Source organism: Pyrgilauda ruficollis, unplaced genomic scaffold (genome assembly GCF_017590135.1).
Source record: "Pyrgilauda ruficollis isolate IOZ18807 unplaced genomic scaffold, ASM1759013v1 scaffold9, whole genome shotgun sequence".
Classification (NCBI taxonomy): Eukaryota; Metazoa; Chordata; class Aves; order Passeriformes; family Passeridae; genus Pyrgilauda; species Pyrgilauda ruficollis.
The window spans coordinates 1,027,328-1,153,672 of NW_024531043.1; the positions used below are offsets into that span (position 1 = coordinate 1,027,328).

At 54.1% G+C, this 126,345-nt stretch overlaps 2 protein-coding genes across 5 annotated transcripts; both read right to left on the bottom strand.

Moving 5' to 3' along the window:
- Positions 1–24,267: 24,267 nt before the first annotated feature.
- OSBP2 (oxysterol binding protein 2) lies at positions 24,268–116,135 on the bottom strand. 4 transcript variants are annotated; one of them, XM_041489127.1, is made up of 15 exons: positions 115,798–116,135; positions 108,278–108,355; positions 91,024–91,232; positions 53,616–53,866; positions 39,552–39,750; positions 37,822–37,939; positions 36,862–36,928; positions 36,366–36,533; positions 33,462–33,707; positions 30,875–30,995; positions 29,818–29,921; positions 29,453–29,548; positions 28,935–29,119; positions 27,614–27,834; positions 24,268–27,204 (listed from the first exon to the last, which is right to left on the bottom strand). In XM_041489127.1, the coding sequence occupies exons 1-15, from the start codon at positions 116,061–116,063 to the stop codon at positions 27,062–27,064; spliced, it is 2,472 nt and encodes an 823-aa protein (XP_041345061.1). In that variant the 5' UTR covers positions 116,064–116,135; the 3' UTR covers positions 24,268–27,061. The 4 variants fall into 4 exon arrangements, with proteins under 4 accessions (XP_041345061.1, XP_041345060.1, XP_041345064.1 ...); XM_041489126.1 differs by having other exon boundaries at positions 37,822–37,942; XM_041489130.1 differs by lacking the exon at positions 108,278–108,355.
- A 1,707-nt stretch (positions 116,136–117,842) lies between these two features.
- On the bottom strand, positions 117,843–121,568 carry IQCD (IQ motif containing D). Its single transcript, XM_041489090.1, is given in 5 exon segments — positions 117,843–118,157; positions 119,420–119,434; positions 119,472–119,705; positions 120,916–121,527; positions 121,530–121,568. Coding segments are annotated over 5 exon segments (1,215 nt in total).
- Between the last annotated feature and the right edge of the window lie 4,777 nt (positions 121,569–126,345).

The following is a 126,345-nucleotide window of genomic DNA, read 5'->3' on the forward strand; positions in this document are numbered from 1 at the left end:
TTTGTGTCACCTGCCAAATCCATGGGATGATTTAAGGCACAGCTGGCTCGGGATCATTCAGGAGGATTTGGAATTTCCCAGCAGCCTTCCAGGAACTTGTGGCAGCTTGGCACAACTTGATGACCTTTGGGGGATATTCCATGCCCAGCAAACTGATCCAGGGAGGGGAATCAGAGATGTCCAAGGGCTGTAGATCAAATCAAGCAGAAAAGAGAGAGAGGTTCAATTTGGGAAAGGTTTTCCCAGCCTCATAAAAGGTACCTTTCCATATTAAAAATAATATGGAAATTGTTCCTGTCACTTCTGCCCAGTGAGAATGAGGGACCCAAAAATGGGAGAGAAGCCACCCCCAGTGAAACTCCCAGGAATATTTTGGAGGAATGCCACTTAAAATCTATTCTGTACAGCCAGGTGATAAATGGAGAGCGAGGCAATGCAGCCAGTGTGGAGAATCCAAGCTTGACCATAATATGGAATTTATGCAAAAATAAAGGAGGGGATAATAAATGTGATATGGAAATAATTAATTTTTTGGTTCAGGAGTTTTGCTTTAGAACAAAGCACAGACACCCAGCCTGTGTCCAAACAAACTTTACTGAATACCACTCTGGAATCAGCCTCCTTCAGTGTGGGCACTCTGGGATTTGGGTGGGAAGGAAGGAGATCCTGCAATTTCAGGCAGCTGGAGGTGCTTCCCAAGCATTTTTCCCATACCAGGATCCTTTGTTTGCACCTTGGCATCTCCCAGCTACCACTGGGACTGTAGCAGGGAAGAGCATGGACAGGGATGGGACTGCAGGAACAGTTCCACAGTGGATGTTTTCACCCCAAACTCATGGACTCCCCTCAAGCAAAGCTCCACTGCCTTCCCAAGGTGGAGAAACAGGATGATGGAGTGGAAAACTTGGCCCAGGGGGGAAAACACAGCTGGGGGGATCCACGGGAAAAGATTGATCCATTGAAATATAAAAGATAGGAAATCTCTAACTCCAAGCCCATGACTTTGTTGAGGACAGTGGGAAGGAAGGAAGCTACAATTAATAAACATTTTAAACTTTCATGTATCTTAACTGAAGGGAGAAGGTTGAAAAATGTAACAGGAAGATCCTGTTCCCAAATTTATTTGGATATTGGCATAGAATATGCATTAAAGGTTTATTTTAACTCAATATTCCTGAAAGATAACCAGCACATCCAGGGCCTGTCTCCATCAGCTCCCTGCCCCATTCCCAGAGTGACCCCCTCAGTGCTGGGGCTGCTGAGGGAACACCTGGCACAGGTGACCAAAGGCTTGGGTGGCTCCAGGGACCTCTGGCACAGCCAGGTCCTCTTGGAAACCACTGGGAAAGTGTTCCAGAGGGGTTTCCAAAGGATAAATGTGTGACTTTCATATAAACATTGTCTGATGGCTCTAAGTGCTTACTGATAGTTTTAAGAAAGGCTACAATTTATGACATCACCTCATCACCTGGAAAAATAATTCCCACCTTTCTAGTGCTCTCACCACCCATGGTCCATGTCTGAGAGCATGGTGACAGTGACAGGACAGCAAAAACTGGGAGGAACTGGCCTCAAATAATCCCATGTGTGTATGGGAGCTTTGGAACTGTGAAACCCTGAAGGGAAAGGACATGGGGGCTAAAGAGCCCTTTCCACCCCTTGGTTTCTCCTTCCCCACAACCCAGAGAAGCATCCCAAAGCTTTGGTTAAATCTGTTTAATTCCACACATTCCTGATGTGGGGGTGGCCAGTTCCCGAGGGAGCACTGAGCCCTCACCCTTGAACTTCAGCCCAGTTTGATTTATTGAAGCAGCCAGAACACCTAAAACTTGCACCAGCCTTGGCCTGAGGCCACATCTGAGCCTGAATGAACCTTTAAAAGACAAATCTTCTGGCAGAGGAGCAGAGGAGAGAAGGTGGAAAAGAAAAATGAGGCCATTGCTGGAGCCAGGTCACATTAGAAGACTTTTACAAAGCCAGCAATGGAGTATGGGGGGGTTTTCCAATTTTTTTTCTGGATATTTGCTTGCAGAAACTGCCGGGTCCCCCTGTGCCAGCACCCAGGGATGTGCTGAGGCAAGCAGGAGCATTCTGTGGACAAGAGGGAAAATTCCTCAAGCACAGCCATGAAAATGCCATCAGTGTTTGATGAGTTTATTCTCATTTGTAGCCCTTTTGTTTCCATGATACTCACTGGAATAAAAACACTCTGGGATCCCTGGATTCTCCAGCAGTGGGAGACAGCAAAGAGCACTTCAGGCTGCTGGAGCAGGGACATCCCTGGGGGTCCCAGAGCAGCTGTGGCTGCCCCTGGATCCTTGCAAGTGTCCAAGGCCAGGCTGGAGCAGCCTGGGATGGTGGGAGGCCAGGGGGTGGGACTGGAAGGGTTTTAAGATCCCTTCCAACCCAAACCATTCCAAAATTCTCTGGTTCCTGTTTTGAGGTGGGATGGGGAAGGGGACACCCACTCTGTGCTGTTTCCTATGGACATGTGGGTTTGGGAATAATAAAACTCCACCACAAAACTAATTTCCTCAAATGGAGGAGGAAGAGATTCCTGCATGCTCTTAACACCTGCTGGGGATTCTCCCTGAGGAAAATCAGGATTCATTTAGGGGAGAAAACAATGAGTGAAAACAAACATCCTGGGCTTAGATTCCACTTGAAAGTGATCCTGGCAGGATGAAGGGATTGCTGCTCCTGGGTGGGAGCAGCAGGGTGGCACAACTCACACGGCTCCCCCCATCCCAGCAGCTTTATCCAAGATATTTTGGGCAACACAGATGCAGATTCCAGTTCTTAAATCTTTCAGGCTTATCAAAGAGTTTGTTGCTTTTTTATTTTTTCCTTCTTTTCCCATTTTCAGCCCTGTGGATTCTGAACCACCGAGATCTTCTTATGTCTAATAAACACAAAAATGCTTCTCTTTCCAGCTTTGCTGCTAAAGCCAGGATGATTATAAAGCTAAATCCTGGGCATATGGCGTGGGTGCTGCTCCTGGAAACTTCTCCTGGGTCTGGCACTGAAAGGGGAATTAACCCTTGGAGGAAAACAGGGAAAACAGGGCTGTCCCCCCCAGCTCCCTGTGCCAGGGAGGGAGAAACAGCTGCCCACAGAGTCACAGAGTGGTGACACACTCAGGACTGGTGACATTCCTCCTGCATGAAGGAATTGCCTCTGGAAGCACATCTGCAGCACTGGATGTGCAGTGGGAGGGAGGGGGCAGAGGGACAGAGGCAGGGAAAGGTTTAGGTAACCTGAGCACCTGAATCATTCCCAAATTCTGGCCCTGACTTGCTGGAAGCTGCTGCATCCCAAAGCCAGTGTGGGATGCTGCAGCTCGGGATGCTGCTGGGATTCCATAAACCTGGGAAGAGAGGAGGAAGCAGGATCTTGCAGGGAAGCCCAGAGGTGGCCAGGGCACAGCTGCCATCCCAATGAACACCCAGAGCTGGCATCACCCAAGCCCCAGTCAGTGCCAGGGAGCATCCCAAGGCACTGGGGAGATGCTCCTTATTGAGGCCACCTTCCAAAATCAGACCCCAAAAAAGGCCCAGCTGCCTCCTCCACAGATGGGACAGAGCAGCAGGAAAACCTCAGCTCCTGGTGATGCCTCAGGTTTGAGCTTTTGTGTTTTTCACATTCTGTGCTGCTTTAGTGTGTGGGTCTGGACTTCATATCAGGGGATGGTGAGCTCTCTGCACAGAGCAGGGAGACAAAACAATTCCTGCTCCAGCTGGGGACCAAGGACAAATGATCCAAATCTCAGGCCCAAGAGCACAAACCCCGTGGGCTGAAGAGAGAAAAACAAGCAGGATGGGACTTGATGGGCTGGAGCTGTAATTGGGCAATTAACTCCAATATGCAAATGGACCAAAACTTGTAAAAGTGAGAGACCCCGTGAGCGCTCGTGCATTTTGGGGCCATTTTGGTTCATCTTGGGTGCAGCCCTGGCTGGGCTCTTGTGCTGCCCAAGGTGGATCCATGGAGGTCTCTTAATAAATCCCTGCTTTATCCTTTAGCTCTGTCCAGCCTCTGTTCTAGGGCAGCCTTCACAAGGCATCGCTGGCTCCAGGAAGTGGCAGCCAGGGCTGGAATTCAGTGGGACAACCAGCCAGAGCCACTGGGAGACAACCAGCACACTCCAGGGAGTCAGAAAGAGCTGCAGACCAGGAGGTGTTCACCACAAAATGCAGCTGCAGGAGGGGCCCAGCCAGGCTCAGCTCTGGCTCCTGGAGAATCCTTCCAGGAGGTGGGATAAGAGCCCCAGGGTGTGGATCCACGGGATCCAGTGCATCTCCCTGCCAGGAGCACTGGCAGGGCACTGCAAGCCTTGGCAGGGCAGGGAACGCTCTCGGAGCATCCTCCAAAGCTAAGCCTCACGGGGCAGCTACAGAGGAAACCCTGAGATGTTCCTGGCTGTGTTTTGTGTGTTTGTGTTTGAATACAAATTTTTTTCCCATATTATTTCCAAGTTTTGCACTTCTCAAAATTATCAATTTTTTCCAAAAAATGGCAAATTCCATATGTTTTGACACCATCTCTCCCCCATTAGCTGTAATTAAACTTCAGTACAAGGATTTACATTGTTAAAAAGAGAAGGGGCTCTACAGACCCTTCAAAAACACTGGAAGCATCTCCCTAATTTAACTTGCAAAGTGATGCTGGTCCCTAATGTCTCCTCTGGTGGCCCTGTGCCCTGCAGAGGGACAGCTCCAGCCCTGGGGTGGCAGCAGGAGCAGGGCAGTGCCCGTCCCCTGAGCTGGCACTGCTGGGGCACCTCCAGTGCTGGGGCAGCTCTGGGACCCTCCTGACAGGAGAGACCTGGAGGGGCTGGAGCGTGTCCAGGGCAGGGAACAGAGCTGGGAAGGGGCTGGAGCCCAGGAGAGGCTGAGGGAGCTGGAAAGGGGCTCAGCCTGGAGAAAAGGAGCCTCAGGGGGGACCTTGTGGCTCTGCACAGCTCCTGACAGGAGGGGACAGCCGGGGGGCTCGGGCTGTGCTCCAGGGAACAGGGACAGGAGGAGAGGGAACGGCCTCAGGCTGGTCCAGGGGAGGCTCAGGGTGGAGTTTGGGAAAATTTCTTCACTGGAAGTGGTCAGGCACTGGCACAGCTGCCCAGGGCAGTGGTGGATCCCCGTCCCTGGAGGGATTTAACAGCCATGTGGATGTGGCACTTGGGGACAGGGGTCAGTGGGGAACATCGTGGTGCTCGTGTGCCTAATCCAGTTGTGGTTGGATTGATGATCTCAGAGGGCTTTTCCCCACCCAGCTCTGTCATTCCATGACTCCATGAGGAGCAGCACCTGCCCTGGTGGGTGAAGGGCCTTCAGCACCCCAGGCACTGAGGCAGAGCAGTCCCATTAAGAGTTCAGCAAGAGCTCCAAGAGAAGCTTTTCCATAATTCTGTGGCTCTCACACAGGACTTTGCCCAAGGAAAAGGCCCAGGGGAGCCACAGACAAAGGAGTTTCCTCTGAGTATTCCCATGAAATACCAACCCTGAGTGGGGGGGATGAGCTTGGACACAAACTGCTGCAGATGTGCTGTGGTCCAAGCCCAGCCTCTCCTTGTGGGAGACCTTGTGAGGCGCAAGGACAAGAACAAAGTGCAGCTCTGAGCAGCTCAGAGCCATCGTGAGCTGGGGTTGCAGGTAGAAAATCCTCAGCCCAAAGTCAGCATCAAGGCTCTGCCTGCTGCAGTCATTAATGAGGGGATGGGTGAGTGCACAGGTTCAAACATGAATTTTTGATCATATCTCAGGAAAGGCCCATGTGGTCAGCTAAAGGGGTTCCCTGTCAGCATTTCACATGTGCCTCCATAAATCAAATGCTCCTGCAGGCAGCTCAGAGCCACAGGGCTTGATTTGGGAGCATCCTTGACTTTGAAAAGCAGGAGGCTGCATCCATAGGAAAAATAATTTCAGTAAATGCAAGCCCTGGGTTCTGGCCCTTCAGGATCCTTTGGGTCTCTGTTCCCCACATGGATTTTGTGCCTGTCAACAAATTGTCTCCTACAGGAGTGCTTTGAACAGTGGCCACATTCTGTTCCGTGAGTTTTTTGACATATTCCTTCATGATGAACAAGGGGTTTGATACAGAAATGGTCTGAAAGGTCCCCTCCCTTCCTGAGGGGTGACACAAAGGGGGTCAGCAGGGAGCAGGACTGGTCCTGAGGGAACAAGGTTATTGGGATATTGGCAGCCAAACTCCATCTCCATGGGCAAGGTGCCTTCCCCTTACTATCTCTGTGTTGGAATATCTCAAAAACAAGGAGCCCTGGAGAGCTGCTCTCTCTCTCACAGGAATTGCTGAGATATTTGAAAATCAATTCTGTGGCTCTGGGAGGAGCTTTCAGTGAAATATTTCACAGGTCACTTGGTAAGGAAACCTCCATTCCAAAGGTTCCAAAGGAGCCATTACCAGCTCAACAGGGGAAAAAACCCACCTTGAGTATGGAAACAGAGGTTGCATTCACTTTATAAAGGGTGGCAGCTCAGCCCAAACAGCCCAGATATTCTTTTTATCTCTTGCAATATCAGAGCTTTATCCCTGATTGCATCTCCTTGCTTCTCCTCGGAGCCAAGTGCCCGGCACAAATCTCCTCCAGCCTCCTGTGAGGGACCATTTTCTGCAGCAAATGACCACTGAAATGTTATAAAGAGGCTATGGAACCCCATCAGGCACCAAATAATGCAGCATTTGAGTGTCCCCTGAAAGATGACCTGAGCCAGAACACAGTTCATGGGCATCACTCTGCTCTTGTGTCATTTAGGCCTTTAAATCCTTCTTTAAAAAGTGCCAAAATTAATAATGAAATTGATGCCTTTCCCCAGCAGGGAGCAAAGCAACCCAGTGGGCAAGGCTGCAGATTGGTTTGGGAAGAGAAATGGGGGCCCAAGAGCTGTAGAATGATGAGGGAAGGAGAGGGAGCTGGAGCACAGCTGTGGGCAGGGAGAGGAGCCCTGTAAACCACAGGATGCAATCAGGGAGCAGATCCCAGAGCCCCCCGGGGGTGGAGGGGGATCCTTTGTCAGGGAGATCTCCAGAGGCAAATCAGCCAGCAGGGATGGCAGCACAACCAGTGGTGGCTCCTGGAAAACCTTGGAGGGAATGGTGGTAATCTGTGGGAAGTGATCTGATCCAGGGGCAATTGTCTGATCCATGGAAATTATCCATGGAAGGGATCTGATCCATGGCAGTGATCTGATCCATGGAAATGCACTTCCAGTGCCATGTAAATCCTCAGCTGGGCTGTGTCCGTGGCCCCTGGTGCTGTTGTCACCTCCTCACCTCAGACACATGGACCAAGATGGTTTTTAGGATCCCTTCTATCCCATTCCATGACACAGCAGAGCCAGGAAAACAGGGGCACAAGGTCAGTGGTCTGGAATGGTGAGGAAAACTGGAGGATGAGGTTCTCCAGCAGAGAAAAGGGATTTGCTGTAACAAAGCTATGGGAGAAGTCAACAAAATCATGAGAGGACATCAGGGACTCAGCTTTTGGTTCTCTTCCTGAAGAAGGAAAAGAGGAAACAAACAGGAATCAAGGTCAAAACAAACAAAAACCCTCTTTCTTCATGCAGCAGGGATTGGATTTGATGAGCTCCTTGGCAAGGAAAACTGCAAGTGTTGAAATTGAAGTGTATGGGCCTGCAGGAAAAGTGGGAAAGGGTTTGGGGAAAGATGCACCAAAGGGTGCTGAACACATCTTCAGGCTCAGGAATCTGCTGCTGGAGCAGGAACATGGTCTCTCCAAAGCCTTGGAGGTGATCTGAGATGATAAGAGAAGGTTCTCACAGATAAATGTCTAATATGGCTTAAAAATATCTTTTAAAAGTCTAAAAACTCTTTTAAAATATCTTTAAAAGCAGGAAGCAAAGGAGAGGAATAAGCTCTTGGTTCCTGGAGTGCAAGGAGGTGGATTGTGAAGGGATCTCTGCTGAAGGCAGGACACTTCTGCACGGGCTGTGAAGGAAAGGGTGGAATCATGACCAGATTTGCAGGGCTGAGTTACTGAAGGTGGAAAGGCAGGGGCTGCCTGCAGAGAATTCCAAGAGGAGCTCATAATGGTGAGTGAGAGGGTGACAGAACAGCAGCTGGAATTCAGTGGAGACAAATGGAAATGGATGCACACAGGGAAAACAAACCCTGACACCAAATGGACCATAATGGGCTCTGAAAATCCCCACTCAGGCAGGAGGGCTGGAGTGATGAGGGACATTTCTGAGGAAATGTCAGCACAGCTCTTTGTAGGGTAGAAAAATTGGAAAACTGAGTGGTGGGGACAGGCAGGGAATGAAAAGGAACTGTCCTGGTAAAACACAGAGGTTCAGCTGCAAGGAGGCAATTTGAATCTTCCCTATCCTCATCCCAACTTCCAGAGGCACAGGGCAGAGGATTTACTGAGAGGAGCAAGAAGGAATGAAAACCAGACATTGTTGTATGCAGAGCTATTAAAGAGAGGCCAAAGGGAATCCCCAAGGCACAGGCAGCTGGAGCCAAGGAATTCTCATCTCTCCAGGCTGGTGCTGCTCTCCAAGGCTTCCCTGAGCACTGACCACTGTGGTTATTGCTGCTCCAGGGAAAGAGATCCAGGGCAGGAATGTTTGGGGTAATCCAGGAGCCAGAGGAGTGCAGAGATCATGGAAGAACCAGCACATGGAACCAGCTCCATTCCAGGCCTGGCCCTGGTGCCTCATCTTCATTGTTGGCCGAGGCTGTCCCAGCTCTGCTTCTCACAGGCACCCACTCAGAATTCGTTGTGTCTTCTGTCCAAACGTGGGACAGCTGGGCTCTGGTTTCACCTTTGCTCATGTCTCAGCTGTGGGCTCAGTCTGGAGCTTAGACTTTCAAACATTATGAAGGTCAAGTCTTGTGGAGCTCATCCCTGTGGGGCCTGAACTCTTTCTCCTCTCCTCTGCTTTCCATCTTTATCCTGATCACCACTGGCAGAACTTTCCTTCTCATTTCATAGGGACTTCAGGATTCTTCAAGATTTCACAGAATCCCAGAATGGTTTGGGTGGGAAGATCTTAAATCCCATCCAGTGCCACCCCTGCCATGGGCAGGGACACCTTCCACTGTCCCAGGCTGCTCCAAGCCCCAGTGTCCAGCCTGGCCTTGGGCACTGCCAGGGATCCAGGGGCAGCCACAGCTGCTCTGAGCACCCTGTGCCAGGGCCTCATGCCCTCACAGAGAGGAGTTTATTCCCAATATTCAATCTAAACCTTCCTTCCTTCACCTTTAATCCATCCCCTCGTCCTGGGCACTCCATGCCCCTGTGTCTTTGAAGTTATGACAGGTCCTTTTATTAGAGAGCTTGGTAAAAATCTTTAGGAAAGTCAAGTAGATTTGTGCCATTGGATCTCTGGGCCACTTGATCTCCTCCCTTGCTGCCTCCCTCAGAAACTCCAGGACAAAATCCTGGTTGAATTTCCCAGGAGCTGCTCTCCCATACTCCCCAGTCCCCCTCCTTAGTGCAGTTCTACCTCATTTGCACATCACTTTTAATAATCTGCTGTTCCTGGAGCTGCTCAGGAACATTTTTTCCAATCAAGGTCTTGCTGCTTCCTTTCTCTCTGATAGTGAGGAAATGTTAAGTGAGAGCTCTCAGAGCAGAGTTAATGCTGTTAATAGCTCAGCTATTTCATCCTTGGATTCCTTTGGAGCTCTGCAGTGAGCACTGCCCGAGTGTTGCCGTTTATTGTGTCAGGGTGTTTTAGAACTTCTTCCACCCAGACGTGGAGCCACATTTCCTGACTCGGCCCCCATCAAGGTTTGCACATTGAGGATTCCTGGAAGCTCCTTTTTCCTGGAAACCTGCAGTTGCTTCTCTGCTGCAGTTTGATCCTCTTCATTCTGTCTTTTGGATTATTCCAGCTTCCTGCTCAGGTATGTTTGGGAAAGAAAATTCCCCTGGAAGGCAATGCCTGAACTTCCAGTGGGCACTGGAGGGATGCATGGTCCTATGGATGGTGTGAGGGATGATCCTCATGAAGGATCCAGGACTTTAAATCCTGTTGATCCAGTCCTCCTTCCTCTGCTGCCTCTTTTCCCGGGATAACCACCAGGCAACCCAGATCCTGCAGGAGCAGAAGCCAAGTCTTCATGAAGGAGGTCGGCAGAGAGTGATGGATGAAGTTTTAAACTAAAAGAGGAGAGATTTAGATGGGATATTGGGCAGGAATTGTTCCCTGGGAGGGTGGGCAGGCCCTGGCACAGGGTGCCCAGAGCAGCTGTGGCTGCCCCTGGATCCCTGGCAGTGCCCAAGGCCAGGCTGGACAGGGCTTGGAGCAGCCTGGGACAGTGGGAGGTGTCCCTGCCATGGCAGGGGTGGCATTGGCTGAGTTTTAGTGTCCCTTCCCACCCAGGCCATTCCATGTTTTAAAGATTCCATGTGCTGCTCACCAGGCAAGGCAGGAGGCAGCAGTGGCCAAATGACCCCTGGCCTTGGCCACTTCCAGGGATCCAGGGGCAGACCCAGCTTCATCTTCCCCCACATCCCCTTGCTCTCCCCCAGGCAGATCCATATTCTCCTCCATCCTCTTCTCCGCCTTCAAAAGCCTCAGTTGTTCTCCCAAAATCTCCCTGTCCCTGTCCCAAGCTCCCATTTCTCCCAGCCCCTCTCAGCTCAGAGCTGCTGCCTTTCTCCCACAGCTGGAATTCAATTCCAGACTCGTTGAGCATTTCATTGAGGCTTTGGCTGTTTGGTGGAATTTGTATCCAGCAGAAATTGGATTTGCCGTGCTGCTGGAAGCACTTCCTACCTGGGAGAGGGAGCTGTGCCAGCATTAACATTCCTGTCACCGTGTCACCTCACTGAAGGTGCCACTGCTCCTTTGGTGCCTCCCTCCCCCTGCTCTGGAGGTCAGAGCAGCCTCAGGTTTCTCCTTGGGCTCTGTGTGAGCAATCCCTGAGTGCCAGTGAGGATCAGGATTCATTCCTGCAGTGTTTCACACTTTACCAGCCCCATTTTTCCCTTTTTCCAGGTGCACAGGAGCCAGCAATGCCCTGTGCCTCTGGAAGAGGAAACACCTCAGGGAAACACCTGCCATGGGTTGTAGGAATGGGAATCATGGAGGGTGAGTTACAATTCCCTCCTCCTGCTGCTGCCTTTGTCCCCAAGCAGGATTGAGCTGGGTTAAAGCAGCCTCTGTCCAGCAGGAGTGGCCCAAGAGGTGCCAGCAAGGATGAACACAAAGGACAGGAGTGTGTTCTGCTTTAAAACTCCCATTGAGGCTGGATGTGGAAATCTCCTGGTTAATGGAGGAGATTTTTCCTCACATTGCTTTGGCTGTGTGGGGAAGATCCATGTGGAGTTCCCTTGGGATGGAGGATGTGCTCTGGGGTAGATCTGCTCTGCTCAAACCCATCTGAGAGCAGGGCAAAGCTGCTCTGTTGGAAGTGGTGAATGGGGAGAGACCTGGAAACATGGAAATGCCAGAGAAAAGGGAAAACTGTTACTTATCCCTCCTTTGGGGGTCACAGATGTGCAGTGCTGGGCACTGCCCAGGCTCCCCAGGGAGTGGGCACGGCCCAGAGGCTGCCAGAGCTCCAGGAGCCTTTGGACAGCGCTGCCAGGGATGGACAGGGTGGGGTTGTTGGGGGGTCTGGGCAGGGCCAGGGGCTGGGCTGGATGATCCCTGGGAGTCCTTTCCAACTCAGGATATTCCATGACAAGCCCAGGCCTAGGCTTTGGCTTTAGGTGTTTCACCCAAGGCGTGGATCTCAGACACGGAGTGTGGGAAGGATCCTGTGGATCTGAGCCCCAGGAGGAGCCGTTTCTCCACTCCATACTCTTGCAGAGATCCTCCGGCTCAGGCTGACAGAAATCCCAAAGGCAGCGTTTGGGAAGAGCAGCATTCCCAAGGAAAGGGAGACTGGCACCTTTGGGATGTGCTCCAGCCAGGAACGCTCCATCAGACCCAGCGGTGCCCACCCAAAGCCATCCCGCTGCAGCCAGAGGTGTCACTGTGCCTGCACATCTGGATCCCGCTGCTTTGGGAGGAGGAAACGCCCCAGGTCTCCAGGGAAGCGGGAGCTGCTGGATTTTTTATCCCACCGCAGTTTCCCGAGCGCTCTGAGCGCAGCCCGCGTTGTGCGGAGCGCAGTTGCCATCTAGTGGGACAGAGCATCCCTGCAGAGCTGCTCCCTGCTCCCCAGCGGGAGGTACCCGAGAGGAAAAGCTTCCACGGAACCCTTGGGATGAGCCCAGAGCCTCCCACAAGGTGCCACCGCTCTCCAGCTGCAAATTGTGGAGAGATTCAATGCCCAGCTTTAACCCCGCCCTTGCTTTTAGCCCCAAACTTGCTTCTATCCCACTAATTTTAGGCAGGATGGATCCTGTGGCCATGGGAAGAAAAAAACCACAGGATGCTGTTCTGGGAATTTTCTGCCTGTCTGGGACTTGCTTTGGGCTCTGAGCTGCAGCTGCAGCTCCAGTGCAGCGTGCAGTGACTGCAGAGCTGTTCTGACTCCTTCCCTAATTGCCAGATTTTCCAGGGTTCTAATTAAAACAGGAGCTCTGCATGATTCCACCACCCATTGGATGCAGCTCCTGCAGGGAATTGGATTTAAAAAAGAAAAATTAAAAAAGGTAATAAGCAATTTTTTTTCTACAAATGGCAGCTCCTACAAATCACAAAGGGTGCTCCCCTGAGCCTTAGGGTGGGACCCTCCCTAAACACCCCAAAATTCCCCCAAACACCCCCAAAGGTGCTCAGGCTGCAATTCCTGATGGGAACTCCACAGCTCTGCCTTCTATGAGTATCCCACATTTTGAAAAGATTCGACAGATGTTACAGTTTGCTGACCTTTGTCCAGTCAGCACCAGGAATTCTCCAGGGTTTCACAGAACCATGGAATGGTTTGGGTGGGAAGAGACCTTAAATCCCACCCAGTCCCACCCCTGTCAAGGGCAGGGACATCTTTCAATTTCATGTAGTGGTTTTGGTTTGCCAATTTGAGATGTCACCAATTTTGAGATTTCCCAGCCAAAGCACCAAAGAGTGAGGTGGGTTCAGTGCTGGCCAATCCCCAGTGCACTCACTTCCTGCTTGGGGACAGGATTAGGAGAAAGACAAAGCAGGCTCAAAACTTTAAAAGGGTAGAAAGAATTTTTTTTAACAATAACTAAAATAAAGAGTAGTAAGCATTAGAATAAAACCTTCAGAACACTTCTCCTCCCCCCACAACCTCTGCTTTCCCACTGACAATGTAAAGAAACAAAACCTAAAATTTCCAGTCAGTTTACCACCTCTAGAACAGCCTTTCTTCAGTTCACTGAGGGACAGAAGTCCCTCTTGTAAGTGTTATGGAGACTTCTTCATAAGAGGAAAAACTATTTCTCTCGTGGCTCTCAACTTCCTCACAAACAGCAGCTGCCCAGGGAAATCTGCAATCGTGGAGTCCCTCCCATTTTCCACCATCATTTCCCACAGCTGTGTCAATGGCCATGTGGACTGATGGGGTACCAATTTAAGGATGAGCTGTTCAAAGGCAAAGGTTCTCATTATCTATCTCTAAAACCATCTTCATCTCTGGGAACAGAGGTCTTCTCATCCTGGGGGCACAGGGTCTCATCAACCTTCTCTCTTTCTCTGTTCAAACTTCTCATGGGATCACAGCTACTTCAACATCTGCTTGTCTCAGCACAGAGGCCTTTGCTCATATCTACAGTTTGAACACTTCATCTCCCCATGCATTCATGCATTATAGGGAAAAACAGTCCTTTCTCCATAGCTTATAAGACTTCAGCCCCAAGATCAAGGCATCTCCTCATCCCTCCCATCTGGGACCTGACTTCTCCCTCACTGACCTCAGTGTCTCCATGCTGCTCCTTCACATGCTTGCATCCTGTTCCTTTCTCTCACTCGAGGGAGGGTGGAAGCACTGAAAGTGCCCATTAAAAACCGTGTGTGAGGCCCTGCTTTGGGAAGGGAAGGGCACCAGGATCTCCCAAACTGCTCCATTTGTTGGCTCCAAGCCCCTTCCACTCTCCCAGCCCCTCCCTGCTTGGCTTTTCCATGACTAATTCCCAGATTTCTCCCAGTCCTGCTCAAACCCAGCCATGTGTCCTGGTTTGGTCCAATGTTGCTATAAAAGAGATCTTGCTCTCCAAGTTCCATGAAATTAATTTTTTCTTATTTCTGCAGTTTTTCTAATTTATTCTCCCACTTTTTTCTTCATCTTCGTCATCTTTCTCCCTTTTTTTCAGTAAAGTGTAGAAAAGTTTTTTTCCAGATTTTACCTTTTTTTGCTTTACTTTTTCCTGGGGGGAAAGTGAAGGGATTTTTCCCCTATTTCTTCCCTTGGGATTGGGAAGTGGGGTGATTTCCCTGCTCTGCTGCTCCCTGGCTGTCAAAATCCTTAATCCCGTCAGGGCAGCAAAACTTTCATCTCCTTTCTCATCATTTATCCCCAGACACAATGGTGGCAGATATTGCTTTTCATTTTTCTTATTTCTTTCCCATTGTTTTCCATCTTTTCCGTGTGACTTCAGTGGTTTCCTTTTGGTTTTATTTCCTTTTTCCATTCAATTTTCCATCCAGTTTCTCACATCACCCAAGTGGAAAAAGAGTTTCTTTGCTCCTGCTTGGGTGGGTGGCTTTGCTTTGGGTTTTTTTCCCTCTTACTCTCTTTCCACAAGGGATGAAAGAACATTCCTGAGGGGAAGACCTAAATCCCATCCCATTCCACCCCCTGCCATGGGCAGGGACACCTTCCACCATCCCAGGGTGCTCCAAGCCAAATCCAGCCTGGTCTGGGGCACTTCCAGGGATGGGCAGCACTTCCAGGATTGGCCAGTGGTGAATTTCCCCCTTTTCCCCCCTCATTGCCCCAGTTTTCCCAGGAAAAGTGGGAATTTCTCACCATGGGCACAATTAGCTGGGAGCATCCACAGAGAATGGGAATGAGAAGAAAACCCCAATAATTGGCTGCCAGAGCCATAAATGATGACAGGGGTTGTTCAGTGTGAGTACAAAATGCATCTAATAAATTTAATTATGCTGAAATTAAGGGAATTAATTGGCCCTGCTTAATGGGCAATGATGGTCGAGGACTGAACAGCAATCCCTGCCATTCCATGGAAATGATGGGATTTCAACAAAACACACACCTTATGAAGCAGGGCTCCTTGGGGATGGGCAACCTGAGGAGTGGAAGGACTGGAATTCTCTAGGCTGGGTGGGAATTTTTGCTGTGGGACCAACAAAATTCCCTTCCAAGCAGAGTTCCCCTCTGGAGTAAAATACTCATTACAAAATGTCTTAAAATGGGAATAAACACTCGGCTGGAGCAGCATCCTACAGGAATTCCTGGAATTAGGAAATGACAGCAAATGCACCTTTAGTTCAGCACTGCTGCACCCTCATTACTGTGGGTAATAATTAACCAGGAAAATAAAAAGGTCTTTTCCAGGCTGATATTGCCTTGGAATAGCAGGAATTAATGAGCAGTTGGTCAATATCCCACCCCGTTCCCTGTGACATAGCTGGAGTTCATCATCACCCTCAAGGAATCGAGGTGATGAACCAGGATTGCCCAGGAAAAGTGGGAATTAGGGAGGTTTGTTTTCATATGGGGCTGATGAGGCTGCTCCAAGCCCCAGTGTCCAGCCTGGCCTTGGGCACTGCCAGGGATCCAGGGGCAGCCTCAGCTGCTCTGGGCACCCTGTGCCAGGGCCTGCCCACCCTGCCAGGGAGCAATCCCTTCCCAATATCCCATCCATCCCTGCCCTCTGGCAGGGGGATGCCATTCCCTGTGTCCTGTCCCTCCATCCCTTGTCCCCAGTCCCTCTCCAGCTCTCCTGGAGCCCCTTCAGGCCCTGCAAGGGGCTCTGAGCTCTCCCTGGAGCCTTCTCCTCTCCAGGTGAGCACCCCCAGCTCTCCCAGCCTGGCCCCAGAGCAGAGGATGAGGAATTCCCTGCTGTTTTGCTGCACCTCAGAGCCTTTAACAGCATCAGCAGCTCCTCCCCTGGCCAGGAAGGAAAGCAATCCCTGAGATCCTCTGGATGGCTCCAGAGCAAAGCAGAGGCTGAGACATTCCAGCTGCATCCCAGGGTCCAAAACAGGGCTGGGGAAAGGTGAATTCATGGATATTTTTAAAAGTCTGACTCCATCTGCTGCCTCGTGCTTCCTTCAAAGTCTCCTCTCAGGAAAGTGTTCATTTGATTCCAAAATCCCAATGGCACCACAGGGCTGTAAAACTCCATCCCAAGAGCATTCCCAGCTCACTTCCCATTGGAAGGAAAACATCCCACCCCAGAATCAAACCAAACAAAATACCTCCATTAAATCACATCCTTTTTATCCTTTTTTTGTCCCTGGGGAATAATTTCAGGTTCTTGTGGCAGTGGAAAGACTCCAGATGATCCAGGACCCTGCACATGGACCTGGACCCAGGCACCAGCACCAGGACCCTGCACCCTAAATTTGGGCACTCAACCCTATCTGGGACCCTGCACCCCAAAGCTGGGACCCTGCACCCCAAAGCTGGGTCCCTACAGGCCAAAACTGGGTCTCTGCATTCTCTGCATCCCAAAACTGGATCCCTGCTCTGTCTGGGACCCTGCAGCCCAGCCCTGGGTCCCTGCCCCAACACCCCAGAGGTGCCCCCAGCATTCCTTGGTTCTGTGGCATCCTGAGGGAACACCTGGGACTTGGACAAGGCAGAAAATCCCCCAGGATGAGGTCCTGGCTGTGGCCATTCAGGGATTTGGGAACCCTTTCTCCAGCAATCTCCTGCTGAAGGATCAGGTTTGTGTCCCTCGGTGTCACCCACACGTCCAGGAGTCCTGAGGTTGGCAGAGACATTCCTGGAGCCTTGCAAACATTTGGGGTTTCATTAAAAGCTCTGTATAAAAATGTGTTTGTGGCACTGCTCTGGCTGTGAAACTTCAAAGGAAAATAATAAATCCTGAACTTCAGCCAGGGACCTGCTGAGCATCCAGGGGGATTCCAGATTTTCCCTGATCCCTCATTGCAGAGAAACATAATAAAACTCACTTTTATTTTCATTGGAAAGAAAGCACACAGATACTTCAATCCTCATCCCCCCTCCCCCTGGAACAAGGCACAGCAATAAAATCCTGCAAGAAACTCCCATTTCCCCCTTTTCACGTGGAGAAACTTTCTTTGGATGTTCTCCTGCAAATTAAAACCAGCATTTCCCAAGGAGATCTCCCAGAGTGAGGAATGGGTTTCTCCTTTTCCAAATTAAATTAAAGCATGCAAACACAGCAATTCCCTTGGGTTTTTTTTCATTAAACCTCTCTGTCCCAGGGTCAGCCATCCCAGCCTGGCTCCCTGGGCAGATCCCACTGGTCCAAGGCCACTTGGCAGCTCCCTCACAACCTCGTGGCACTTCTCAAGGAATTTGCAGGAGCTTGGTTCTGCCTGTTGGAATTCCATAACTGGAACCTCAGTGTTCAGGTAGGAAACTCAGAATCATGGAATCATTCAGGTTGGAAAAGACTTCCAAGATCATCTAGTCCAACCTTTGACAAAATCCCACTAAACCCCCTCCCAAAGTGCCACATGGACCCATTTTTTGGCCACTTCCACGATGGTGATTCCACCACTGCCCTGGCAGCCTGGGCCAGTGTTTCACCTCCTTTTCAGCTTGGAGTTTTTCCCAAATACCCAGCTGGTGTCCTCGTGGTGGAGGAGAAAAGGAAATGTCACCTCCAGCCTGTCCCTGCTCTATCCCAGAGTGGGAGATGGGAGCAGAGGAGGAGTTGCAGAGCGGGAAGAGGATGTGGGAGCCCCGAGCCTGATCCAGGCAGGCTTTGCAGAGGCTTCCCGGGATTCCATGGCCATCCCTCCTGATTCCCCCAGGATCAACAAACGGCCCTGAGGTCACCTGGAGGCACGGATAGATGGTGGTGGGACCTGCCTGAGGACATAGCCCCTCTGCAGGGCTGTTCCCAGCAGGAACTGTGCTCCACACTGGAGCTCTGCCCCTCTTGCTGCCCTCGGATCAGCAGCGGGGCTGGGGCACAGGGGGAGTCCCCACCCCGGGCTGTCCCTCCCTGACCCTGGTGCCCAGCTGTCCCCCCAGGGCAGGGGGGCTCCCCGTGCTCTGTGTCTTCTCCAGCTGCAGCTCCTGGAAGTGGTGCTGGAGGTGCTGCAGGAGCCCCGGGGAGCCCCGGTCAGGCTTGGGGGGCCCAGGGATGGAGCTCAGGGACACGGAGGAGGTGGGATGGGGATGTTCTCTCTGTCTCTGCACAAGAGAGGGAAAGGTCAGGTCAGCTCAGAGCTGGAAGCTCCAAGAGGATCCTGCCCACACATTCCTGGCTCCTCGTGGCTTGGAGCCCAGCCATGGACACGAGGGGCAGCTCCAGGTGGCAGGACACACACCGTGTCACCTGATGGACATTTCACCAAACTGAGCTGGACACGGAGCCTCTGGAGGTGATCTGGGGGTCCCCACGGCTCTCTGAGACCCCAACCCCCTGAGACCTGGCCCCCTGAACCTCAGCCCAGCCTCGGAGCAGGACCCGGGGCCTGATTCACCTGGACCAGGGGCTCCCTCGGGGCTCCTGGAGCTGGGGCCTTGTCCAGCTGCTGCCTCTGCTCGCCCTCCTGCAGGGGACAGGAACACGGCTGGCCCCGCTCCCTGCCACCCGCGCAGGGGCTGCAGAGGGGCTGGCATTGCCCCGAGGATGACAATGGGGGCTTCCCCAGGGGCTGAGGCTGTCATGGACCCCATGTCCTTCCTCCCAGTCCCAGATCACCTCCTTCCTGTGCCCAGCGGCTCCCAGGGCTCCCTCCAGCCTCTGCCACTGCCCGAGGCGCCGCTGGATTTGCTGCCGGAGCTCCCTCAGGACGCGGAGAGCGCGGCTGGGGGAGGGCGGGGATGAGCTGCGGGGGAACGGAGGGAGCAGGGGTCGCACGAGTGGGACCCCCCGTCCCCCTGGGCAGCTCCCGGGACTCACCCGAAGGCTGCCGGCGAGGGGCCCGGTCCCACGGCACTGCCGGGGCGGGGGCCGTGTCCCCGCGGGGCCAGCGGGGGGTTCCCCAAGCCCGGGGAGCCCCCGGCCCGCCCGGGCACCGCCGGGTCCCGCGGGCGGCTCCGCAGATGCTCCCGCCGGACGCCGCTGCCGGCCCGGTCCTGGAGGGGCAGGGAGAGAGGGGTCAGGGCAGCTCTGCCCCCCGGCCAGCTCAGCCGCTCCTGGGAGAGCTTTGGAACCAGGTCAGAGCTTCCAGGGAATATCCGAAGCCCCCCGCGCTGAGCAGAGGTTTGGAAGGAGCAGAACAAGCGCAGAAACACCCGAGGGTCTCTCCTGAGCCACCCCCGGCGCAGTCCGTGCCCCCGACACCACTGTCCCCACCAGCCCCGCTCCTGAGGGGGAAAAATCCCCTGGGTGGCCTCAGAGGAGCAGCACCCCTGGCTGCTGTGCCCCCCTGGCCGATCCCCGGCTGCGGGGCTGGCTGTGTCCCGGCAGCTGCCTCACCTCCCCAGCGCTCCCTGCTCCCGTCCCTGACCTGCTCCAGCGCCCCCCGGAGCTGCCGCAGGGTCTCGGCCTGGTCCCTCCGGAGCAGCCCGTGCAGCCGCTGCAGCACCCGCAGCCGCTGCCGCAGCAGGGAGCGGCTGCCCCGCTCCAGCTCCCGCAGCCTCTGCAGGACAACCGGAGTCACCCTTTGGCTGCCCAGGGCCACCCCGCAGCCCCTGCCCGGCTCTTCCCAAGGGCAGTGTCCGGGCAGGAGCCCAGCCTTGCTGCCCGTTGGAAAAGGGCTGAGCTTTGCTGGGTCGGTGCCCAGGAATTCTCACCCCGGCCTCCAGCCCTGCCTGTTTCTCTGCCCTTCCCAACATTCCAGCTCCCCCTGCCTCTGCCGGGTCTCTCCAGGGACCCTCAGAGCTGCAGACAGTGCCCCCAGGCTGCCTACAGCCACAAGGTTGGTTTTCCCAACAAATTCTTCTCCTAAAGGCCTCAGTTCCTCAATAAACCCTCCCTGTGGATAAATCCAGCTTGGCTCTTTAGGAATTTGGGCGGCAGGAATGTTTCCCGTGGGATTCTGGAAAAGGCACTGAGCTGTGGCAGGGTGTGATGTGTGTGCTCCTTCCCACAGCCCCTCCTGTGTGATCCTGGCCCCTCCGGAAAACCGGGAGTGCACTGACCTCCAGCAGCTCCAGTTTCTCTTCTTGTGCAGTTGCTGTTTTCCTTCTCTCCTTGTCCAGCCGCTCCTGGCCCACACAGGCTCCCTGCCCCTGCCAAGACTGCAAAAACCTCTTTTCCCATTCCCACATCTTGGCCTCCTCCAGGAGCCAGCTCTGTCCCTCCCATCACACCCAGAGCAGTAAAACAGAGCCACCCCAGCCTGTCCCTGCCACCTGCAGCAGTGCCAGCCCAGCCCCTGCTTGGGCCATCCCGAGGTCACCTCACCATCCTCTGCAGGTCCGCATGGCACCGGTGATGGGTGTCCCAGGTGTGTCCCAGCAGTGCCAGGCCAGTCCTGTGCCAGGAACACCGTCACCCACATCCCCAGTCACGCCACAGCCCAGCTCCACCCTCAGGGTGCCCATCCCCTCCTGGGCTTCCAGGGCCACCTTCTGCTCCAGCCTAGGTGCAGGAGCCATCCCTGGAGCCCCATACCTGGCTCTGTCCCCTTGGCTCCAGGGCTTGGCACCAGATCCCAGCTCTCGAGTTCCCTCCTGGCTCCTCCACAGGGACCAGCGCAGTGGCTGCCCCGCCACGCCCTGGCATCCAGCATTGGGGTTACAATCCCATTTGCCCCCTTTCCATTGCATTTCCTCATGCATTTCTGTGGCCACCACGTGGGACACAAGGGCCAGGGCCAAGCTTGGTGTCCTGCTGCTCTCCAGATCCCAGCTGGAAGCGGAGCCAGGAGCATCCCTGCATCCATCCCTGCCCCCACCATCCTGTCCCAGGCAGGGCTGTGCCCACGGCAGACCCCAAACCCCAGACCCCAGGGCTGTACCTTGCAAGGCAGTTCCCCTTTCTGGTCCCCACGCAGCCCTGGGGACACAGGTGACCCCCATCGCCCTGGGGCTCCCACGGCTGTGCCAGCACCTGTGGGGAAAATGGCATTTGGGGAGAGAGGAGACCACTAACACACAGAAACCCACAGGCAACAGGGGCTAGTCCCTGCCACCGTGTCCCTGGCCCTGCCATGTCCCTTCCCTGCGTGTCTCAGCCCTGCACGCTCCCGCAGCCCTTCCCAGTGCCCCAGGGCCAGCCCGCACTCACTCCTGCTGCTGGTGGCTCCTTCCCTGTCCGTGGCAGCCACAGTGAAGGTGACATTCCCTCCACGTCCCCAGAGAGCTGGTGGCCCCAGGGCAGGATGTGCCCTGGTTCTGGCACTGCTGGCCCTGGGAACACTGCTGCCAGGAGAGCTTGTCCTTGCCCCAGCCCTGCTCCTGCCAGCAGCGATCCCTGCAGCTCTCCAGGAGTGCCCAGGCAGGGCTGTGGCCAGCAGCTCCCCACGGGCAGAGTCCCTGTGGCCCAGGGCTGGCTGGGCAGGGGGGCCCGGCCAGGGGACCCCCCAGGCCACCCCCCCATGGCTCTGGCTCAAGTGGGAGATCCTCGCTCCCAGGGACTCCAGGCTGCTCCGGGATGGAGACCTGTCCTGCCGGGGGGCTCTGCCCGGCTCCATGGCCGTGTCCAGGCTTCTCCCTGTGGGGAACAAGGGCTCATCCTGCCCAGGATGACCTCCTGCCGTGGAGACATCCCCAGCAGGCTCCTGCTGGCACAGCAGCGGCTCCACCATTCCCTCCCAAAAGCTGACAGCGAAGTCCTCGGTGCAGACGGAGCTGGAGCTGCTCCAGTGGCCCAGGCGGGCCCGGGAGCCTGGGAGCTGAACCCAGGAGTGCTCCTCTTCCCGTGGGACAGGGCTGCCACCCCGGGCACAGCCGGCACGATGTCCTGCCAGCTCTGTGGGGGACAGCAGAGCCATGAGCCCACCCCAGTGGGAAGGAACCTGGGAGGGATTGGCCTGTTCTTAGCAGGGAGCACTCAGGGTACACCAAAGCACTGACATTGAACACATCCCACCCTCTCCCGCAAGATCCTCAACGGCCTCCAGTAGGAAAAGCCACAATATCATCCTTATTTTCGTTCTAAACTAGGGTCATTTTTGACCCCCAGGGTTGGCACAGCCTGGCGGGGGGGCAGTGCCAACAGGCAGTATCCAGGATGGGGCAGGGATGCTGTCAGCTCTTCCCAGGGAGGAATTTTCCCTAATATCCAATCTAAACCTCCCCTGGCTTAAGCTGAGGTCATTCCCTCTCTGTTCCCTGGAGCAGAGCCCGACCCCCCCCGGCTGTCCCCTCCTGTCAGGAGCTGTGCAGAGCCACAAGGTCCCCCCTGAGGCTCCTTTTCTCCAGGCTGAGCCCCTTTCCAGCTCCCTCAGCCTCTCCTGGGGCTCCAGCCCCTTCCCAACTCCTTGAACTTCTGCTCCATCACCATTCCCAGCCAAGCATTGTTCTCCAGAAGAACTGGCACAGGGAGCTGGGGGGCCAAGCAGAGCTGAGAAAGCCCCGGGGTGCCCTGTGCCCACTCACCGGCCATGGCAGGACACTGCTGGGAGGGATGGCACCGCCCCGCTGCCACCAGCGCTCAGCACAGCCACAGCCGCGTGCTGCAGGGAGTGGGACAGGGAACGGGACAGGGAATGGGACACTGCCAGATGTGTTCACCAGGGGGGACAAGGCAGGAGCACCCCAGGGCTGGTGCTGCAGCTGCACCCCCACATCTGAGCCCTGCAAAGGAACCCCCCCTTCCCGCACCCCACACCTGGATTTCAGGTTTCCTCAGCGGCGTCCAGATCCAGGATCCTGAAAGCCCTGGGCTCCAGGGCTGCAGAGAGGAGGAAAGAAGCTCTGAGGGTCTCAAAGCCCTCGGGGGTGGGCCAGAAATCCCCAGGGGGGTTCTCCAGCGGGGCCAAGCAGGGCAGGAACCACCCTGGGCTCCCAAACCGCTGCACACTGGAGAGGATGGGGCAAAGCCGTGCCAGAGCAAAGGTGTGCCGGGCCGGGTGTGCCGGGCCGGGTGTGCTGGGCAAGGTGTGCTGGGCAAGGTGTGCTGGGCAAGGTGTGCCGGGCCGGGTGTGCCGGGCCGGGTGTGCTGGGCAAGGTGTGCCGGGCCGGGTGTGCTGGGCAAGGTGTGCTGGGCCGGGTGTGCTGGGCCGGGTGTGCCGGGCGGGGTGTGCTGGGCAAGGTGTGCTGGGCTGTGTGTGCTGGGCCGGGTGTGCTGGGCAAGGTGTGCTGGGCTGTGTGTGCTGGGCAGGGTGTGCCGGGCCGGGTGTGCTGGTCCGGGTGTGCTGGGCCGGGTGTGCTGGGCAAGGTGTGCTGGGCCGGGTGTGCTGGGCCAGGGCTCAGTGCAGGTGCTGAGACCGACAGGGCCCAGCCCGGCCCAGCCGCCCCCGGAGCTGCGGTGCCAGCGGGTGATGGGGCCGGGGGCTGGTTTTCCTTAAGCCCGGGACATCGGCACTGGAGCTGCACTCGGGAGCCGCACGTGCCCAGGGCCACGGCCTGCCCAGCGCCCCGGGGAGCACAGGGAGGGTCAAGGGCCCGGGTCCCCCCACCGCAGCCCCGACTCACCTGGGGCCGGCAGAGAGGAGGCAGGAGCGGGACGGGCAGGGCTGTGTGTCTCTGTCTCCTGGCAACATCCCTCAGGGACCGGTCTGAGCCTGCCCGGATTCCCCACCCGCCTCCGCAGCCCCTGCCCGGACCCTCCTCCAGCTCCCCCGGGCCAGCTCCTCCCCACCATCCCCAGGGAATCTCCGTGTCTGGGTAGCTTCCCCCGACCCCGTTTGTTGCTCCTCCTCCTCTGGGCCACCACCACCTTTCCCCCTGGCCAGGCTCCCCTGGGACATCTCCACCCCGATGATGTCTCCTGGCCCATCTCCCTCCGGGGGCAAACCCTGCCCTGCTTCTCCTTCTCCTCCAAGTTGTTGCTCCCAGATAATCTCCTTCCATGTTCCTGCTTCCCTGGACCTCCTGCCTTGGACAACTTCCCCTGAATCACATCCCCTCCTGCCCCTCAAACCACCCTCCCTGCACCATCTCCCCCCCTTGGCAGATCCTCCCCAGATCCTCCTCCTTCCCTGAACCACCACTTCCCTGGACTTCCCTGTCCTATGAGCAACCTCCTCCTTCGAGCAACATTCCCTGATCTTCTCCTTCCTGTGCCACCTTCCAGGATGCCTCCCTCTCCCCCACCCCGCGTCCATGTCCCCTCTCACACCCAGAGCTCCTCCAGGACCTGCAGCCCTGGGGAGCCAGTGACCATCTCAGCACCACAGCCTGTAAAACTCCCGAATCCAAGTTTTATTTCTGTGTAGGAGAAGAGGGATCACTCACAATATATTGTTGTTCGAAAAGAAAATACATTCAACAGCATTTACAGTGGAATGACATTAAAATCCTCGAGGAGGAACAGGACCAGGAGATGGTGCTCTGGTTAAGTGCTGCTGAGAAGATGATCTCTGGAAGATGGAGCAATTTTTACCATTAGCCTAAAATCCGGGGGATTTCTGCGTTGGGGTGCTCCTCATGCTCCCCCAGGCTCCGTGGAGCTGTGCAGGGTCTGTGATGGGGGTTCCCAGACGGAGGAGGCGATGGGGGCACAGCAGAGGAGACCCCTCGGGGCCCCAGAGCCCAGCAGGACCCTCGGTGCCAGCACGTAGGGAGCACATCCCACTCCTTCTGCTCCACTCAGGAACCCCAATCCAGCCTGGGAACAGCCTGTGCTGGAGCTCCTCCCTGCTCCAAGCTCCCGGATGACGCTTGCATTGACACAGCAAAAAGGCAAATAAGGCATTCTGAAGAGCTCCATTTCAGCCCCTTCTACAGACCTGACTCGGGGACAAATCCCCTGGGACACTTCGGTGCTGCCACAAGCCAGGGCAGCAGCACCAGGGATCAGTGGGGAGCAGCCTCCCTCTCCCAGGCAGGACACCTGGGGCCAGGACACAGGCAGCTCTCACAGGCCAAATCCCAGGCTGGAGCATTTTAAGATCAGCTTTCCTGAGCCAGGGTAAAGCTCCAGGAAGGAGTGAACATTCTGGAGCAGCTGCTGCAACTCTTGGGACACTGGGAAGCAGCTTGGAGCATCCCACTCCCAGGAATCCCTAGTGCCACAAACCCCAGACAAATCATTTCCAGATGGGAATGTCTCTGGAACACCTTTTCCATGCTACAGGATCCAGCTTTGGAGCAAACCATTGCTTCCCTGCTATGGGAATCGTTCCATCGCCACCACCCGAGCTCGGGGACGAGCCGAGGGGAATCGTACTCGTGCTGTAAAAACTCAGACAGACACTTCTGTCTTCATCATTTTTCATCTTTTGTGTACCATAGAAATTTAAGCAAAATAATTTTATATATATTTATATATATATATATATATGTATAAATTAGAAGCAAATAAATAAGATTAAAGGGTGTACTGAGAGCAGTGGGGGCTGCCCTGCAGCACGGTGACGCCGTGAGGGCCGTGGGGACTGTACACTGTGGGGATCACAGGGATGGAAGTGCTGGAAGCTGATCAGGAGGAGACTGATGGATGAGGAACCTGATTGCATAAGTGTCCCGTGTGCAAGCCTGGATATTCCAGTTACCATTGCCTCAAGGTTCATTATTGCTAATTAACTTCACATGGGTGTGACGGGCTGGCTTGGGGTGGCCCCGGAGGCAGGGTCAGTGTGATATGATGGAGAGCCAGAGAAGAAGACAGCAAAAGTGGGATCCAGCAGTGGGGGGCCAGTGCAGGTCTCCAGGTGTTCCTGCTACTCCCTGGCCTAGCAAATCCCATCTTTGGGATGCCACCACCTCCTGCTTCCCCTCGGGGCTCCCAGTCCTCACCTGTCACCAGCAGTGCTCATCCCGCTCCTCCCGGTGCACCCAGGGCCAGGGAGGGTAATGGCACCCAGGAGGGGTGAGGGGATTGAGGGGTCCCTGCCCTGACAAATTAGAGCTGTTGCAGGGAGAGCCCAGGATGAGGGAGGGGAGGAACAGGACTTGGGAGTGGGCGCTGGGATGCAGGGACCCTCCAGCCTCAGCCTGTAGCCAGGCCTGGCTGGCTGAGCAGGTTGAGAGATGCAGGACCAAGGCTCCATCCCAGCAGCACCACGACATCTCTCCCCTCCTCTCCCCTGGCACCTCTTCCCTCCTCTCCCACCCAGCCTCAGGCACAGCTCAGCAGGGAGACACCAATGGAAAAGCTGGAATTGAGATCCAGCCCCCATGTGCAGGGACACAGAGCAGGGATACGGAGCCAGGAGCATCACTGGGACAAAAACTCTGCATCAGCCTGGCGTTCCCAGCCTGCAGGGGCCGTTTCCCCCTTTGGATGTGGTTGCAGGAAAACCAAAGCAAACCTCACTCAAACCACTCCCACACGGTAAAGACAGGCCCAAGCTTTGCCTGAACACATCAGACTGTGGGGAAGCACCTCCGACACTCTTGGAAAAAAATAAAAACCAGGTCAAAAACCTCAAAGTCACCAGCTGAAATATCCTACTTGGTGTTACTGGGATGACTGGACAGTGTGGAACCACCAAGAGCCTCTGGGATCAAGTGCCACAGCTCCTGGGGACAGTTTTCTAAGCAGAGTTGTTCATGTCCGTCTTTGAAGGAAACCTGAACCAGGAGCAAGATTCATTTTTTTAAAAAAATAATTCCATAAAGTCCACACAGAAATGGGGTCCCAAAAAAAGAAAAAAAATGGCAAAGAGAAGAGCTCACACAAGCACAGCATTCCCACACCCTGGGCATCTTTGGAAGTCGACGTCTCAGCCATCGGAGCCAAGGCGCTGGAGGATATAGGCAGCAACTCCTGACAGCAACGAACATCCTAAACCCAACCCAGCTCCACGTGTCCTCACTCCTAAGCAGTCACTGGAAAAGCCACCATTAAAAAAAAAAAAAAAAAAAAAAAAAAGGATGCTATTTATTAGTGCATAAAAAAATAGGTTTGGAATCCCTGTTTGGATCTCTGCATGTGTTGACTCCGTTGGCCCGGCGGGATGCTGCTGGCGTGTCCTCGCTGTCCCTCGGGCTGTGCCGCTGTCCCAGGGGTGGCCCCCGAGCTCTGGGGGGCTCAGAAGATGTCGGGGCACACGCTCCAGTCCTGCTTGTCCTTGGCCTCCCAGTAGCCGCCCTTGTAGACACAGATCAGCTCCCCGGTGACGGCGTCCACCTTGCGCTCGAACCACAGCGGGATGTACCCCTCGTAGTCCTTCCCTGGGCGGGCAGAACGGGGGTCAGGGCAGCTTCTGCACCTGCAACCCCACAATCCCACAGCTCCCAGAAGAGCAGGGACTGTCTGCTGGTGCTCCCAGAGCTCAGGGACTGATTGGAGCCCAGCCCTGCCATGGTCACGAGGGCCAAGGGAGGACTGGTCTCCAGGGGGACAAAGTGACTGGTGTGACAGGATGGCCAGGGACATGATGGCCAGCAAGGCAAAGCAGCCAACAGCCCACCTTGCCAGAGCCCACTGCCCCAAAAACCCAACCAGCCCCACAAGTGCCCCAAACCCTCCCATAAGGATTCCCCAGAGCTGCCCTCCCCTCGCAGGGTGTGTCCCCCACAACCCTCAGCAGCATGGCCAGCGCAGGCCCTGCATCCTGAGCCATCCCCAAGCGCTCCTCACCTTCCTCCAGGGCCTCCACGGCCTCGGCCTCCCTGCGCCGGCGCACGGCTCTCTGCTTCTCCTCCAGCCTCTGCTTCTCCACGTTGGCCTCGTCCCAGCGGCCGCTCTCCATCAGCCGCTGGTCAGGGCGCAGTCGGCTGTCCGTGGGCGCCACGCGCTCCTCGGGCTCGTTCAGCGTCAGCGCCAGCTCCGAGAAGAAATACATGTTCTCGGCGTTTTCCCTGAGTGCACACAGCCTGGTCAGGATGGGGGCTGGGGAATGCCTCAGGCACAGCCCCCCAGCCCCACTGATCCTCTCCTGCTGAGCTGGCACTGCTGGGGCACCTCCAGTGCTGGGGCAGCTCTGGGACCCTCCTGACAGGAGAGACCTGGAGGGGCTGGAGCGTGTCCAGGGCAGGGAACGGAGCTGGGAAGGGGCTGGAGCCCCAGGAGAGGCTGAGGGAGCTGGAAAGGGGCTGAGCCTGGAGAAAAGGAGCCTCAGGGGGGACCTACTGAGCTGCAGACAGTCACTCCAGCCTGCCTACAACCACAAGGGTGGTTTTCCCCACAATTTCTTCTCCAAAAAGTCTGTCCCCCAATAAAACCTCCCTGTGGATAAATCTAGCTTGGCTCTTTAGGAATTTGGGTGGCATGGAATGTTTCCCATGGGATGCGTGTGGCTGGAAAAGGGACTGAGCTGCTGACAGGTGTGTGATGGCTCTGGCTCTGCACAACTCCCTGACAGGAGGGGACAGCCAGGGCAGTCAGGCTCTGCTCCCAGGGAACAAGGGATGGGATGAGAGGAAATGGCCTCATGTTGCACCACAGCAGTTTTAGATTGGATATTAGGGAAAATTCCTTCCTGGAAAGGGTGGTCAGGCATTGGAACAGGCTGCCCAAGGCAGCAGTGGAGTCCCCATCCCAAGAGAAAATCCCCAAAGCAGGGACTGTTGATGCTTGCAGGGCTCAGAGACTGATTGGAGCCCAGCCCTGCCACGGTCACAAGGGCCAAGGGAGGACTGGTCTCCAGGGGAGCAAAGTGACTGGTGGGACACAATGGCCAAGGACACAATGACCAGCAAGGCAAAGCAGCCAACAGCCCTCCCTTCCAGAGCCCACTGCCCCAAAAACCCAACCAGCCCCCACAAGTGCCCCAAACCCTCCCACAAGAGCCCTCAAGGAAACCCTCCCCTTCCAGGCACCCACCTCAGAAAAAGCCACTCAGCCCCAAAAGTCCCTCATGTCCTCAGGCCTGGGCACGTGAGCCTCCCATTTCACAAAGCCCTGGGAAATCCCATCCCCACCCCAGTCCTGCTGTGCCATCCCACCCCCAGGGACTCACGGGAGCGGGTACTTCCTCCACAGGACCTTTGGGGACAGTGTCTGGTAGACAGTTTTCTGCTTGCCCTCGGTGCTGGTGCTGCCGTGGCTGCTGTGGAGGATCTTGGAACACTCCATCTTCTCATCCCACGTGCCAGACATGACGTAGTGGGCTTTGCCGTCGGCGTCGCTCACCACCCCTGTCACCTGGCAGGGGGACACGGTTCTGGTGGTGTGTGGGAATGCCCAGAGGGACACCACAGCCTCCAGGTGCCCAGCTGGATGTGGTGCTGTGTCTCCTGGGACATCCCTGACCTTGCAGGTGGGTGCCCAACCCACCAAACCCCTCCCAGTGCAGCTCCGGCACATCAGAGCCAAACCACGGGACACAGAGGTGCCACCCAGCCCTCCCTGGTGACCCACGTTAGAGGTGCCTGGCCAGCCCCTCAGCCCCATGCTGGGGCTCATCCCAGTGGTACTGGGAGCCTGGAAGAGCCAGGTGTGACCCCTGAAGGAGCAGAGTCCCTGCTGGATACTCACCTTGCGGGGCACATCCCTGGAGAAGTAGCTGTAGGGGGTAAATTTCAGCTGGCATTTATCTTTGGACTTATGGTTAACAATCTCTATTTCACCAGACTGGATAAAAGACACAGAACCACAGCAGGGAGAGACAGAGGAGGTGTTAGATGTAGTGCAGCTACCAATCCCCACTGGGCACAGCAGCACCAGTGGCTGCCCCCCACTCCAGCCACCCCCAGCACCTGCTGGCCGCGGGAAGAGCCAGGAAAGGCTCCAGGAAGCCCTTCCCATCCCAGCAGGGAAGCACAGCTTCCCATCGTGGCAGGAGCACGTGCCCAATGCTCCTCCAGCCCCCCAGAGCCAGGCAGAAGCGTGCCCTCACCCACCTGGTCGATCCAGAGCTTGCCCACGATGATGTTGTGCACCGTGGAGGTGACTTTCCTCCACACGTAGTGATTCCCACTGGAGTGGAATTCCAGGTGGATGGCGCCTGTGGAGACAGGAATGATCTGAGCTCAGCAGGGGCAGATGTTCCCCAGAGCCCACCACCACCCTAGAACTGTGCTCATCCTCAGGGCCATCCCTCTCCCTGCAACCCCCAAACAGCTCTGGCTCTGGATTCATCCCTCCCTTCGTCTTCTCCACGAAGGGAGGGACAACTCCTGCCAGGCCCTCTGCCAAAGTACTCACTCTAAAAGCAGGTCAGAAATGTGCTGCCTGGTTGATTCAGGCACTGGCACCATTCTGGGAATGCTGCCCAGCCCAGGGAGAGGCAAAAGGAAAATAAAATGCTGGAAGGAGGCAGCTTATTGCACTTGACTGGCAGGGAGAGGGTTAAAACAGGCAGCAAGTTAACTTTAAACTTAAAGGAATATCATGGAAGGAGAAATCAATTCCAGGGCAAGCAGGGTACTTCCAAAGCAAAGGAGCCTTTGCAGCTGGCATCACTTCCACTTCCAGGGCAGATCTGGAAGAGACCCTGATCAGGAGCACAAACCTGGGCTCCTTAACTGCCTGGGGTAGAACTCACTGAGCCCCAGGTGAGCCCAGGGGATTCCCAGAGTCCCAGGTGAGCCCAGGGGATTCTCAGAGCCCCAGGTGAACCCAAGGAATTGCCAAAGGCTAAGGAAGCAGTTTCTTTAACTGCTGGGTTTTACATGAGCAGTGCAAGGCCAGTCATCCTGATCAGGAGCACAAACCTGGAAGTGATCATTGGATCAGGAGCACAAACCTGGGCTCCTTAACTGCCTGGGGTAGAACTCACTGAGCCCCAGGTGAGCCCAGGGGATTCCCAGAGTCCCAGGTGAGCCCAGGGGATTCTCAGAGCCCCAGGTGAACCCAAGGAATTGCCAAAGGCTAAGGAAGCAGTTTCTTTAACTGCTGGGTTTTACATGAGCAGTGCAAGGCCAGTCAATCCCAGGGAATTCCAGAATCATCACCTACCCAGTGGCATGATGGAGAGGTATTTGCCCCTGAACTTGCTGGCGATGGTGATCTCCTGCCACAGCGTCCACCCTCGCCTGGAGTACACGTGGTGGGCAGCTGCCGGGGGGTGGTGGCTCACCTGGGGACAGGACACACAGCCCGTGAGGACACGGCCACCGCAGAGCATGGCTGAGTGCTCGGAGGAGACAGCCCCACGCCAGATCAGCACTGAGGAAGCTCCAGGCCCTGGGCACCACATCAGCTTTGGCACTAAGAGTGCTCCTGGACACCACAATCCCCTCCTGGGCAGCGGGGGCACCCCCACGCAGTGCCCTGGCAGCAAAGGGAGACACACCAGGATCCAGCCAGGATCTGCTCAGGCTCATTTCGAAGCATGATCCATGAGATCTTCACTTGAGCAACCATCGCAGTGAGATGCTGCTGTTCCCTGACCCCAGGACATGGCTCTGGGATCCTGGCTGAGAAACATGGATGTGCTGACACCCCAGTAATCCGACTGGAACAGCACCTGGGAAATCCCAGAGGACACAGGCCCACAACTGGTCCAGAACTCACAACAAGACTTTGGTTTTTCCCTCACACACACACCAGGCTGAAAAAGTGGACACAGCACCCCAAATCCTGAGAGTGACTTGTTAGAGGTGGTGCTCACATCACCCTGCCCTGGAAAACAAGCTGCCCAAAACCGAGGCAGGAGCAGGAATATCCCAGGCAGAGGGACCTGCCCTCAGCAGGCTCTCAGCTGGTGGCACAGCCTGGCACAGGCACCCAGGGATCCCCGGGATGATTTCCCTGCTGTAATTACAGGCTGAGCGCCCCGAGCTCGGGATTACACACACGGGCAGGGCCAAGGCCTTGCCATTAAATCCCAGGCACCAGCAGCAGGAAATCCTATTTGGATAACTGGATTTCAGGCACTGGATTATCACTGCTTGGCTGGGTGTGTTGGCAGGCTGAGCAGCAAAGGCAGCACCAAGGAAAATTCAGAGCAGCGGGAAAGGAGGCTGGAAGTGGTCAGGAATATCAAATCTGGGTACAAACAGAGGAAAACTGGGACCAACCAGAGAAATTACTTCCAGGCAGGTTATTTATTTGTGAGGGAACAAGGATGGAGGAAGGAGTGTGGCGAAAAGGGGGGCGAAAGAATGAGAACAGGGGTGATGAAAGTTTGGGAATGATGCAATCAGGGGTGTCCAGCAGTACTGGACAGGCAGGACTGGGAGAGATGTGGTCAGAGGTACCCAGGGAAGACAGGGAGCCCTGGGCATGGCACCACAGCTGGGATGAGGCTGAGAAATCTACCCAGGAAGGTGAGGATGGTTTCATCCCTTCCAGGTTAAACCAGATGACAGGCTAGGAACTGCTGCCAGGCAAGGGGAGAAGAAGATGTGACACTGCTGAGGTGGGAGAACCTGAGCTCTGTGACAGCTCTGCGACACAGTGCTGGGGTGGCTGAGGCATGAGGCAACCTCTGACCCTGGCAGGAAGGGCAGGCATGAGAGCTGCACCAGGGCTCAGGCTGTGGCTGGCAGTGTCCCACCTCACTGCAGCCACGGGCACTGGGATGGCTCCCAGGCTGGGATGGACCATCTGGGGACATGCAGAGCTGGGTCACACTGGGCCACAGCACTGGGGGTGTGGAGGGACAGCAGAGCCAGGAATTCTGGGGATTATCTACTGCAGGACCTTCCTTGGGTCACACTTCCAGGAGACCCCCACAGAACCTGTTCAGCACAGCCGGGATGGGATGGGATGGGATGGGATGGGATGGGATGGGATGGGATTTGACAGGAGGTGCCATCCTGCCTCAAGCCAGAGCTCCACAGGTGTCTGACAAGTTTGATGTGGTATTGACATGCCCTCTGAACAGAGAGACGTAATTCTCTCTCTCAAGTCTTTTCTTGGAGAAGCACAGAGGGAAAACAATTTTTATCTCTGCTTGCTGCTCTTGGTGTTTTGCACATGTGGAATGTGTTGGGAAAGTTGTTTAATTGAAGGACTTTAGATTCTGCTGAAGATTGTTTTGTTTCTTTAGCCAATCACTGAAAGCTGTGTCCTGACTGCCAGGAGACAGTCATGAGTTTTCTTTAGTATTCTTGAGTATTCTTTGTTGTATAGTTATAATATAGTATAATGTAATATAATATAGTTTTACTAAAGCGAATGTTCAGCATTCTGAAACCTTAGAGTAAGATGCCAATCATTTCCCAGACGTCAGGGGGCCCTGATAATACTATAGTTTGGGTACCCACAGCCAGGGAGAGCTTTGTCCACCCCTGGGTGTCCTACAAGGAGCTGGTGGCAGAGCCTGGCACCACTGCTGCAACTGCTCCAAACCTGGGGACAAAGGGCCAAGCCAATCCAGTCAAACCTGTGACCCATCCCTACCGTGTCACCCAGCCCAGAGCACCCAGTGCCACATCCAGTCCTTCCCTGGACACCCCCAGGGGTGGGGACTCCATCAACCACCTTGTCCCCGTCCCACTTCTGGGAGAAGAGCCCACGGAAGGCTCGGGAGGTGCTGCTGGCTGCCCCCCAGCGGGATGGCAGCAGCAGGATGACCGCAGGGAGCCCCAGCCCTCACCTGCTCGCAGAGCGATCGGAAGCCCAGCTCCTCCAGGCGGTCCAGCTCGAAGGTCTCCCCCAGCAGGGGGTTGAATGGCTTTGCAGTGCGGTGCACAGTGGTGGAGTAGGAGGACACGGAGAAGGCGGCCACAAAGCACATCTGCTCCGTGGAGCTCTCACACTTCACTGCCTTGTCCAGCAGCTCGTGGTACTCCAGGTCCTCCGTGAGCCGCTGCAGCATGGACAGGGGCTCGTTGAAGTTCACCTGTAGGGGAACAAGGCGGGGTTAAGAACGCAGGAGAAATCCCCAAAAGGCACCACCAAGCCCAAAGGAAAGGGAATATGTGCTCTGCTCCCTGATCTGTGCCAGGCAGCACCAAGGTTTGGGGTGTGGGGGAGCCAACAGCCCTGTGGGATGATCAGGGATCAGCCCAGGTTATCACCCTGACCCCAAAATGAGCCTCAACAATGAGATCAGCCCCCTCCCAGCCAGCATCCCACTGGCCACAGGACAGGGATGTGCTGCTCCCCAGCCTGCCCTCATCACCTCCATCCCTGTGTGCCAGGTGACCCAGCTGCCCAGAAAACCTGGAAAAGCCCCATTTTGGGGTCTCCATGCTCCTGGGACTCCAGCCCCATGACAACACCCCTATTTTTCACTCTGAAAATATTGAAATTAAAAAATAATTGAAAGCAAGACAGAGCCACGAAAGGTCTTCTGCCTTCTTAGCTTCAGTTCAAAACAAAGAAATATATTTTAAGAGGAGCAGATGGCTGAAGAACCACTTTTCTAAGCCAAGTTAAATATTTCATAGTAGAAAAAACAAACTCCAGATTCCAGGATTTAGCTTTTTTTAGATTTTCCACTCAGGGATTTAGCCTGCAAGTGGCAGGGATCTTACAGCATCAGAGAAAGAGGGAGCTGAGGAGAAAGAGCAGCATCAAATCCACATAAAGAGCAAATCACTTGGGATAATTCTCGGGGGAGATGCAGAGAACAAAGCCAGCAGCTGCATCCTCAGCACTGCTCAGGCAACAGGGGGGAGCAAAAGCCTTTTATGGGGGAAGAAGATGAATCCACCCAAATTCCAAATTCCTACAACTGTTTTTCTCCCTTTCAGTGCTGCAGGTTTGTTCATTCAGAGGGAAAACCAAGGAGCTGTTTGCAGAAGACGTTTGTCAGTCCATCACATCCCCAGGAAGGGGATGGGTCTCAGAAGACCTCAGAGAACCTCAGAAATGCTCTTAATTCATCAGGAATCTCCCCAGAGAATGTCCACATGCAGCTGAGCTTGTGGTGTGGGTCCTGGTGCATCTCTGGCAGGATCTTCCTTCTCACTTCACAGGGACTGTGGGATCCTTCAGGATTTCACAGAATCCCAGAATGGTTTGGGCTGGAAGGGAACTTAAAGCCCATCCAGTGCCACCCCTGCCATGGGCAGGGACACCTTCCACTGTCCCAGGCTGCATCCTAGCCCCAGTGTCCAGCCTGGCCTTGGGCACTGCCAGGGATCCAGGGGCAGCCACAGCTGCTCTGGGCACCCTGTGCCAGGGCCTCAGACCCTCATGGGCAACAATTTTTTCTTAAACCTCCTCTCTTCCACACTGCCCCCAGGTTTGGACTCGAGCAGCTCCCAGGATGATTTGATTGATAGGAGAAGTATAAATTTCTCTCTCCAGGAACCAGCAGCTGCTGGGATTTCACATTCTGAGCTTATTCCTCTGCCCATCACACCCTGATCTGCTGCTGCTGCAGAACTGGATGGTGCTGGGCTGTCCATCCAAGCTGGAAATAGCACAAGGAAGTGACAGTTCATCACTCTCAGCAGAGCTCTGAACTCTCACTCAGACTTGTTTGAAGAGACAGGGCACAACCAATCCAGCATCCCAGCCCTTGGAATGTGCTCTTTACCCAACCGAGGATGGACCACGAATATGGCTCTGTGCAGCCCACGTGGGGGCTGTTCCACACAGAACCCCCAGCAAACCCTTTCTGGCCATCACAGGCAGCCTTTGCCCCTAGGGCTGAACCAGCAGCACCCAAAACCTGCCCTCAGCACCTCCTTCACCAAAAAGCTGCTCTCTGTAAGGAAGAGGAGGCTCTCTAAGCCCCTGGGGTGGAACCCAGCCCTGCCATGGTTGGTGCAGGTGGGGCTGAGCCCTGAGTGTCCTGTCCTGGATCACAGTGGGAAAAACATCACCAGCAGCAGGGTCCCTTCTTCATGAATCCTCAGGGACTCACAGTGTCCTGCTCCCCTCCACCCCTCTGCAGCAGCTGGATATGCAGAGGACACTCAGGCAATGTTCCCTCTGCTCCAGCTTGCCCAGGAGCAAGGATGTGCTGGAGCAAGTCCAGAGGAGGTCACAAAGATGATCTGAGGTCTTGAGTCCCTCTGCTCTGGGGCCAGGCTGGAGAGCTGGGGGTGCTCACCTGGAGAGGAGAAGGCTCCAGGGAGAGCTCAGAGCCCCTTGCAGGGCCTGAAGGGGCTCCAGGAGAGCTGGAGAGGGACTGGGGACAAGGGATGGAGGGACAGGACACAGGGAATGGCTTCCCACTGCCAGAGAGCAGGGATGGATGGGATATTGGGAAGGAATTGTTCCCTGGGAGGGTGGGCAGGCCCTGGCACAGGGTGCCCAGAGCAGCCTGGGACAGTGGAAGGTGTCCCTGCCCGTAGGGGTGGACTGGATGAGCTTTAAGGTCCTGTCCTACCCAAATCATTCCACAATTCCGTGATAAGCATGCAGCAGTTGCCAGCACAAAATCCAGTCCCTGGTGACAATCTCCTGTCCCTGCCTGGGGCTGCTGTGCCACCACAGCACCAGCAGAACCATCCAGGGCTGTAATCCAAACACTCTGCACAGCCAAGAGCTGCCCAAATCAACCCCCTGTGCCAGCCCTGGTGCCAGGGACACTCAGACTCACAGGCATGGGGATCTTGGAGAGCTCCTTGCCAATGCAGTTCTTCATGATACTCCAGAGGTTAAGGCTGTAGTTGGGTTTGTCAGGAATTCGAGTCCTTCTCCTCTTCCTCGGCAGGAGATCTTTGCCTGTGGACTCATTGTAGCTGCTTTGATTTGAGCTCTCAAACACCTGTGGAAGCAACAAAAGGAACTCAGGTTTAAGCTGGACCCAACCAGACCCAGCAGCTCCCAGGAACAGCAACCACAGCCCAGGACACACCTGAGGAGCATTGCTGGAAGCCTGTTCTCCAGGGAAATATGGGTACAATTGTTCCCCAACACCTTTCTGCTTCCCTCAGGAGAGTGTTTAGGTTGCTGATGCCTGCTGACATCTGTGACTCACAGAGGAACCCCTACAGAGCATCTGGACCCAGATGAAGGGTCCCTTCACAACCATCCCCTCTCCCCTGGTTCCACTCCACCAAGACCACCCTTCCCACCCTGCCCAGCCAACTCACACTGTCCTCCAGGTTCCAGTCCTCGGGGTGGCCCTCGCTGGCCCCGCTCAGGTTGCTGCCCGAACGCCTGCAGGGGGAACAGCAGCTGCTGAGCACAGGGAAGGGCAGAGCAGGACAGGAACTCCCAGGGCTGGTGCAGATCACCCAGAGCATCTCCCTGCACGCCCCCAGGGCACTGCCAGGAAGGAACTGGAGTGACAGAGGCTGTGCATAGGTGTTAGGAGGGGATTCTAAGGACAGGATGCTCAGGAAGGGATTCTCAACTGCAGCCCTGGGGGCACAGAGATTCTGCTTTTGTCACCAAGCCCAGTGATGTGACCATCAGTCAGACCACAGGTTCCTCCAGCCCAGGTGTCCCTGGAGGAGTAAGAGCAGGTGACAGCAGAGAGAGGTCAGGGTTATATAGGATATTGGGAACAAATTCTTCCCTGTGAGGGTGGGGCAGGCCCTGGCACAGAGTGCCCACAGAAGCTGCGATTGCCCCTGGATCCCTGGCAGTGCCCAAGGCCAGGCTGGACAGGGCTGGGAGCAACCTGGAATAGTGGAAGGTGCCCATGCCCATGGCAGGGGGGGGAATGAGAGGAACTTTAAGGCTCCTTCCAGCCCTACCCATCCTATGATTCCATGATTCTGTCAAGGCAAGGTGCTCCCTGCCTCTGCCCAACACTCTGAGGGATTTCCCTCCAAGTCCCTGCTCCCATCAGCTGAGAGGCAGAGGACTCAGCTCTCCCACAGCACCAGGTGACACCTGCCCTTCCTCACCTGCTCCACTACAACTGGGGGCCATCCTCAGCCTTGCTCCAGGAATGCAGGAGCAGCCGGACACAGGATGGACCTCTGGACAGAGGCTGGGGAAGTTCTGGAGGACATGCCCACAGAGAGCCCCCGTGGGAGGGGCTGCTGCGGGAAAAGCGGCTCTTCCCAGCCCTTCCCGCATTCCCAGGCAGGCCGGGGCGGTACCTGTGGTGCTTGGGGTCTGCAGTTACAGTGATAAAAGCTGGTGCGTCCTCCATGGCATCGAAGTACTCCGTCTCTTCATCTTCATCACTGGCCTCTCCTTTGGCAGACTGCACACTCCCTGCTGGCACAGAGGCTTTGAGACATCCCGTGCTGCTGCTCCCCTCCCGAGCCCGCCGCAGGATCTGTCCCCAGAGCCCCCACTGTGTCCCCTCTCGCCGGCTCCCTTCACAGCCTGGTCCCCCCTGCATCCGGCTCCACACCCCGAGGATGCTGTACCGATTTCCAGCTCCTAGAAGCAAGGATGTGCCCTGCTCCCCAGCCCAGGCTCACAAGGCGACCCTGCCGTGCTCGGGAGCACCCCCGAAAATGTCCCCAGGCCGCCTGAGGGTGACACGGGCGTGCCCAGCCCCCGTCTGATGTGGCTCCGCTCCAGCACCGCCCCGTCCGCCGGGAAATCCGGTTTGGATTAAAGCAGGAAAAAAAATGTCACGTGTTTCAGGTGATGCTGGAGAGGTTTCCCAGCCCCGCATTTCCAAACATCGCTCCGGATGTTTCCAAACATGGGACGGATCCATGGCGGCGGCGCCCGGAGCCGGCGGAGTCCCGGTGCAGCTGCCCTGCTCCCGCCCAGCCCGGACAATCCCATTCCCTGCCTCACTCCCACTCTCCAGAGGAGCAGGGTCACCACCGCAGGCGGATCTGTGCCTGTCCCTGCAGCGATGTCCCCCTGCCCTCCCCAGCTGTCCCTCAGCATTGTTTCGGCTGCTCCGGCCCTCTGAGAACATCAAGCCCCGCCATTCCCGAGCACTGCCCTGGCCACACCAACCCGTGTCCCCAGGTGTCACATCCACACCGCTGTTAAATCCCTCCAGGGATGGGGACACGGCTGAACAACCCTTTCCATGAAGAAATATTGCCCAATATCCAGACTCAACCTCCCTTGAGGCCATAAGGGAACGAGGGCAGTGCCTGGCACCAACACCACCCCCCACCTCCAGCAGCCACTGCTCTGTCCCTCGGGTCTGTATTTCCTTTAAAAGTAAGACCCGGCATTATTAGCAGTTTTTGTGGCTCTAACTAGCGCTGCCCTGGGGGAAGGACATTTGGCAGGAATCTGCAAAGCTGTTGGATCTTATTGCAAATGAGCCCTGGCTGCTCCACTGCCACCCCACGCAGCCAACTCAGCAGTGCCAGGGCACCCTGAGCCTTTTCCCAGTGCCATGGCTGCCCTCCAGCACGCGGAGATGTGCCCACCAGTAAGGGTTAAAGCTCCCAAAACAGCCTGGAATAGCATGAGTGAGCCGGGGGCACAGCCCTCTCTGCATCTGAATCTTGGGGACATCCAAGTCCCTGAGCAAGGACAATTAGGAATAATTATGGCGTAATGGGAACCATTTAGAAAAATACCTTGGGGATACAGGGAATTGCCTTGGGCACCCTTCCCATTGCTGGCAGCTGGCTGGGAGCAGCCAGGCAGAATGCCCTGATCCATCCCAGGGGTCCCCGAGCAGCCCTGTGCCATCCCAGGATCCCCTAACAGCCCTGTCCCATCCCAGGATCCCCGAGCAGCCCTGTCCCATCCCAGGGGTCCCTGAACAGCCCTGTCCCATCCCAGGATCCCCGAGCAGCCCTGTCCCATCCTGGGATCCCCTAACAGCCCTGTCCCATCCTGGGATCCCCGCGCAGCCCTGTCCCCCCAGGAGCCCGAGCAGCCCCGGGCCGGCGCTCACCCTTGGCGGTGCTGGAGCTGCTGGCGGTGCCGGCGGCCAGGCCGGGCGCCCCGCGGCAGGCGCGCTCCAAGCTGTTGTGCTGCTTGGCTAGCTGCTCGATGGTCTCCTCCAGCCGGATCCGCTGCTCCCGCTCATGCTGCAGCAGCCGCTGCCATTTCCGGCTGTGGCTCTCGGCTAAGTCCAGGAAATCGCGGCAGGCCTGCGGCAGGAAGGGACAGCTCAGCCGGGGGTGTCACGGCACACGGGGACCCCGGGCCGGCTCCCCGACACCCCCTCCTGCTCCTCTCCGAGAGCACGGTTTTACCAACTGCCAGAGCTGTGCTCAATCCACAGCCACAGCTCAGCTCCCACCACCCCCAAGGAGGTGGCTGCAACACGGGCAGCTGGCCACCAAGCCTGCCCACAGCCTGTCCTTGTCCCCATCCCTGAGCCCACCGTGGTCCTCAGCAGCTCTCACAGCCCTCAGCCAAGCCCAGAGGTCTGGAGTGGCACCTTCATGCCCAAATTCTGGAAACAAGGAGAAGCTGGATGGGACAGTGGTCCCTGGGGTGACAGCCATAGACAAGAGAGCACCACAGAATCATGGAATGGTTTGGGCTGGAAGGGACTTAAAGATCATCCAGTTCCATGGCAGGGACACCTTCCACTAGCCCAGGTTGCTCCAAGCCCTGTCCAGCCTAGCTTTGGACACTTCCAGGTATCCAGAGGCAGCCACCGCTGCTCTGGGCTACTCAAGTCAGGAGCCAGCAATCCCTGTGCTCCAGGGAGACAGAGACGAAGGATGCCCAGCTCCTCCCCGGAGCTGCACAGCACAGACACAGCACAGGGCCTGGCCTGGCCCCTAGAACAAATCCACCATGGCCAGAACCCCCATTCCCCTCCCCAACGAGCCTGGGGGACCCCCCAGCCATGGGGACCCCACAGACACACAGGGCAGCAGGGCTCAGGGAGTGCTCCAAGCAAAGCCTTGCAGCACACACAGCACCCCAATCCTGTGCCACCAGGCAGGGGACAGCTGGGACACCACAATCCCAGCTGGCAGGAGAACCCCTTGGCACCAAAGCGCCCCAGGACTGGCATCACCCAGCACCAGCTGCGCCGCACTCCCAGCAGGAGCCTTCTGGGAGCAGGACATCCGCCCAGGGCTGGGACACGGGGACACTGCCGGCTGTCCCACACGGCCTCATCCCAGACAATGGCCTCACAGGACACCCGGCCCTCACAGCTCTATTTTTAGGTTATTTTCCATCCTGGATGAAACCCTGAGTTCCCGTGGCCTCGCTGCTTCCTTTGCCATCAGCGCCACGTGCAGCTGAGCACGGAGACAGGGCTGCTCCTCCCGCCCCAAATCCCTGCCAGATGCAACACACTGAACTTCTTATGTTTCAAAGTAGAGAAACAGGATTTTTATGGAAATTCTCCAGGAGCTGGCAGTGTGAAGGGAAATTAACTGTACTTGTGCAACTACTTGTCATACCAAGGAAGTCCAATGGATAAATGCTAGCTGAAAAACTCAAACCTATTCAAAGACATCCAGAGAGTTTTGGATGTCTGACAGATTTCCAACATTCCCAGGACTTGCTTATTTTCTGTTCCAGCTATTTGGATTCCACAGATGATTCATCCAGCTCTTGGTTGCTCAGCATTTGGGCTGCAGGTGGCACCTGAGGATCGAGGTAACTCCTGGTCAATCAGAAGATTCAGGGCTTCTGCTTCCATGACTTGCTCTGATTTTACCAGGATTTGTCCAAGAAAAGCTCCAATTCATCAGTTATTCATCAAACCTTTCCCTTGGATAGGAGCAGGATTTAGGACTTATCCAGGGAAAGAAGATTTTCCTTTAAGGTTTTGCTTGACATACACCTGGAACATGGAGGGACCAGACCCTACATGTGCCCCCTTCTTCACCCCTTTGACTCTTTCCCTTTGAAGGCAGGGAGGGCTCAGGGTCCTGTCCCCCCAATTCCTGGCTGTGCTTCCGTCTCACATGTATTCAAAACTGGGACCCTCCTGACAAGAGACCTGGAGGGACTCCAGCGTGTCCAGGGCAGGGAATGGAGCTGGGAAAGGGCTGGAGCCCCAGGAGAGGCTGAGGGAGCTGGAAAGGAGCTCAGCCTGGAGAAAAGGAGCCTCAGGGGGGACCTTGTGGCTCTGCACAGCTCCTGACAGGAGGGGACAGCCGGGGGGGTCGGGCTGTGCTCCAGGGAACAGGGACAGGAGCAGAGGGAACGGCCTCAGGCTGGGCCAGGGGAGGATCAACTGGATACTGGGAATATTTCTAATCACTGAAAGGGTGGTCAGGTACTGGCACAGCTGCCCAGGGCAGTGGTGGATCCCCATTCCTGGAGGGATTTAACAGCCATGTGGATGTGGCACTTGGGGACAGGGGCAGAGGTAGCCTTGGCAGTGCTGGGGAATGGCTGATGCTCTCAGAGGCCAGACCAGACCCCACATTCTCTGGGCGATATTTTCACCTCCTCGTCTGCAAACAACTCAGCTCCCCCCCACCCCAAAATCCTTCTGGGAGCCACCAGAAAGGCCCAAAGCCCACGGGGAACCTGCCCTGGCCCTGCCCAGTGACACCATCCCGGGCCGGCCGCTGGCCCTGTGTGTCCCACGGATGCACTGGGCTAAGAGGATGAAACCAGGGCAAGTAATGGGATATGGCCATGACCTTCCCATCCCAGCAAAGCTCATTATCTGCTCCAAAGGTCCAGCTCCACAGGCAGCAGGCACAGAAATGCCCAGTTTGGCACTGAGGGTGGGAACTGTCGGCTGCTCCAGGCTCAGGGGCTGAGCGCTTTAAAACGAGATCACCTGTAATTATCCTACTACAATTAACCACGGCTGGAACAGGGAATTAGGGGGAAAGGAGGTAATTATGGAGGAGCCACAGGGAGGCAGGGCTGGGAGCTGGGAGGAGAACTTGCTCCAGCAGCTGATGGGATCAACATCCTAATGAAAAACAGCAGGTAACACCTCAGAATCTCCCATCCCAAAGCTTCAAGGAGGACTCCATGCTGTATCCCAAAGGGAAACCTGCACCACTGAGCTTCATTTACAGCCATATAAAACATCCAAGTGATGGAGAATGGTTGTCAGTGTTGCAGAGCGTGGGGAGGTTTTGGGAAGATGAGCAGGATGGTCCTCACGAGGCCACAGATCCCACCACGGGCTGTGGAGCTTCCATGGAGCAGGTCAGGACAATGCACGGTCCATGCTGCATCCCACAATGCTGTCCATGTGGATTTAGGAGCTGGGATACATACAGGGATTATGCCTTGAAAGACTGTAGGGGCCCCTCTCTGCAGCCTCTTCCTCTGTAATTCAGACAACAGCTTGATCCAAACCTGGATCAAAGGATCTGGATCAAGCCAAACAAGGATCATGTTTGATCCTTGGGAGAGAAGTGTTGCCAGGGGTGGAGAGGGGAGAATATCCTGCAAGAGGGATCTGCCAAACTCAGCCCCCACTGCTGCCACTAGCAGCCAAGCAAACTAAAATGATTAATTTGGGTTTACAACCCCTACAGCCAGACAGTGCCAAGTTCCACAGGGATGCTCACTGAAGGTGGAAGCAGCACCAAACAGGCATCAGGGGATATTTTTTCACAGTCTCTGTCAACTGAGCTCAGTCCTGAACCAAAACTCATCCCTGTATAGAACAAGGGCTGCAGGGCACTGGGATGAGGAGCTCAGACACAAATATCCCAGCTCATCACTCATTCCCAGCATTAATTCCCTGCCTTGGTATTCCCAAGGTAAAAACAATCCCAGCCACTGAGCAGGAGCAACACCTCACAATCCAGCTTATAAAATTCTCATGGAGAGGTGGCTAAATTTAGTTCCAGCTGAACTTGCTTGGGGCTGTAAGCAAGACTCAGCCACAAATCCACACGAGGCTGGCACAGGGACACAGGACAGCAGGAAGAGCTCCTTGAGGAATGCACCCAAAGGAGTGCACAGAGCCCAGGCTGAAGGATGAAAGTGCAGGAAAAGTGATTCCCCAGTGAGATGTAGGAATGAGGAGTCGAGGCCATGAAGGTGCAGCCTTGGGAGGCCCCAACCTTCTCAAAGCTCTCCCAGGATCCACACTTCTCTTTTTAAGCAACTTAACTCTCATTATATCTAAATAAAGATGTTAGGCTTAGAGTCCAGACTGAGGAGCCTTGTGCTGTTTTTCCAGGTAGGAATGCCCTCCTTTCCCAGAGATTTTCCTTACCGCACTAGGGGAGAAGTGATACCATGTACAGATCTCTCGCTGTGCCCGTCCCCACATGCTTCTCACCCCATCAGGAGACTGGGTTTATTCTTCACAGCATCCAAACTGCCACCTCCCACTCGCAGAGGGGCAGCAGGTACAGGAGGTGACAGAACATGACCTGGATTTTGCCCCAGGGCCAGAGCTGGATCAGATCCTAAAGTTCTGAAGTCTGTTCTGCCTCAGCATCACCACAGCACAGACGGGGCTGGAGAGCAGCAGCCAGGCTGACAGGTCACCAGTGACCAGAGATAAAAGCAAGCTCCATCCATGTGCAGTCCCTGATCTCAGAGACCCCCAGTGTTACCTGCAACCATGTGGCAGGAGGGACAGAGGTGGTTTCTCCTCCTCTCCATGTCGGGAAAAAGTTGTGGCAGGTCCTAATCCAGCACTGGCTGATGGAACTGTAAATCCCAGCCAAGAGAGGGAGGCACAGCCAAGGTGGCCAAAAGAAATGGAAGAATACCACCGAGGCTCCTGCAAATTCCTGGAGGAATAGGCAAAGTGCCATCGAGATCCTGCCGGGGAGCAGGAGGCAACACTTGGTGCCATCAGCTCTTCGGTCCCTCCCTGCGCCCAACAGCTGCCGCGGCCAAGGGCACATTTAGCACCTTTCACACATTTGTCACGGCAAATATCCCGATTTCACAGCTTGTTGCTGGCTAATGGGAACGTCGTTAGCAGCCCCAGGATTATTCATGCAGTGGAAAAGAATCACCCGAGGTCACCCAAGTCCAGCCAAGGTGGTGGTGTCACACACCCTGGGGGATCTCTGCTTCCTCAGTGGGGCAAACAGTCAAAATCGGATGGAAGGAACAAAGAGATAAGGTTAATTAGCTTGAAAGGGTAAATGATCACAGCAAGGCCTGCCAGACTTCATAGAATCATGGAATGGCTTGGCTGGAAGGGACTTTAAAGCTCATTTTGTCTCATCCCCCTGCCATGGGCAGGGACACCTTCCACTGTCCCAGGCTGCTCCAAGCCCCAGTGTCCAACCCGACCCTGGACTCTTCCAGGGATCCAGGGGCAGCCACAGCTGCTCTGGGCACCCTGTGCCAGGCCTGCCCACCCTCCCAGAACTATTTCTGCCTGGGGTCACCGCAGGGTGACAGCCCCTGGGGCAGCCCCAGCACAGCTGAGCATTCCCTGTCTCCAGCACAACGCTGCTGGATGGTGAGGGAATGGGCTCACACCTGCAATCCCACCTGTCCCAGCATCCCAGAGCATCAGCCACACAAATCCAACCTTCGGGCAGGAAAAATCCAGCAGGGAAGTGCCTGCTGTTGTGGGACCAACACCTCCTGCTCCTCAAGCATGGGACAAGGACCACTTCATGTCCCAGGAGTGACGGGAGAGGAGGCAAGTGCCAGATGCTTTCAATCATCTCTTTTTCTTGGGTGAATTACAGAGCAGAAGCCGTCACTGCACTCAGCGGGGACAGTGCTCTGCCATTCGAGTGCCTGGCAGATAAGTGCTCCCTTCCTTCCTGGAGTCATCAAAACCCTGGGACACAGCTGGCTGCTTCGTGCTGCACAACAGCCCCCCGAGGGAAGGGCGACTGTTTGGCTCTGCACACAGCAAGGCACAGCACAAACCAGAGAATCACAGCATCACAGGCTGCCTGGGAAGGGACCTGGGAGCTCATCTCCTTCCACCCCTTCCATGGGCAAGGGGACATCCCACTAGGCTGCTCCAAGCCCTGTCCAACCTTGAACATTTCCAGGGATGGGGCTGAAGCCATCTGGGTTCACAGTGGTGAGATACAGAGTCACAATCTGCCACTGCAGATTAACACAGAGAGGGTTAATCTGTCCTTCCTCTCCCAAAAAAACACTCCGAGCAGCATGCAAAAGGGACATATAATTACAGAGCCAACCTGAATCCCCAATCATCCCACAGAGTCAGATGGCAGCGAGACATGGTCTGGAGTGTGGTCATCTGCTCGACAGCCATGGCACCCACAGCTGTGCCAGGGCCCAGGGCCAGGTGCTGCTCAGCACCACATCAACCCAGCCTGCTTAAATAACAGCAAATCTTCCCAAATCCCTGGAGTGACCCTCAGTCAGTGTGCTGAAGCTGGATGTGGAAACATCAGGAACTGCTCCTACCTGGGGCAGGGCTGGTGGGGAGAGCTGGGCTGAGCCTCAGCACGCTATGACACCCTGAGAAACCAAGGTGACATTGCATAAAACCCTGTGAGTTCAACATGGAAAATTATCCCTCTGCATCCAGAGGAAATAGGTGCTATAATAAAGCACAGACATGGGAAAGATCCTTCCCCAGGAAGTGGGAAGACACTGGAGCAAGCTCCAGCCCACCCCTTGCTGGCACTGTCAGCAGCTCAGCCAGACCCCCAGTGCTTGAACGGTGCTCCCAAAATCCCCAATGGTCCCATTCCATGTGGCACCTCATGCCCCAGCAGTGCCTGCTTCCCTCTGGGGTTCATGGATCCCCTGGGAGCCAGAGATGTCCATGATACAGATGTCCAAGATAGAGAAGTCTAAGACTGAGAAGTCTGGGAGAGGTATGTCCAAGATGGAGATCTCCACACTGTGGTGCGGTCAGATCTTGTCTCCTGGTTGTGAATCTGGGAATTTTCCCACCTTACCATGTTATTTTGGGCCACCTGTTTAAAGGCCATGGACACACCAGTGCTCCAATCAGATCCACCCTGCCCAGGGGTTCCCCAGAGCTAAGCTCATCCCAAAGCCCATGCCGAAGCACCGGGGCTGGCACAGCATCCAGACCCCGCCTGCAGCAGCACCGTCAGCGCCGTGGAATCCAGTCCATGCAATGACGAGGGGATTAGTGGGGAAACAGTGGTAAATCCATGGCTGGCTGTGCTAAGAGGCTCTAATCCCAACCCCACGAGCTTCCGTGGAGGAGGAATCAGGGACCGATCCCAAATCAGTGGCACGTGGCAGGAGAGGAGAACGTGGTCAGTGTGGTTCTGGGAAAGGGAACACTGCCCGCAGGTTACAGACCAAGGCAGTGCCAGCCTGGAGCTGCGCCACAGGAAGGATCTGAGTCTGGTTTCTGGTGGGAAAACAATGAAGAAATTTGCTGGATACGCCAGGGTACCGACCCTTCCACGCCAAAGCTCACTGAGCAGCACCCAGCAGCCTCCACTGGCCATGCCAGAGGGTGCCAAGGGCATGCTGGGACCAGTACAGAATATATTCTGGGAGTTGAGACTGTCCTGGGACCTCTTGCTGCAGAGTGGCCACCCCAGAACTGTACCCCTGCAGAACTTCCCTGCTCTCCTCCAGCCATGAAAAGCCTCAGGCTTGTCCTGGTGCCCTCACCTGGCCTGCACAGCAGTGGGGCCTCTCCACTGCCACTTGTGCCAAAAATCCCCTCCTGGGAAGCTCCCAGCACTGGCTCTTTTCCTGCAGGGAGGTGCCTCCAGGTGGCTGCTGCACACTCCTTGTTGTCCTTCCCTTGCCCAAGCCCCCACACCCGCCCCAGCAGTGAGGGACCCTCCCAGGGGCTGCACAGCAGAGCCAATCTCCCCTTCCAGGCCCCTGGAGCCCCGATCCCAGTGCTGGTGTGCCCAGAGAGCTCTGTCCTGCCGACAGCTCCCAGGATGACAGATTTCCTGAGGCTCTGGCTGGCTGCTTTCCTCATCCCCTGATGGAGCAGATCCCAGGCTGGAGGAGCATCTGTCCAAGCGCTCGGCGGCAGGAGCAGCTGGCACTGCCCACGGGCAGCTCCGACCCCGGGATCTGCAGGAAGCTGCCTGGGATTGTCCCTCACATTCAGCCTCGTGCAAACCACCCCATGGTATGAGAGGGGCTACAGGAGCAGCAGCAGCCCCCCACAACCCCCTCATCTCCCAGTGCTGTAACTTCTTCCTGGTAAAACCACAGGAGAGCAGAGAGACCATTCCAGTGCCTTTTCCTTCGACACACCCTGGAGGAAGGAGCTGGAGTGAAGCATCTTGGGGCAGTAGCCCAAGGAAGAGGCAAACACAACCCTTGTGACCCCAAAGAGATTCACCCAGCAATGCTTTGACATTTGCCCTCCCCAGGGCCCATCCTGCCCCAGCCTCCAGGCAGGGATGAGGATCCCAGGAGGATCCCTGGGCACAGGTAAATGGCAGAGGTGATGCCTGGCGGGGCTGGCTCCCAGCCCAGCAGAGCTGCTGCTCAAGCCCAGGCACTGCTGACGGTGCAGGGCTGTGCTGGGCCCACCAACACAGCCCTGCTGACCCAGCAGCATGGCACAAACGCTCCCAGCCCTCCTCAGTGGAAAAGTCATCCCTCTCAGCCAAAAACATCCAGGAGGGAAGAGCTGCAAGAGGCACCCTCAGGTGCTGGGGACAGATTCATCCTCCCTCTTCTTGCACAAGGTTCTGAGGGAAGCCCCAGGACAGACTGAAATCTCCTGGGGGTGAGATGAACAGAAGGAGGAAGAGAGAAGAGGGGGAAGAAAGGTGCAAATCCCCACAGCAGGGTGAGCAGGAGCACCCACTGAAAGCCCCGAGCAGCAGGGAGGCCCCACGGCCACGCACAAGGGCTGAGTACCCACATGCCTGATAAAATCCAGCTGGAAGCACCCAGGGAATGATGATGAGGAGGGAGTGGGAGGAAGGCACTGCCTGTCTGAACAGATCTGATCGGAGATACCCTTGCACCTCTACATTTCAAAGCATCACGGGATGCTCCAGGAAAGGCAGAGCAGCTCCAAGAGCAGGGGCCAGGCTCCCCATTTCCACATCTCCACATCTCCCTGTTTCCACTCCCCCAGCCCCACTGAGGCAGAGACAGACCCCAGGGTGCCACTGTCACCCTCCCCCCGTAAGAGCAAAGCACCCACCAGTCATTTCCTGGTCAGCGCCGCACCTCCACAGCAGGAACATGCAGGGCACCCGGAGCCCCTGCTGCAGCCCTCTCATCCGTGGGGGATTAGGGCTGGGTTAGGGATTTAATCCCACTGCTGGGGCTTTTCTGGGTCGGTGACATGGTTTGCGAGGCGCTGATTAGTGCGCGTCGTTAGCGCAGCACGGATAATTAACACAGCCGGTGCCACATGCCAGCGAGAGCTCCTGCGCCATCACTCCTGCCATGGACACGGGGACCCCTGTGGGGTCTGGCTGGGGTTTTGGGCAGCAGAGCAGCTTCCTGGGGTCACAGAGGGAATCCCTGCCCTGAAGAAGCAAATCCAGGGGTTAAAGATGGAATTTTCTGACTGCAGTGCTGGAATTAACCCCTGAATGCACAGGGAGAGCTTCTCCAGCCCACTGGCTGTACTGGGGTGAACTGGGAGCAGCCCAGCAGGCTGCTGGTCCCTCCCTGCTGCCCAGATGGAGGATGTCAGGTCCATCATCCTGCCTGTGCCATGATGGGCTTGGGGACCCCAAGGGACAGACCATATGTCCATCCACACCAGGAAGCAGTTCAGCATAGGAAGATGCCCAAGGTATGGACCAACAGCATCACCCGGCCCCACGGTCACTCCAAGGAGGTGATCCCAGGGACTCTCAGCCTCCCAGCTTTGAGCAGTTTTCCAAGCAGACACAGACACACTTACAGGGTGTATCCATCATCTGCCACTGGATAAAGCAAGAAGTCACACACTGGGCTGGAGGCTGTGCTGGGCAACCTGAGGCTGCTCAGAGCAGGTGCTCAGCATCCTCTGAGTTAACATGGAAACAGTGTGGGGAGTATGGATCAATCACAGCAGCATTCCCATGGAGCAGAGGGGTCTCAGTACTCCACAGGGAAGCTGGAGGCAGAGGAGCAACTCTGGGGAAGCACATCTTGTGCCCAGGCAGCTCATTCCAGCACAGGCACCCAAAGGGCTCCAGATAAACCAACTCCACCAGGCAGATGCCACTCAGAGTCTCCACAAGCCCAGTGTGGCCACAGGGAGAGGCAAGAGGTTACTTAAGCAACTGGCACACAACACAGGGCCACCCCAAAAGTGCTGCTGAGCCAAAGCACAGCCCTGAAGGGATCCACAGGGAGAAATCCTGCTGGGACTGGAGGATGCAGCCTCTGGGATGCTGCTGGGTGTCCTGGAGGGACTTAAACTGACAGCCTGGGGGCCCTTTCCTGGAGGAGAAGCAGCACAGGCTGTTGTCCACCTTACTCTGGCTCCAGCTCCATGTTTCACACTCTTGGAAGCCCTCCTGGCAGGCCTGAAGGATGGAGGGTGCTCTGTGCTGATGTCTCAGGTGCTGCTGCTCCTGGCAGGTTCATTCCCATGGGAAAGGAAAAGATGGGTGGGAAATGAGTCTGCCTCAAAGGTGCTGGCATCCCTGCAGGACAGGCTGGGGTGGCCAGCAGTGACTCTCAAGGGCAGGTGAGTCCTTTGCTCCTGGGACTACCTGCTCCAGGCGGTCCATTCTCACCAAATCCTGATGGAGCAGCATCTCCCACCCAGCACCACAGCCCTGCTCCTCTCACCCTTCTTTGTCTGAGCTGCACTGGCCTAGCAGAGCCTTTGTGCACCCCTGCTCCTCCAAAACCTCAAGGGAAAACACAAACTAACCACGAATGACACAGGCAAGCCCAAGCCCTGCTGTTCCCCACACTCCCGTTCCTTGAGGAAGCACAAAGCTCCGCCGTAGCATCCCCATTCCCATTAAAAACCTATTTCCATCACCACCCACAGCCCTGGGAGCTCTTCCTGACGCCCCAACTGGCTTCCTCAGCACATCCACACATCCCTCCTGCCTGCTGTCTCTGCTGAACGATGAGATGGAGCTTTCCCCACTCTTGGATGAGTCCACACAACTCAGCGCACTGCTCCGGATCCTCTGGGCCTCTCATCCCGGTAATTTGTTGCTTCTTATTTTCACACACCTCCCACTCCTCCCCCGTGGCAGATTGTGCCTTGGCTCTCTGTGTCTGCTGCCCAGCCCTGCTGACACTGGGCTCCTGCATCCTGGTGAGCCGGGACTCTGCCTGGTGAGATTCCAACAGGGAGCAGAGCCAACAGGAGGCTCACAGAGCTCTGGGCTTCAGTTTAAACCCTGCAACAGCCAGTCTGAAATCCAGCACGTCTGAAATCCTCACCTGTAACACAACAGCCCAGCACATCCCACTCTGCCTCTGCCCAAACCTTTCCCCATCACTGCCAACACCGCCTGCCCAGGTGATGCTCCCAGCCTCCGGAGAGGAGCACCCGGTGCTGGCTGTGGCAGCACCCAGAGCACAGAGGGAAGGTCACCTTCTCAGCAAAGCTCTTGCATTTCCATCTCTATTTATTTGTTTCCTGTGCTTGCTGCGCTCCCCGCGGCTCCGGGGCCATTTACATAATCGGATCAGAGGCAGCTGCACAGGAACCGCACGCGCCGGCCCCAGAGCTGCCAGCCCTTCTTCCCAGGAGCACCTTTCCCTTCCCTGGAGCACACATTCCTTCACTGGGGCACCCATTCCTTCCCTGAAGGATCCATCCCTTCCCCAGAGCACCCATCCCTTCTTCCCAGGAGAACCTATTCCTTCCCAGAAGCACCCATTCCTTCACTGGAGCACCCATCCTTTCTTCCCCTAGCACTCCTCCCTTCCCTGAAGCACTCATCCCTCCTTCCCTGGAGCATCCACCCCTCCCCAGAGCACCCATCCCTTCTCCCCAGGGGCACCCACCCTTTCTGCTCACAGCCACAGCTCACAAATCCACATCCACTTCCACAGAGCAGATCCATGAGGTTTGGTGCTGCTGCTCTGGACACAGAGCATCCACGTGCCAGCCCTAGCCCAGTGACGCTGGCTAGGATCTCTCCAGGAAAAGCCTGGCAGGCAACGGCACTGCAGGGAGCTCCTGGCCTGGCAAAAGCACCCTGCGCTGCCTTGGGATATGTGCTCGGGGATGGAGGTGGGATGAGCACAGTGTATTTTTACCAGGAAGCTCCCCGTGCTTCCCCAGAGCCATGTTTCATGTTCTATACAGAAGATTTTGGGACCTTCACACTGCACAGAGCTCCCCCCATGCCCCCACAAGAGGCTCCTGGCAGCTCCAGAAGGCATCAGCCCATCTAAAAGGAGAAATCAAGGCACAGAAAAGGATCCATGCTGGGAAAGGTGACACTGTGGCTGGGAGCCACCAGTCCCTGTGACGGAGGGTCAGGCTGGTCCCCTCCCTGCTGGTCCCCCCTTCACTGCTTGTCCCTCTCCTGCCTTTCCAAGCCAGCCCCTCAAAGTGTCCTCCTGCCCACAGCTCTGTCACCTCCTCCCAAAACAACCGGCTCAGCAGGGCTCTGGGAGAGCCACAACCTCCTCCCGGAGCTGCCCCGCTGCTCCCACCCTGCTCCTTCCAGCCCTGCCCCTTCCAGGGCACAGCCTGTCCCTCAGGCATCTCCTCAGGATGCCCATCCAAAGCTGAAGTACCAAGGGATGCTGTGAGAATGTGCCCTGCCACCCCCCAAGCCCCTCTTACCTGCTTGGGTTTTTGGACAAGCCACGTTCCTGCTGTTTTATCCCAGCACAGTGGTTTTTGTGGAATTTCCCACACTCCAGACAGCCTTGCTCAAGCTTTTATCACGCTGCAAACACCACAACCTCCTCCTCCTCTTCCTCCTCCTCCTCTCTGGGCTGGACACAGCAAATACAGCTCTGCTCATCCCTTCCCAAAGGCTGCTGGAGAATCCTCTCTCTGACAGTTTCCTGCCCACACCCCATTGCTGTTCTGCCTCCTGACAGCAAACCTGGGCAGTACCAAGAGTCTGCTGGCACCTCCCACCACGCTGACAACCCCATTCCCAAAACTTGGACAAACTCTCCATGGGGAAAGTGCTGCACAAGCATCCCCAAACTGCTCTGAAACACAAAAGAGAGACTCAAGAAGCCCTTTCCCCCATGGCTACAGAATCCTAGGAGTGGGAACGGGGAGGATGCTGAGACCATGGCGCTCTGAGTACCCTCCAGCTCCTGCTGGGAATTATTGTTATTTTTAAAGCCCACATCAAACACCACCCAGCCTCTTTCTGCTCAGGGCTGGGACAGCACAGCGACAGCACTGCTCCATTCACAATTCCCTGAGCTCTGCCTTCATACATTATTCCAGCCTGATGAAGCATTGGGATTGTTTTTTTTTTAATTTTATTTAAATATTTTATTCAGTTTTGCTCTCTCTCACAGCTCCCCGGGGAAAACCAGGCTCCCCAGGAAGGGCTGTCTCACTGCCATGGAGGCAGAGCCACACTCCAAACACGACCTGTCTCCAAAAACCACTGAAAGCACCGTGAGGCTGCACAAGGCAGGAGCCGGGGTGGTGCCGGCACTGCTTCCTGACCTCCGACAACCCGGCCGGGAGAGCAGAGCCAGCACGAGACCCCGAGGGGGTTAAATCCCACAGAGACCCCGAGGGGGCTAAATCCCACAGAGACCCCGAGGGGGCTAAATCCCACAGAGACCCCGAGGGGGCTAAATCCCACAGCCGTGTGGAACTCCAGCAGCCTCATGGAAGCAATGAGGATGTGAGGGATGTGGGATGTGGGTCTCAAGCTGCAGTGGGCAGCGGGCTCTAAGGGCTGTGCCAGGCAGGATTGCACCCACGGAGCAGGAGAAAGCCCCTCAGCATTGCCAACATCCACATCTCCCAGCTTTACAGAAATGACCGATTACATGGAGCAGGCTGTAAGGATGTAGCGTACCTGTGTCTCAGTGGGGTCCATATCCATGCCCTCTTCCCAGCTGCATCTTCCCAACTTCCCATGCCCTCACCACAGCACCGAGCTCCGGCCGTGCTGAGCCCCGCGGTAACACGAGCCAAGGCACGGGAGCAAACAGGGAGGGCAGGAGGATGGAGGAGGAAGAGGAGGAGGAGGAAGAGGAGGAGGGGCAGAGAAGCAGCACTCACGTTGATCATAGCATTGGAGGTGATGCGGAAGAGCGTGGCACGCTCGTTCACCGCCTTGATCTTCTCGCCGCTGTCGGCCGGCAGGCGCAGGTTCTCCAGCTCGCTGAGCGAGCGCTGCAGGGCCGCGCCGTGCTTGGCGATCAGCTCGTTGCAGGTGCTCAGGTCCTCCAGCTTACTCGACAAGGTCTTCAGGGGGCCGTGCAGCTCGCTCTTGTCTGACTGCGAGGCGGGCTCCTCGTCACCCGAGTCATCTGCACAGGGAGGGATGGAGAGAACAGCGTTTCCATGGTTACCCCCCGGCCGCTGAGCCTGGCAGTGCTGCGGGCAGGGACCAGGGACCAGGGACCAGGGACAAGGGACCAGGGACCAGGACCAGGGACAAGGGACAAGGGACAAGGGAAAAGGGACCAGGGACCAGGGACAAGGGAAAAGGGACCTCCCGCCTCCTGCCAGCACCGGGCTGGGGGTCATGGCCAGCACGGCCCCCCCGTAGCACAGCGTGGTGGGAGTAGCACCCAGAGCCCTGAGCAGCCGCAGGAACCGAGATCTGGTTCAGGGCTGGGTGGTGGGGGGCACAGGGGGTGCCACACACCAAACCTGCCCTTCCCAGGCTCACCGGGGCCGATCCACCCTGCACTGGGGGCTCTGTCAGCCCTGCTCGGGGCAGAGTGAACTGTGTCACCTGAGGGAAAGGTCACAGAGACACCAAGGAAAGTGACACTTCACCCAAAAATACCACCATGTCTTCAGAGGGCAGAAAACTCCACGATCAGCACCTCAGCTTCAGCAAAAACTCCTCCAACTCCAGAATACTTAAAAGCAGGAAACTAACCCAAATCCACTCAATAAGGGTAACACAGCATTTCTGATCACCCCACTGTTCCCTCAGGAAGGAGGTGATCAGCCCCAAGAGGCAGCAGCACCCAAAGCAAACACAAAGAGAGAGAAGCAGGTCCTGGGCAGGGGCTGTGCCTCATCCTTATGCCCCGAAGTTTAGCCAAGGGTTTCCCAGGTGCTCCCAAAATCCAGTGAGGCCAGCAGAGCAGGGAGCTGCTCGTGTATCTCCCCTCTCTCAATCTTCCATTTCTGGATTTCAGAGAGATGGGCACCAGCAAAACCTGGCTGCAGCTGCTCTGCCAGGTCTGGGGGAATTGGGGGAGTGAGAACATTCTCCAAACAATCCAGGGGATTTGAGGAGTGAGAACTTTCTCCAAACAATCCAGGCAAGGAGCTCAGGGACGGCTCTGGTGTAGCAAGGGAGCAGCAATTCCCTCTCAGTGCTGTGAGGAAAGAAGGAAACCCGTGATTCCCTGGCAGGTGGGTGTTTGGCTGCTATTCCTGGCTCATTGATAGGAGCTCTGCAAATGCTGTGGGGACTGGGAGAGGTGCTCAGGCACTGCTCAGACTGAATCCACAGTAAGGAAAGCAGAGGATGAGCACCCTTTGATGACTGTGATCCAAAGGCAAGGATCTGGATAAATGTGACAGGAACATCAGCTCGGAGTGGCAGCAGGAGCAGAGCACAGCACAGGGTCACACCAGGGCTCGTGGTGAACCTCCCTGGAGTGGATGTGATGGGACAGGAGGCACAGCTCAGGCACAGTGCTGATCCTCCACAGCAGGACCAACCTCACTGCCCAAGGACAATGGGAGAAAATCCAAGGGAAACAGGGCACGGAGCAAACCCCAGGTGGCTCCATGAAGCACCAGGACAGTATCTCCCAGTGTCACCACCTGGTCCCTCTGCAACCCAGCTGACAAACAGGACAGCAGCTGCTGGAGCCAGGAGAGGAAAAGGCCATAAAGGACAATCAGACACCCAGGGGAAAGCAGCTGAGAGCTTCCCAAGGAAGGTGAGCTGCCAGCTGAGGGCTGGGAGCTGGGCAGCTCCCACAGACAAGCTGGACAGGGGACAGGACCAGAGGTTCAAAAACACACCCAGAATCAGGGAAGCCTCCAGAACAAGGGGAAGGGGAAGGGGAACAGGAACAGGCAGGATTCCAAGGACTCCATGCCAGGAGGGTGCACAGAGGCACCACAGCGATGGCACAGGCTCCACCACAGGCCAACTCCAACAGATCTGGCAAGAAAACCGAAGCCACTTTTCTACCAGTAGAGAAAATAATGAAAACCTCCTCAAAGTCCATTTTCTGATACAAAAGTTTCAAGTATTCCCAAGGTGCCTTCCACGCTGGGGCACACAAAGGGTCTCCAGCAGGGTGGGCACATTCCCTGGGCTTGGACATTGTCACTGCACCTGTCCTGAGCTGGTGCTTCCAAGGACAGAGCATTCCAAACCCTGGACACTCACTGGGAGAGGGACACCAGGCTGCTCCTGCTGCTCTGAGCTGTGTCCCTGGGGCTCTCCAGGGCACTCTCTGGCCTCCTCTCTCTCCAGGTGAGAAACCGTGCTCTTCCCACAGCATGCCAGCAGCCTGTGCAGGCTGTGCCTGCACTCCAGAAGGCAGAACCTCTTCTCCACACCTCTGAGATCTGATCACTAACGAGGCTGGGTTTTAATAGCCAATTTATAATAAAGTCCCATGTTTTATAAAGCTCCCAAGAGCAGAAGCCAACCCCACTGGCTCAGCTGTCGCTGCCAAGGCTGAACATGGCAAAACCCACCTCTGAAGGACTCCAGGGGACAATAAAAATTTCCCGATTTTCTTTTTAGAAAAAATATCAAAAATAATTCACAAAGACAATTTTATCTGCTTACAAGTGCTGCAAAAATTGTGCAAACAAGAGAAAGCACCTCTCTGCCTATCTCCAGGCAGCATTTAAGCCCCAAATCCCTCCCTTTAATTTTCCCCTCATCCTGCCTTACACAAAATGCTGCCCCAAAGCCCTGGCCCCGTGGGCTGTCAGTGCTCTGGGATTTCCAGAGCAAAGCCTGGATCACCTTGCCCAGGTGCAATCCCAGATCACAGCCTGGGGATTTTTCACAGAATCACAGAATGCCCTGAGTTGGGAAGGACCCACAAGGATCGCCCAGACCCCCAACAACCCCACCCTATCCATCCCTGGCAGCGCTGGCCAAAGGCTCCTGGAGCTCTGGCAGCCTCGGGGCCGTGCCCATTCCCTGGGGAGCCTGGGCAGTGCCAGCACAGGGATGGCAGAGCAGGGAGAGGGACGGGCTCTGCATTTGCCAGGACATTATTTCCTACCCATTGACCAAGGCTGTGGGAACAGTCCCTGCCCGAGTGCTCAGCTTGAGGCAGGAACACAGCGTGGCCCAATTTTTCATCACTGTGCAGAATTATATAAATGCCTCAAAGCCCAGGAAAAGAGGGAAGGAACCTGGCTCAGCCCAGTGATGCTGCTCATTCCAGCTGAACTGGCTGAGCTGAACATCCCTCACAAGCTCCTGCTATCCCAAAACTGCTGCTGTGGGATGCTGGAATGATGGCAGGGTGGGCAGCAGGATACCACCTTCCTCCTCCTGCCTAGGCAACTGCAATCATAGAATCATGGAATGGTTTGGGTTGGGACCTTGAAGCTCACCTCCTTCCATCTTCTTCACATGGGCAGGGACACCTTGCACTAGAGTAGGAACCAATTAATAATATATATAATTAATTATATAATTTTACATATATATATATATATATATATATATATCTCAAGTGACATAATTTGTTGCAATTATCTCAAATCAAAGCATGGGAAGAAGGAAATCCAATGTCACAGCTACAGTCAAATAAATCAGAGTAGCTGAAAGCAGGAATGATCACACAGAGCACCCAAACCTCCCCACTGCCATTCCCGAGGTGGAGCCCTGACACTGGCTCTGAAGGTACTTCCATCTTTCTCCTGGGAGCTCCCAGGACAGCTGACCAAATCCCAAATCCACAGAAACATGAATCCTTCTGTTTCCTGCAGCAAGCAGCAGCCACTCAGACCTGCACCAGCTTTGGAGCAGCAGCCCCAGATCCCAGTGGAGGAGCCCTGCTCCCACCAGGCCATCCCCAGCAGCTCTCCAGCCTCCCCAGCAGCTCTCCAGCATCCCCCCAGCTGTACCAGCAGGACAAACTGCCACAGGAATGCTGTGACACCTCGTTCCCCCATCAGGGCTATTCTCAGCAAAGCTGCTTTAAATCACAGGATCATTTAGGCTGGAAAAGACCTCCAAGACCAGCATGCCCAACCTCTGACCAGCCTTTGCACATGACACACCAACTCCTGGAGTTACAGTGGAGACTATCACGAAGGGCTGGAGGAGAGAGCTGCAGCAATATTTACCCTCTTGCTGACAATGAAGGATTCACTCAGCCAGAAAGGTGGAAGAGCAGCGAGCCTCTGCCTGGAGGTCTCTGCTTGGAGCCCAGCCAAACACCACAGCTTTGGGGATCCTGCCCTTATTCCAGCTTTTGCATTCAGCTCAGACAGGGAAAAAAATTATTTGGCTTTGCTAAGGCTGGGAAAACACCCTGAAGGTCAGGAAATACCCACAGAGAGAGTCAATCCAGGGCTCCTCACTTGAGGACAGACCACAGGGATTTGCAGAAGCCAAAGTGCAATAGGCCCAGCGAGATCACAGCACTGGGACTTCAACCCACATGGGGGGATCCTAACAGCACCCACTGAGGGTCACAGAACCTTCTGGAAGCTGCAAAAACACAGATTCCTCAATACCTGGGAGGATCTAGGAGAGGGAAGAGTGGGAGAGGGGAAACATGACTTCCACAGGGTGATGGTGAGGGACACCCAGGAGAATCCAACTGAAACATTTTCCAGCACAGCCCAGGAGTTTTAGTGATGGCTTTGAAGGGGATTCCAAACATGCAGGGAATGAGCAGGAACCAAAACAGGGGAAGTGAGGACTGGCTGAGGTGGAGGATGCTCAGGGGCTGGAGCATCCATCCCCAGAGTGTCCAGGGAAGGGAATGGAGCTGGGAAGGGTCTGGAGCCCAGGAGAGGCTGAGGGAGCTGGAAAGGGGCTCAGCCTGGAGAAAAGGAGCCTCAGGGGGGACCTTGTGGCTCTGCACAGCTCCTGACAGGAGGGGACAGCCGGGGGGGTCGGGCTGTGCTCCAGGGAACAGGGACAGGAGGAGAGGGAATGGCCTCAGGCTGGGCCAGGGGAGGGGCAGGGTGGATATTGGGAATATTTCTAATTACTGTCCAGCCCTGGCATAGCTGCCCAGGGCAGTGGTGGAGTCTCCATTCCTGGAGGGATTTAACAGCCATGTGGATGTGGCACTTGGGGACATGGGGCAGTGGTGGCCTTGGCAGTGCTGGGGAATGATTTGACTCAATGATCTCAGATAACTTTTCCAACCTTAATGATTCTGGGGTTCTACACCAGTGCTCTGTGCTCCTTGTCTCTGGATGCTGCCCTCACTCCTTTCTCCAGTTTGGTCCTTTTGGATCCTCAGCTCCCAGCAGCTCCTAAATCCCATTAAACCTCAGACCAACATCCCTCAGCTGGGCAGGGCCCAAGTGGATCAGGGACCGTGTCCAGGAGCAGCAAAAGTCCTGGAGGCCCTGCAGGAGCCAGGAGGGCTCCCTGCTCCTCCCCACAGGGAGCTCCTCCAAGGACACACAGAGTGCTTCAATCCCTGGTTTCCAGCCCCCAGCACACCCTGTCCCTGCACAGGGAAGGGCTCAGTGATGGATCCCCTCCTTCCATGTAGGATGACAGCGGTGCTCCCACCCGACCCTCACTCCTCCTAGTGCTCAAGCTCTGCCGTCTGCTCTCCATGGAACAAAGATCCTCCCTAGAGCAGCAAACCCCCCGGGGGTGGCAGGGGGCTGCAGTCCCATGCTGGGATGCAGGTGGCCCTGGATCCCCTCGGGAAGCAGCACATCCCCAGCTCAGGAGCTTCACCCCAGCTAACCCTGCTCCTCCTCACACTCGCCATGAAAGGCAGACATTCAGCAGGAACTCCTGTCGCTCTTCCCCAGGGAACAAAAGCTCCTCAAGAAAACAAACATGAAAGGCTGGCAGGAAAAATTTGACAACAAATTGCCAGGTTCCTCTGGCTCCTGTGCTGTGGATGAGACAGCCCAGCCTCCACGGCATCCTCCTAAGGATTCCTGCATTCCCAGTGTGCTCTGGAGATTTCCCTGTGCTCGCCAGTGGCACAGAGAGGCTATTCATGGTTTGAATTCATCCCCCCTCCGTCCTGCAGCCAAGCTTTGCCCTGGCCTTGTGCAGGGCCTGGTGCCAACACCTCCAGGACCCTGGGCCAGAGCAGTGGATTTGGGCTGAGCAGAGTGAGCAGCCATCGCCACCCAGCTCTGGCCCAACCCTCTCCCCGTGCCACGACACAAGTGTGGCACAGCAGGGCTGGCCCCAGGCACTGCAGTAACCCACATAACACCCTCCTCCTCCTCCTCCTCCTCTTCCTTTTCCTCCTCCTTCCCCCCTCGCTCCAGGAAGACTCCACAAATGCAGCTGCTGCTTCCCGCTCTCCTCACCATGCGCTCGGGGAACATCTGCAAGCCCGGGCTCAAATCCCAGGGACACAAAGCACAGCAGCTTCTCACAAATCCCCTCTCCAGGAGCATTCCAGGCTGGTATTTTACACCTCCAGCCCCAAATCCAAGTGCTCCCCAGGCCGAGCCCCTGACGCTCTGTTTGGACTCAGGAGCGGCTCGGGCAGGGTTTGGTTTATAGGGCACGGCACGCAGTGTTGCTATAGGAACAGGCAGCCTCACCGTAAACTGGGGAGATTATTTTTGGAGCTGTGATGCAATTTAATCTATGGAAAATGGATCGGCAGCCATCAGCCATAAGCCTCCTTGGGCTTGTTTCTCAACCCAGAGAACACAAACCTCAGTGCCTGGAGCAGAATCCCAGCAGAGCCACCAAGGAGAGCTCCGTTTCCACCCCTTTTTCCATCCTGAAATCTTCCCTTAGATAAATGTTTGCCATTGCCTGCAAATGGCAAACATGCTGGTGGGAAAGCTGCTGGCTGGAGGCACAACACCAGCACGTCCCCATGCTCTGGGGACATACTGGGACTTTGCAGTGCAGTCCATGGGGATCCCAGGGACGGGGATCCCACAGGAGGCACTGTCACACACAGCTCCCACCCCAAAACCTTCAGGGAGCAATCCCAGGGACTGCTGCTCACAGCTGGGCTGCTCCAGTGGTGCCTGTGGATGAGCGGAGCTGGGAAGAGCCTTTTCAGGGGTAAACCAGCAGGAGGAGAGGGGATTGAAAGGTTCAGCATTGGACCTTTTATTCCAAAATTCCCAAACTGCATCCAGAGTCTGGCTGTGATGTCTCCAGCCCAAAACACCACAGCTCCTCAGCCCCACACCATGCCTGGGGCAGGCAGCTCATCCCTGCTTATCTTCCTCTCCAAGTCCAGCACAGCTCTCCTCACCCTACATCCCTCACCTTCCTCCATCCCTCACCTTCCTTCTCCGACTGGAAAACTGTCCCTTCCCAAGTGTCCTCATTTTCAGCAATAATCCTTGTCCTTCCTACATCACTGTGAATCTCTCCCCAGTCCTCCTGCAAGCCTGAGCTGCTTTCCTACCACTCTGTCAGAGCCTCTGGAGCCTCCCAAGGCAGGACTGGCCCTGTGCTGGAAATTAAACCCAGCTTTCTCCTGGAGGCAGCTGGAATGAGCTGATGGGGGGGGTTGGAAGCACAGGATCAATACTGCAGGAGTGAAGTCAAGGATCCCAGAGCAGAGATCCCTGAGTGCTGTCCACAGGGAAAGCTCTGATGGGATAGAAGGAACGCTGATTATTTTGATGCAAACAGCATTCCTGGGTTGCCCCAACACCACCAGAGACCACAGCAGTGACAGTGGGGCATCTCAGCAGCTGATTTCCCTATGGACAGCAGGACCCGCACATCTGCCAGGGGAGCTGAGCTTGGAAGCCTCGGAGTCCCAACCCTGGCTATTCCCAATCCTGGAAAAAGCTGCCTTCAGGCCTGGATGGTCCCACCACCACACAGCATGGATTATGCCTCCGTTCCCAGTTCCCCCTCTTGAGCACTTTCTCCTGCCTTTTCCCACACTTGTCTGAAGTTTTGGATCTGAAAGTATGAAAAGTACCCCACTGACTGGGAAAAGCCTTTTCTCCTCCCACAGACAGAGAGGAAGATGTCCATGAGGATCAGCCAGCAGCAAATCCTGCAGCCATCCCAGCCAAAACTCCAAACTCTTTCTCCTCACAGTAAACCCACAGAAATCAATCCCACCTCCTTTCCAGATTCCCCATTTATCCCAACCCCAAGCAAAGGTATGATTCAGAATCACCAGCCCTTCCTGTGTGGAATTATCCGGATCTCTGGGATCCGCTGCTCACCCGTCATTCCTGAGGCAGAGCAATTTCCAGCCTGGCTCTGGCAGACACAGCTGCTTTCATCACTTTTAATCGCTATGAATATTAAATGGAGCAGGGATCTATATTTAATAGCCTGGCCCGGCTGCCAGGGAGATGGATGAGGTTTATAGCAGCTGCAGATGCAGGAACAGGCGGAATTTTGGTGGTTTGGGAAGAATTACACTGAGAATTAATCATCAAAATAGTAGGGAAAATAATCATTCATAAATCATTCCAAATCCGGGTGATCACTCAGCAATTACCACCAACCTGGCAGGGCTGTGGCTTCTCCCCACTAATGCAAAGGGAAATGGGAGCAAGGCAAATGGGAGCCTAAAAATAGGGAAAACTGGCTGCTGGTGACAAGCTGGGACACATCCTGAAGTCACATTCAGTGGGAGCAGGTGGGGAAGACCCACAGAGCAAACCCAGAGATCAAAGGCCACTGCTCCTAGGGGTGCTCACCTGGAGAGGAGAAGGCTCCAGGGAGAGCTCAGAGCCCCTTGCAGGGCCTGAAGGGGCTGCAGGAGAGCTGGAGAGGGACTGGGGACAAGGGATGGAGGGACAGGGCACAGGGAATGGCTTCCCACTGCCAGAGGGCAGGATGGGATATTGGGAATTAGGAGTTTTTCCCAGAGCAGCTGTGGCTGCCCCTGCATCCCTGGCAGTGCCCAAGGCCAGCCTGGACACTGGGGCTTGGAGCAGCCTGGGACAGTGGAAGGTGTCCCTGCCATGGCAGGGGTGGAAGGAGATGGGCTTTAAGCCCATCCAGCCCAAACCATTCCGTGATTCTATGAAAATAAGCAGGATACAAAAATGGGCAGTGGGAAAGCACAAAGCACCTCCCTTCCCATCACTGCAGCATTCCCAGCCTGGCTATTGAACATTTTATTGGTGCAATTATAAAATGATCATGTTCCTGGTCAATAATCCTGAGCAGCACAGGCTGCACTTTGTCTGGACTGCAGTCCTGGCACAAATGGGGTCTTCCCAACACCCAAACACCCAAACAACCCCAAAAAGTTGAAATTCAGGCTACAGAGTCACAAAAATTGAGTTTAAAACACAGCGAAGGGCAGGGTTTGAACTACAAATAGGATGGACACACTGAAGAAATGGAGGTGAAATGCAGGATGTGATCAATCCAAGACTCCACATGGCCTCAGTGGAGACACCCACCCCAACAGGCAGCCCTGGAGCCACTGGTCATGGCTACTCCTAAAACCATACAAATTCCAACGGAACTTGGAAAAGTAAGCTAAAAGAGCAGATGAATTCAGGGTTATAGAAACAGAGATGGCAAATTTGAGACAGGAGGTGATTTGTGGGAAGTTCTCACCAGCCCATGGCCAGTCTGAGATCCTGCACTCCCAGAGCGTCCCAGGAAAGGACACCCTGATGGCACTGGGGCTGGGAAACACATCCCAAAGGGACAGTGACTGGAAGGACAGGGTTGAGCAGAAGTGGGAGAACTCAACTGGAGACATTTTGACAATCCACAAGGAACAACTCAAGAGCAGCTGTGGAGGAGCAGCTGTGACACAGAGCCCTGAGAGGGGAGAGCACTGTCCCTGTGTCCCTCAGTGCAGGAGAGACCTGGAGGGGCTGGAGCGTGTCCAGGGCAGGGAACGGAGCTGGGAAGGGGCTGGAGCCCCAGGAGAGGCTGAGGGAGCTGGAAAGGGGCTCAGCCTGGAGAAAAGGAGCCTCAGGGGGGACCTTGTGGCTCTGCACAGCTCCTGACAGGAGGGGACAGCCGGGGGGGTCGGGCTGTGCTCCAGGGAACAGGGACAGGAGGAGAGGGAACGGCCTCAGGCTGGGCCAGGGGAGGCTCAGGGTGGATTTTGGGAAAATTTCTAATCACAGAAAGGGCTGTCCAGCCCTGGCACAGCTGCCCAGGGCAGAGCTGGAGTCCCCATCCCTGGAAGGATGTAAAGAGCATGTGGATGTGGCACTTGGGGACATGGGGCAGTGGTGGCCTTGGCAGTCCTAGGGGAACAGTTGGACTTGGTGCTCTCAGGGGGCTTTTCCAACCTAAAAACCATTCTGTGACTCCATAAATACATATATATGTACACATACACGTCTGTATGTATGTATGTGGGCTAAAACACAGGCAGGCATCAGTGCTGCTTCCTCAAGTCTTTTCAGTGGATTTCTTCACAATCCTTCCAAAACTCTTCTCAGGAGGAACCAAGAAGCTTTGCAAGATGCCACTTTGCTGGCTTTTGGAGGAGGTGGAGGATTGCTGGCTGGTTTTTTTGCTCTGCCTTTTGACTACAATACTCTGTTCCCTGTTTCCAACAGGATAAGGAGTTGTGAAGCCCTAAAAAAAAAGGGGAAAGTACAGATCCAGCCCTGAAAGCTCCTGAACAGGAATCTCAGAGACTGAGGGGCAGAACTGGCAGGGAACACAGCAGGAGATAAATGAACCCAGCTGATGCTTTTGTGGGAGCAGTGGAGAGTCACAGTTAGTGCTGCTGGACAGGCCAAATGTCCCTCCTGTCCCCTGAGGGCACTTGTGAATAGCAATGAGCAAAAACACGGAGGGCAAGGAGTGATTACAGGGAAATGACGGCTCATTAGCAGATAATTGGGGGCTCAGCAGCACAGCTAATTGCCAGGAAAGAAAATAAAAAAAAAATTAAAATAATGGCTTGATAAAAATAGAAACTTTTTCATTCTCCAGCTCGGAACAGCAGCGACACACGAAGTGCTGAACTCCAGGAGCAGTCTGGGTGCAGAGCTGTGGCCAGGGACAGTGACTGCCTCTTGTCACACCTGGAAAATGCTCCCCTGCCAGGAATCCCTGCAGGAGAAGCCGGGACTGGCCCCACTGGCAGGAGGCAAGCACACAGCGCCTGCAGCATCACCTTCAGCTCCTCATTTCCTCTGCAAGCCCAGGAAGTGTCCAGGGATCCCAGCAGGCCCTGCCAGAGCCCAAAGGGGATCCAGGAGAGCTGGGGAGAGACTGGGGACAAGGGATGGAGGGACAGGACACAGGGAATGGTTTCCCACTGCCAGAGGTCGCCCAGGTCACCTCCTCTGCAAGGACAGGTGACTTCATGGGTGTCACAGGATAGCAGACCTGTCCCCAAGGCCAGGGCACTGTCATATGTCCCAGGCTGGAGCAGAAGTCACAGTTCACTGCCTGTGGTGAGCCACGGACCATCCCACACGGGCCCCATGCCTGGCACCCACCTCCTTTACAGCCAGGACAACCCCAAGTCCCCTCCTGGGCAGGCTCAGTGCCTGCTGTGGGAGCACAGGGAAATCCAGGTTTGATCCCTGCAGGAGGCACCAGCACAGCAGCACTGGCTGCACTGACAGCTGCTCCAGCAGCAGGACACAGAGCAGGAAGGGCTGAGGCCAGGCCGTACTCTCTCCCTGCACAGCAGGTCCTGTCAATGATTTACTGCCAAAAGCTCCTCGGAACAACCAATCCCTCCCTGGAATCTCTCAGCAGCTCAGCACAGACAGGGAGAAGGGCACTCCGTGCTGCACAGCCTCCCCAGGAAGTGCTGTGCTGGCTGTCAGTGCAGAGAGATTAGGGAAAAAAGGGGAAAGAAATAAAGAAATCCACTCCTGCTGCAGCCAGGGCCTCTATTTGCAGAGCTGTTTGATGGAGCTGGGAGTTCACCTCCCTTCCAATTCTATAAGAGCATTTCTGGTCTCTAATTAACACTATCAAGCTGTCAGGACGGCCACTTCCTCCCTAATTACTGTGCTTTGTAATTAAGATACAGCTAATAAACTCCTGTTATTAGGGATTGCTGCTGATCAGCTCCGAGGTGCAGAGCAGCTCCTGCCTTGTGCCCGCACCAGGAGCTCCCAGGCAGTGCATCCATGTCACAGAATGCCAGGATTATTTGGGTTGGAAAAGCCCTTTAAGGTCACTGAGTCCAACCATTAACCTCCAACACCTCCAGGCCCACCCTAAACCATGTCCCTGAACCATTTCCATGGCACCTGCACATCCCTGGGATGCATCTTCTCCCAGCCAAGCCACATGTGCTTGTGGGCAGGAATCCACCTTCACACTGCTAAAATGAAAGGGAACAGGGCAGAGAGGGCATCCTTGGAAAGAAGATGAACATTCCCTGCCCTCAGCACATGACCTGCTGCTTTGCTGAGCGTTGAGGGCTCCCTGCTGGGAAGGATGGGCTTGGCCAGCTCTGGGCACTGCCATTCCCTGATGGCCCCAGGGACACTCACTGCCCCACGAGCTCATCCCAGTGAGAATCATGGAACAGAATCATGGAACAGAATCATGAAATAGAATCATGGAATACCCTGAGCTGACCCACAGGATCATCCAGCCCAGCCCTGTCCCTGCCCAGACCCCCACCAACCCCACCCTGTCCATCCCTGGCAGCGCTGTCCAAAGGCTCCTGGAGCTCTGGCAGCCTCGGGGCCATGCCCATTCCCTGGGGAGCCTGGGCAGTGCCAGCACCCTCTGGGGGAAGAGCCTTTCCCTGATCTCCAGCCTGAATTCCCCCTGGCACAGCCCAGTGCACAGAGACACCTCCACATCCACCTCCCCCAGCCCTGGGGTCAAGGGCAGTCACAGGGGAGGGTTTCCTTCCCCTTCTGACCTGGACATCCCAGCTCAACCGAGCTCCCACTTCTTGAAATGAAAGGATTCCACAACATGAAACATCTCCAAACATCCCCATGGACATTCTTACATCATTATTTCACCTGGAAAAACCATCCACAGCAAAGGACACCAGGCAGAGCCCCGTGTCAATGCACCCTGAGTGACCCATGACTCAGCCCTGGAGAATCCAGGCTTTATTTTAAACCAGGTGAATCCACCAGCCCTGATTACAGATTTTAAGTGCTTTTCACAAATAAATCAGCAGCCACAACTGCTAAAGCTGCAATAAAACACCTCCAGTTCCACAGCAGCTCCAGCCAGGCACAGCCCCAGCCCAAACTCCAGACTCTTAACCCAGGAGCAGAAGAGCCAAGGTGCAGCTGATGGTTTCAGCACCTCCTCGTGCCAGAACTCTCAGGAAAGAGCTCCCCACCTCAAGAAACTTCTAAATAAATCTGGATAAAGGCTGAACCAACATGTCTGCTTTGGGAGCAGGATACAGCCTGTCCATCACCAAGACTCCAGCAGCCACACGCACTTGGTCCTCTTGGAAATTTAATCCAGCTCATTCCTGAGCAGACTTTAAACATTCATTTAAATGGTTCCTAGCTGGGCCATGAAATAAATACACTCTGCATGTCCATAGGGAGAGAAATGCATTTTTCCATCTATTTTATGGTCCCCTCTGTGTGCTGAAGCTGTGAGCCAGGTGCAGCCCAGGATCTCACCCTCCTCTGAGGATAATCATCCATGTCACCACCAAATATTAATGACAGACTGCATCTGGGCATGGTAAGAAACCCAGCACCAAACACACAGCATGGAGCTGGAGAGGGAAATTCCTGATGGAAATGCCCTCTAAAAGCAGCAACAGTGCTGCTTCTACTGGTAAAAGCTTTGAGATCCTCAAAATTAACTAATGATAAGCTAATTATCTTAATCTGTTAGCTACCCACAGACCTTTCTGTGCACAGCAAGTGAAGTGTCTGCATTCCTCTGTCTCTGAAGACTTGAGCACCTCAGTCCTTCCTCCTTAATTTGGCCACAAACCCAAAACCCAAGATCCATCAGCTCTGACTGAACCAGATCAGCCCCTTAACACACAAACACAGAAAAAAATATCTCCTTAAATCCATCTGCACCTTCCTTTGTCTCTGAATGATCAAAAGAGCACTGGAACAATTTGTGCCATCCCCTGGATCCCTGGCAGTGCCCAAGGCCAGGCTGGATGGGGCTTGGAGCAGCCTGGGACAGTGGAAGGTGTCCCTATCCATGGCAGGGGTGGCACTTTAAGGACCCTTCCAAGCCAATCATTCTGGAATATTGAATCATTCAACCCAAAGATTCAATAATTGGTTTTATCTTACAAGCACAAAAGGAACTCCTAAAGCCACCCAAGGCCTCCAGGCTGAGCTCCTCTGTTCCCAAGGAATCTCCTGCTGAGCAGAGCCAGGCCCAGCTTTTCCCTGGGCTGCTCATTAAAAGTCATCAGCATTTTAAACATACTTCAGACAGATCCTTTTGAGGAGATAAGTGGATTTAAGAACAAAATTTTGGTAGGGGAAAAAAAAAACACAGCATGAGGATTTCCAAATGAAAAGCAAAGCCTCCTTGGGATGTATTTTCCCATCCAAAATATTGCATTTCCAGTGGGGAATGTGCTTACCAGAGCAACACACTTTGCACATCAGTTTTTACAGTAAATTGGTTTTAAAAGCCAACATTTTCCCAGCTTTGGGGTTCAGTTTGCTGTTAAAACATTACAAATATTTGCCTGTCATGTCCCAGGGCCAAAGCCTCTGGGTTTGTCAAATTTGCTCCACATGTGTGAAATGGATGTTTCCCCACCAGACGGAAAATTTTTCCATGTCACTGCAAAGCTTTCCCAAAATACCACCATAAAATGGGGGAAAGATGCTTTGGGGGCAGAAAAAGACCAGGCCAGCCATGGAAATACCCCAATCTTACCTCAGACATCCTTGGAAACCTCTCCCCAGGTTCTTCCCTGCACTTCCCAAGCCCACTCCCCATTTCTCCAGTGCTCACCACTCACCTTCCCCTGAATCTTCACACAAGGCTGGTTTCAGCTTTTGATGAGAACAATTCTGGTTTGGGGCATTTTATTCTCCACTGAAGCCTTGTTATGTAAAGCTCTGTGCAGAACTCCTGGAACACGCATGTCCTTACGTCACCCAGCTGGGAAACAGCTCGAGAAGGAAAGCAAAGAGAAGGGGACAATCTGGATGTGATAAAAAAGATTTTTTTTTTTTTTTTGGTCATCTGAAGTCAGCTGTAAATCCTCAATTGGTTGAATTTTGATTTGACCTATTTGCATTCTCCCTTTCCTCGTCCATTTCTGGGGGAAGGAAATTGCATTTAGATAAAATAATTTATTGTGAAGTGATGCTTGAGAGCAGGACAGGACCACAGCAGGGAGCAGAGTGACACAGGACCATGGGATCATGGCATGGGTTGGGTGGGAAGGGACCTTAGAGCCCATCCAGTGCCACCCCTGCCATGGCAGGGACACCTTCCACTGTCCCAGGCTGCTCCAGCCCCAGTGTCCAGCCTGGCCTTGGGCACAGCCAGGGATCCAGGGGCAGCCACAGCTGCTCTGGGCACCCTGTGCCAGGGCCTGCCCACCCTGCCAGGGAACAATTCCTAATTCCCAATATCCCATCCATCCCTGCCCTCTGGCAGTGGGAAGCCATTCCCTGTGCCCTGCCATCATCCCAAACTACATCAAAGAAGCAACATCTGGATTTGACCTTCACAAGGCCCAGGTGTGAATCACCAGGTGCTCCCAGGTCCCTGCAGGCAGACCCTTGGAACACAGCAGGGATAGGAATAAAACGTGGGATGTGATGAGCTGCCAGGGCCCAGGACCAGGGGAGCTGTCTCTGGTCTGCAAGGAAAGCAAAGAACATCCTGCAAGTCTTCATTTCTCACCATCAGCCTTCACTGTGAGACACAGGATTTTGCTCAGCCCCTCCACTGATGAATCATGGAATGGGTTGGGTTGGGAATGACCTGAAAGCCCAGCCGGTGCCACCCCTGCCATGGCAGGGACACCTTCCACTGTCCCAGGCTGCTCCAAGCCCCAGTGTCCAACCTGGCCTGGAACACGTCCATGAATTTTCAGTGCTGCCATGAAGCAACACAAAAGTTGAACTGGAAGGCATGACCCACCCCCAGCCTCTTTCTGCTTTATCCCACCCAGAAAAAAACACCAAAACGGGGATTTCTGTCCCAAAGCAGTGCAGATTTGGGCAGAGCATCCTTTATCCCATAAAGGACAGTGCTGCTGCACACCCAGCACTGAGCTCGACTGGGAAACACCTGGCATGACACAGAGGGCAGTAACAGACAGGACATTTTAGTGCACACCTTAAATCACAGCTCAGTGCTCCTGGAGAACATCTCTGCCTCTCACCATGGCGTGGGCAGGGAGCAGCACAGGACCCACACAGCAATGCTCTCATTCCATCTCAACTCAAAGGAATTTGGCTTAGAACTAAAAAAATACATCCTGACACCAACACGGGGACTGATTTACCCAAGACAAACAGCCCAATACCTGTGCAATTAAAAGTGCCCAAACAGAACAAATTATCAGCAAATTTAAAGGGTTTTTTTGGTATCAAAACTGAGTCAATCTGGATACTGGATTTTTTTAAACACCTGACAAAGCAGGTGCCCCACACTTTGTCCATCTCCAACCAAACCCAGCAGGGATGTAGCACATGATGCCTGCAGGGCAGATTCCACACCTGCATTCCTAATATTCCTCGGCGTGGGGTCAAACGCCTCCTCCCCCAGCCCAGCCCCGCAGGGATGCACCCAGAACTGACCCTTGTGGAATTTATTCAGACAGCCGGCGTTGCAGAAGGAGCGGAGCGATCCTGTCTCCCAGCAGCCCCTACCCTTCATCCCCACCGCGGGATCGCTCTGCCGAGGCTGCCTCCTACATGGCTGCGAGCTTTGGGATGGAGCAAAACCCCCAGGGATGGAGAGAGACCGGCCCAGGGAAATGTCCTTATTCCAGTGCCACACTTCCCATCATCCATTCCCAGCACATGCCGCTAGCAGGGCACTACGGCTCCATCATCAAACCAGCCTCGTACCAGCATGCACCACGGAGCAGCCTTTAACTCCATCCCTGCCGGAAAACAGCCTCATCCTGCCAAAAAAACGGGGCAGAGAACGGCAGCAGCAGCCCCAGCCCGGGGAGGCGCGGCTGGGACCGGCTCCGGAGCGCTGCTGCTGGATACCCAGCCCCACAGCCGGAGGGAGGCTGCACTTCTGGGGAGGGAAAGAGACATTTGGAAGCTTGTCCCTTTAAATGCTGCTGGAGGTTATTTTTAGGACATTGGCTTAAAATAAAGACCAGAATTCCTTTATTTTTTATCAGAAAGTCCATCATCCATTTTAGTTGCTCGGCCACATTTCACAGCCCAAGAGCTCCTTAACAAACCTCGGGGGCGTCTCCAGCCCTGTCCTCCCTGAGATCCATTTTCTCAGCCCTCCATTCCAAAACCACTTGATTTTCCCAGCTCTGATTTGCCCAGCCTCGAGGGAAAGAGTAATTCTGGAGGAAAAATGTGGCATAAATCCCAATCCAGAGCCCAGGAGCTGCAGCCAGGAGCTGCTGCCTGTGTACAGTGGGACCCAGAGCATGGAGTGGGAATTGGGTATCTCCAGGACCCACAGGGATTAATAGTTTGCATTTGATAATCTTTTTCCCACTCCAGCTGGATTACAAGGATTTTACAGCAAGAAGGAAACATTTGTATTCCAGCTTTTAAGTTGGAACCACTTTCTGAGGACACAATTAAATAGAAAGGCAGGGACTGTGCAAGAATTCGGGGTGGAAAAACAAGAAATTCAGCCAGATCACACAATCTTTACTCCGCGCAGTCAAGCCAGGGAAACTAATGCTGGCACTGCACACACACCCAAAGATTTCATTAAATTATTGGCATATTTATTGATGGTTTGGGTAAGAATCAGTAGTTCTTAAGGGGAAAATGACCACCACAACAGATTGGATTTTTAATTGGAGAGGAGAGGAAGGTCTTCATGGGATTTAGCTCAAAACAAGAATTTCCAGCTCTGGTATCAGATCCAAGGACCAGCTGGAGGCAGGAGCTGGGTTTTGACACTGAGACCAGAGTTAATACCTATACAGGGCCATATACACACAGACACACACATTTATATTCTGTATTATATCCTAATTCCCATCCCCTGATCAGCAGTGATGGAGGAGACACAGCTCCACTCCTGTTGCAGGAAATCAAGGCAGGATCATGGAAAAAAACCCCTTAGATCCTCTCAATAAGGATCACATTCCCAAACTGACACAGCTCTGCATCTTTTCTGCCAGCTGCCCCCAGCCTCCTCCTGCCAATATTTAAGTCACTCCAATCACTCATCTGAACATTTGGAAATCAGTCCTCAAGTTCCCTGTTCATCGACAGATTGCAGGTTTATCCCTGGATTTAGCTCGTTCTGCTGCAAATCAAGAGTTACCAGGGTTCCAGGAACAGCAGAAGGTGCCTGGGAAAAGTACCCTGCCCTGTGTCAGGATGAGCTTTCTCCTTTCTTTCCAAGGGAAATGCTGGATTACTTCTTGCTGAGCAACTGAAACACAGGAGGTGACTCAGGTGGGAAGAGGAGTGAGGGTGTGGAGTACCCAGGGCTGATGAGGGGCCAGGGAAAGGCTGGGATAAACACAGTGAAAATGAGGGGATCCAGGAGGAGACCATCCATCCCCTCATGGCACACACAGCATCCCACAACACTCCCAGACCATGGATCTCCCAGCAACACCAGACCATTCATCTTCCAGAAACTGTATCAAATGTAAAAAGCCTTTTAAAAATGCAGCTTCTACCTTCCATATATTTTGCCTGGAAGAAGACAAGGTGGGTAGGTCAGAGGATGGCTGCAGTTTGGGTTTAGTCTGACCTCTTTTCCAAGTTCGATGAAGTTCCCAAACAAACTGGAGAACTTCAAGAATTCTCTTTTCCCATTCCTGAGCGCTCCCAACAACACTCCCAGCTGCACTATTCAGCCTGATATCTCCTTTATCATTATCCAGTTAATCTTGAAAGCCTCCATAATCCCTAATTTTCTAGTATCTTTACAGCTCTGCCACATCCACCTCCCAAACCCACTGATAAAAACATCAGGTGATTGTTACAAAGCCCTGCCAGGATTAGTGGGACCAGACCACCTCAAACTCCAGCTCCTCCACTAAAATCAATTGGAAATGCTTTATTTGGAGCAGTTACAATAGCTTCTCCCTGCTTCAGAGGTTCCCTGCACCGGGCAGAATCATGGAATGGGTTGGCTGGGAAGGGACCTTAAACCCCATCTGGTTCCAGCCCCGTGGGGCTGCTCCAGCCTGACACGGGGCAGGGTGGGATGAAGGGCTGCCCCACACAGGGACCCCCCCTCCACCTATGGGAACCCATCACTTTATCCATTTATAATCAATTCAAGTGTCTGACCAACTCCAGGGGCTCTCCCAAACACTTCCAATCCCACTGCACACCCCAAAGGAGCCCGGCCCCACACCCGCACCCAGGAAGCTCAGCTCCCCCTGCCTCCCCAGGCTGGCTTTAGGGGATTACATACTGCGTTTGCCACAGCACCTCTTCCTCATCCAGCGCTCGGGAGGGGACGCAGGGACAGGGACAGGGCTGAGGGCTGTGGGAGCAGCCCCGGACGGCTCGGAGCCCGGGCCAGCCTTCCCCCGGGATGCTCTCCGCAGGCTCCATATCCTCATTTCTTCCCTTCCCTTCTCTCCGCAGCTCTCATTCCCCGTGTTCAGGGCTGGGAGTGCCTCCTCCTCCTTCTCTTCCTCCTCCTCCTCCCTCTCCTCACCTCACTCCCAGCAGCTGCGCTGTCCCAGCACATGGAAAAAGGGCTCAGAAAAAACATAGACTTGGGAAATTTCACCTTTTACAAGTTTCCAGTGGAAAAGCCCAAAACCAGCCCCTTTTGGGGGTCTCTTCTGGAGCACATCAGGACAGAGCTGCATGTCAAGGATGACAGACATTCCTTGTCCAATATCAAATCCTTGCTTCAAATCTTATGGTGATAAAACCACCTAAAAAAAATTCTGGGGACCTGTGCCTGCACTGAGATACCTTATAATACACTAATTATGAGATATTAAATATAGTCATTTACTGTATATAATCTAATATTGCCTTGAAATCCCCTTTCCAGTATTGCCTTTAAACACTCTTTCCAGAAATGCCCAAATATTCCAAAATAAAACAGCCGTGCTGATTCCAGGTGTTCCTGCTTTGGGATTGTGGTGGTTTTTAAGCAGAGTTATTCCCAACCCTCAAATTATCTCCCTGCTCCAACTGCAGGGATTGTCTCTGCCCCCTGCAGACACAGATGAGAAGTGGCCACTTCTCTCTGCAAAAACCTTCACTGTACTGGAAAACACTCAACACATCTTCATCCTCTGCTGCTTTTGGGGCTTTTAATAACATTTAATTCTTTTCAGTGTTTTCTAGAGGGGTGGGTGTCCCTCAACTCCCCAAATTCCTGCTGTTTACAGTATGATGCCCAAAACCACCCCACATAAATTCACGCACGCAGGAGTGAAGTGAACATGTCTGAAATATCACAGAATAATGGCTTGGGTGGGAAGAAACCTTAAAGCTCATCCATTCCCACCTCCAGCCATGGGCAGGGACACCTTCCACTGTCCCAGGCTGCTCCAAGCCTGCCCAACCTGGCCTTGGGCACTGCCAGGGATCCAGGGGAATCCACAAACTCCCTGGGAAACCTGTGCCAGGGCCTCTTCTCCAACCCCTCCTCGTCCTCTCCTCCCTCCCAGGAAAAGCCAATCTCCCTGTGCCTACACTGTCAGAAAACTTTTAGGACTTCCAAAAGGAAACAATTCAACTTTAAACCTTCTCTGGGTAAGGAGATAACACCGGATCTTCTCTCTTGCCCTGTGTGAATCAAAGAAAAAATTATTTATACAGTAAAAAGTAAAGAAAAAAACCTACCAATTATACTGGGGGGATTTTCCTTCCTGACTGAGAAGAGCTCCAGCCCTCAGATATCACCAGGAAACACCACTGCAGGTCCTGAGCAGTTCAAACTCATCTTCAGGCTACAAATCTCAGCCAAGGGATGCCCAGAATCCAGCGTGCTCCATGGTAAACCACAAAGGCTGTTCTCCAGAGGAACAGCTCCCCAACATCTCTTCAACAGCTTTGCCCAACAACTGGCCTTTTTTTAAACAGTTTGCTTCTGACTCCATTTATTTTATTCCTCTCAAAAATGCTGCTAGAGTGCAAGAAACTCCCCCACCTTGGTGCCAGTGAATCCCATGGTGGGCTTGTGTGCTATGAAAATCTTGGATTCTTCAGTTACACAATTCACCCTTGAAAAGGAAATCAGTGGAATAACCAAAATATCCTTGTATTAGTGTAAACAGGCAGTTGGACAGCTCACACGTGAGTTTTCCATCACTCTCCAACAGTTCTGCTCCCAGACTGCTGGAGGAACTTGGTTCATCCAGGAGCTCCGTCCTGCAGCCAGGGGCTGGAGAGCAGAGGCAGAACCTGGAGGGAATTTGAGGGGTTTTTTACTCATTTCCTTGTTTAAAGCCAGACACTCACACTCCAGCACATTTCTCCTGTACTGCTTACTGACCAGATGCCAAGGAGGAAAAGGGAGCAGGAAAATGCTCCTCTGGGTCAGGCTCCCAGGGGAAGGGGAAGGGGAAGGGGAAGGGCCACTCGAGCTGCTTTGAAGGAGAAGTGGCCTAGCTGGGGATTTCAGAGCCAGTCACACAGCAGGGACAGAAATCCACAGAGTCCACCGCTCCCTGCAGGCTGCAGGAATTACTTTCAGCCCCTTTCCAATGCTCCACACGCAGCACCCAGGTGAGTGAGTGCCCTGGGATGGCAGCACTCCACCTGGCTCTCCACGGGAACGAGCTGTACTCCTCCAGCAGGGAATCCTGTCAGGAACAAGCACAGCCTGCACCACTTCTGGGAACAGGGAGCAGTGAGGCTGCCTGTGCTCAGGGGCTGGCTGCAGGTCCCAGCTCCAGACCTGGCAGCACTGGGAGCACCAGTCTCCTCACCACCACACAACCCCAGGATCCCTGAGGCTGGAAAAGCCCTCCCAAACCATGGAGTCCCAGCTGAGCCCCATCCCCACCTTGTCCCCAGCCCAGAGCTCTGAGTGCCACCTCCAGTCACTCCTTGGACACCTCTGGATGGGGACTCCAAACCTTCCTGAGCAGCCCCTGCCAGTGTTTAACAATGCTTTCCATGAAGGGAATTCTTCCTGATGTGCAGCCTGAACCTCCTCCTCATAAACCAACCTCCATGGCTGGAAAACCTCCACCTGCAGCACCCAGGACCCTGTTTAAAAAGGATTAACAGCTTTTGTATCCCTCCATCCTCTCCCAAGTCAGCGTCAGCACCTTACAGCATCCAAGGGTTCAGCCCTCCCTCCCTCCATCCTGTCAGGAGCTGAGGGATAACTCAGTGTGCCACTGTCACCACTGTGCTCCTAAATCCAACATCCACCACACCCCTCAGTGAGGCTCTAGCAGCAGTTTTGGCTCCTACCAGCACATTTCAGGGAGAATCCCAAATTGGGTGTTTATCACCTTGTCATGCTTTCAGCCCTCTTTGTTTTCCCTTCCCTTGCCCAGCTTTAACTATAAATGAATATTTGAGCTCCTCATGAATGAGTTACTGCCAGAGGGAGAGCTGCTCCCTGAGGAGACTCATTTTAAATTGGAAACACTCCTTAGAGCTAAGTTTTTAGTTGAAGCTACAAATCTAATAACTGAGGTCAAAACTCCCTGGTTATCCATCTGCAGGAGCAGCATCCCTGCCAACATGATGTTATTACAGCACCACAAGAAGTCATTTTCCATGGGAAAAGGCAGCTCTGCTGCTGCATCCATCCTTGCAGAAGTGGCTCAGCCCTCCACGCTAGGTTTGTGTTCCACCTCCAGCACGGCCTCCTGGGGGAGGCTGGGGCTGGATCCCTGCTCACACGTGTCCCAGGACAGGACTCCTGCAGGAGAGGCTGCTGACCCCAGCCAGGGCACCAAATATCTTCAGCCCAGCAGGGCCAAGACCCTCAGCAGACCTCCCAGCAGAAGCAGCATTCCATGAATCCCACCCCTCACCAATGGAGCCAATGGAGGAAGCAAGAGAGATTCTCCTCAAAAGAATTCTCCTCAAATAAAATAAAAAACTGAGCAGAATAAAAGTGGCATTGTATCCTCAAGTTGATCTTCACTACCTAGAGTGACAATTTTAGCTTAAAGACTCCTAAAGCCTCACAAGAATTCTAAATTTCCCAGGTGGATCAGGGGAAATGCCCCAAAAGACCCTCTGCTGGCATCAGATTCCAGCAGTAGGAGGAGCCGAGGCGCTGCAGGAGCACAGGCACCACAAGGTGCCAACCCAGCCTAGCCCAGCTGTGCCACTTCCAGCCCGGAATGTCGGGGCACGGGGAGTTTGGGGGTCCCCACGTGCTGTGAGCAGCCTGGGGGCTCTGCAAGGGGCTGGGAAAGGAGCTGGAATGCCAGGACAGAAGGAGCATCTCTTCCCCACTGAAAAGCCACTCTCCTGCCCTACTGGAGTGTCCAAGCAAGCTCTGGCTGGCAAATCCCTTTTCCCAGACATCCATTAAAGGCCAGCGGCAAAGTGAAGCACAGGCAGTAAATAACCTCGGTGCCTCCAAAGCCGGGCTCGCTGCAGGGACAGGGCTTATGCAAGAGCTGGGAAACCTGGAAACACACGGAGCTCCAGAGGCAGCCAGGAATGCATGGAAGCAGCGAGCCAGGAGAGGGCAACCTGCTCCTGCTGCATCGCCTCGATGGGAGCAGGGAGCAAACAGCAGGGCTGCAGAGTGCCCAGCAGGAAAGGCCATGGATGGGCCGGTGACAGTGGCTGGACACGAGCCCAGCTGTGCCCAGGTTGCCAAGAGGCCAAGGACAGCTGGGCTGTGCCAGCCCTGGGGTGGCAGCAGGAGCAGGGCAGTGCCCGTCCCCTGAGCTGGCACTGCTGGGGCACCTCCAGTGCTGGGGCAGCTCTGGGACCCTCCTGACAGGAGAGACCTGGAGGGGCTGGAGCGTGTCCAGGGCAGGGAACAGAGCTGGGAAGGGGCTGGAGCCCCAGGAGAGGCTGAGGGAGCTGGAAAGGGGCTCAGCCTGGAGAAAAGGAGCCTCAGGGGGGACCTTGTGGCTCTGCACAGCTCCTGACAGGAGGGGACAGCCGGGGGGGTCGGGCTGTGCTCCAGGGAACAGGGACAGGAGGAGAGGGAATGGCCTCAGGCTGGGCCAGGGGAGGCTCAGGGTGGATATTGGGATAATTTCTTCCTGGAAAGGGTGGTCAGGCACTGGCACAGCTGCCCAGGGCACTGGGGGAGCTCCCATTCCTGGAGGGATTTAACAGCCATGTGGATGTGGCACTTGGGGACATGGATTAGTGGTGGCCTTGCCAGTGGCAGGTTAATGGTTGATCTCAACGATCTCAGAGGGTTTTTCCAACCTCAGTGACTCTGTAATTCCACAAGAACATCAGAGCAGGGAGGCTTTACAGGCACAGCCTAGGGCTACTCTCAGAAAGTGTTGGTGATCAAGTTCACTACAGGACAGAGATATGGTCCCTGCCAGGGAAGAATGGGCAGCAATTCAGGGAAACCCACTGCCAACCTGATTCCTGAGGTTGCTTGCTACACAGAAGGAAGCCACTCTGCCTGACCAGGAACTCAAATCTCCAAACCTCCAAACATCTCAAGGACATCTCTCACCTGCTCAGCCCTGACACTGCTTTGGGGGACATATTTATCCCAGGGCCATATCCAAGCCTGACATGAGGACATGAAATCCTCCTGGTGCCTCCTAAAGATCTAAGTTCATGTCTCTCTGCACCAGAGGGTAAGTTCAAATCCAGTGCACAGTGGTTACACTTTTCGCAGGGGCTGAGTTGGCCCCAAAGGATTCAAGTCCCAATTTTCATTCCCAAGTCATCCCTTCACACTGCAGCATGTACTGTGTTCCCAGGAGGGATCCCTTCCCACCTTGAGAGAGCTGCTAAAATCATTTTCCCTTCTCCACAAAGCAAAGGTCTCCAAGGTGACTGCAGTAAATCAGCTGCAGACATTCAAAGAGCCTCACTCTCCCACCCAAGGAATGGGAGATGCTGCTCTCCCAGCTCCCTTCCCGTGCCAATCTGCATGGGAAATCAATTCCTATCAATCAGCACCCACACACGAGGCAGGCACCTGACCCAGCCTGGAGCCAACAGCAACCTCCTGTGTCCAGAGACGGGAAAGGAGCAGAGGTGCCCTTCAGAGCGCTCGTGGTCAGCTGCATCTGCTTATTCACGGCTCGCACTGGGTTCCTGTGTACCGTGATCCCGGCAGATCTCCCAGCTCTCCCCTTCCCGCAGCGCTGGGAGTGCTGCCTTTGGAGAGCACCTGGCTGAGGGGGTTAAACCTGGACACGGAGCACCCAGAGGTGGAGGCAGCTGAGCCTCCCGGGATTTTTTAGCTCTGCGAGGGAGCAAAAACCGCCGGGATTCGCCTTCGGAGCACCAGAATTAGAGCTGTGCATGGGAGGCTGGGGGGAATGACAGCCTTGGAGAGTCCTGGCCAGGACACACCAGAGAGAAAAAATATCCCAAAATACCACAGGGAGGACTAAAGCACCCACCCACCCAACCAGAGGACAGCAAACATCATCATTTCAACATCAATATGTCCCCTTTCCCAGCAGCAGGATCCCAAAGCACCAGGACATGCTCCATGGAAGCCTTGAGTAACCAGCCCAAGGCAGCCCTGCCCAGCCCAGGCACCCAGCTCCAGACAGAGCAGGACAGGAGCCACGGACAGATGTCATGGCTTATCCACAAAATCAGGCTTGTGGCAACACCAGTGCTGCTGTGGATGTGCTAAGATCATTAGAGAGGAGACTCCTTACTCTAAAACCAGTGATATCTTTTACCACGATGCCAGCAAGACCCTATCTCAGCTGCCCAACCTCCTCTGGATGCACGGGTCCCACTTCCCACGTGGGTTTTGTCCAAGCCAGCAGATGTTCTGGCCAAGAGGCCAAGGACAGCTGGGCTGTGCCAGCCCTGGGGTGGCAGCAGGAGCAGGGCAGTGCCCGTCCCCTGAGCTGGCACTGCTGGGGCACCTCCAGTGCTGGGGCAGCTCTGGGACCCTCCTGACAGGAGAGACCTGGAGGGACTGGAGCGTGTCCAGGGCAGGGAACAGAGCTGGGAAGGGGCTGGAGCCCCAGGAGAGGCTGAGGGAGCTGGGAAGGGGCTGAGCCTGGAGAAAAGGAGGCTCAGGGGGGACCTTGTGGCTCTGCACAGCTCCTGACAGGAGGGGACAGCCAGGGGGATCGGGCTGTGCTCCAGGGAACAGGGACAGGAGCAGAGGGAACGGCCTCAGGCTGGGCCAGGGGAGGCTCAGGGTGGATATTGGGATAATTTCTTCCTGGAAAGGGTGGTCAGGCACTGGCACAGCTGCCCAGGGCACTGGGGGAGCTCCCATTCCTGGAGGGATTTAACAGCCATGTGGATGTGGCACCTAGGGACAGGGTCAGTGGTGGACTTGGCAGGGCTGGGGAATAGAGGGATTTGGGTGGTCTTTGAGGGGTTTCCCACCCTCCACCATCCTGGCGTTCTGTGACTGCAGTATGCTCAGATATCCCAAGCACCTCGTTCAGAAGGATGTCAGAAATCCCAAGGGGATGGAAGGCACACATGGACTCAAGCTGTGAGTCCCAGCGATTCCCTGCTACCTGAGTAACAAATGAACACCCAACCCAAATTCCTTCATGTTCAGGGAGAACCCTGAGGGACTCCTGTGCCCTGCCAGGATTGCACAGAGCTGTTGTATCCCACCATCAATCCAAATCCCATTTTCCCTTCTGTGGCCGGGAGCAGGAGGTGTTGGGCTTCATTAGATACAAACACACACGGTTTCCTGCCAGTCCCTCACTGCTCAGTGCCCAACAGCCCTGCCACCTCCCCCTGTGCCCCAGCCCAACCCTCCAGAGATGCATTCAGACCCACCGAAGGATCAGTTTTCATTCAGTGACTCATTCCTAATTAGCAAGGACTGTTATTGTTTCCAGAGTTCAAACTTGATTTACCTCCAACCGCCTTTTTCTCTGCCAGGTAAAGTAAAAAGCCCGTGGGAATTCTGAATGACTGACAGCAAGAGTGAGATACTGAACTGATTCCCTGAGCTGGGGATCTCCCCCTTGCTGCTCCCAATTGTATGAAAATCCCTGTTGTGTTGCTAAACATGGCATTAAAAACTACTTACAGGTGAAACTTGCCTTAAAAATCAGTAACCAGGGTCTGCTGCCAGCACTGAGAGAGCTCAGTAGCCAGGGTGAGCAAGGACCTGGCTTTGTCCCCTTCCTGCAGGCCCACCTCCATGAGGACACCACACCCTGTGCTGGAACTGCCCACCCCTGCCATGGCAGGGACACCTTCCACTATCCCAGGCTGCTCCAAGCCCCAGTGTCCAGCCTGGCCTTGGGCACTGCCAGGGATCCAGGGGCAGCCACAGCTGCTCTGGGCACCCTGTGCCAGGGCCTGCCCACCCTGCCAGGGAACAATTCCTAATTCCCAATATCCCGTCCATCCCTGCCCTCTGGCAGTGGGAAGCCATTCCCTGTGCCCTGTCCCTCCATCCCTTGTCCCCAGTCCCTCTCCATCTTTCCTGCAGGCCACCTTCAGGTACTGTCATCCTTTGGTTCTCCCAGGGGATAAAGTTTTGTTTTATCTGTGTGTCCGGTCCCTTTTCACTTGTCATTTTTCCAGAAACTTATGAATCTTAGTTTGGGAACAGGGTTTTCCAGCATATAAATACTATGCATGCTCCCATTTTAGACAGCACTAGAAGTGCTTGCAAGTTTTGATATTATTTTTAGCACAAATATTTTTGAAAGTCTTCCCAAGCTAAACCTGGTGTGTCACTGGTACTTAGGGAAACCACATTTTTCTGCCTGTTGTGAAAAATAACAAGTTTGTAGTATATAAAAGTGTTTTCTTGCTCAAACACCAAAACCCTGTCACCAAGGGTGAGTCTCTCCTGGTTCCTCGCCAAGCAAGCACTGTGTATTCCCTGGGATCTTAAAAATCCCCCTTCCTGCGTGGGTGCAGACGTGGGAAGGATGATCCTTGTTGTTCCTTCCCTGCTGCACTTGCTAACATTGACCGGGTTTGTCATTTTGGGAACTTTTCCCTTGAGGGACAAACTCAGTGCAGATGGTCCCTCCTTGCTGGGCACCAGCTGGGCACTGGGAATGGGCAAGCTCTGCCCTCTTGGGATAAAGGTGTCCCTGCCCATGGCAGGGGATGGCACAAGGTGAGCTTTAAAGTCCCTTCAACCCAAACCATCCCATGATTCTGTGATCCTGCAAAGGCTGTTCCAACCCCTTTGGCTGGAAGTCACAAAGCACCACCAGCAATTCCCGAAGGGAAACAATTAGCCCTGAGTTCAGGTGAAATGTGAGCACAGCTGCCCAGGGGTCACTGGTTTGGGCTCTGCAGCCTTGCCAAGTGACCTTGGGAAATTTTTTCCTCAAAAAGATGTGTGGAAGGGAGGAGATCGTGTGGAAGCAACAAGAAAAGGCACTGAAAATGAGAGAAAGGAAACCCTGACTTATAAACAGCTGGAAGACAGGGAATGATGGAAATCCCCTCACTCAGGCCACACACTCACAGTGTTTGCCCATGGCACAGGGGGAAAGGGCCATAAATAATAAAATTAGGGGAAAAAAACAGATTTAAAGAAACACAGGAGATGGGCATGGGAGAAACACAATCCAGTAACACAATCCACAGCATTTCTGGAAATAAGAATGGATCTGTGGTACCTACAAACATGGCACAGCAGAGACCATTCTGCCCTGGTATTTATCACTTTATCAATTTATAACCAGTTTTTCCCTGCTATTTATCAATTCCAGGAGTAGAATAATCCTCACCATAGGAATTTATTCCTCTCCCTCCCATTTTTGCTGGAGAAGAATCTGCTCTCCAACTTGCCAAGGAGTGAACTGAGTCCTCTGTGTACAACAGGACACTTCAGGCCCTGCGTTTTGCCCACCCTCCCAGCTCCCACAGGCAGGACTGAGCAAGGACCCAGAAGGATTTCTCCTCCCAGTGTTCCAACACCAAACTCCTTCTGCATCAGCTCAGCCAAAATAGGGTCTTTCTTTCACCACAGCTGTCCCAGGTCACCCTGGTGAGGAAAGAAGAGCCCTGGTGTGCCAGCAGAGCTCAGAGAATCGTGGAATCACTCAGGCTGGAAAAGCCCTCTGAGCTCCTCGAGTCCAGCTGTCCCCAGCAATGCCAAGGCCACCCATGTACCCAAGTGCCACAACCTACAGCTGTTAAATCCCCCCAGGAATGGGGACTCCACAATCTGGGCAGCCTGTTCCAAAGCCTGAGCACCCTTCTCCTGAAGGAATTTTCCCTGATATCCAATCTAAACCTCCCCCAGAATCCTCGTGCTGCACATCCCACCCCCTCCTCCAGCAGGAGCGTTTTCCCAGCTCTGGCGTGGGCACAGCCTCCTGCCCACCCCTGCTCTGCTCCTGCTGTGCCAGCCCTTCCCAGAGCCTCTCCCCAGCACTCCTCTGCTCTGTCACGTTCCTGTGTTTATTTCCAGGGGGTTACTGCTGCAGCCTCACCTGGAATGCTGAAAACACAGGAGCCTAAAAAACTCCACTGAGAAACTGCCCCAGGGCCTGGCTCGCCACACACAGCTGAATGCCAGCCCTGCTGAGGGATTTCAGGAGCTCTAGAACATTCCAAGAGGCTGCCAAGAGCGTGAAAGGACAGGGTGACTGCCCAGAGGAGGGAGCACCAGCATTCCCTGGGCAGTGGCACAGGGCAGGGGAGGCAGGAGGGATGTGCCTCTGCCCTTGGGCAGGGATAAGAGCAGCACTGGAGCAGCACGAGCTGTGACATCAATTCCCATCCCACTTCTGAATTTCAGAATCCCAGAACAGTTTGGGTGGGAAGGGGACTCAAAGCTCATCCAGCTCCCCTGCCATGGCAGGGACACCTTCCACTGTCCCAGGCTGCCCCAGCCCCAGTGTCCAGCCTGGCCTTGGGCACTGCCAGGGATGCAGGGGCAGCCACAGCTGCTCTGGGCACCCTGTGCCAGGGCCTGCCCACCCTCCCAGGGAACAATTCCTAATTCCCAATATCCCATCTGTCCTTGCCCTCTGGCAGTGGGATGCCATTCCCTGTGTCCTGTCATAGAATCATGAAATGATTTAGGTTGGAAAGGACCTTAAAGCTCATCTTGTTCCAACCCCTGCCATGGGCAGAGACAGCTCCCACTAGACCATGGACACCACCCAGAGCTGAGGAGCAGCCACGGCTCCTGCCTTACTCTGCAGGATGAGGCAGGAGCAGCAGGAATGGCCTAAATACTGCTGGCTGCTCTGAGCCCCTGCTGGAATGTTTAATTCCTGCTGTTATGTAAGTACTGTTTTCTGGGCTCCTTGGCTGGCAATGATTATCACAGATTACATCTGCAAAACAACAACAGCAAATGTGCTGTGGTACCTGGGATCAGGGGAGAGCAGCACCACAGCAAGCAGGGGAGCTCAGTCCTGGGGTTACTCCATCCCCACATGCAAGTGGAGTGGAAAACAGCAGCAAGGGAATTAAAAACAGATTAGAAAAATAACAAGGCGGGGGAGGGAGGGGAGGGAAGTGGTTCCTGGCTTGTGAAATAGAAAAATCCAAAGATTCCTCCCATCCTCCTCGTGTTTGCACCACCAGGCAGCAGCCAGGAGAAGGGAGCAGTTGGAGGCTGTGTAGATAAGAAAACCCTACACTGGTTTAGGGTGGAAAGGAACCTTAAAGCCCACCCAGTCCCACCCCCTGCAATGGGCAGGGACATCTTCCACTGTCCCAGGCTGCTCCAAGCCCCATCCAGCCTGGCCTTGGATACTTCCAGGGATCCAGGAACAGCCACAGCTGCTCTGGGCAACCTGTGCCAGGACCTCAGCACACTTACAGGGAACAATTTCTTCCAAGGATCCCACCCAACCTGTCACTCCAGACCTTTGTCCAAAGTCCCTCTCCCTGGCACAGGTTTCCATGGATCCAGCCTGTCCAGACCCCTTGCAAACCCTTCCTGACCTCCAGCATCCCTGTGGCTGTGGCAGGAGGAGCTGCAGCTCACTGGGGATGGCTGAGATGGACCAACCCACCCCAATCCATCAGGATACTGGGGAGCCAGAGCATCCTGCCAACTGCAGGAGGGAACACAAGTGAGAGCAGAAGGCACTGAGAGGAGACAGGAATCACTAGGAATGGGAAATCCAAGCAAACAAGTCCATCAGCAGCACTGTCAGCTCTATTTCCCATGGCAGCAGCTCCTGGCATAGTTAACAACAGCTGGCTGTCCTGGGAAAATCCAGACTCTAAGGATAAAAAGACAATTAGAAGAGCAAGGTGAGAGTGCTGGCAGCCAGTGCCTCCAGGCATGAGCCCTCCAGCACAGGGAAACAGCTCACAGTGATGGGGAAACTCACAGGGAGGAGGGGAAAAGGGAATGCTGCTGTCAAAAGAGCTGGGAATAGCTGGACTGTTACAGCCAGACATGAGCTGGGACAACAATGACAGGAATTGTCCTGTCCTGCCACAACCCCAGCAGAGCCACAAGCCAAGGCCACCTGGCCAGGAGCTTCTGTGAGGCCAGGGGGAGCAACAAGGGGGTAATTCATGGAATGGGACAGGGAAGGTGCCAGATGCTTTGCAGTGTCACAGGCCCAACTCAAAATGGCTTTTGAAAACAAACCCCTGCCTTGGAAAAAGGACAAAAAACAGCCAAAATGAGTAGAGCAACACAAGTGACATTATCAGTGGAGTGATTAAAGGGAAAGCCGAGAAATAATTAATTATGGCTAGTTTTTAATGCTGCCATAAAGGCTGGATCTGGGATGCTGAAGGGGAACTCCTTGCTGGCTTGGCTGCCCCTTGGCTTCCACCCACCCAACTGCACCCCAGCCCTGCAGTGGGATCCCCACAGCTCCACTGTCCCTCTCCAGAGCTGGATTTTCCCCTTCCACTCTCCTGCAACAGGAATTCACCCCAGGACCAGAGCAGAGGGCATCACCACTCCTCTTCTACTCTTCCTCCTTCCTGCTCAGAGCTCCCACCCTTCTGCAGCCCACAGAAAGGCCCCAAAAGCAATCCCTCCCTGTTTTTCAGGAAGAAAACAATGGACTAAGGCAGGAGGAATAACCAGGTAACCCAAGTAATCAACCCCCACTATCCCAGATCACTGACCCACACCACAGAGTGCTGGTTTCAAAGTGAATCCTCCCCGGGATGGTCGCACAAGGTCAGCCTAAAACCCCAGGAAATTCCATTTCTTCCCCAGCAAGCAAACTGCAATTGGTATTTTGGGAACAGGATACTGGGACAGGGCACAGGCTCTGGTTCCTCTGGGCACTGATTCTTCACTGTCAGAGCAGTGCTGCACAAGGAGCCCCTAGGTCACATTCCATACACAGCCAGTTACAGCCTGTACCCCAAGGGATGAAATTGTGCCCAAATCTGCTGAGTCTCCCTGGATTTTCAGGCTCCTAGCAGCAAGCACCACCATTTAATTGGATGTTGTAAAAAATATTAATTATTCCTGCTCCATTTAAACCTATGAGCTGATAATTCCCTCCTTTTTCTTGTTATAAGCACTTGTCCCCAGCTTTCCTAGACTCAGAGACAGTCACAGAATTGTTGAGGTTGGAAAAGACCTCTAAGATCAAGTCCAACACATTTCCAGTATCACTGACCATCATTCATGTGGCAACTTCAGCTGTCCTTCTTCCAGATGAAAAATTTACTTTCCATCACCCTCCTTCCCTTGTCAGAGGAGATTTTATTTCTCTGGTTAATCTTGTGCTTGTTTGGTTGTCTGGATTTTCTTTTCAAGTTCCACTGAAAACCCTGTGAGCCATTGACAGGGCATCTCCAGGGATGAGATCCCAGCAGCACACACAGCAAACGTGCATCCCTTCTTTTCCACTCTGATTATCAATTCCCAGTTCTTCTGCTGCACTGACTACAGCCTCAGCCAAAGGAAGCAGACACCTCTGAGAGTGGCTGGCAGGTGAGTTGTTCTTGGCACAGACACCAGCACTGACCTTCCAGTGAACACCAAAATCCCTTTCTGTCAGCCTAGAATCTGCTCCTCATCAGGTGAACACTGGAATCACACACAGCTTTCACCCTCTCTGCTGCTGGGGATCTCCAAGCAGGGAACCAAAAGGAGTCACCAATTCCCTCTCCAAGCAGCCCAAGTCCATTTTGGGGAGTTTTCCTAGTGTTTAAAATACCAGGAACAGATTTCCATCCTTCTCTGCACACTTTTACAAAGACCCCCTAATTACAGAGCCAAGAAAACAGTCATATATTCAGCACTCATAAAATTCCTGGAAGTCATGATACTGCTCTAAAAAGAAAGGATAGTTTTATATCTATTTTTGTATTTGTTTAAAGAAAATCCAGCAGCCACAGTCACCAAATACAGAAGGTGAATACAGAAATCTGATTTTCAGGCCAGGTAACAGCACAGGGCCACAGCCAGTACTGACAGAAGCTGGTGATGGATGAGGACTAACTGAGTTTACTACAACTTTTGCAATCCCACCTAGAAACAGGAATGCCACGTTTGGCTGAGCAGAGCTTGGTTTGGGACTGTCCTGTCCTCCTGTCACACTCTATATGTGTTTTAGAGGAATTAAGCACATGTGATAATTGAGGAGAGAGCTAAGCCAGCAGCTCAGCTCCACTCTCACTTTCTGCCACTAATCCACCTGCAATTCCTGGGCAGGCTTCCCCTGGGCAGGTTTCCCCTGGGCATGTTTCCCCTGGGCAGGTTTCCCCTGGGCATGTTTCCCCTGGGCAGGTTTCTCCCAGGGCAGGTTTCTCCCTGGGCAGGTTTCCCCTGGGCAGGTTTCCCCTGGACATGTTTCCCCTGGGCAGTTTTCTCCCAGGGCAGGTTTCTCCCAGGGCAGGTTTCTCCCAGGGCAGGTTTCCCCCAGGGCAGGTTTCATCCCATTCTCCCTGAGAAGCAGGATGAGGACAGGGAGCTCAGATCACATCTCCCAGTACCAATGTCCCAGGCCACAGCTCGTTACCAAAATACTCCTGACTCCACACTGGGCAGAGGGGAAACCAGAGCTCCCCCATGCACAGAATAGCATGTTCTCCCCTTGGTTTGGGGACAGGTTTTGCTGTTAAAAACAGACATGAAGAGCAGTCCTGTGAAATGGCCCCTGTGGGTGCACAGCTCCAGCCAGCAGCCGAGTTAAAAACACTTCCACAGCTGTTCAACTCAGGAGAACTTCTGGGGGAAAAGACCCTTTTCATCCACCCCAAAAAGGTGACCCAGCAGTGAAAATACGGCAGCAATTTGCCAGTCCTCCCACCCATCAAATTTTCCATCAAATCCCAAACACCCTGGCAGCACTGGGGGATCACTGACTCCTGCAGAAACAGAGAATGGAATCCCAGCCCAGGCTCCAGCAGGTCTGAGGGTGATTCAAGGCTGAGCAGTGCAGCTGACACAACAGAAGGATGGGGACATCCAGCAGGTGGAAAGCTGGAGAGGGCCCAGGAGAACTCACAAGGTTCAACAAGTCCAGGTGCCAGGTCCTGCATCCAGGTCAGGGCAACCCCCGCCGTGAGCACAGACTGGGAGAGGAACTCCTCAAGAGCAGCCCTGGGGACAAGGACTTTGGGGTGCTCGTGGGTGAGAGCTGCACCTGCCCCAACCCTGAAACCCCCTCAGCCCTGGGCTGAGCCCCCAGCGTGGGCAGCAGGGGAGGGGGGATTCTGCTCCTCTGTCTCACCTGCAGAGCTGCCCCAGCCCTGGGCCCAGCACAGGAGGGACCTGGAGCTGCTGGAGAGAGTCCAGAGGAGCCACAGAGTTGCTCCAAGGGCTGGAACCCCTCTGCTCTGGAGCCAGGCTGGGAGAGCTGGGGGTGCTCACCCGGAGAGGAGAAGGCTCCAGGGAGAGCTCAGAGCCCCTTTCAGGGCCTGAAGGGGCTCCAGGAGAGCTGGAGAGGGACTGGGGACAAGGGATGGAGGGACACGACACAGGGAATGGCTTCCCACTGCCAGAGGGCAGGGATGGATGGGATATTGGGAAGAAAATCTCCCCTGGGAGGGTTGGGAGGCCATGGCCAGTGAAGCAGGCAGGGCAGCAGGCAGTGCCCATGAGCACAGATGGCCACAAGGATACTCTTTGTGTCCTTTCCCAGAAGGACAGACAGCATCAGACACAAAACAGCTCCTCTGCCCACCTCTGCCCCCTTTGCCACCCTCTCCCCACCTTCTGGCCTCCCAGAACCATGGATGCTCCTCCTTGAGGGCACAAATCCCTTCAGCTGCTCACCACCCTTTGCACCCATTGGAGCTCATGTGGGCTCTGCAGAGCAGCCCTTGGGGAACACACAGGTTCTGGGGATCCCTCAGGAGGCAACTCAGAGAATTCTGCACATGAGCAGCCTTGCAGGACTGGGGACTTCTACAGCAAATCCAGAACCTCCTCCCTTTACTTGTAAATATCCACCCCAGTGCTTATAGATTCACAACATCAGGAATTCTATTTTGATTCAAGCCAAACCTACAGTCACTCTTTACTATAATTAAAAGATCTCTAATTGGTACAAACCATCAGCCAGGTGAACATTAAGGCATAAACTAATTCAGTGATGTGCTCAGGATTCAGCACCCATTTACAGAGTGTCTTATCCCCTTGATCAGATCAGGAAAGTCTAGAAAAGCAGGAGTCTGCTGTGGATTTTCTGTTCCATCAGCTCTGTGGCCTGGATCACAGCTGAGTCAGCAGAGCCTCGGGGCAGCACTGCCACATCCACAGCACTGCCCTGAGCCCAGAGCTCAGCAGGGCTGCAGCCCCAGCACAGCCAGCCTCTGCATTTGCTATTTTTATGGGCAGACACAACGAAAATAGCTGTGCCTGACTCAGGAGGCAGCGTGGCTGACAGCCCTGTAACCCTTCCATCCTGACCCAGCACTACCACAGCCCCACGGTCCCAAAGGGAAGGTAAAGAACACACCACATCTCCAGGAGATCCTTTCCCACACACCACATCTCCAGGAGATCCTTTCCCACACACCACATCTCCAGGAGATCCTTTCCCACACACCACATCTCCAGGAGATCCTTTCCCACACACCACCTCTCGAGGAGCTCCATCTCCACACACCCACCCAGCTGAAGGACTCGAGAGCCCCCATTGCCACCTCAGTGTAGCCAGGACCAGCACAGTATCCCACCCTAAACAAGTGTGCCCAGAAACTTCCCCCTTCTCCTGGATCAGCTGGGCTCTCTGTCAGTATTTGAATATTCCAGAGTGGAATTTTAAGGGACAGACAGTTCACAGCACTTAAAATCACAGAATGGTTTAGGCTGGGACATTAAATACCATGTAGTCCAACCGCCCTGCCATGGCAGGGACACCTTCCACCATCCCAGGCTGCTCCAAGCCCTGTCCAACCTGGCCTTGGGCACTGCCAGGGATGCAGGGGTAGCCGCAGCTGCTCTGGGCACCCTGTGCCAGGGCCTGCCCACCCTCCCAGGGAAAAACTCCTAATTCCCAATATCCCATCCATCCCTGCCCTCTGGCAGTGGGAAGCCATTCCCGCTTGTCCTGGCACTCCTGTCCCAAGTCCCTCTCCATCTCTCTTGGAGTTCCTTTAGGCCCTGGAAGGTGCTTTAAGGTCTCCCTGGAGCATTCTCTTTTCCATTTCTGAAGTTTGTTTACTGCAGCTTGAAGCTGTGCTTGCCTGTAGAAGAAAACCCAATGTTAATCCCAGAAAAGTCATAGACATTAAAATACAGACTCACAGAATAATTGAAATATTTCTAAAATATTCTGTTTGCCAAGCCTAACTGACCCATTACAGAGCAGAACAATGTCACCCCGGGGAGGAGCTGCAGACCAGGCACAGGGCTCTGACAGCTTTACAAAGTGTAGCTGTCCCAAACCTACACCAATAAACACTACAACAAAGGGGCAGCAGCAGAGATGCACACAGAAACAGCTCAACTAAATATCTGTATCACTCATCCACCAAACCTCCCCAAGCTGTGCAACACCACCCTTGTGGTGCTCAGCCCTCTGAGCACAGCATTTAGAGCATTCCCAGCACGAAGTCCCCAGGAGAAAGACACTCATTCTGCCTTCCAGAAGCAGCATCATTAGCTCATTGTTACTGGCTCTCCACAGCTCACAGACATTCCCACGGCTCTAGAGATCTGCTCAGAGCTGCCCAGGCAGCTGAGATGAGGTGCAGCAGGGCTGTGTCCAACCCTTTGTGTCCCTGGGAGACCATCAGCAACCTCCAGCTATGCATGACACCCTCCCTGGGTGAGTTCTGCACCATTTAACCCGCACAGAGGAGCTGGAAGGCTCGGGGTGCCCCGTACCTGACTGGTTGTTCCGCATGCGGATAGCCTTGGCCTTGGCCAGCTCCAGGGCCGTGATCCAGCGCTGCCTCTCCACCTCCGAGTTGGCCTTCAGGTGGTAGGTCCTGCCCCCGTTGGACAGCACGATGTTGCACGAGTCCTCCGTGTCGATGTGGGCCGTGGACAGGTTGATGGTGCCCCGGCACGTGTGGGCCATCTCTGCCTGTGTCCTGCACGGGAACACGGACAAGGAAGGGTCAGTGCCACTGCACTGAGCCCAAAACACCTCCAAGGCACCCTCCTGCACAGCACAGACCTGTGGAGACATCCCGAGCTGGCAGCACTCATATGCAATCCACTAAAGCTGGAAAAGGCCCTCAGACAGAGAAACAAGGACAGGCTGAGGTGTTTAGATGGAGCTTGTTCCCTTGGAGGAGCAACACCCCATCATTCTTCACACATTCACATCCCACCGTGTCCACTGCCTCTGGCTGCTCTAAAAGCAATGTTCCCGCTACACAACACTGGCTTTCTCATCTCATTTCCACTGCTGCATTTCTCCCTTCTCTCAGCTGTTCCACCTCCAGAATCCAGCATTCTGTGGCTCTTTGTACCCTCTCCCTTCCATCCCTTCCATCATTGTTTTTGTCCAAGTGTGCCCAGACCTTGTATGTGCCAGCCCTGGGTGGCAGCAGGAGCAGGGCAGTGCCCGTCCCCTGAGCTGGCACTGCTGGGGCACCTCCAGTGCTGGGGCAGCTCTGGGACCCTCCTGACAGGAGAGACCTGGAGGGGCTGGAGCGTGTCCAGGGCAGGGAACGGAGCTGGGAAGGGGCTGGAGCCCCAGGAGAGGCTGAGGGAGCTGGAAAGGGGCTCAGCCTGGAGAAAAGGAGCCTCAGGGGGGACCTTGTGGCTCTGCACAGCTCCTGACAGGAGGGGACAGCCGGGGGTCGGGCTGTGCTCCAGGGAACAGGGACAGGAGGAGAGGGAACAGCCTCAGGCTGGTCCAGGGGAGGCTCACAGTGGATACTGGGAATATTTCTTCCTGGAAAAGGTGGGCAGGCACTGGCACAGCTGCCCAGGGCAGTGGGGGAGCTCCCATCCCTGGAGGGATTTAACAGCCATGTGGATGTGGCACTTGGGGACATGGATTAGTGGTGGCCTTGCCAGTGGCAGGTTAATGGTTGATCTCAACGATCTCAGAGGGTTTTTCCAACCTCAGTGACTCTGTAATTCCACAAGAACATCAGAGCAGGGAGGCTTTACAGGCACAGCCTAGGGCTACTCTCAGAAAGTGTTGGTGATCAAGTTCACTACAGGACAGAGATATGGTCCCTGCCAGGGAAGAATGGGCAGCAATTCAGGGAAACCCACTGCCAACCTGATTCCTGAGGTTGCTTGCTACACAGAAGGAAGCCACTCTGCCTGACCAGGAACTCAAATCTCCAAACCTCCAAACATCTCAAGGACATCTCTCACCTGCTCAGCCCTGACACTGCTTTGGGGGACATATTTATCCCAGGGCCATATCCAAGCCTGACATGAGGACATGAAATCCTCCTGGTGCCTCCTAAAGATCTAAGTTCATGTCTCTCTGCACCAGAGGGTAAGTTCAAATCCAGTGCACAGTGGTTACACTTTTCGCAGGGGCTGAGTTGGCCCCAAAGGATTCAAGTCCCAATTTTCATTCCCAAGTCATCCCTTCACACTGCAGCATGTACTGTGTTCCCAGGAGGGATCCCTTCCCACCTTGAGAGAGCTGCTAAAATCATTTTCCCTTCTCCACAAAGCAAAGGTCTCCAAGGTGACTGCAGTAAATCAGCTGCAGACATTCAAAGAGCCTCACTCTCCCACCCAAGGAATGGGAGATGCTGCTCTCCCAGCTCCCTTCCCGTGCCAATCTGCATGGGAAATCAATTCCTATCAATCAGCACCCACACACGAGGCAGGCACCTGACCCAGCCTGGAGCCAACAGCAACCTCCTGTGTCCAGAGACGGGAAAGGAGCAGAGGTGCCCTTCAGAGCGCTCGTGGTCAGCTGCATCTGCTTATTCACGGCTCGCACTGGGTTCCTGTGTACCGTGATCCCGGCAGATCTCCCAGCTCTCCCCTTCCCGCAGCGCTGGGAGTGCTGCCTTTGGAGAGCACCTGGCTGAGGGGGTTAAACCTGGACACGGAGCACCCAGAGGTGGAGGCAGCTGAGCCTCCCGGGATTTTTTAGCTCTGCGAGGGAGCAAAAACCCGGGATTCGCCTTCGGAGCACCAGAATTAGAGCTGTGCATGGGAGGCTGGGGGGAATGACAGCCTTGGAGAGTCCTGGCCAGGACACACCAGAGAGAAAAAATATCCCAAAATACCACAGGGAGGACTAAAGCACCCACCCACCCAACCAGAGGACAGCAAACATCATCATTTCAACATCAATATGTCCCCTTTCCCAGCAGCAGGATCCCAAAGCACCAGGACATGCTCCATGGAAGCCTTGAGTAACCAGCCCAAGGCAGCCCTGCCCAGCCCAGGCACCCAGCTCCAGACAGAGCAGGACAGGAGCCACGGACAGATGTCATGGCTTATCCACAAAATCAGGCTTGTGGCAACACCAGTGCTGCTGTGGATGTGCTAAGATCATTAGAGAGGAGACTCCTTACTCTAAAACCAGTGATATCTTTTACCACGATGCCAGCAAGACCCTATCTCAGCTGCCCAACCTCCTCTGGATGCACGGGTCCCACTTCCCACGTGGGTTTTGTCCAAGCCAGCAGATGTTCCTGCTCTGAATATATATTTTCCTTTTTTATTTCAACAGAATAATAGGAATTTCAGACTGGTGAAAATTCTGGCATCTCCATCACCCACCCTACCCACCAGCCCAGCACAGCTCTTGTATCACAGACACTCACAATGACAGGTTTTGCAAAAATCTTGAAAGATTTTCTTTTTAAAATATTATTTATAGCATTTCTCCCTTTTTTTGACTGAAAAAGCTGCTTTAGCTCCTTAACACCACAAATCTAAACACAGAGAGTGTGACAAGACAATTTGCAGCATCAGTTCCTTAAAAGGGCTCCAGTCTAAAACTCCTGGAGTCTGATTTTCAGTGACTTGGATTCTACAGCCTGACAGAGCAGCTACACACTGCAGTGCCATAAAAGAACAGCAAATTATAATTTAAAGACCTGCCTCCTACTTCTGAAGGGACACTTGAGCTCCAGGAGGCTGCTCAGCATGCCAGGGCTATGCAAAAGAAAGATGCTCCCAATTTTTAACAACTGTACCAGATCTCCCTGGATATAAACAACACATCTCCCTGCAAGGGCAAACAGGACAGGTTTATCTACAGAGCAAAGAGAAGAAGGTGAAAAAGGAGATAATAAAATGGGTTTTGCCTGCCAGCTCCACAGCTGTGGTTTTGGTGATATCCCAACAGCCAAAGGTTGAGCTGTGGATGCTAGGAAGATGCTGATTACACAGGAGGTGTAATTAAAATTGTGTGGCTCTGCTGGAAGTTAACAGGACACAGCAAGGAATGAACAAGCCAAACTCACACACTGCTCCCAACACTTAACAAGCACAAGGGATGCCCGTGGAATTTCTCTTAAGAATTTTCTTTCTACCAGCAAGGCTCTGCACCATTCTGGGTAGCCTTGTCCCTCCTAAAACTCAGCTTCTTGTCTGACAGCTCCAACAGCATCAGGCAGAGGAACCCAGCAGGGAACTGAGATTGTCCCCATGTCCCAGGCACAGCAGAATTCCAGCCTGAGCATCCACAGGAGCTCAGGGAACTCCCAGCAGCCCAGCTCTGGGACCAGAGCATTCCTGCAATCCTGGAAGCCCAAGAGCTGCCCCAGTTCAGCTGAGCAGGGCAGAAGTGACACCTGGAGGGACAGGTGACATTGTGATATTCTGTCCTGGCTGGGAGCATCCAGCATCATGAGAGGGCCAGAAACACTCAGGGTAGTGAGGGACAGGTCTCCAAACTGGATTGTCCACCTGAAACCCAGCAGGGAGCTACACAAACACTGAGCTGAGGGTCCCTTTCAAGGCTGGCAAGGCCTGTCTCCAGTATCACCCATGTTCTAAGGTTCCTCCACAGGGAAATCCAAATACACTTTAAGTTATATCCTGAAATATGTTCACACTCCTGTCCTGCAGATTTTCCTCAATCTCAAAACCACTGCCTTGCTATCAGCCTCTGAAATCAGCACACCTGATTCTACACCAGAGCATCACAGAATGGTTTGGGTTGGAAGGAGACCCCCAGCTCTCCCAGCCTGTCCATAGGATCTCAAACACTGAATTCCCATCTTATCACTGTTCCCTGGTGTAAATGTAGGTCAGGCTCACGCTCCGCCACCTCCCCAGCACAGGCTCAGAGAAGAACAAGGTGAGCAGGAGAGACTCCTAAAGACTCAGGAGGTTTTGTCTTCCTTATCTCAGTGTCTCCTTCACCCTGGGCTTTCACTCCCTGCTGTTACACCACAATCAGTGAAATTTGGGCACTCAGGGATTCAGAGGCTGCATCTGAACCCCCAGCCTCAGGCCACACACTCCAGGGACTTCACCCCAGTGTTATCCAGGAGCCAGCACAGCTCAGGAGAAGTCAGAACAGCTCATGAGCAGGCTCTGACCCAGCCTTCTCTTGGGAAAGCAGCACCAAGTGTTCCAACAGGGACCTGCTGGGAGCTCTGGAACAAGGAGGCACCAGCAGCCACACCAGACCATTTGCAGGGCACCACTGAGCTCCCTGGACACTGCTCACCCAGCAAGTATTCCCTAATTTAAACAGCATTTACAGAAAAATCTCCAGCTGTTGCTGCACAGACTTGGGGGGGGTTTCCGTGCTTTATATAATTATTTGTTTTCCAAGGAAGTTTTGCTGTCCAAGTTTGGGGGGTGAGTGTAGATCCAGCAACAGGCTCCCCTGCACAACCAGACAGGTTCTTGCAGGTGCCACACTTCAGCTGGATGGGCAACACAGCCCAGGGGCAGAGCCAGCAGGGATGTTCCCAGCTCCTCCTCCCTCAGGCAGCACCCAAGGAGAAAATAAGAAACATCTGAAGAGTTTGAAAAGGAAAAGGCACAAACTCTCAGGGAAGAGAGTGAAATTGTTTGTGGTTTGGAGTGGGTTTTGAGTCTCTGGTTGAGAGGTACAGAGACCTCACAGCAACATTTGTCACTGCTCACATGGGATAGAGCTGGACACCAATCCCAGGCTCAACCCAGGAGCTGGCAGATGGACACATCAAGGCACTTTCCCAGTGAGCTCCACCACCACGCTGTATTTGGAGCTCAGAAACACTTTTTGGCTGCCAGATCTCAACAGAATTACAAATCCAGGCTCCTGAACTGCTGCAGATCACACCCAAAACCCAATCCAACACAGCTAGGAGCAACAAACAGCACAAACCACTGCACAAACCACAGCACAAACCACAGCACAAACCCAACAGCTTCAGAGAACAGACAGAGAGGGGCTTCAGACAAGGGTCTGGAAAGACAAAGGAGAATGGCTTCCCATGGACAGAGGCAGGATTAGATGGGATATTGGAAAGAAATTCTCTCCTGTGAGGGTGGGCAGGCCCTGGCACAGGGTGCCCAGAGCAGCTGTGGCTGCCTCTGCATCCCTGGCAGTGCCCAAGGCCAGGCTGGACAGGGCTTGGAGCAGCCCGGGACAGTGGAAGGCGTCCCTGCCCAGGGCATGGGTGGAACAAGATGATATTTAAAGTCCCATCCACCCCAGTCTGTGACACCCTTGCTGCTTCTTACACCACCGCCCTCTCCAGAGTGAGATTAAGACCTGTTTTTTCTACTGTTTATTTTACAGATTAAGTAGAAATCAGTTTATAAAACACATTTCTTCATCATACTGGAAAATATTGTAACATTAAGGGTTCTGCAGCCATAGAGCAATATTTATACCCGTGGCCAATTGGAAAATGCCCTTTGGAGTCAGGTGCAAGGACTGCTGCAGGCAGAGGGAAGGACAGAAATCAAGGACAGGGAACAAACCAGGCAGAATTGGACAATTCAATAGCTGGGGACAGTATTTTATTTCCTTCCCCAGAGTGGGAGGCAGCACAAGAGAGCTTGCCACAGCCCTGAGTCCCTGCTGTGCCTGAGCAGCACAGCTCGCTCTCCCCACAGGATGTAGCACAAGGATTTCCATGCAGAATTCAGAGCCTACCACGGCCACCTGGGTTAGGCTGAGCCCTCCCATTCCCCACAGCCTTCCCACAGGGTGCAGGGACAAGAGCTGCACTGCCCATTGCTCACTGCCAACAAAAGGCTGTTGTGCCACCACCCCCTCCCGGCATCACCCGCGCTGGACAACAGCTCCCTCGTGGCTCAGCTCCCTCTTCCAGAGCACCCATGCCCACATCTGGTGTTTGAATTCCCTGCCACCCCACCCCACACTCCAGCCTTGAAATATTAGACACAACGAGCCCACCTGCACAAGTGCTCCAAGGCACATTTCCCAATAAGCTGAGATTTCCCACATCATTTGTTCAGTTTTTGGGGGTATAAAGCCAGTGAAATCTCTGTTTCCCTTTTAGGCATGATAAATCCCAAAAAGCACTTGAATTTGAGCTCACATGCCTGAAGTCAGGGCATGGAACACTGAAACCAAACCTCTTGGGGTTATTACTCTCCCCGGGTTCAAGGAAAAAGGGAGCTTATGACAACTCAATCCCAGAACTCAAATACCCAAGGGGATGGAGGCGTGCGGCTCCAGAGGTATTTTCCCAGTGAGTTTAGGACACCACAGCTGGTTCAGCAGAGCTCTCACAAATCACAAGCTCCATGTGACAAACAGCTCAGATTTTCCCTTTGCTTCCTCTTTTTGCCTTCCCCAAAACCAAGGAAGCACAAACCAACCCCAAAGAAGCACAGGGCAAGTGTTGGGCTGAGATTGCTGTAAAAACACACAATTTTAGATCTATTTAAAGGCCAACTAATCTACAACTGGCTGCAGTCAGGATGGGCATGGATTGGGAATGATCAGGGCTAAGGGAAAGCCTGCAATCCTGGCTGCAATCCTGGCTGCAACCCTCACCAGCCAGAGGGATGTCTGCAGCTCAGGTACTCACCACCTCCACAGATCATGGGAATATTCCCCACAACCTATCCAGCAGCTTCCCAAGCTGGTTTCCAGGACAAACCCCTGCCCACACTGGGACCAAAGAGCCCAAGACCAAAGAGCCTCAGCAACACCACCCAAGCACTGATTTAAGGAAGATTTGGCAATACAGCTCTTCTGTAAGCAAGCAATAAGCACAGCAATACGGAAGGCACACTCATTTCTTCAGTGCTTTTCCACTTTCACTCGGCTGGAATACCCACCCCAGCAAAGGGACAAGGAAGAACCTGGAAGATCCTTCTGCTCCAGATCGTTCACAAACAGCCCTTGTCCCTCTATGCTTCAGAGAGGGGAAAAAAAACTCCAGAGGAGCTCAGGACAGGCAATTTGTCAGACAAATTCCCTCAGAGCAACAGTACAGGACCTGGCACTGCCTGCTAGGAAGGTTCTATCCCACGAGGATGGGACACTTTGCCAACGCCAGCGCTTCCTACTTGGAAGCATCTCCGGTGTGAGAGAGTTCCATGAGAACACTCCCTGCTGGGGAAGTGCATGGCTGTAAGACGTGCTCAGGGCAGGAAAACCACCACAGCCAAGCTGAAAGGGCTCTGCAAACAGCACCCAGGCTACCCCTCTTTTCCTAAACAAAATCGAGGTTGAGCTGCTTGGGTGGCTGAGGAGCACAGAGCAAGCTCCTCCCAATGTACAACATACCCGAGGTGGGTGCCAAGCACAAGGGCTCATTTCCTCAAAACGTGTGTAAAACCTGCAAAAATGCACTCAGGCCTCAACATGCTTTCCCTGCCAAAATCAGAATCACAGCAGAAGGCACAGTTCCCTTCCCCTTGTTTCTCAATGCTGTTTCTGCAGCACTCCCACTGACAAGACACCCACCCCAAATACAAAGATACTCTGAAGTCAGCCCATCCTGCTGCACACCTCTGGGATTGCCTTTTATACCACATTTCTGCCTCTCTTGTGTGCATGGTGCAGGTTTTCTGCCAGGACACCTCAGCAGTGGCCAGGAGATAAACTAAGTCATAGTGCAGGTATCAGCAGATATGGTTGGCAAAGACACCTTGTGTTGAAACTTTTATGAAAAACTAATGTTAAAAGAATTACTAGCAAGCACTCCCACTCCTCCCAGCACACCGTGCTATCTCCTCTGCACCTCTGGAGAGGCCGGTGTGGCCCTGGCTGATAAGGGTATCAGCCCTGCAAACATGGGCACCCAAGAAGCTCCTGGAGGCATGGTTGGGGCTTCACCTGCTCCACCATCCCCCAGCTCTGCAGGGCACAGGCACAGGCAGCCCCGCTTCCACCCAACGCCACTGCAGCTCCCGAAAAAGGCTTTCACTCCTTCCCTTCCTGCAGAGCAGAATGAAAGGAACTCGGCGTGGGAAAAGTATCTCAGTACAGGACCAGAAGGAAACGCTTTAAGAGAGTGTCCTTGGTGGCAGCTGGCCTGCAGCTGACCCAGCACAGGGACACTGGTGTCCCTCACAGCCCACAACCCAAACCACCAGCTCAGCAGCTTCAGCAAAGCCCCTGAGTAGGGCTGCAGGAGCCAGCTCTTCACATGGAGCTGGGAATGGCTGCAGGAGCCAGGCTCGAGGCATGAAGCTGGGAATGGCTGCAGGAGCCAGCTCTTCACATGGAGCTGGGAATGGCTGCAGGAGTCAGGATCCAAGCACGGAGCTGGGAATGGCTGCAGGAGCCAGCTCTTCACAGGGAGCTGGGAATGGCTGGAGGAGCCAGGCTCGAGGCATGGAGCTGGGAATGGCTGCAGGAGCCAGGCTCTGCTCATGGAGCTGGGAATAGCTGTAGGAGCCAGGCTCGAGGCATGGAGCTGGGAATGGCTGCAGGAGCCAGGCTCTATGCATGGAGCTTCCAAAAACACCAGAGAAAGCCCCCCAGTCACCCCAGTTTTTTGTTTTCTTTAGCTTCCAAACAAAAATGCCAAAGATCCGGAGATGGAAAATCCCATCAAGACTTTCAGCTGCTGCTGAGTTTATCACATCAGTGATATCACATCAGTGATGGAAGGTCTGATCCAGATCTCATCACCTCCACAGCTAGCAGGATAATCCCAGACCTGGGCCAGGTCTGACTCACGAGCTTGGTGGCTCATCTGTACGAAGCAAGAAAAAGGAGTGACCACACACAAGGTTCATTTGACAAATGCTCTTTACTACACAAGAAACAAACGCACTGAGAGCCTCAAGCAGTGATTTTTCTCATTACAGCCTCTGCTTTCAAGTTTGTACTGGTCCTTCAGCCCTTGGGAATTGTGCTAAATGATCAGCATAAAGATCAGCCACAGTCAACTCATGTTTATCTTTTCTCACCACCACAGCCAAGGACATAATAGCACACAGGGCACACAGAGTCAACATTAAAACCCAATTTTTCTTCCTATCCCATCAATTCCTATCTCATTTACAATATTCAGACTGGTTAAAAAATCCTGGTTTCCCAGACTACAGACTTTAGGGATGTATTTGCTTCAAGCATAAGAGTTATCCCAGCTTTCCGAGTTTGAGGGTGGGTAGAAAAGCTCACTTCCAAGAATTTTTCCATGCTGCAAGCATCTCTCTTTTCTGGAAGTTACCGTCAACGTTTATGTTTTCAGTACCCAATAAATTTCCCTCAAAGAGAGCACATGAGATACAGTTTGTGACTTCAAACATCACTCTAAAATCATCACACTCCTGACCTCTTGCCAGCTTTCAAACAACACTCAATTCTAGCCCAGGATCTCTGTGTGGATGAGATATTTCTTAAGGATAGATATCTAGATGCAGAATCACCTTCTGGATGAAATATTTCTTGAGGATAGATATCTGGATGCAAAGCCCACATGGCTGCATAAATATATATTTTTCTCTATTTTAAGGCATGAGAAGAAAGATAGAGCTTCATATTTAAAAGCTGAACTGTTGCTTCTCAGCCCTTGACTATGAAATCCTCAGTCCAACAACCACTTTACTACAGGTTTATGTGGAGGCAGGTTCCAGTTGTGTGTCCAGCGCAGACATGGAGAGAGGTTCCTTCAGTTCCATCTTCCCCCTGAACAGGACACGCAGCTGCCTCTGCTCAAGGCAAACACCCAAGAGCAGCAACTTCTGCAGCCTCCTGTGACCACCCAGAAGTTTATTCTGTGATAAAACCATGCTCAGCTCCACAATCAGCATATCCTGCTTCTGGGAGCGGTCACCCCTGGGGCAGTGGAGGCAGCTGCCTGCTTCCAGAACAGATTCCAGCAGGCAGGAAATCACTGCTTGAGAGCAGAAGGAGGGAGAATGAACTTGACTACTGCATACAAGGTGATTCCATGGCCTCCACTCCCCAGGAAACCATCAGCTGATCCTTGCAGGACATGTTCCTGAGGAGTGTGGAGGTCAGGAATCCCGGGAAGAGCAGGTTTCCTGTAAGAACTGAGGAAACAGAGCGAAATGCAAGCAAGCACAGCCAACCATGTCAGCAGTGTGAGTGCAAGGGGCATTGAGGCACAGTGCAAGACCTTTCCCATCCCTTACAACACTACCCATAAAATAAAAAATGTTGGCAGCTGGCATTCCAGATGCTGGAGATGCCAAGAGCTTTATTTTAAACAGAAATCAAGAGTTAACCACTTACTGGGCCATGACTGGGACTTGAGGGTGCTTTTGGATCAAATCCTGCAGGTGCCCAAGTGACTTTGGCCAGCAACTTGGGGACAGGCCTGGCACATCCCAGCTGCTTCACTGTGAGACCAAACATCCTTCTGCACTGAGTCTCAGTGCCAGGGCAAGGGGGAATGGCTTCCCACTGCCAGAGGGCAGGGATGGATGGGATATTGGGAAGGAATTGTTTCCTGGAGGGTGGGCAGGCCCTGGCACAGGGTGCCCAGAGCAGCTGAGGCTGCCCCTGGATCCCTGGCAGTGCCCAAGGCCAGGTTGGACATTGGTGCTTGGAGTAGCCTGGGACAGTGGAAGGTGTCCCTGCCCACAGCAGGGGTGGACAAGATGCTATTTCAACTCCCTTCCAATCTAAACCATTCCATAAATCTCTAATCCAAGACATGCTCTGGGATCAGTGGTCAAGGCTGCACTTTTTCTGCAAAAACCCTCCAGATATTGACTGTGGATTACCAGGAACAGCCAAGAAGGAAGGCAAAGTCATTGACCTTCACAAGGGACAGCTCTCACACGTAGACAAGGATGAGTTGCAGCTTTCAGCCGATTTCCCAACTGCTCAGACCAGACTTTCTGTGTTATTTCAGTGCACAGTGTTGCAAGACAAGTTGTGTGGTGCAATAAATGCTCAGAGGTTTTAATACAGAAACATTTCAGTTGTTTCAGCACAATCCGAGTCCTGCCCTTCACTCTCACCCCTCTGTGCTGCCCTGGCTGCAGCCAAGCCCAGCCATCATCTCCCTGCACAGGACACCTTCACACCTCCCACAACACCCATCTGCCATCCCACCCCTCTGCTCCATGCAGGAAAGGTTCACATCCACAAAAGCAGCACCAGCACTTCCTCCAAAGTCACTCCTTCCCATTCCAGCAGCCACTCTGGGAAGCCAAGGGGCTCCTGCTGTACACACAAAGGCAAACAAGCAATCCACATAATCTGGAATGGATTGAAAGGGACCTTAAAGCCCATCCAATTCCACTCTCTGCCATGGACAGTGTCATCTTTCACTATCCCAGGGTGCTTCAAGCCCTGTCCAACCTGGCCTGGAACACTCCCAGGGATCCAGGGGCAGCCAAAGTTGCTCAGGGCACCCTATCCAATCAAAATCTACTCTCTTCCAGCTTTAAGCCATTCCCCCTTGTCCTGTCACTCCAGGCTCCTGTCTGTCTGAACTCCCTCTCCAGCTCTTTTGGAGCCCCTTTAGCTGTAGTTTTTTCATGAGAAAAACCCCAATTTTACACGTTGCTTAGCCAGACAACTCCACAAGCCCCTCAGCTGCTCAGGCTCCTGGGAAGCAGCAGGGTTGTGCCAGCAGGTCCCAAAATCCCACTGCAGCCCAGGCCCTGGTGCTTCATAAAGGACATGAAAAACCTTCGTCTCCAAGAGCTTGTGTCCAGCTTGTGTTCCTGTCACAGGGACAGGGCTGGGAATGGTTTATTTTTAGCCCTCAGCATCTTTCATTTCCGTAGAGCTGCATGCAATGCTCCTTTCCACAGGACACCTCCCCCCGCCTCTCCAACACCGCAAAACCAGACTGCTGGGACAGAATGCAGAGCTCTGGCTGCTCTTCAGGACAAGCCCCACCCGAGCAGGGCAGCAGAGGTACCACACACAGGCTGCTGGGTGCTTTGCCAGTGCAGGAAAATAGGGAAAACAGGAGAAGCAGAGACACGTGCCACGTGTGCCAGCAGGATCCGTGCCGTGATCCACACTCCCAGCGAGGTGTGAGACAACAAACAAACACCACAAGCGCAGCCAGCACCACAAGCAATCCAGCAATCCAGGGCTTTTCCAGAGCTTTTCATCTTCTCCAGCCAACAGCAGGGAGATGAATGCTGCTCTCCAGTTCTAAACTCCCACATGGTGAAGAGTACCTATTTATACAAATTTTTGAACAGATAAAAGGCCAGTCTTGGCCTAGAAGCCACTCTCTGCATCCATGTTCTCCTTGATTGACTCCAAGAAGTGGCTCACGGCTTGTCCAGCAGGACCCCCAGCCCTGGGGGGTGTCACCCTGGCAGGTTCAGCAGCTGGCAGGACTGCACCAAAGGAGCCCAAGGCACACAAGGGAGGACACGGGAGGTGTCCCAAGAGAGAAGGAAGAGGCCAGCTGAGCTGCAGAGGAACAGAGCCCAGTGCTCAGCTGGTTTTCCGAGCAGGACTTAATGCAGGGGACAAATAAAGCTGTTACCATCCTCCTCCTTTCTTACCAGGATCCACCAAGCTGATCGAAAACTCTCTTTTTTTTTTTTTTTTAACCTTCTCTATCCAATTTTATTTATTTCATCTTCTGCAGGAAAAAAAAAAAAAAAAGCTGGTTTAAACCTTCAATGTTGTATCTAGATTTTTAAAAATGGTGTAAGAGGGGACAGAAGCCAGGCCACTGAAGGGAATTCTACCATAGGAACATATTCCAGGAGTTGGACTTGAATAATCCTTGTGGGTGCCTTCCAAGTCAGGATATTCCACAACTCTGTGATATGAAGGAGCACAGAGCAGTGAAAAGCAGCACAATGTCCTTTTCCCAAGTGAGGGAGCAGGATCACATCACATCCAGGCTCACTTAAGCTAAGCTGTTCTGACTCCAACACTTGCACATGGGAGCAGATTCTTTTTATAGAGACCTGGCATGGCACAAACACTTCTCATGAGGTCCTGTTAAGGGATAAAGGTGCAGCAGCAGGATGGGCCCCACAAACTGCCATCACAGGACTGCACTAATCCCACACAGGCACATCCCAACTGCCTCTGCTGTGTTTACATCAAACCAGCAGTTCCATAAATAAACCAATTTGTAAATTAAGACTACAAATAATGGTATAATGTTCTATTATATGGTAGAATGGCAATAATATATTTTGAACTTGGAAATTAAAGCTACACCTAATGCTACAGCTACACATAATGGAGTTTGTGTACCTGCCCCATGGGACAAAGGGCTCACTATTTATTTCTTTTACAAACAGAAAATTCTAATTCCCTCTGTACCCATGAGAATGCCTCACTTCAGGATAATGTCTGACTTAATATTGGTGGTTTAGCTACTTTACAAATTCATCCTTCCTAAAGCTACAGAAATTGTAGATCTTCAGGTAAATACCTTGGACCAACCTGCCAACATTTAACTCACTACATTATAGCTGAAAGAATTAGGATTGTTCAGCCTGGAGGACAGAAGGGTGCAGTGAGAGCTCAGAGCCCTTTCCAGGGCCTAAAGGGGCTCCAGGAGAGATGGAGAGGGACTGGGGACACAGGCCTGGAGGGACAGGACACAGGGAATGGCTTCCCACTGCCAGAGGGCAGGGATGGATGGGATATTGGGAATTAGGAATTGTTCCCTGGGAGGGTGGGCAGACCCTGGCACAGGGTGCCCAGAGCAGCTGTGGCTGCCCCTGGATCCCTGGCAGTGCCCAAGGCCAGGCTGGACACTGGGGTTTGGAGCAGCCTGGGACAGTGGAAGGTGTCCCTGCCATGGCAGGGGTGGCACTGGATGGCTTTTAAGGTCCTTTCCCACCCAGGCCATCTCATGATTCCATAATTAAAGATTTTGTTCCCCCCCTGCCCCAGCCTGACCCCGTGACAGCCCAGGCCTGGCAGCGCAGAAGCTCCTCACCACGATCCCACTGCTGCCTCCAATGCATCACTGCCTCCCTGCAGCATCCACAGGGATTCCTCCATAAAGCTCTCAGCCTCCACTGCCTGCAGAATGTGACTCTCACAACCACTAAGCCTGTTCAGGTGTTGTGCACTTGGAAATCAGTTGTACAAATCATGATTGGATCAATCCTGCTCTCACAGCATGTGCTTTGTGCTAAAATTAAGCTATAATATTCCAAAAATGGGGAATATCAGCTATGAGCAGCCAGAGGTTTCATTCCTGCACTGCAAAGGCACCTTAGGGCTGTAGTTGTGCAGCAGAATTCAATCCAATCAAGTAATTACAGACCTTATCTGTGCTGAGATACAGAGCTGCAGCCTCTCAAGGTACTTACAAGTGACAATTCCAGGCTGGATGTCTGCAGCTGTAAGGAGGCCTGTTACAGAGCAACAAAGCACAAATTTCCACACCTCTACAAGTCAACTTTCAATTTTAAAACTACATTTCCAAGGAGCTTGCATGCATAGGTTTTTCCACTTTGAAGCAGAAATCTTTACTTCTTTCCTGGTGGTGAAAAGGAAGGGGACAGAGAGGGAGAGGCAGATGCCTCATCCAGTGCATACTCAATGTTTACCCACAAAAAAATGCAGGTTCCTGGGAAAACAGTTCCCAGGCAGCAACCAGCTGGGACATCCCAGAGACTGCACAGTGAAAAAAAATAGGAAAATTCCTGTCCATCACCTCCTAAGCCAATCCCACTCCTAAAAAGATCAGAAATACCACTGGGTCTTTGCCTCCCCAAGTGTTGCAGCAAAACACTGTACTTATAATACGCTTTAACAGATAAAAGTCTGATACAGGAGTAAAGCACAGATAATCCCATAAATTTGGCTTGGCAATCCTCAGGCTGTCGCAGTGTCAGGCAGCTCCTCCACCAATTCAGAGTGCCATGGAAGTGCAGGATGGTCTGTCAAACAGCCTGAAGGGTTCAGACACAGGAACCACCAGGGCTCCCCTGGCACTGACAGGACAAGCCATAGACAGGACATGGCTTTTCCTCATCCCGCATCAGCATCCAGAGAGCTGAAGGCAAACTCACAAAAAATGTCAGAAATAATCATAGAATGGTTCATGAAATGTGTCTGGCAGGCACCTCAGGAGGCCTCAGGTCCAGTCTCCTGCTCTGAGCATCTGCCTCCAGACAAGGCTGCTCAGGAGCCTGGCCATCCACGGCTGGAACAGCCATGAATTCCCCGCACCTCTCCAGATCCCTGTCCCAGTATTCAGTTCTCACTCCCAAGCCAACATGCTTCCATGTGTCCATGCAGGATTTCCTATGTGCTCTCCCAGCCCTGTGCCTCAACCTGCCAGGAGCAGAGCCAGCTTCTGTCCCCTCTCACACCCTCCACCATGGAGCTGTGGGTCTCCTCTGCTCCAGCCTCATCCTGGCAGGCCCCAAACCAGACTGATGGCCCAGACAGGGCACCCCAGGGCACGCCTCTGCTGAGAAGGGGGGACGGTCTCTTCCCTCAACACTTCAGCTAACACAGCCAAAGCCACCACTGAGCTCTGGTCACTCCTGGTCACCTTTTTGTCGCCAGGGGCTCCTCTGCAAAGCTGCTTCAAGCAGCAATGCCTCTGCTGAGCATCACGGGGTTCCCATCAGCCAGCTCTCCAGCCTGTCACAGTCCCTCTGAAATCCAGACCTGTGACCTCTCTGCTCCACTTGGCATCACCCACAGCTGGGCTGCAAGGGCACTCACCCGTTAATAACCACATTACACAGCAAATACTGCAACTAATGAACTGTGATCTTATCACAGCTACCAAAACCCAATCAAATTATACATACTCCTCATCAATACCTGAGAGGATACAGCTAATCACAGCAGCACCACCACCCCAGCTCCCAAAGGGAGCCCTGCATGCTCTGTACAATTCCAAGTGGGAGCTGACAGTGTGTCCTGTGTGCCAAATGTAAATTATGCACTATTAAGATGATTGTCACCTTTGTACCATCACAAAAAGACTTTTAGTTTGAGCACTCTCTTACTCCTGCTTATAAAAATTCCATCCCAGCAGAGATGCAAAGCCAGGGAGCCTCAAGCAGACTCTCCCCAGCACAGACCACAGAGACCCAGTTGACAAGGAATGGAAAACTCTGCTGGGATAAAATAAAGCCATAGAGTAGTTCCACCTGACCACACACTATAAACCTGCAGTGCCTTCTGCTCCAGAAGCCCTGCTGGGAAACACCACATTGGCAACTTGGGAATAATAAACAGCGGATGAACAGCACGCAGCATCAGTCACAGGAACATGCAGGCTTGGAAACAGATAAGATGGAAGGTCTCAAGTCTTCCAAGAGCACAGGATGGGGCTGCTGGAGAACACAGCGCTGACACCAGGCACCACCCAAGCGTTCCTGGACAGAGCCCTCCAAAAAGGGCTTCAAACCAAAGGCTGAAACTTAACACAGAATCATAGAATCTCCCGAGCTGGAAGGGACCCACAATCACCCAATCCAGCTCGTGTCCCTGCCCAGACACCCCAACAACCCCACCCTGTCCATCCCTGGCAGCGCTGTCCAAAGGCTCCTGGAGCTCTGGCAGCCTCGGGGCCGTGCCCATTCCCTGGGGAGCCTGGGCAGTGCCAACACCCTCTGGGGGAAGAACCTTTTTCTAAAATCCAACGTAAAATTCCCCTGACACAACTTCATTGACTCCTCACGAGCTGTGGGCACAGCTGTCACCCCCACCTGCTGCGCAATGTCTCCACACCTCAAAGACAAAAATCTGCTTCTTTAATCTTGTGGTCTCCACTCCTGCATAGTCCTGGAGAGGAGGGGTATGTCTGTGTCCCACTGCCATGAACACATCCCAGTCATCCATGTCCATGCTCCAGCCAAATCCACCCAAACTCACCCCATCTTCCGAACTGGGACCGGTGTATTTTTCAAGCGCTTCCAAGAAGAGCCACCACTCCTGACAGTTGCAGAAGACCTGAAAAAAAAAGTTTGTGGAACCACCCCTGTGCATTTCACAGGAAAAAAGAAACTTCAAAAATCATGAAGATTTCCAGAGCTAGGGAATTAGTTGCCATGGATATTTGCTGCTGTGACAAATACTCTAATTCTGTGCTGGGGTGAGTGACAGGCACAAAGCACCAAGTCAGCTGGGAACAGCAACACGGCACGGCTGGAACACAGCACACACAGCCCCATGTCTCTGGGAGCATCCCTGAGGAAATCAAGCCATGGACCTCAACATCACCAGCACCAGGAGGCCACGTGACTCCCCAAAGGAGCTTTGCTCCCATCCAGGCTACCCAGCCCTGCTGTCACATCCATGGCTGTGCCATGGGAAGGAGAGTTCACTGCTTTTGAGAGCCCACCCAGCCACAGTGTTTAGGTGTCTGTGCCAACCAACTAGCCTGAAGTGAGATGATCTTACCCACGACAGCAATACACAACCAGCAGGCCCCAAGGACAACATTTTCCTGCTCTGTTTCTTATAAAGTTCCTAAAAGAAACCTGCTCTAGCTATTAATAACAGATTAAGAATCACTGCTTTGTGTTAAATAAGGAAAAGGCACTGACTCCCACTTCACCATATTTACCCCCACATGCATTGCAGAAGCTGATTCAAACAGCCACGAGTGCCCAGCCAGTGCTCTCATCCAGAAAGATTTGGAGGATTAAGACTATTTTTAGGGAGTGAAGCACCTCCCCCTGAGTCACTGCAGGGACACACATCTATCCAGTCATGATTCAAAGCAGAAATAGCCTTGAAGAGTTAGATAAAAATAAAAAAAAGCAAGGAAAGTGGATACTAACACAGCTTGGTGTGAAAGGAAGGGCAGGGAAAACAGAGGTGCCAACGAGTTTGGCCACAGTCAACAGTGCTGACAGAGCACCAGCTCCATCAGTGCCGTGTCACAATGTGACCCGTGAGCAGCCCCACGCCCGCAGCGATGCTCACAGCGAGGAGCAGCATCACCTGGGGACAGCACAGGCCAGGTACAGAACAGCCCTGCCAGGAGCCCTGGCTTGCAGAGGGGGAAGCGAATCCCAAGTGCCTGGAAGGGGACCAAAGAGGAGATTTGCTCCCATTTGTTCTGCTTTCATGGCAGAGCTCCACTGACACGCAGTCCCACGCTTCCATCTGCATGTTTAATTGCAGCGTTGATCCTTCGCAGCCCGAAGCTCAGCACCAGCCCTGCACACAGGGCTGTGAGTCAGCACCACTGCCCAGCACCACACTCACATCCAGCTCTGCTCTCCTCCAGCCCAGCCTGCAGCTGGCACACACGGGAATGTTGTGTCATTAATTATTAAACAAGCTTTTTGATCGAAACCAAACAAAGGCTGATGCAAAGTGTAGAAAGATCCCTGCCACGGTGCTATAGGAACTGCTACAATAATTGAACAGTATAATAAGGACCTGAAGGGATATTTAACACCTCCAGCTAGCTCAGGTTTGGAAGCACTATCTTATTTAGGGATAAATCTCCAGGATGCTGCCTGCCCTCCTGATAGCAGGCTGAGACAACTCACATTTCAGGGTGACAGCCTGAGCTGTTGGTCATCAGCTGAACAGACCCACAGGGAGCAGAGGGCTCTGATATCACTGATAACACTTCGGGGAGCTAAAATTACCAGGCTGAGTTACCCAGCTACAACAACTGATACACAAGCACAAAATACAGAAAAGCTTAGTAGTTTGATGTGCTGCAGCATAACCCAACCTACAGACAATAAACATCATGGTCGTACAGAGGTGAGTTCAGAGCACATTGCCCTGACTGGAAACTTCTTTCCAGGGGAAAATGAGGCAGGATACAAGGGATACTGCATGGAAAAGCACAGCAGCCTCCTCACAACACTCCTGACAAAAAGCATCAGCTCCTTCCCCAGTGACTCACTGTGGGTACAGAGGATGACAGACCATACAAGCACCAACTTAAACCTGTAATTGGAGCAAGCCAAGTCAGAGCTGAATACATATTTCCCTGGAAAAAGACAGGCGGGGAGCTGCAGGAAGAGGCAGGTGATGCCAGTCACCTCTGCAGGCAAAGGACAGCCGTCCTGCTCCTGGAGCAACATGACAGCAGTTGGACCAAGGGCTGGCAAGGGTTTTCCAGGGCTGAGCATAGCCGTGGATATCCTGGAGCAGGAGCCAGTCCACACCAACCTCTGCTCCTAAAGGTCAGCACAGCCTCTGCTGTCCCACTCCAGTAGAGCTGAGGGAGCTCCAGCACTGTGTGGGAAAGATGTCCCTTGCCTGGGACAGCATAGCAGAACTACACCAGTGTGTGCTCCAGCAATGGAAGCTGAACCAGAGCACACCAGAAAGGGGTAACAGGCACCTCGCTCAGGTAAGGAGCCAGGCAGCTGAGCCCATAAACACCCTCCATACCTGCCAACAGCTCCAGGAGTGAAAACTGCCGTGGGAGCCAAGCTGCCTGAGGGATCCCCACCTGACCAACATCAAAACAGCAGCACAGGCTGCTGTACTTCCACACAAACCCAGAGTGCTCTGCCCCCTCAAACTTTAGCTCTGCACAAGAACAAACCAGTTATTTCTTCTACAATTATATCAAATTAAGTATTTGGCCAGTACAGAACCACGGAATGGTTTGGGTGGGAAGGGATCTTAAAGGTTCTACCCCGCTGCCGTGGGCAGGGACACCATCCACAAGACCAGGCTGCTCCAAGCCCTGTCCAGCTGGCCTGGAACACTTGCAGGGATGGGATGAGGGATGACATCCATCTCATCTAGCCAAATTAAGATTATATGTATAGAAAGAAAAAGATGGTTCATGGCTCGTCACAGTTTGCAACCAGCAAACAGAACCAGGCAACAGCTGTAAATCCCCTCAGCCAGCACTAATTACCAAGCCATGGTGGAAACATCCCTAAGGATAAGATCCCTGTCTCACGCCCTCCTGCAGAGTCAGCAGCAGTTGCTGTTTGGACTGAAATGAGTCTGACCTCCCCCACAGCACTAACTGGGAGCAGAGCAACCCAGCCTGGAACCAGCAGCCCAAAGAGCATCGTTCCCCCCACCCCACAGCACCCCTCAAGTGTCATGTGGACATGCAGTGTCCCCAGGGAGCTGTGGCAGCACAGGGACAAAGGGACAAAGCACAGCAAGGAGCTGCCTCCAGAATGGGCAAATAACAAGGAACAACAGCAAAGCACCATATGGATCCAGAGAGTGCCATGGGAAAACAAGCTCACTGGGAACACCAATTATTCATCACTGTTTAAAAACAAGTAACTCAAAGTCACCAGGAGCTGCAGAGCTGCCCTGGAAACCTGCACGCTCCAGCACCCAAAGAGACACAAACACTCCAGGACTTGTCTGCACAGGGACAGGGTGTCACAAAAATCATTCCAGGAGAGCATGTTGCCTCATTCTATCATGTACAAGCTAAACCGAAGGAAAAGTTTTCCCCTCCAAGGGTGGTCCAACACTGGAAGAGGGGCCTGGAGAGGCTCTGCAAGCTCACACCTCGGAGATTTCAGAGCACAAGTGTGATGAGAGGCGGCTGAGGGAGATGGAGGGGCTCAACAGGGGCTCAACCTTCTGCGTCTGCACAACTCCCTGACAGGAGGGGACAGCCAAGCGGGGGAGTCAAGCTGTGCTCCCAGGGAACAGGGACAGGAGGAGCAGGAACACCTTCAGGCTGGGCCAGGGGAGGCTCAGGTTGGATATTGGGAAAATTCCTGTATGGAAAGTTTGGTAGTCAGGGTGGCACAGCTGCCCAGGGCAGTGCTGGAGTTCCCATGCATGGAGGGATGTAAAGGCCACGTGGATGTGGCACTTGGGAACATGGCTCAGTGGCGGCCTTGGCAGTGCTGGGGGAACACTTGGATCAGAGGTCCCAGAGGTCCCTCCTGGGCTCCCTCAACCCCCCACATCTCTACCATCAGCAGTGGTTTTCAAGCTCCTTCTTGAACTCTCCTCCTGAGCTTTCAGTGGAGTCTCAGCACAAGAAACAGGGAAAAAAACCTCTGTGTTGTGCTCAAGCCCTCATGATGCCAACTAAGAGTTAACTGCTGGATAAACAGAGCTGGTGAAGAATACTGCTTTGTGAAACACGGCTTTTCCAGGGAATGAGCTGCAGGATGACCCAGACAAGACAGCTAAAGTGCCCCAGGCACCCATCACTGCTCTAAGAGGGGAGTTAATGCTGCTTGATGGAGAAGCCTTTCCCATCCCAACAATAACATGGTTTTCCCCTCTCCATTTGTCATTGCTTTCATCATTACACCCTGTGCCCACACGAAGCACTGCTGAAGGCTCTCCAGACACCCAACCCCCAGGTACCCAGCTCCAGCCCATCCCACAGAGGAGCCAACACATCCCAGAAATCTTAGAAAGGTCAAGGAGCTGCTGGGAGTACAAAACACTCTTGGAGCATCCATGGTCACATGAGCTAACGCCAGTCTTTGATGAATTAATACTCACCTGAAGAACCTCTCTAATCTCCTTGAAAACACTTATCTGTTCAAGGTGATTAGATTCTCCCATACAGAGCCGCTAATTATAGATAATGATAAATCTGAGTGGCAGCCTGCAAGAGGAGTTCAGAGAGAGAGTTTGGATCATTAGCAAGTCAAGCAGACTAGTCCTGCATCCCCAAACTGCCTTCCCACGCTGGCATCACTGAATCAGCCAGAAAACTTTGTCAAAAACAACCCAGGAGGACCAATCAAGGGCAAGCAAAACGGTCCAACCATATTGCTGTGGATTTAGGAACTTCCCAAACCCACACACCTCCCTCCACAGGAGGGTACTGCGCAGGAACTCCTCAAGAATTCCTCAGCAGTTGTTATTTTTCTCAGGTTCAGAGCAGGGAATACAAAGCAAAGGCACATGAAGTTTCCCTGGCAGCAAGACCTGATGTCTTCATCGATGTAGCAGAGCTACAGGAGGCTTTTAAATGCTCCATTTGGGAAAAATATTGTAATTAGAAGCTTTAATTCAGCAAACTGTCCCTGTGAAACCAACTGGGCAGCAAACAGGCGTCGCACTTGGCTGCTGGAACAAATCCCTCAGAACAGCTCCAAAGGATGGCACAGCACCCACCCACACACCAGCAGCTCCAGGGACACCAAGGGGACACCCGGGATTTCAGCAGCTCAACTCTGCAAACCAAAATCCTCCAGGCAACATGACAGGCTGGGGTTTAAAGATAAAGAGCAAGAGGCAGGAAATCCAAATGGAACAAAAAGCTTCAACCTGGAACGAAATCATTCCACACAAGGAGGCGGCCTGGGCACCACGGGGCAGCTTTCCCAGTTCAGATGATTTCAGCAGACAAGCAAAATGAAGTTTCTGCAAAGCTACTCCTGAGCAGCCACAGCTAAATCTGGTGGGCTGTGCAGCTACAAAGGTGACAACACAAGAAGAACACAGCAATTCATCTGCAAGGACAGGAAAGGAGACTTCTGGTCTGTTAAGCTGGGATGAGCACCAAGAGCCAGCAGAAAGCAGGACCCATGACTCTCAGAGTGCCAGAGACCTCTATAGAACATATACAGATAGACAAATACAGATATATGCTCTTTCTCAGTGAACAGGCAGCAGCCTGACACCTGCCTGGCTCCTGTCATGGAGCTAGAATTCCTATCAAAACAGAACTGCCAGTTTTTACCCCAGACTGTCTCCCAGGAGTGCTCCCAGATGAGCAATTCAAGCTGACACAGCCACTATTTCAGAGCGCTGGTTTTGAAGAGTATCACGGAGGCTTTTCTCCACTTAAGACAGACTTCACCACGTGTTCTGCACTGTATTTTTGTACTCCTGACTCACAACCAAATTAATTCAGTTGTCATCAAGCCCAGAGATGAAAAGAAGCACAAAATCCTCCAGCATCCTTTTCCCCAAGCAGCTGCTGAAGGTCTGCCCTGCCTGAAAGCTTCACAAAGTTTCAACTCCTTCACATGCTGCTCAGAATAATTTCCTTGGGTGTTTCTGTTTGTTGTTTCAGCCTAAAACAGATCAAATGGTCTCAAAATAAACCTGATTGTTCCCATCTAAAATAATTGTTGAAGAAAACCACTTGTTCACTCATGACAGACTTGGCATCAACACGCAAAAATAATATTCTGACATGGTTACAAATGGGGTGTTAAACTCCAAAAGCCTTTTTGAGCAAGAGTTAAGGCATTCCAGAAAGGATTACAGTAAATTAGCTGAATTACTGAGAGGTAATTACATTTTTTTGGCGGGAGGTTGTTTGGCTTAAGTTCTTTGAGGGTTTTCAACAACTCCAAGTGGATAAACACATCATTTATCTTCTGCACTGTTACCTGCTGTAGTCTGACCCCAGGACCCAGGTTCCAGGTCTCTCTTAGAGCTGGAAGAGTTTATAGTCACATATGACAGGGAGCTGGAGCTCTGCAATCTGCTTCAGGCTACATGTCAGCAGCTGGAGCTGAGAGGAAATCAGCTGATGAACTTTATGTCGGGAGGAAAAACAGCTTTGGCATAACCTTTACAGAGAATTCCTGTCTCAGGGGGTTTGGCACTTTAAAGACCTACTATTTTATAAAGCTTAACCATCCCTAATAGTCAGGATTGTTTCCATGTCCTGAAGTACAGCCAACATTGGCTGCACATCACTGCGGGGGACAGAGCACTTGTGTTTCAAGTGACAAGAAAAAAACATGGTCCAAATCACAGAATCCCTGAATGGTCTGGGTGGGAAGGGACCGTAAAGCTCCTGTCGTTCCACCCTCTGCCATACACAGGGACACCTTCCTGGAGGATAAAAACACCAACATCCACATTTGTATTTTCACCACCCAAGTGAGACAAGCAGCACAAGAGAAGCTAAAAAGATGACACCGCTTTGGATTCAGCCTCGCAGCCTCGGGGTGTCTGACACGCTTCTCGCTGAGCCCACAGCCCGTCTGCACAAACCCAGCGTCAGACAGCGCCGGGAGCCAGGCACGGCTCGGAACAGCTGCCGGAGCTTCCTTCCGTCCCCCAGGAGCGCAGCCCCAGCCGGGGCTGGCTTCCCCAGCCCAGCATTCCCAGCACAGCATCCCAGGCCGTCCTTCCACCGCCACCGCAGCGCCCGCAGCCCGGGCGCGGCTGGGGGAAGGACCCGCAGGCTCTGGCAGGGTACAGCAGGAGCAGGTTACACGGCTAGGGGAGGAGGGTTTGGGGGGTTCGGATGGAAGGCTGTGATTTGGGCAGCTGTAGCAGCCGGAGCTGCTGCACCAGGAGCGGAGGGATGGAGAGAGAGAAGGATGAGATATCCAGGGCGTTCCATCCTCCCGGGGCCCCGCGGCTCTGCAGGATCCGAGCCCGAGTTTGGCTTTAAAAGAGGAAAAAAACCCCAAACTAAGCAATACGAGGCGATTTTCGCTATACAACAGCGCAGCCCCCGCGGTCCGTCCTCCCCTCCGGCCCCCCGGCCCCGGTACCTGTAGTAGCTGAGCAGCCCATTGCTGAGCACGAACCAGCGACGCTGGTAGCCCTTCAGGTAGTTGGTCCACTTGAAGAGCCACCCCTTGTAGGTGTCGGAGCCCGGGAGGGAGGCGGGCGGTCCCCCCGCCGGGCCCCCGCCGCCGCGGCCGCCCGGCTCGGCGCTCATGGCCGGCAGCTCGTGGCAGGCCAGGCAGGGGACGGCGCTGAGGAGCGAGACCAGCCCGCGGGTGCCGCCGCCGCAGAGCGCGGCCGCCTTCCCCATAGACCCCGCGGGGCCCGGCCGAGGCTCCGCCGCTCCCGGGGCGGCCCCGGCCCGTCCGCACCGAGCGGGGGCGGCGCCGCCGCCACGTGACCGCCCCGCGGGCCTCACCCCGCCCCCGCCATTTTGGCCCCCCCCGCCGCCATTTCATGCCAGGGGGCTGGGGCGGTGGGCACGGTGAAAACTGTTCCATATAAATCTTCCCGTAAAAAATCCTCCTGCGTGCCGCCTGCCCTGCTGGGAGGTGAAGCCCCATCCTACTGTCCCGCTGACCTGCTCCCTCCAGCAGCACACGGGCCTGGATTTTGTGCCTGAGGAGGTGCCTGTCCACAGGGCAGTGTGGAGGGCTGTAGCAGGTGCCGCTCGGCCGGGTGTTCCCATGTCTGCTGAGGGTTCTTCCCTTTCCCCTTTCTCTTCCCAGCCTTTTTTTCCTTTCCTCATTCTCTCTTCCCTTTTCCTTTTCCCCTTCTTCTTTATCCTCTCCTCTTCATTCTCCCTCCCCATCATAGATCACATCTCACTCATCTCCCTGATCCTCTGTGATCCCCCTGATCCCATTATCCTCAGCCATCACCTTCACACACTGTTACAGCCGTGCCAGGGGCTCAGGAGGCTCTGCCAGCCCTGGGAATTCTCCAGAGAGGGCACTGGGCTCCAAGCCTCGGGATCTGGGCTAGGCAGCTCCGAGGGTGAAGGACACTCCATGCGCTGCTCTGGGCTGAGCTCCTGTCCCTCTGCAGCTGGGTGAGCGATTCGTCCCAGAGTCCTTCAGGCAGGTGTACCAGACACTGAGGCAGCCTGTGGGGCCATTCCTGGGTCTGCAATAGCCTGAGAGGGCTTTGGACTCCAAAGGCTGCTTTTCAGAGAGCCATGGGATGGGTTAAGGTGGAAGGGACCTTCAAGCCCATCCCATTTCCACTCCCTGCCATGAGCATGGACCCCTTCCACCATCCCAGGCTGTTCCAAGCCCCAGTGTCAACCTGGCCTTGGACACTTCCAGGGATCCAGGGGCAGCCACAGCTGCTCTGGGCACCCTGTGCCAGGGGCTGCCCACTCTCCCAGGGAACAATTCCTTCCCAATATCCATCCCTGCCCCCTGGCAGTGGGAAGCCATTCCCACTTGTCCCCAGTCCCTCTCCCACTCTCCTGGAGCCGCTTTAGGCACTGGATGGGTCTTTAAGGTCTCCCTGGAGGTTGTAGGTTTTTAGGAACTGAAGTCTATCTGGACAGGGAATGTCCTTCTTGATGTAACTACACCCCCAAACTATCCACATGGCTGCCAACTTCTCAAAGTCTCATGGATCCCAGTATCTCTTGTGGCTGCCAAGAAGGGAACACACCTTCCTTGCCCGTGTCTGAGGAGAGAGGGGCCTCACCAGCGCTACTGCTCTCTCCTGGGAAGGGAGGCTGCGAGGAAGGGCCCTAAAGTCAGGAGTGGGCTGTCAAATCCACACAAGCAGGATGTGACAGGATAAGGGGAAATGGCATCAAGTTGTGCAAGGGGATGTTTATATTAAATATTAACAAAACTTTTTTTCCTGGAAAGGGTCCTAAAGCCCTGGGACAGACTGCCAAGGGAAGTGGTAGAGTCACCATCCCTAGAAGTGTTCATAAAACATGTGGATGTGACACTTGAGGACAAGGGTTAGTGGTGAACATGGTGGTACTGGCTTGACTGGATGATCTTAAAAGTCTTTTCCAACCTGAACAATTCTCAATGCTTTTATCTGGAAGAGCTCAGACACAGCAGCTTTGCCAGGGAGAGAAAAGGGATTTGGGGCTTTATTTCTTGCCTTTGCCCTTGCCCTTTCCCTTCTTCAGTTTTGACTTGTAGATGGACCGCACCAAGTAGCCTTTCCAGAAGGCCTGGATGCAGGTGGCAGCATTGTTCCTCCTGGCCTCTTCCTGTGCAGCTTCCTCCTCCTTCTCCTTGAGTATCTTGTGCTCCTCCTCAATCTGGGTGTACTCCTGGAGCAGCATGGCGTGTTTCTCCATCAGCAGGGACAGCTGTACCTTCTCCTCGTTGTAGACAGCCTGGACCTCCTCATATGTGGTCTGGCAGGACAGTAGGGATCAGGGACAGCTGGTCAGCAGCTCCTCCCCACATCCCCAGAAGCGGGTCCTGAAACCCCTCCCAAAGCCATGGAACCTCAACTGGTTGGAGCCTTTCCAAAGGGATCCAAAAGGAAGGCATGTGCCCAGTACCCAGGGAGTTTCATTATGTGCTGGGTCCCTTGATGCTCCCCTGAAAAATGCTCCCATACACAATGCAAGATTTTGAGAATCAGCAATGCAAATGCTGGGGTGGTGGAATGAGCTGAGCTCTCTACAAACAGCCCTGCTGTGGCAGGAACTGCAGCAGGAACTGCCTGGCACAACAACTTGTACTTGCTGAGGAAAGCAGGCTTCTGTGGTCAGTAAACGCACATGCTGGGGTGGTGGAATGAGCTGAGCTCTCCACAAACAGCCCTGCTGTGGCAGGAACTGCAGCAGGAACTGCCTGGCACAGCCCCTCTGGCAAAGATTTTGGGGCTTGTATGGCAGCTCTAACTTGGCTTTGATGTTTTGTCAGTGCCCAGCCCTTCATGCTGTACCACCCAATGCAAGAGTGACAGATGCCCCATCACCACATGGGCTTCTGCACATGGGAGACTGCACTGCTTTGGAGAGAATACTCAGGATGAGCAAAATGAGAAAGAAAATGCCCTTTTTCCAGTTCTCAGTTCTCTGTGTCACCAGTGTGTTCTGCTCAGGGCAGAGCTGTTGCTGCAGGGGCCTGAGCCTGCCTGCTGGTCCCATTCCTCCTCCTGTATCTGCTTGGTGGAAGTTGTCTCTGCCCATGGCAGAGGGTGAAATGGGATGGGCTTTATGGCTCTTCTGGGATGATTCTATGAAATTACATTTCCCCCTCATTCAGCCCAGCCTGACTTCTTGGCTTGTCTGTTCTGCCAAGCTGGGCAGAGCAGGACCTGCTGAGCCCTCAGCATCAGCTCCATTCCACCCTGAACAATAAATCAGCTCTAAAAGATGCCTTCTACCAAGGCAGTATTGTTTGCTCTGCTCCCCCTACAGCAGATTCCTGATTTGTCACTATAGTACACATGTCGTGCTCCAGCCTTGCTGCCCTGAGCCCTGCCCGGTGTCACAGCACAGTGGGAAGGTGTTCCCAGAGCCGAGGCAGCCAGCAAGAGCAGGACCTGTGACAGCTCTGTCCCTGCTGTCGCTGCAGGGCTGCTTTCCACTGGAATCAGCAGAGCATGAGGACAGGGCGGGTGTGCTTTGACAAACACCATGTGCATCCTGCCAGGAACAAGCAGAGACCAAGGAACTCCTTGCAGCAGGCAGCAGCCAGAGCTGACAGCTCTACAAAAAGGCTTAAACCTCCTGTCCCAGAGCTCTCCTCCCCTTTACCTTCCTGAGAACCAGCTCTGAGGCTCGATGCTCCAGCACCAGTGCATTGAACTGTGTTCCCAGGCGCTGAATGTCCTGCTTCAGCCTGGCACACCTCTCCTGGGAGGCTTCCTTATCCTCTTTTTGCTGCTTTTCCCCTTCCTCCATGATCAGCCGGATGTCAGCCTTGCAGTTCTTTGCCAGATCTTCCATGCTAGTTTTGAGGTTTTCAATTGTTTTGTCCTTCCTGCTAACCTAGACCAGAAAACAAGAGGAATACCTTTGGGACATGCCCCTGAGGCATAAGATGGGCAGGAGAAGAAAAAACATTGCAAAGCTGGAGGAGGTCCAAGAAGGGACCCCCAGGGGCCAGCTCAGGTAGCACTAAGGCCCTGCCACTGTCAGCTGAGGGAAGAGTTAGATTTACATAGGAGCTTTGGAAACCTTCCCCTGGCTCCTCTGGGAACCTGTTAGTAAAGGCACAGAGTGAACAAACCATCCCAAGCCCCACTGGCACTGCCACCTGAGGAGCAGCCAAAACAAATTCCCTGGAGGAGCCCTGTGGCTCCTCAAGGGCTGGATCAGGCTCTGAGTGACTGACTGGGGGACACAGCTCAGGAGGGAAATCCCCAGCTGGGATCAGTGAAACAGATTTATTCACCATGTCCTGGACAAGCTGCCAAATTGCACATAAAAATCTCGATTCCCAGAACTCCAAGGAGCAGAGGGAAAGGGGAAAGCAGGCCCTTGGCTCTGCCAGCAGTGAGCACAGGGCAAAACCTTCTCAGCCAACCCCTCTTGCAGGGAGGAGAAAGAGAAACCCAGGTAGAAAACAAAGGATTGTTGTCAGAAGCTCTGGGCTTGGTACACAGGCTGGGAAATTGCCTGGGAAGTGCCCAGTCAATTATCTGCACCTCAGCTGCAGATAAAATTAAAGATTCATGTAATTTGTATAATCACTGATTAATCACAAATGCTCCAAGGCAGCTGTTAGAGTCGGGAGTCACAGAAATGTTGGTTTTAAGCAAGAGTGAAGACAGAGCAAATATTAAAAATGGATTTTAATCAGAGCAATCTCTCCCTGTAATGATTTTTCATTCTTTCAGCAGCAGGGAATGAAGCAGCTGGCATTGTCACCCTGCCAGGATACCACCACAGAAGTTTGTGCCTGTCCTGCCACTCCTCTGGAACTCAGGGACTTATGTTGTTTAAGTTGGCTGGTGACAACAGGTTCAAAACATGCCAAATCCGAGTTTAAAAAAAAATCAAGCATGCAATATGCATTTTTCATTATATTTTACAATAAAAATATTATTTTTAAGTTTTAGATCTGGTTTAGAAAGGATTTCTGGAACTTGCTCTTTAGGAACTGCAATAAAGGGATCGGTTTATAGTTAGCAAAGTTTTGCTCCAGTAAAAAGCAAGTTTCCACTTGGTTGGAAAACTCATTCCCACAAGGTCATACCTCTTCATCTCGAGTCTGGATGACTCCTGCCAGCTCTCCCTGTAGAGCTGAGATAATTTCTGTGTTTTTCTCAACCTGGAGGGAAATGTCATTCATGAATTCAATCATTTCCTTCTCCTCATCAGGAGTGGTCAGGAGCCTCTCAAGCATGAAATCCCGGAACTCCATGAAGGCTTTGATAAACACATCAGCTGGTGACTCTCTCACCCGAACTTCGTATTTCAGCCCATGGTAAAGCAAGGGGTTGGCCAGGAAGAGCCTCAGGATGTTTCTCAGGGTACATTTCAGGCGTTGCACTGCAGCTCTCATGCTCTTCACATCTCCAGGGCTGGTGAGCAGGCGCTGTATTTCCATTGAAAGCTTCTGATGCTCCAAAAGGCTGCTTGTGATCTCAGGTCCCAGCATCCCAGCATACCTGTCCAGAGAGCCAGTAATCCGTGGGATCAACCTGGTGATCTCCAGCTTGACAACGGTCTCATCCAAGACAGTTAGGATTCTTTCTGTCTCCGTGCTATCGGGCTTTAGCTGGCGTGGATCTAACAACTTCATGACACTTAATGGGATCCCTACCTTCCTTGGAGTTGCCATGCCCTTCACCAAGGTTCTTTGCTTCATGAGGATGCTTGGAATGCAGCTGGATCCCCTGTTGCCATGGATTCAGTTAAACACCAGTGGCCTGGGTGGTTTGAGGTCTAGCAAGGACGCTGCAGCTCTTACACAAGGTGAGACTCTGGAAGAAAATGGAGGTCCCTGTGCTGCTGCTGTCACATAATCTTCCTTCTTGGATTTTCTCTCTAAAAAGAAAACACAGTGACAGCATTAGAGAAATTATGTAATTTGGGAAAACATGAGAGTCTGAGATTCTGCTGGAGTTCTCTCTGAGCCTGGGCAGGGGGTCAGGACATGGGGTTGTGGATTAGAGCTTGTCTCTGTCCCAGAGCAGCTGTCAAACACCCATGGGAAAGGGGTGATGGATTCCTGGCTTTGAAGGGTGGTGGGGAGAAAACTCCCAACAGCTTCTGAGCAGCAGCTGAGGTAGAGCAGCACAAGCTGCAGCTCTGCAGTCCCCAGAGGGGTGTGGAGAGCCCTGGGGTCACCCTGGAGGGAAGGGTAGGGTTCCTAGTGGGAAACCTCCATGGAAACCTCTACCCTTCCAGGCCTGTCCCTGTCAGAGAGTGGAGGTGGGAGAGGGGATCTGGCAGGACTGGAGGAGAGAGGGAGGGAGGGAGGAGATGGGGACAGCTGTAGCGGAGGGGCCGACAGGGAGTGAAGGGTCCCCTCGGTGTGGGTGTGGGACAGCAGGAGGACCCAGAGACTGGGGAACAGTCAGAGGTCGGGGCGGTGATTCTCGGTGGGGAGACCCCCCGTGCGAGGGGCGGGCGGCTCGGGGCCGGTGCGGGAGGATCCGGGGGACCAGCGGCCCTGGGCATCCCGGGGACGGGACGGGGTGTCTCAGGAGTCGGTTACCGGGGGATGCCGTCCCCAAGCGGCCTCCACCCCTGCAGCGCACTCAGCTCCAATCCGGGTCCCGATCCCAATCCCGGTCCGGCTCCCGATCCCGCCGTCAGCGCCTCCCGTTGCCAGGCGACGCGAGGGGGCGGGGCCTTTCCCGGCTGTTTACCGAGAGCTGCGCTGGCCGTGCCTCCTGTCGCTTGATTGGCAGCGCCGCTGTCCAATGAGGAGTCCCGCGGCGGCGACGGCCGGGTGGGGGTGTGTCATGGCGCCGGTGGGGGCTGTGAGGGATGAGGGGAAGAGGCGGCTCGTTCCTCCGGGCTGCCCTGATCTGTATTCCTGAGGGCACGACGAGTAACCCGAAGAATAAGTTTTATCCCCCCGAGGTCACGTCTGCCAGGCACGGGTCAGCCCAGTGGGTGTCCAGGAGCCCCGAGGGGTCTGTTTTGAAACGTCAAAACACAATAGAGTTCCCCTAAGCCGCACTGTTAACGTGGCTGGTTTTACGAGGCCATAAAAGTGATAATGAACCTCAGCTGATGAAGATGCTGATGTTGTACAGGCTGAGTTAATTGCTTACCTGTGACTTACTGACGTCTGCAAAGAACAGGATGGCCCTTGAACTGCCCTCAGCCGTGCCCTCACCCTGTGCCCAGGCAGTGATGGATGCCCTCGGGAGAGGAGGGTTTGGTTTCCAGCAGGAAGCATGGCAAAATGCTGAGCTCCCGGCCACGCTCACAGCGATGCTCTGTCCCTCGAGGAGCTGGCACAGCACAGTGGTGGGGTGGCCACACCCTCACGGACAGCCTTGTCCCAGGTCCCAACCTTACCTGGCATGAGCAGCTCCTTTATTTCTGTGCAGGGAGTGTCCAAGTTCAGGAATAATTCTGCTCACCCATTCCTAACTGCTTCCCTACACAAAGCAAATGACAGGCTGGTGGTGGGAGATGTAATGGCACTGGTGAGGATGGACAAGGGGACACTTGGCCTTCCTGCCCACCTGGGCATACCTGGTACCATCTCCAGCACCTCCAAGTCATTTTCCTCCAGGCTTATTACCTGGAGCAGTGACCTCCATGTGGGTTCCCTCCTGCCCTGAGTGGTTCAGTCAAAGGACTGCTTCGAATCAAGAATGGAATTGAGTGTGACAGTGACTCTGGGTTTGGGTCCACCCCAAGCTGGGACATGCCCAGCCCACTGTGGGAAGAAGGGGCAGCTGGAGCTGCGAGTCTGGGCCAGGTGCCCCGTAGCCTCCAGGAAAAGCACTGACCTGTCCAGGAACACCTTTTCAAGCTCTAATTTGGCAGCTGGGATCACACTGGATCTAAATCCAGAAGATCCATGATTTCCTGGCCGCACTATGATCAAAAGCACAGCAGAGCTGTGATTTGAGGCTGCAGAGGGGTGTGCTGTCAATTGGATGTGTCCTCACAGAGCTCATCACATAACAGACAACAGGCCTTGAGACACGGAGAGCTGCTGCTTTTCTTGACAAGGACTCCAGAAGGGATCCCTGACCCCCCTGAAAAGCTTCCACATGCACCACAGATATTTTGGAATGAAATCCATCATGAAAAGAATGTCTTTCCAAAGTTGAAGAGTGTCCTGATTGCTTTGTTTGAAATGTGCTGCTTCTCTCCAAGAAGGGCAGACTTGGACTTCCTGACAGCCATGACCTGGAGATGGCATCAACTGGCCAGTGACTGTCACCAGAGTCCCCTATATCCAGTGTGCACAGCCTGCTTGAAGGGACAGCAAGTCCTTGTAACATCCAGGGAAAGAGGAAGGAAAGAGGTGGAGCCGTGGGTCACATCCAAACCTCCTCTAAAATAGGGAAAACTGTGGATCACTGCTGCTCCCTCCTGGATCTGGGTAATTACAGACATTGCCATCTTGGAGGAGGAGATGGGGGTGATGACACATGTCCAGAGCAGTCCTGACTCGTCCTGCAGCTCCACACTGCTCCAGGCCAGCAGCAGCTCTTCAGCCAGGAAGAAAACTAGGTCACTTTGGGAGCTGGATGAAGCATCACCAAACCTGCGTCAACCCCACCTCATCCAGGATGTAGAAAAGCCTCAGATATATTCTCAAACTATTCTCTGCCCTCAAACCCACCAGACTACATCACTGCCTGAGCCAGAGGCGCCCAAGAATCCAAATTATGTGGGGCATGTCCAAGGAGGGGAGGGAGAGCCAGAAGCCCCTGGTACAGCCTGAGTACACTGTTCCCCACAGTTTGAGTCCAGCTGTGTTCCAACAGCAGGACTGTGACAGATTCCTGAGGGCCAGAGACTTCCCTGGGCCCAGCTAGCCTCGCCCACCACCCAAACCCCTCTCCAGGTGCTGAATCCCGCTCCTCTGCAGCAAAGGGAAGCACAGCTCAGAGCGTGGGAGCTGGCTGGCTGATCTGCTTGGAAAACCATGATACACCCCAGCCTGGTTTGCCCAAATAATTTCCCTGTTCCTGCTACCACCTCCCCCTGCGTGGGACCTGGAAAGGGACATCGAGGAGGGGCATGATTTGAACTGGTTGCAAAATGTTGGTGAAAGAGCAGAAACACACAATGAAGCCTTGCTGCAGGTAACAGCACCCCATCCTGTCACTGCAGGGACAGTCCCCTCCTGCCACGGTCCTTTGGCTGTAGCTTTACACTGTGCTCTGCTGGGAACTTGGAGTTCTGGCACTACACCAAGCCCTGGAGGACTCCACAGGGCCAACTGATCCCTGACCACATCACTCCTGCAGCTTTGGCTGCTGTTCCCATGTCACACTGTCAGTGGGATGATGGTGTCTGTATCCTGAACAGTTGGGAAGGAGTTTGCACTTCCCTGGCCCCCAAAGCCTGTCAGGAAGGCCTAGGCAGGGCACAGAGAACCTAGAGAGTCCCTGCAGTACAGAGCTGGCTGAAGGGATGCGGGTAGTGGGGTTGGTGTAAGCTCTGAGCTAAAGGACCCAACAAGGAAAACGGGAGGGCTGGAGGTGCTGCGTTGGCTCTGAGAGCACCAGGCTGGAGCTGGGTGGCAGGAGCAGGAGTGCAGAGGGACACAGCCAACTGTGGACAGCTGTGGCACAGGAAAATGTTCCTGAGACTATCAGGGCACTGAGACCAGAGTGTGTGAGTTTGGTCCTAATTTGTCTGCTGAGGCCAAAACTTAAATCCTGTGTCCAGTTCTGGGCCCTTAATGACAGGAGAGACTTGGAGAGGCTGGAGCTTGTCCAGGGAAAGGAACAGAGCTGGGAAGGGGCTGGAGCCCCAGGAGAGGCTGAGGGAGCTGGAAAGGGGCTCAGCCTGGAGAAAAGGAGGCTCAGGGGGGACCTTGTGGCTCTGCACAGCTCCTGACAGGAGGGGACAGCCGGGGTGGGGGGGGTGAGGCTGTGCTCCAGGGAACAGGGACAGGAGGAGAGGGAACGGCCTCAGGCTGGGCCAGGGGAGGCTCAGGGTGGATTTTGGGGAAATTCCTACATGCAAAGGGTGGTCAGGCACTGGCACAGCTGCCCAGGACAGTGGGGGAGCTCCCATCCCTGGAGGGATTTAGCAGCTGTGTGGATGTGGCACCTGGGGACATGGGGTAGTGGTGGGAGAATGGTTGGACTTGATGCTCTCAGAGGGCTTTTCCAACCTTAATGATGCTGTGATTCCATGAGTCTGCTGTAAGTCACAACCTCCGTCTTCCAGGGGAAAGCCAGCTGCTTCCTGGCTCTGCCGAGTGGGAGCTCGCAGGGCTCGGTGAGCACCGAGACCCAGCCCCTGCAGAGCCCGGCCCGGCTGTGCCAACAGCCCCAGCCTGCCCGGGGAACGGCCCGGCGCCAGCCGCTCCAGAGGCGTCAAGGCCACGGGGCTGGGGAGGTGGCAAGGACAGGGCAAAGGGAGATAGGCATCACCCAGCCTTGGGGCTCTTCATCCCGGGGTGCTGCTGCGTGCCAGGGCTGCCTGTCCACGGGAGTGCTGGCACCAAGGACAGCACCGAGCTGGGGGA

What these genes read in the sequence shown, in the direction of transcription:
- OSBP2 (XM_041489126.1), bottom strand. Translation starts at nt 116,063, where the DNA reads ATGGGGAAGGCGGCCGCGCTCTGCGGCGGCGGCACCCGCGGGCTGGTC. An exon ending in CCTCCAATGCTATGATCAAC is followed by an intron (nt 39,751 to 53,615) that starts GTGAGTGCTGCT and finishes TTCCTGCCGCAG; the next exon opens with GCCTGCCGCGATTTCCTGGA. An exon ending in TCCGATCGCTCTGCGAGCAG is followed by an intron (nt 30,996 to 33,461) that starts GTGAGGGCTGGG and finishes TCCTGTCCCCAG; the next exon opens with GTGAGCCACCACCCCCCGGC.